We start from the raw sequence: 144,179 nt of genomic DNA on the forward strand, positions 1-144,179 counted from the left end.
GAGGGCAACGATGCCGCTGCGCACTTGGCAAAACTGTCGCAGCGATGCTGAGGAATTTGGATGGTGTTAAGCTTTCTCGCTGCCAGAAAGAGTTATTGGATGTACTAGAGACGCATTTCACCACGGAATAACCACACTTCGACTTCCTGATATTGTTTTATGGGGTCTGCATGGGCAGCGCGAATGGTCTGGGCAGGTAGTACATGTTGTCTACGCACAGCTGTACAATACAGTCCTATATTTCACTTCTTTTTGCTTAACTCTGGGCATATACACTGTGCCAACATGCGCAGACTCTCGCTGCCATGGCACAGCACTTTTGCCTTTGAAGTACGCGAATATTTTGTCACGAACAGCAGCACCATATGCAGCACCGTATGGCGGTATCCCGAAAAAAATGGACCCTCCCGCGCTTCGCCACCTCCTTCGGCAGCACCTTGTCCATCTTTAGACACAAAAATGTGCGTCCCACACACCGCATTAGCCATGGCAGCGACTCTCTCCGGCTTCGCGTTGATGACGGTTTGCAGACAACGAACACGTTTCGCCAAGATCCCGAATGCACATCCGACAACGCGCCGGGCTCTTGACAGCCTACAAGAAAAAGGACTGTTTATACGAAAAATTCAAATGCGTAACTAAGTGATGCATCAGTGGGCTGGATGCGTGGAACAGCACTTCTCTTGCGCACTAATTATTTTCCTCAGTTGTTTACTAGCAAAACGGACACCAACAGTACTTAATATGCTTGAAAAGCTTTTCACTTTCGGGGTATTCCTTTAATCAATCTTAAGCTGTACAAGAACTCATCGTTGTATGTGCATTTAGGAAAATAAATATGTGTGTCAGCCGAATAGGTGAAACTGCCCAAAACACACTGTCATGAAGCGGTTAACTACGAGAATACTAAGTTTACCTGTGTCTAAATATCCTCTGCTCATCCGACAGGGTGGTTCCTCCGTATGGCTTCATTAGGTTTCTGCCGATAGGGCACGCGTCGTGCGCCACGAACACAGGCGGCAGAAGCAACTCTGCCGGTCCTCCCACAATAACTGCCTCTGGCGGGTTGGCTCTGTTCTCCGTCAGGGCACGCTGCAACGCTCTCGTTTGCCCGACACCTCCATCGCCCTGGGATCCTGGCGCACCGACCTCGATGCAGATAAATCGGTACTTTGAGTACACAATACCAAATAGAACAATACTGTATGATTTTTTGTAGCTAAAATAAATTGAGCCTGATTTTGTCGGTTCGGTATGCAGACAAGTTTTCCGTCCATTGCAATGGCACAATTTGCATATTGCCAATCTTCATTAAATGCCGCTATATTGTTTTGCCAATCTTTTTTTGTTGTTTCCGGCGCCCTTTGGCAATACCCCTTAAAGGGGCTGCAGAACACTGCTTGGGGGGATACCGGCTATACTTCAGGTGGATTCTTTATGTCACACAGATGCTGACTTAAAAAGAATTCCAGGAATCGATGCACAGGAACGGGAGTTATTCAGTGAAGAAATTTCAAAATACAAGCAAACAAAACGGTGCCCTCAACTCGATTTTGGCGGGGCTTCCCACTCATATTTCGCTCTCCCAATGACAGCACCTGGCGCAACCAATCAAAACAGCCTGCCAAAGCACGTCGCGGAAGTTTGAACTCCATGGTTGCCTACTCTCTCCAACTCGTTCTTGCTGAGACTGGCAGCGTCATTTCCGTATGCCAGAGCCCCTGGTGGCGTATTTTTATTTGACTTGCTTTGTAGGGCATTTATCTAGGACAAACAAGTTGTTTTTGTTCATCTAATATAAAAAGCAGACAGGTGACAAAATGTTCACACAATTTGCAGTATATTTACTGTTTGTACAATCATCCAGCTCGCGCCAGATGATGCCATATCTGCTGCTGACACCCGCCACTCTGTGGGGACACCATCAGAGCCATGGACTTCTTTTTGAGAGGACATTAAAATATTAAAAACGGAACATACGCTGTTTTAGCGACGCTAATAGCACCATCGTAACTCACTGTATGCGATCAACAGGCAAAACAGTCAACTAAGATTGTGTTTCTGGGCCCCTTTAAAGCTTTCATATATCGCGGTGCAGGTGTCTGCTATGATGCGATCCACTGTTCAGTGGCCAAGTCTGAACTGCCGTATCCCTCTCTCACTGTGATGACTTTCCTTTGAGCTTAGCGGTGTTTTGCTGGCATGCTGTTTGCGCGTGTTGGAGTTCATGAGCGAAAAGGGCTTCTTTGCCTGATGAATTGATGGTTTATTTCATTCCCCTTGTTAACGAGTTTGCTATTCGGTAGGATACCAGTCGCGATGACTATTCAAAAGCAGGTGATATGGCTGCAGATACGTGGCCAGACGGAGGATACTTGGCCTGCCTACGGGCCTTACACTCTGCACTCTAAACACGATTTCGCTTATACGGGAGTAAAAATGGAGTAGGGTGTCCTTTAGCGCACTCCCTTTTCATAAAAGGGAGTGCGCTGGAAGACATCTTGCTCCATCCTTTCTGTTTAGACTGTGGGTACATGCACTGCTTTTTTTTTACTGTATTCGTTCCATATTCCCAGTTTGAATGCGAAATACTCATTAAATTTGTGCTACAGTGCACCGGCTTTTAGAGTTTGTTTTGTTTGGTTTTTCTTAGCCGCTTGCTCGATCCGTGGCCACCTCTATTTTCCCGTTGTCTGTCGTTGCTTTTCTCAAAGTAGCTCCGTGTTCTATTCGCGCTTTTCACGGCCTATAGAGGGCGCCACCGTTCGGTCAACATGGCCGACAGCATGATGATCGCTGCATAGCACAGCCAGCTTAGCTGCGATGTTTTGCGGCTGACAACGTGTTCACTCGCTGCAAACACGGCCAAGCTCACGTGTGTCTTGATGGTGTGGCACCTCCGGAAATTCTTTCCATAGCGTCTGTGTTTTCTTACGTCCGGGATCGCAAGCGCTGTCTAAACAATGGCGAAGCAGTCCTGGACGCCGGGAACCCTATGTGCTGCGGCCGCCGCCGATATTCAGACCAAGATGTGCAATTGTAGTCAGTTTGTGTCTGGACACGAACAACGTGAAAGGACCACCGCATGAAATTGAAGTGGAACTGGACATAAAGGTGAATAAAGCATAAACCATCTGATATATCTCTAGCAGTCAGAAGGAACCACAGCAGAAGCAATGCTGAGTTGCGCAGTTTCGTTTTACAGGACAGGTGCCCTTGTAAAGCTAGACTGTTCGCTTATTGCAAGCATGTGATAGCGACGCAACTGCATGTAAATGGGTAAGTCTCCAATTAATCAAAATAAATAACAAGCGGCATCAAGTACGGCGTATTTCGTTTCACCGCTTTCTTCTTAGCCTTGGTAATTAAGCTGAGATCTTTAATCATTTTGCACTGCATTTGGTTCATTCAGTCATATCTTGTTGCGCATAGAGTCGGGCGCTAATCGATAGTTTTGTCGAAAAAAATTAGAGTGAAAAAATTGTGGCCTGTCCACAAAGCATTCAGTATCTGCGCCCTCGCTTTAACCTTCCCCGCCGCTCACCCATAGCTAGCGCAACCTTGCGCGACAAAAACGTGTCTGCTCGCAGCGGAGCCTGATGTCCGATTTGCGAGATGGCTTTGTTAATTGACAGCGTTAATATGTGTCTCGTTAAGCGGGAAACCGGGATTCTAGCGAAACTCCGAGTGGCGTCATGCGTCAATGTCTGCAATGAAATTGATAGAAAGAGGACCTTAATTTGAATTAAAGGACGGCGCATGTCTCAACTGACTTAACTTTGTAAAGTGAGTAAAGAAAATATTTCATAAATCTTATTCGAACCCGTGACCCTTGGGTAGCGAACCAGTCCATGTCCCCACTCGCCACGTTGACTAAGTGGAGTGGATGTATGTGTTGTAATGTGCTATCCAGTCGAATGGATTAGGTGAGATCATAATTAGAGTAATTAAGTGTACAAGTGAGAAGTTTCTGTCCGCGAACGTAGTTTAGTGATGGGCTAATGAGGGGAGTGGAAGTAGAGGTGTGCTAATTAGTGATATAGTAATTATACTATATATTTATACATTAATATATTACATTTATATATTAATTATACATTTATACAGGCATCACGTGACTTGGAATATGTGCCCGCAGCGTATAACCAATTGAAATTACTAGTTCTGATATCATATGGCCCATGTGTTGTATGCTAATAAGTCCCCCGACCATTAAGCAATCACGCCATACCCTTAAAGGCGGATCTTAAGTGTCCTCCAAATTTTTTTCCTTCTTGCAGGCTTGGCCACAAAAACTTCCAAGTTTTTGCTCTCACTAATGTCCGCAAGGCCACGAGGGTATTTAAATAAATAAAAATAAATAAATCAGAGCTTCAGCAACAGTAGGGCCGGCGCTCGTCGAAAAACCTCTACGATCCAAAGGAGACAGAAAAATTCTGCCACGTGAAAAACATTAGAAACAGTGAAGCTGGACGAGTCTACTCAAAAAAAATCCTGCAGAACTTCTCGCAGGCGGATCCAACGTCGCCCTGCATGTAGGCGGCCGACATAGCGGGAATGTTGTTGAAGATGAGATCATTGAAAGGAAGGCTATAGCCATTCACTGGTGCAATTTATAACATCAGACACTAGGTTGGATGAGCTTGCAGCGCTCCACTAATTTGTTGTTAAAGACTTGCCGTTGCTGCGAAAAGGCTTCTTAGCCACACGCATTCTTGAAAGATCACTAGGCGAAACAAGCGCACAACACAAGAAACGGTTCACTGACGTCCTATGCAACTACCGCAGACGCCTCTGATTCCCCACCGCCGCTGTTCATCACGGAGACTGGGACGTCTTTCGCCCCACCGCGGCGCGTCAGTGTGTGAAACGCGCCAATAACGTTGTCTGTTGCACTGAGCCACGTTGCACAAGTTCAAAAAGGTACAGTAAATGCACGGCATTTGAAACGGAGGTGACGCTACGTGCTATGAGGTGCCTATAAGTTGTGGCAGTTTTTGCAGGTTTACCTTGTATCATGCGAGTCTGCGAAATTTATTAGTGATTACCTATTCTCTTACTACTACAGAGGTCTTGAAGGCTTCTGATGATGATGATCACCGAAAAGGGGATAATCTCCGACTGCAAGAGCGGACAAGGCTCGAAGGAATAGTATGGAAGAATGTGGCGCTTCTTACGTGCGACGAGATTTTTTAATGCTGAGCCCACGCCAACTCACCGCTCCGTCAGCGACGTGTACGGGCGGGAACACGAAGCGGTATTTATGTCATTCGTCTCCTGCACAGAAAACTGGATTTCATCTAGATTATCCTAAACTCTTGTTCCCTAAACCACACCTGACGTTCGGCCCGATACGCCTGCGTCAGCTCGCTGAAGGTATGCATGTTCTCTCTCGAGTCGTCCAGGTTCGAGTCCGCCGCCGCCCGGTTTATTAGTCCTCGGGCGTGGGCATTGGCCGCCTCGTTGCCAGGGTTTCCCGAGTGCGCAGGCAACCAGATCAGCTCCACTTGGCGGGGCAGTGTAGAAGGAAGGAACTGCAAGGCGGAGTAGGCGGTCTCGTGGATCCTGCCTCTAGCAAAATTTAGTAATGCGCTTTTAGAGTGAGAGCGAATGTACCGGGCTTCAGTGTGGGCAATGGCAGCGGCCATTGCAGTATCCTCTGCTGACTCGGGGGGGATGCGTGGGCACTCCGTGTATGTTCGGTGCCCGTAGTATTTATGGAGGGCACGTGTGCACATCGCTCTGCGTGCGGTGTGATACTCCGGGTGTGTGTTAAGTGGGAGGGGCTTATGTTGTGTTGGGTTTAATGGCACATAGGCATCTCAGGCCACCATGCGCCAAACACAACTTGGAGGGGCTTAATTAGGAGGTTGGAGTGTATGTGTGAAGGGAGGGGCAGAAGCTGTGGATGGTTTGCGGGGATTCAGATATGGAAAATGTCTACGTATATGTGTCTGCCTGTAGAGGTTTTAGTGAGCCGCAATTATAGCCGACGCCAACCGTGTGGACCTTTAAGCCTGCTCGGCGGAGGCAACACATCACTTTGGTCCCAGCTTCCTGTAGACGGCACCACCGTTATGATCCGACCGGAGGAAATCGGCAGTCCCCGTTTCCTGTCCTCCCCTTCATCTTTCCCTTTCCTATCTTCGTTCTGACCACTCCCCTCTTCTCGGTTTTTCTTTTTCTCCTGGCGGCTAGTGTTTACCTTGTATGGAGTAGTTACACTGTGTTGCTCCATATTGGGTTATAGTTGGGGTATAGAGCTGATGTGGGCAGGACTTCCGAATTCCTGTCCCGTCCCTCGTTGGGCTCCGTGTTGGGCGCCTGGCACCATGACCGAACAATATACTTATTTCATGGCTCCCTCTTCCCAACAAAATGATCGCCCTAATAAAACAGCGCCGACCGGTGCAACACCTCAGCTCCTAACGGTAAAAGAAAAATTTTCAACACACCATGTTATTCATGGTGAAATAATGGAGCAACCAGCCACAAAGATATCCCCGTTCAAAGTTGCTAACAGTCTGACAGATACGTTGGGCCGCGGCTACAGGGTAACAAACTAGCAAGGGGTGTTCTACTGCTCGAAATCTAAGATAATACGCAACATGAAAAACTCCCAAAAGTTGTCTTTTTGAGAGACGGCAGTCTCTATCACCGCGCACCGATCCTTGAGTACTGTCAGTGGTGTAATTTCTGAACATGATTTTCTTCTGCTCACCAAAAAAGAGATGTTGGATGGACGGACTGACCAAAGTGTCGTAAATGTCAACCGAATAAAAATAAGAAAAGGTGACAAGGAAATAGCAAACAAACACTTAGTACTCACTTTTGCCAGCAGCACACTCCATGAATCTATTGAAGTTTTCTATGGCTAATCCGCGTCCGCGGCTATATTCCAAACCACCGTCGGTATTTTAATTGCCAGAGGTTTACCCATGGCTCCCAGAGTTGCCGCGGCCACCAAACATGCGCAAAATGGGCCTCAAGGGAACATAAATCCGAGAGCTGTGAAGCATCACCGCACTGCGCAAACTACGAAGGCGAACACCCAGCGTATTCCAAGTCTTGTCCATCATAGAAGATGGAAAAGGATATAATAACATTGAAAACCAAGGCAATCATTTCATTCAAGGAGGTACGTAGACGATTTTCACTATCTAATCCAGTCGCCTTCACAACCAAGACAAACTTCGCGGATGTGGTGCGCAGGAGCGACGCATCATGCCGCAATCCGGCGCCTGTCCAAGTCCCGTTTAGCTGGACACAGGTTAGGACCATCCACGTCCCAGGCGGGGGCAGCGAAATTTGCCCAGCGACCTCCCAAAAAGGTCCGCACACTCCTCGAGCCCGCGGACAACCAGTGTACTCACCACAGTGGGAGGCCTGAAACCCCTACACGCGCGGTTTCCTCGAGGGGCTTTCAGCACCTCCTCCGAGGCGATGGATGTAACCCCTGGCATCTCCGTCCTGCTCGGGCGGCACAGCTCACTCGAGCGTGGAAGCAAAGGAAGGGCCAGAATAACGCGACCCGAAAAGCCAGAAACAGGTTTCTGCTTGGCCTTTCAAACAAAACAATAAAAACGCTGAAAATGGCATTTTTAATCCAATGTAATGCTGCATCTAACGCAACACGTCGTCCAGCAACAGGTAGCCTCTGATAGCAGCCCAGCAGTAGTCGTTAAGGGCGACCAGCTGGGTGCGGTGGTCGTTGGTCGGGAGGCACTCGACCTGCTTCTTCACTACCCCGGCAAGCCTCATGAAATCGTGCATCGACTCGGCCTGGCGCAGCGCTCTCCGTACCATGGTCGCTGTCTCTCTCTGGCTGGCGGCGAGCATCCTTTCCAGCTCCTCAGTAAGTGTAGGGAACTGGATCACTATTTCTAGTGCCCGGATCCCTTCCCTGTGGAGAAAAAAAAAGTTGGATGAGAGACTTAATTCAGCTTACGTGTGCCAAGGCCGAAGCCCGCCCGCTCACTTTGTGGACGCAGTCGCCGCACGCAGCGGCGTGACGAAACCGTAAGTAGCCGCCGCCACGGCTTGATCTTTCCGCAATTAACATTCATAGAGCCCTGCGAGTCCTCATACCACTCATGGCTGCCCTGGGATGGACGGTGCTGCCACCGGTCGAACCATCTTGACACACATATACACGCACGCACACACACAAACACGCAAACGCGCGCGTGCGCACACACACTGGGACAAGTAAGGCTTGCGCCTTAAAAGGGTATCCGCACTTAAACCGTTGTTCGTCTACGAATATATTACATTCAGTTCTGCACTTGCATCCGAACTATACAGGACCGAAATTGAGGGTCGCGTTCACCTTATTCATTAAAATTTTGTGCGATCGATGTTTACCTGCGTGGCAATCTACCAGTACTCGTGGAGTGGTAAAAGGACTGCTGTTGGCAACCACTGCGCTTTCTACTCTTGGGAGGTTGCTCTGTCCAGCACCGACCCACAAGACCCGCCACGGCTGACCTAGCGGGCACGCAGATTAGCCACAACAAACGGACTCCTGGACTATGCGCACCGCCCGAAGAGGATGGCCACCACCTGCTAAATAAAAGGCTCTCTGCATCTTCCTCTGAGAGCAAAGCTTCAATACGGAAGAAAATAGCGCTTGTTATCGTTTGATTCCTGTTGATGCAGGAGTGTCCAAGCTGTGTTCCATCAGCACCAATCTAAAGCAAGAACAGGCAAACGCTACCATCAAAACGGGAACACGTAAATCTTAGCTGCTGGAGAGGATGTCGTGCCTACTAACCCTTCATCGCTGTGGTCTCCGCGCCATCAAAGTGAAAATGAAAGGCCCCATTAATCAGTCTCCCTCGAATAAAATCTTTTTGTAGCGTGAGCTACATTGGCCACAGTCTCGCTGTTTCGCGTGCCCCCTCCGTCGACCATACCGCGCATGCGCGAGGAGCGAGTGATGTCACTGCGCATAGTTGGCGCGCTCGCCGCTGGCGCAGAGCCACGTGACGTCACTGCTACGTATATCCTGGCATAGCTGAGCTAAGCCACTCCTCCTCCCGTTTCAACTGTCATCTTCGCAGTTCATTTGATCCTAAGAGTACTTTAATTACGGCGTAATTTGTGAACAGAAATCTACATGGGCGCTTTTACCTTCTAAGCGTACCTTAAAGGGGCTGCAAAACACTGCCTGGGGGAATACCGGCTATACTTCAGGTGGGTTCTTTATATCACACAGATGCTGACTTAAAAAGAATTACAGGAATCGATGCACAGGAACGGGAGTTATTCAGTGAAGAAATTTCAAAATACAAGCAAACAAAACGCTGCCCTCAACTCGATTTTGGCGGGGCTTCCCACTCCTATTTCGCTCTCCCAATGACGGCACCTGGCGCAACCAATCAAAACAGCCAGCCAGAGCACGTCGCGGAAGTTTGTACTCCATGGTTGCCTGCTCTCTGTAACTCGTTCTTGCTGAGACTGGCAGCGTTGTTTCCATGTCAGAGCGCCCCTGGTGGTGTATTTTTATTTTACTTGCTTTGCAGGGCTTTTATCTAAGACAAGCAAGTTTTTCTTGTTGATCTAATATAAAACGCAGACAGGTGACATAATGTGTCTCTATTTATTCACACAATTTGCAGGATATTTACTGTTTGTCCAGTCATCAAGCTCGCGCCAGGTGATGTCATATCCGCTCCTAAAAAACCGTCACTGTGTGGCGACACCATCAGAGCCATGAAGTTGTTTTTGGGAGGACATTAAAATATTAAAAAACGGAATGTACGCGGTATTACCGACGCTAATAGCACCATTATAACTAACTGTATGCAATCAGCAGGCAAAACAGTTAACTAAGATTGTGTTTCTGGGCCCCTTTAAGGCCTTGCTGTTCTTTCCAAGGATTCTGTATAAATATTTGAGGCCTAAGTTATGTTAATTTCCGTCCTTGTAACTCCTTTTTTAAATCTATAGTGTATTGTCTAACGCGTATTCAGGTTGTCGCTATGGCGTAAACAGGACTATAGATTTCGGTAAGTTTACTATGTGATGGCTGTGAGTGATTAAAGCACTACACCTGCGGTGCAACTAATCTTTTCCATAGTCCAAGGCCGGCCAATGAGCGTAGTGCGGAGAGCAACAGATAACACCTGCTTCCAGCAAAAATATTGAGACCACAAGGAAACGTACCTGTCGTTGCGCAAGCCCATCGCACACCAAGCGGCCTGGCACATAGTGGCCGCGTTCCTACAGACTTGCTCTGTGACGTCGATCCACTGGTCAGGTGTCTGGCCTTCGAGGTCGCCCCGAAGGGTGGCCTCTAGTAGCGTCCGGTTGTCCGCGATGTGCGCAGACAGGCCCCGGACGAAGGCGTTTCCTTGCACAGGCCCTTCCGTCTTGAAATCTGCGAAGTGCACGTTTCGGCTGCGGCCGACAGCAGCACCCAGAGACTCAGCGTCTCGCTCGGGTAAGTGTGTCGCTTCAATGCGCTGCTTCCTGATGGTGGAGTTCTTGTGTAGCGATTCGACTATCAGGCTCCAGCAGTCATTTGGAAACGGCCATATGCAGGGATTCCAAGATTCAAGAGTGAAGTCCTTGAGAGAAGTCGTGGTTTGGATAAATTGGGCAATGACTGACGCCATTTGTTCGTCAATGTGGACGGGCTTAATGTCCAAATAGACTTTGGTCAACTGGCGTAGCTCTGGCAAACGGTGCAAAACTAAAACCAGTCCTGTGTAGTTATCTGATGACCTGGCGACTAGTTCCGTCACCGAACTGCCGGCCAGCATTTCGGCTTCACCGGGCTTGCCCCAGACGCGGTAGCACATGGACAGAGCCGTGTTAGCAGCCGGCTCCATGGTTGCAGTCGCAAAGGTCACCAGCCAGCAGATCCTCGGGTATCAGCTGTTTGATGAATGTGGGAAGAAGAAATCGGGTGGGAGTTACCAATATGAAATAGGATGTCTACAACATCGATTTTTATGAAGCGTGAGTAGTAATCTATCGGGTAATGATATATCATCCAAGAGGTATAAAACCTTAAAAACGCGTGAATTGAGACCTATCCACGATGAAAATATGCACTCTCGACCATTACACCTCTCCGAACTTTAATAATAATGTACGAACAGCCCCTTGAACAAGCTTTTCATAAAGTGTTTGATATAGCTTGTGATGTGTAAGAAGTTGAATGTAAAAAGATTAAAGGTGCAAGAATTCAGCTTGATATGCTCTTCACATTCTTTACGTTTAGCAGCACGAATAAGCGTAATATACAAGGTGTTTCACGTAAGACTGTTAGCAATTTTTTTAAATATAGCGCCTGTGCCAGTTAGGAGACCGCACTCTCCGGCATACCATAGTCAGTGATGTTACACATCTCAATACAACTAAGACTTGTTAACTAGTAGGCTGCTTGACTATTACTGAAATATTGACTTTTTAGCAACTACCCTCGAGCTTCTCATTAAGAGATTTAGAGCCTACTTTATTATCCAGATGCCGTTCTCGCAGCCGCTGCCACGCAATGCACTTTGGGAACGCACAAGGGCGAAACCAAAAGAGCGTGGCTAGAGGAAGTTATCCGCGCCCACGAGCGCGCCTCACACAGCAACACGGTTGTCACAGCTGCACTCACGTGGGAGTGCTGAGCGAGCAGAGAGCACGTGACGGACGCAATAACTAGGCAACCGACAAGTGCAAAACATGGGGCCTCCTTGACCTTTTATCCCAAAACGAAAGAAGGAAAAAAATTGGCTAAGCAAGGCATCGGCCCAGTATGCGACGACATGGAGAAGCAAATGAGTTTTCCCAAGACGTGGAGCATCTTCCGCCACCTATTATGCCCCAAGCAATATAAAACCCGCCGGGCGTAAACCAATGGAAGATAAAGCACTCTTTCTAATGCTCAGAACCATTAACAAACTCAAAGATAATTATGTTGGAAGCATCATCATTCAAGCACCTCCAACATACTCGGGACTTAGACAACCCATAGTTGAACTAGCCCATAACGGAAGCTCAAGTACGAGCAGTGATTACCAGCCTCACAAGGAATTCTGCACCCTGGCCGGACGACATAACTAACAGAATAATTAGAAACCTAGACGACGACTTCATCGCCAACCTCACATGCAACAAGTATTGGAGAAATGAGAACTCCGCAAGCAGTGGAGATCATCGGATGTCATCTTTATGAACCCCAAACCCGTAAAACCGGAGAAACTAGAAAACCTTACCCCTATTTCCCTCACCTCGTGTCTAGGGAAAATGGTGGACAAGGTAATTAAAACAAGACTCGCCAACTACATGGAAATCGAGAGACTCTGGCCTCGTGAAATGGTTGGCTTAAGAAGACTCATCTGCACACAGGACGTCAGACTAAAACACGAAATCGTAGACAAAAGAAGGACTAGGAACACAAATCCCATACTAGGCTTGGACCTCACAAAGGCATTTGACAACGTAAGACTTTATGTAATCCTCAAGCACCTTCAGAGAATGAATGTCGCCGAAAAAAACATTCGCCTACATACCTCTCAGAGAGAAGTTGAAACTCCTAGAGGCTGAATCTCCAGTCATCAAGACAACAGACAGAGGCACAATACAAGGATCTCTACTCTCCCTCTTGCTTTTCTACATAGCAATGATCAACCTCCCGCCTTTGCTCAAAGTAGACATCAAGTTCAGCCTCTACGCCGATGACATTAGCGTCTGGGTAAACAAAGGCTCGGACGCGGAAAGATAAGAGAAACTACACCGCACGGCTGAAAAACAGTTACGTAGTACGCAGCCAAAATAGGACGCAAGTGCTCGCCGCATAAATTAGAACTACTAGTATAGACGAGTAAGAAGGACAAACTAAGTTTAAACATCATAATAGACAGCCAAAAAACACCCCTGGTGAGCCAGATCAGAATCCTCGGCCTCATTATTCAAGCCGACGGCAAGTCCACAAACTGCAAGGATATACCGCACAAGCGACTCGCCTTATCAGAAGAGTGTCTGTGGAAAGCAGCGGGCTCAAAGAAAAGAATTTATTAACGCTAGTTCAGACATACATAATCATCAGGGTTTGCTATGCAACACCCTACCTGAACTTGCAACATCAAGAGGAAGAGAACAAATTGATGTCGTGATAAGAAAAAGCGTCAAAAGCGCACTCAGCCTCCCCAACAGTACATCCACAGTAAAATAATGGGAATTGGAGCACATAACACGTGGGCGGAAGTGGCGGAAGCCCCGCGAGTCGCCCAAGTAGAAAGGCTCAGCCAATCCGAAACAAGGCAAAAAATCCTATAATGGGTCGGGCTCCAGCACGACAGAGGGCCACACCCCAAAACCAGCCTAAGCCAAGGTTGCAAAGCCAACTTGCTCATCCCACCCATGGCAAGAAATAAGAGTCCCACCCACAGCGCAGACAGAAAAGCCGGGGCTAAGGCCACCGAAAGGGACATTAAAGAACTAGAGCTAAACAGTGTAGCACACACAGTCGCGGCTACTGGCAAATCGGGACCTGCAGTCGCAGCAGTGCTAAACGGGGCTGGAACCCCTTTGATCTCGGCTTCGGGGAACATAAGAGACGCAGACGTTGCTGAGGAGGTGGCGGTCGCACTAGCCTGCGTCGCCACGAAGGCAAACATTATAATCAGCGAGAACAAAACGGCTATATTAAACCTAGCGAAAGGAAGAACCTCGATCGATGCGAAGTAAATACTCACACCAAGAGAGATCAAGCGCAAGATCCAAGTCAAATGGCCCCCAGACCACGAATCGGTGTCTGGAAACGAAACCGTTCACGCGCTCCCCCGAGATATCTACTACCGGACGAACGCAAAAAGGCCCGACAACCCAGAACCCGGGAAGACGATAAACATATACAACATCGACGAATATTACAGGCCCAGCAGGAAAATAATCCGAACACCACACAAACAACTAAACAACGGAGAGACGATAAGCCTTCGAAGGCTACAGGCTGGAAACTACCCAAATTTCGTATGGGTACACCACTTCAAAATAGATGACAGAGAACACGATAAAAGCAAACAATGTGGACAGAGAGGCACACTAGACCACATCATATGGCAATACCCCTTCTTGCCTAGGACTATGGCGAACATCCTAGACTTAGAAGCTTGGGAGTCCCTCCTGCGTAACTGAGTAGGGGAGCCTCCTATATTGCTCGAATGAAAAAAAGTGTCAATCAATCATTCCTACGCCCTCGCTTCAACACAGCCCTCTTCGCGAGCTTCGTCCGAGGCGTCAGTCTGGAGGTTTTCGCGTCATCGATGGCGCTGCTCTCAATACTGCAAGATCTTCGCCGGCCGCCCTTCATCGCCGCTGAACAGCTTCTCGCTGGGCGACTAGCACAGCTGCGGGGATGCGAGCCTGTCTGTGCACGGCCGGTCTCGACGCGCGCGCTCTCACTCTAGAGAGAGCGAGCGTGCGCGTCGAGACCGGCCGTGGCCTGTCCTGACTCGTCCGTGTCTTTCTGCGCGCTTTATGTCAAAAGCGGTTTTACACTAGGCCAAAACCATACCTTAATGAGAGATTTACTGCCGCGGCTGACTGCCCTCGTGGCTCCCCTACCATAGCCTGAGTCGCAAAGATGCGGTGGTGAGCCACCCAGGCTCTGGCGGGATAGTTGGAAAATTTTCAGTTTCGATGCTCGAAGAAAGTGGTCACTCATAACGCATATTCCATGCACCGAATGCTACTCACGTGTGCTCCCGCGCTTACTGCTGAGACGACGAGTGCCTGTTCAGCGCCAGCTAAGACGTTTAGACAAGTTTTTGAACGGTGTCCGTAGGCATGCGCAGAGTTCTCCATGAGAATGAGCCAAGTTTCAGCGCAGTGCCCCCTCCCACCAACTTCCTCTCACCTATGCCACTTTGGCCAAAACGGATCGCAAATAATGATTATAAAACATTTTATGATGGAATTGCAAAATCCACAAGATATTCACCAGTAGTTTTTATTTTAATCTGCAACATCGGCAGAGGAATATGTGGTATAGAGGAGATAAGGGGCTGGTTTTTTAACACTGAAAATGTGAGCAAGGGAGGAGAAGGCGTCAGGTTGCTTGCCAGCGTTTCCACAAGAGGTCTTGTCTTCACCCAGACGAAGGCTGTTCTCTTATTGAAATGTTCGCAAGCACCCTGAAGCTTTCCCGTCCCTTGTTCACCACGTCAGTGCCGGCAGAGGAAGGCACTCACTGCATCGCTGTAGCATCAGTGTAATTTCGCGCTTCCGGAGTAATTTTCATCCTCTCTAGGCCCAAGAAAATATGACAATTTCTTTTTTGGTTACTGTCACTGCAAAAAAGAACCTGAAAATATTGCCTCAAAATGACCCGTCAAGAGTAAACAGTGCTTGAAACACCGCATCATGGAGCGTCGGCCGTTAACATTCCTGCGTGACCATAGCATTGCACTGTAAACAATGACGGAACAAATCGGCAGAGTAAATGTATAGGGCAGACTTCGTGATTAGGGGGCTGAGACGATTAGGGGGAGGGAGCGAACCCCCCTTCCCTTGTGCGCGCGCCTATGAAGGTGTCTAAGTAACAATAATGAGTTTGCTTTGACAATAGCCTTGGATGGTGTCTAATTACCCATATAGAGAGTTTGCACGAACGCTGGCGACGCTATGCATTCTGGGTACTACGCCATCTTGTCTTCCTAGCAGCAGTCGACGCAGCCACCGCACTTGCAACGCAGCCAAGTTTATACGGTTGTGTAGTGCGTGCAAACGGTGCTGGCATGATGGTGTACTGCTATGCCATGAGCTTTAAAGGGACCCTGAAAAGCTCTTTGCCAAGGTTAGCAAAAGCCCACGAGAGATCGGTATTCCATCACTTGTCGCCGCACCGCAAAAATTGTTAAGCGAACTCCATCAACACCGAAGATATCGCCGATTAAAAATGATGTTCCTCCTCTCCCCCACATACCACCCTCAACTCATACACGCGGGGCTCGCTCCGAAAAAAAAAAGAAAAGACGGGCCGATGCTCCGCCCATGCACACGTCAAGCAATGGCGCTCTGCTTGTTTACTTCCGGTGGTCGCAGACACATATGCGAAAGTGAGTGCGATTCACTGCGGTGCGCTGTTGCGAACGGTGTCGCAACGTCCGATCGCAGCTCGTCGCCTGCGTGCAACTCGCTAGATGTCAACGACGAGCCGCGCGCGGCAGACGCAACGACGGGAAGCGGGAGCCAAAGCGAGCACGGAGAGCGGCAGCGTCGTGATGACGTACAGCGCGCTCCTCAGGGCGCTCGGGGCCGAGCGACACCGGGCCGGCCTGCCAGCCTTGACGCCAGCCGCCGGCGAGTGAAAAACGCGCTAGTATTGTTTGTTCACGTTTATAGCAAGCCCTGGGATAGATGCATGTCAAATATCCATCACTTCTGACGGTCGTTGGCCAATACCGAGCTGATCGTACAAGTGATGAATGCGATACTAGCAAATTTCATCCCATAGCCGCTTTGGCGCTTCTGCGGCGCTTCGCCTGCCGCCTGCTAGCTCCGTTGCTGAAGGCGTCGTGGAAATCGAATATATATTCTATTATGGGACGAGTTCGCAGTAAAGCGATGTGAAGAGTAGGCCTTTTGATATAGCGCAAGCGACTTCCGAAGCGCCGTCAGCGATGCGAAACCATTAGGCCTAGCGACGACTAGGGCAGCTTGGGACCAGCGCGCAGTTCGTTGCGCGGCGTTGCCGCAGGTGGTGTCGTTGCCGAAAGATCCACTTTTGCACAGGCACATTGTCGTTGCTCGAATCTAGGAAGCATCCTGTCTGGTATCATGGTTGTTTTGTATTTTCTTGTGCGAACGTGAGGTACGCCGAGCATATGCCTGCCGGCCGGCCAGCCTGGCCGTCTGCCGGCTTCATAAAAACGAGCTAAAGTGTGTTCTTGACGTAAATAATAAACCCTAGGCCAAGAAATGTGAAAAATGTGTCATTTTTGAGGATCGCTGACCAATACTGAGCTGCTGGTAAAGGTAACAACTGTGATACGAGCAAATTTCTGGCCACAACCGCCTTGCAGCTGCCGCTGGCCTGACGTTGGGGTCCGGCTCGCCTGGCGCCCGCTCGCTTCGCGACTGAAGGCGTCGCGGAAAGTGACCATACTATTACTTTATTGTGAGATGATGCTGTTGACTGTAAAGCGATGTGTAGAGTAAGCCTTTTATTATAGCTCAGGCGACTTCCGAAGCGCCGGCCGCTGCCTCTTCGACGCGAAACGAGCTATAGGCCTAGCGACGACCACGACAGCCAGGCAGCAGCAGAGCTCGTCGCTCGGAGAGCCCGCGAGCGGTGCCGTTGCCGAAAGCTCCCAACATAAGCAGGCATGCCTTGTCGCTGCTCGAGTATAGCTGGCAGTCTTTCTGATGACGATCGGTGCCGCGCCGTCCAAGTTTTCGCACATCTGTCTCCTGATTGCTGCTCGAACAGCATGGATCCGGAGCTCGAAGCGCGGCTGCGTGCAGCCACCGCTGAGATGGGCTTCGAGCCTTTCAGTACACGCCATACCGAGACCCACAGGGCGACGACAGCAGCGATATATATAATTCTAGTACACTATAGCAGCGACTCGTCGGCGCAGCTAGGAAACTCGCAAAGGCGGGCGCCGAGATTTGACGAAAACACATGCTTTTGTGAGCAGACGGATTTCCTTCTTTACCGGAAGTACCACATTAATTTCAAGAAATGCGCTGGATTCTTACCTCTGTATACGTATGTTTTAAAAAATAATAAGCAATCAATAAAATAATATTTCAAGGAGCATCAGTGCTCAGTTTCAAATGAAATGTTGCAAAAATTGCTCGTGACGTCAATGGGCAGAGCCAATGAGAAGGGTCGCCCAGTCCATGGCCAAGGCTGCCCAGTTGACGTCAAGTGGTAGGGGCGGGTAAAAACGCGCGGTGAGGTGTCGCCCTAATCGGCTGTGAGCGGCAAGTTTGAAAAATTGTTTGTAAATTATTGGTTCCACGCGCAGCTTTCTGAATCAGACTAGAATACTCGCAGAGACCACCTCTACACAGTTGTTGCAATAAAATATGATTGAAGAAACCATTTCAGGGTCCCTTTAACAGCCGAACCCAAATCAAAGCGCAGAAACTAAAAAAGGACGGGCAGACTCCGATATGTCTGCACGAGTGCGAAAAGGCAAACCAGCTCTCAAGGCGACGCCTACGCGAATGGCTCGCGCGGATTAACAGACGCGAGATCGACGCCAGCCTGGACAAGTGTAAAGTCTGTTCATGCCACTTCGTGTAATGTGCGTAAACAATTTGCGACATATGGAGAGTTTGATAGTCGATTTGTTTACAGCAGCTCCTGCGTTCTACGCTTCACAAGGCAGGTACCTGGCGAGGCGTCTAATTGCTGCCCACACCGAAGATCTTTGGTTGCACGCATGCATTTCCTACATCAACCGTCGAAACTTTTCGACGATTACCCCATCGCTGCACCTGCGCTATGACTCGAAATCCCCAAATCAGACGCGCTATCATTGTTGCAAAGCACGATCCCATGGCTGGCCAGCAGCCAGTGTTAATGCCGTCCATGAACGACTGTTTTTGACGTGCGTGCAAGCCGTACCCTACATAAAACAGCAAGGTAGCAACATGCAAGCATGCTTCGCCGTTGCCATCCATGCAGATACAGTGTGCAGATCAAATGTCGCCGTCGCTTTTGCTCCAGTGGTTCACCTGGGTTTAAATCACAAAGGCAACAAAAGGAATTTGTAACTCAGTCAATAGTATCCTTGCCTGTGTTTTGGGGATCACGGCCTCGGCTGCGACCGTTTTCATGCATGGCTTGCACACGCATCAACTGGTAAGAATGCTATGGCGTTCCAAAGTTTCCTTGTCCTTAAGTTCCTGCTTAGTGACAAAACTAGTTCTCCGAACTAGAAATTCATGACTGCGGACGACGTCGACGGGCGGCCACGTGTCCAAATGCATAGTGATCCATACTGCACTCGTCGGCGCGTATTGTGAACGAGTCCACACTGCATTGCTTTGCCTTTTCCTAGTAGCGCACCCGATCTTTTCGGCACAGCTGCACACAACAATCCGGAACAGAAACTGCTGACATCGTCCATGCGCGTCGGGGTGGCACACGAGCAACCCTGTGTTTGTTTGGTTGACTGTCGAAGACGACGCGGCTCTCGGGTCAGTTCACTGCAGCCTGCCCGTGCGGCGTCGACTGCTGTTTAGGACGGCAAGATGGCGGATTACCCAGAATGCATAGTGCCGCCGGCGTGCGTCAAGCTCCCTGTTTTGTCTTCCTTGACAATGAAATGTCCGTGACTCTGCGTGAATATATTTTAGACAAGTGACGGCTATGAGTACCTTTCGCGGCACGGAAAATAGAGCGTGTTTTTACACGATCGAGTTATTTCCTCAAGTAAAGGGGAATGGGTGGAATAGGCCGCAGGTCGAGGATTTCCCCGCGTAATCACCATGCTAAGGGGAGTTGTTATTATCAATCCATTTACAAAACCTCCTAAGCTTACTACGAATGACTGATATGCAGACATTTCTGCAGTGCAGTATGTTTTCTGCATTGCAGACAATCTGTCTAAAGGAGGTTTTACAAACCAGAGCAGTGTTTTTGAGGCAAGTGCGTGCGGAGAACACATGTGCATCCGCTTAGTAATAGGGTGTGCTTAAATTGCACCACATTATTCTCCAACGTCGTTCGCTGAAGCATGCGTATGCAGCTAACTTGTGAGCCATTTTGTAGCGCTCCCCCTTCTGAAACGGTAGGACTTTACTGGGAAAAGCGCCATCGAGAACGCGGCAAGCAATGGCTTGCCGCGTTCGCGATAAAAGAACTTCCATTCAGTTTTTTCTCTACCAGCCACAACACTGCAGAGAAAGGGGGTGAGTCATGCCAACACCCTCTAGAGAAAAGTCACCCTCGCTACCCTGCGGGATAAAGGGAGCCGGACAATGAAGGATTCCAAGAATACGGGTAAGGTCAAGCCCCCTCCGGGAGCGTATGCGTCACGTGGCATCCCACTGTGCACGTTCTTGTGACAAGGCGGTTCACCGGCTGCACGCAACAATCATTTCTGGCGCAAATTAAAACATCAAATATTAAGCGGGCTCACCAGGAAGAAGGCAACTCAGATTTGAACTTTTTCTGTGGATAGATGGCCACACCTGAGTACCCCAAAAAGGAGGGAAGTTCTATTGCCCCTCCAAGTGTGTAAAATACACCGCGACACGAAAGTATTCGTTCTTCCGCGTACAAAAAGTAGAGCCCATAACTTTCTGTAGGTATGCGGCAAAAGTTCCGGGGACCGAAGCACAAAAAAGTTAACCCCTCTCAAGCCATTGAGCCCAGAAGGATGTGGGGGTCATACAATGGACCACTTCCCAGGAACCCACCAATTTAGCATTTCCGGTTTGGATTGCCTAAGCTTCCTTGAGTCTTTTCTGGGAAAATTCTTTTACAATGGTAGGGTGGGGTTACTGGTTTTACCTGAGCAGACAGGTGTGGTCGTTTAAAATGGCGGATGCGAGGCTTGGTGCATCCCCAGGAAATTACCCGGAAAAGGGTTCATTGCGTTGAACACCTATGCAGTCAGTCGCTAAATCAAAGGAAAGAAAGGAGCTCCTAGCACAATGCCTTATGACTGGTTTTCTTCCCATTCCCGCGTAGCCTTCCTTACATAGCTACAGAAGCATGTCCTCGGTTGTAGTGACAGCCTAGTCTCGTACGAGCCTTCCCAGCGCCGAAAACCCATCTTCCGCTTCTCGGCACCAACAAGGCACCAAGCAAATCAAAGTTGGATGAAACTTAAAAGGACGAGAAGTGTGGTTTGCAAAAGCACTGAGAGCGTCCTGTAGCTATGCATGGTGACTGAATGCAAACTTTGGCATTGTATAAGCGAGTTCTTGCTTAGCTCTGTTTACATGAACCAATAACGCCAGGTTGAGTCAGGGGTCGGGCTGAGCGAAGTCAACCCAACTCGACCAACGCGTAGTTACACGAACTCGATTTTAGCTAGTCGAGACTAGTAGCGAAAAAATAATGTGTCGCCAGGTGGAGTCACGTCTCACTAGTAACATCCGCAGGGACAGACGAAATTACAATTAAGCTGATTAATGAACTTGGCCCAAGAAGCAAGAAAGCGCTGACAAAAGCATTGGAGACAGTCATAACAAATCAGCAAATTCCGCACAGCTGGAGACGGAGTAAAATGAATTTGAGTTATAAAGGGAAAGGAGATAAGATGAACATAAAATCCTTCCGTCCGATTACGATAACATCTGTTGTGTACAGGCTGGCAAATCAGGCTGTGAAATTAAAAATACAGTCATGGGTAGAAGGTAATCGGATACTCGGAGAACTTCAGAATTATTTCAAAAGGAGTAGGCGCTTAGATGATAGCCTGTTCGTGATTACCCAATGCATAGAAATAGCTAAGGCGGAAAACAGACCTCTGTTTTTAGCCTTTCTGGACATAAGCGGTGCATACGATAACGTGAACAGGGAACTCCTGTGGAGCATATTGAAAGATTTAGGTATCGTCATGAGGTAATTGATTTTCTACAGGAAATCTAACGAGATAATGAAGTTGAAATTACATGGGAAGGGAAAAAAAGTGCCACAACTGTGGGGGTGCACCAAGGATTAAGGCAAGGTTGTCCTCTATCACCGCTGCTGTTCATGCTCTATGTGATAAATATGGAAAGAAGGCTAGAAGAAAGTAATCTAGGTTATAATCTGTCGTACAGATTAGGCGGAAATGTAGTTGAGCAGCGACTCCCAGGTTTAATGTATGCGGACGATATTGTACTGTTTGCAGATAGCCATGAAGATTTACAAACTTAGGGTAATTGGTGTGGAGACCAAGGAGACGCTCTAGGATTCAGTTTTAGCGCAACTAAATCAGGTGTGATGATTTTTAACGATACAACTGACCAGGTGCTTACAATACAAGGCCAAGAAATACCCAAAGTGGCCGAATACAAATAGCTCGGGATATGGCTAAACGAAGGGCAGATATACACGGAAAAGGATGAACAGGCTCTTAGGGCAAAAGGACGAAGAGACGCCGGGATAATGAAACATAGGGCATTATGGGGGTACAACAAATATGAAGTACTAAGAGGTATTTGGAAAGGAATAATGGTGCCGGGACTTACTTTCGGCAATGCGGCTCTGTGCTTAAGGGCAGAAGTTCAGTCGAGATTAGACGTAAATCAGAGACCTGCTGGAAGATTAGGACTAGGTGCCCACGGCAAAACCACAAACGAGGCAGTACAAGGGGACATGGGCTGGGCATCGTTCGAAGCACGGGAAGCTAAGAGGAAAATACTCAGGAAATTGGACGATAAAGGGTTGGCAGGTAAGGTATTTAAATATATATACAGAAATAACGTTGACTCACAGTGGCGGAAAAGAACTAGAAAACTAACCCGTAAGTATGCCGGTCATGAGGATGGAGAAAGAAAGAGTATTAAACGACAGGCTAAAAACGCGGAAGTTAAAAAATGGATGAATTCAATGGAAAACAAACATAGTGTAGAACTATATCGATACTGGAAAAGGCAGATCAGGAAGGAATATTTCTATAACTCAAGAGGCAGTGCCCTACTTTTTGAAGCTAGATCAGGGTGCCTTAGAACGCGCAGCTGCAAAAAGAAATTTAACGAAGAAGATGACACATGTGCAGTGTGTGGTAGATCTGTGGAAACAATTGAACACCTCATAATCAAATGTGATGGTATCCATCCGGGTGTCGATGCAGGCACAGTCACTCTTCCCTAGGGTTTAAAGATAACAATGGCCATGTAAATAAATCTGCAGTGGAAGTTAGCAAAAACCGATTGGAGGATTGGTGGCTCAAAAACAGAGATGTGGCATAAGGTGAGAATTGTACTAAACCGTAAATAAAGATGATGGCGAATCTTAATGAGAATTGCCAACACAGTAAACAAAAAATAGTAAAGAAAAGCTGAGTATGGTGGTAATTGGCACCACCCCGTTTCAAAGGGGGCGCTCCTATCCATCCATCCAAAATTTTAGCGCGAAATTCAAATCCCCGCAGAAAAAATTGTGTGCGCACGAACACAGACAAGCAAGAAGTTGGTGGTAGTGTGTAGTAGCGACAAAATAATTTGTCGCCAGGTGGAGCCACGTCGCACTAGTAAAGTTTTAGCGCGAAATTCAAATCCCCGCAGAAAATACATACACAACTTTCAGAGCCTGTAAAACTCAAACAATAGGTTCGATATGGATAAAAATTGCGGCTTAACAATCAAGAAAGAAAAAGGGAGGAAATGTTGCGGATGAAATTTTGATATTCGACTTAGTTTTTTCCCTAGATGACATGAAAGTTCGACATATCTAAAAGCACCAGCTTTCTGGAACTTTGAGTCAGTTGCAGTGGAAGAGCTGGGCCAAGTAGGTCAGTTTTTTCGCGTGGGTCCGGCCCAATCGACAAATTACGGCCAGCGCAGAGCTCTGCAATGCGCACACCTGTGCACAGAAAAAAAAAACCTAAGAGGCCACTGCAGCAGTCGAGAGCCGCATCTTACGGTAGTTATTGCCGAGAAGCGGACAGTCGTTGTTTCAGCATTAAGCATTACAACTTTTCTGGATATGAGATCGAGAAGTGCGGGGAGCGTGGTAAGAGACTATCTATTTTCAGGACGGGCAATGCGAAATTCTGTAAAGGACCTCACAAACCTTGCAGCTGCTCATTGTATCCCCGACGTGCCTGCGCCTGTGCCAACGATGAACTACAGGAGCTCACATTCACTCACTCGCACTAACACTCATCTCCACTTATATCCCCTCACTCACACTCATGTCCACCCATGCACTGACTAACACTCACACTCAAAGACGTGAGGGTGAGTTTCAGTCAGGCAATACGAGTGCACTCATGAGTGAGTCTGCCGATCTATGCCTATTTTGCATTGCAATTCACTGATAATTACGCCCTCCACGTGTAGTCCATCAGGTGGGAAGCGGGATTTCCTTCATTCATTCCTCATTCAAATAACGAATGCATATTGATATCAATCTGAGAAATATCTGAACAGACCTCGAACGCCATCGGCAGTATGCAAGCATCTACAACATTGTGAGAACAGGAGCGCTATCGAGACTTCAACAAGTGGATATGTCAAATAGAACGATAATTTCTCGGCAGACAAGCGTGAACAGCTGGATCGACTCACCTCAGGAATTTCTGGGTTGCAGTTCGCTATACGGCAGGTTCAACCTCCACACTTTCCTCACGTCGACTGTTCAGACGTCCCCGAATACACGATTCGAATCAACTTCGGACCAACTCGGTACACAAACGGTTTGACAACTGAGGGCTCTATCCTGCGGGCTCTATTTTTAAAGGCAAGGTGACCCAGGTCACGTGTGATGAGAGAGAGAAATTAAGGGAAAGAAGTAAAGGGAAGGCGATGGGTCTGGGCGTGACGTTATTGGTTTGTGACTCATGTGAATGACGGTCAACCCCTAGCACAACCACAATATTCTCAGAATATTGAAGTGAGTAGGAGGACCAACAAGACGAGATAAAGAAGGAAAGGAGAAAAAAGAAGGGACCGGAAACACGTTCCCCATACAGTACAGTACAACACTAGAACCCAGTGGCTCTTGCCTGTCAAAGGTGCCCCTTCCAGGAATGTTAGGACTGGCATCCCTCGGAATGGCATCCCTCGATTTTCATGACCCTGCTAGTGTGACAATGCAGGGAGCGGGGCCACAATGGAGAGAGCTGTCCATCCCCCACCAGAGGGAAGGGGTTTTCCCCTTTCTTCGACCAATAGGTGCTTTGCCACACATCACGTGTTCATGCGTCACCACATTGAGAGGCGCGCTTTCGGCCCTCGTACACAGACGGCAATCTCGCATTCTTCTTCGAAAAGGAAGAGGAAAGACGTTCCCTTATCTCAATAGAGCCCAGGCGCGAACGACAGGAGCGGGTCGAGACAGGTACTTGTCAAGGGAATGCATCATTGTAACCTTTGCAGCTCTTTCCTTTACACTCTACCTCGAAACCTGGCAATATCCGGCGGGGCTTCAGGTTCACGCTGATTTGGGGGCAGCCCTGCACACCTTTTCGAAGAAGGACACAGTGCAGGGCTGCTGACTCATCTCCTCTCGCGCTAAACCCTTCATGCAGTATTGCAGGAAGCGAAAACGTGTCTGTGAACGAGGGTTTTTGGTAGCAAAACGTCTTCCTCTAAGTCAGCCTTCCAGCAATTTTGCAAGTTGTCCATTAGCGGTGGCTCGCGAAGATCCGCGCGCTACCTCTGGCAACCGCCGCCTCTTGCCAGTTTTCGGTCGGCTTGCGCATTTCGCTGAGTGACGCGCTGTTTTGATACGTTGCAGTGCGTTCGCTACCATGACGTCGTGGCCGGCTGAAACGACAGTTTATTTTATTTATCTTCTTAAAGAGTTCTCAACTCTGTGGAATAGGCCGGTATGATTATTTGAACACACAAAAGAAGCAGGTGCAGTGGGCTCAAATACGGGACAGAATGGAGGATAATAATGGAGGATACATGGCCTGGCTACAACATGCCATTCACTGTTGTCACGTACGCTTTTTATTTCACTGTGTTTGCGGCATAAAACAGCTGGATTCTTCGTTAATGTTTTGTGCCACTCATTTATAATCTGATTTGTTTTTTTTTTGTTTTATTAGCCGCTTCATTTTAATCACCTGCGTGCCTACCTCTCGTAGCTGGCTTCTGTGTTTACGTTGCCTGTCGTTGCTTTTCTCAAACCAGCACCCTGTTTACGTTTTTTAAAAAAATCATTGGCTTGACTGTTGAGGCGTGCTGCTCAATATGAAAAAGTTCAAGCGAAATACACAGTGGCACGAGGTGAAACGGGGAGTGCCTCTTATAAATGATTTATTCTTTTGTTATCACAGAGGCCTTGAAGACCCAGTTTGCGAACAAGCGCCGCACATACCGCAAAGAAAAAGAAAAATGTCCCAGTCAAAGAGCGGGCAGGGCTCTGAAGACAGGTACTTGCGGAGGTGGCGGTTTTTTGCTGTGCCCAGTGGCGGTGGCCTGTCCGCCCACCGCTCTTCCAATGACCCGTATGGAGTGCCACAAAAAACGGTGTGTCATTCCTCTCTTGCACAGAAGGCTGGTTGGAAGCCAACGCACGTAGTCATCGCGCTGCCTGCTGCAGGTGCCATCCGCTTCCTCGGAAATGGACTGCGTGTGAGTCATACACGCCGACGGGCCGCAGGGGTGAACCAGTGGCGTGGAGAAAAAGACAGGGGAGGAGAAGCATACATGCCAAATATGACTGTGTAAGAATATGCGAGTAAATGCATGGGCGTCTTCCTTTCATTCATATTTGAACGATCTTACATGAATGTAACCGCCGATTTCCTACTAAAAAAGCAAGGTTTACATTACGACAGAAATAATGCACCATTTCTAGTAGCGCTGTCACAAACCTCCTCGTTCGCCGTCTTTGCCAGCTAGAAACCCAGATAAGTTCGCTGAACGTATATTTTAGAAAAGCGTTCGATAAAGAAAACGACAACAAAATATGGGTGCAGTGGTGGTTTCTTTTACACCCTGTTTTTCTTGGCACTGTCAGACTGCAATTACGCGGATAAAGGCAAGACTCCCTCCCCTCCCCGTCACTTTAAACGAATTATTTTTCTGAGAGGTAGCCTGGAAGTAGTAGTTCGCCGAAGGCAGCACCAGTAATGCGCAACTAGTAAAGGGGCACTGACAAGTAGCAGGGGTAATTCTATTAGAGTACGAATGCTAAATTCAACTTGAACGAAAAAAAAACAAATTTTTTCCCAAGAAAACTCGTTTACACTCTGCTGCGCAGACTACAATGGTGCCCTACCCTTTCAACCTGTCAGTACTGCATCACTCGCCGCGCTGCTTTTTTTTTTTCATTTTGGTGCTGCCAATGGGTGAGGTGCGTTTCCCAAGTGAATGCAAGCAACCATGAAAAAATCGTCTGCCAGCTACTTCCGGTTCCAAATTTCTTCCACGCAATGCCTTCTGCATTGCAATTGCCGTGCATTCGGGCATTGTTTATTCGCTAATCTGTTTGTGCTGCGACATTGCGTATTGCACAGCATCACCGTAAGATCAGCGCGTGCTGCTTATGAACACGTCCTGAGTGCAGAAATTAACAATAATGAAAGGTAAGAGTGTTTTCTCGTGGATTCTAATATTGCCAGCATAGGCTGGCTGTCCGGCGTAGGCACGGCAGTCGACTGTGTGCGCGGTTGAACTATTTTAACGCGTTGCTCATTATATATTAGTTTGTTGTTGTTGTTTTTTTGCTGCACCACGAACACAACGAAGGTTGAGCTTGCACAGTTTAGCAAACGATAGATGTATTTGCCTCAAAGGGTGTAAAAGCTGTCAGTGGGCTAGCAGACTATCCACACATGCAACCGCGCGCACAGCGCGTCTCAACACATCGCACTGCATACGCATAGAAAACCTCCTACCGTTTGCACTATTTTGGTTGTACTTCATGCGAAGAAACGCTACGAAGCAGGACAGAGCTGACGTCTAGTTGGTCTTGCGACGATGCAATACAATCAGCGGTGTTGCAGTGAAAATAAATTAGTGTAAGAAGCGAAATAACACAGCGACTGCTGTGAAGCAAGCGGGTAGGGGGAGAAATTTGGAACCGGAAGTAGCGGTAGCAGACGACTTACCCATGAGCCTCTGCGCTGAATCTGGAAACGCACCTCACCTATTGACCGCGCCTGCGGAGGAGGCGGCGAGTGTTATTTTTCGCTGTGCCCCACTGGCAGCGCGAAGTAGAAACAAGCAAGCCAGCGAGAAATTTTGCAGTGAACAGAATGGAAAGGTGCAAAATTTGCTTGAAAGCAACAGTGGCATCACCGCGCACTGTTTCAACATTTAAAAGCGTTTATAAGTAATTTACCTGTACGTCCCACATGATTGCAGATTGCACAACAAGAATTCCATTTTTTCTGTCTGGTTGTATAGTCATGCAAATTCTACATTCGCATTACAGCTTGCAGAGGGCACCGTCGCATCAGAAGGTGGCACCTTGAATGAGGAGAGCCCTGATGTTGAAGCTGTCACTGCCGGCAAACTGCACTCCATTCGGCTTAGCGTACTTCAACAACTCTCGGCCAAAAAGTTGAAACCAAGAAAAAGAGCGGAGATGTGGGAGGAGCGAAAGAACGCGCTCGCGACCATTGCGGGCGCGATGCGGCCAGCAGAGGGCAACGATGCCGCTGCGCACTTGGCAAAACTGTCGCAGCGATGCTGAGGAATTTGGATGGTGTTAAGCTTTCTCGCTGCCAGAAAGAGTTATTGGATGTACTAGAGACGCATTTCACCAAGGAATAACCACACTTCGACTTCCTGATATTGTTTTATGGGGTCTGCATGGGCAGCGCGAATGGTCTGGGCAGGTAGTACATGTTGTCTACGCACAGCTGTACAATACAGTCCTATATTGCACTTCTTTTTGCTTAACTCTGGGCATATACACTGTGCCAACATGCGCAGACTCTCGCTGCCATGGCACAGCACTTTTGCCTTTGAAGTACGCGAATATTTTGTCACGAACAGCAGCACCATATGCAGCACCGTATGGCGGTATCCCGAAAAAAATGGACCCTCCCGCGCTTCGCCACCTCCTTCGGCAGCACCTTGTCCATCTTTAGACACAAAAATGTGCGTCCCACACACCGCATTAGCCATGGCAGCGACTCTCTCCGGCTTCGCGTTGATGACGGTTTGCAGACAACGAACACGTTTCGCCAAGATCCCGAATGCACATCCGACAACGCGCCGGGCTCTTGACAGCCTACAAGAAAAAGGACTGTTTATACGAAAAATTCAAATGCGTAACTAAGTGATGCATCAGTGGGCTGGACGCGTGGAACAGCACTTCTCTTGCGCACTAATTATTTTCCTCAGTTGTTTACTAGCAAAACGGACACCAACAGTACTTAATATGCTTGAAAAGCTTTTCACTTTCGGGGTATTCCTTTAATCAATCTTAAGCTGTACAAGAACTCATCGTTGTATGTGCATTTAGGAAAATAAATATGTGTGTCAGCCGAATAGGTGAAACTGCCCAAAACACACTGTCATGAAGCGGTTAACTACGAGAATACTAAGTTTACCTGTGACTAAATATCCTCTGCTCATCCGACAGGGTGGTTCCTCCGTATGGCTTCATTAGGTTTCTGCCGATAGGGCACGCGTCGTGCGCCACGAACACAGGCGGCAGAAGCAACTCTGCCGGTCCTCCCACAATAACTGCCTCTGGCAGGTTGGCTCTGTTCTCCGTCAGGGCACGCTGCAACGCTCTCGTTTGCCCGACACCTCCATCGCCCTGGGATCCTGGCGCACCGACCTCGATGCAGATAAATCGGTACTTTGAGTACACAATACCAAATAGAACAATACTGTATGATTTTTTGTAGCTAAAATAAATTGAGCCTGATTTTGTCGGTTCGGTATGCAGACAAGTTTTCCGTCCATTGCAATGGCACAATTTGCATATTGCCAATCTTCATTAAATGCCGCTATATTGTTTTGCCAATCTTTTTTTGTTGTTTCCGGCGCCCTTTGGCAATACCCCTTAAAGGGGCTGCAGAACACTGCTTGGGGGGATACCGGCTATACTTCAGGTGGATTCTTTATGTCACACAGATGCTGACTTAAAAAGAATTCCAGGAATCGATGCACAGGAACGGGAGTTATTCAGTGAAGAAATTTCAAAATACAAGCAAACAAAACGGTGCCCTCAACTCGATTTTGGCGGGGCTTCCCACTCATATTTCGCTCTCCCAATGACAGCACCTGGCGCAACCAATCAAAACAGCCTGCCAAAGCACGTCGCGGAAGTTTGAACTCCATGGTTGCCTACTCTCTCCAACTCGTTCTTGCTGAGACTGGCAGCGTCATTTCCGTATGCCAGAGCCCCTGGTGGCGTATTTTTATTTGACTTGCTTTGTAGGGCATTTATCTAGGACAAACAAGTTGTTTTTGTTCATCTAATATAAAACGCAGACAGGTGACAAAATGTTCACACAATTTGCAGTATATTTACTGTTTGTACAATCATCCAGCTCGCGCCAGATGATGCCATATCTGCTGCTGACACCCGCCACTCTGTGGGGACACCATCAGAGCCATGGACTTCTTTTTGAGAGGACATTAAAATATTAAAAACGGAACATACGCTGTTTTAGCGACGCTAATAGCACCATCGTAACTCACTGTATGCGATCAACAGGCAAAACAGTCAACTAAGATTGTGTTTCTGGGCCCCTTTAAAGCTTTCATATATCGCGGTGCAGGTGTCTGCTATGATGCGATCCACTGTTCAGTGGCCAAGTCTGAACTGCCGTATCCCTCTCTCACTGTGATGACTTTCCTTTGAGCTTAGCGGTGTTTTCCTGGCATGCTGTTTGCGCGTGTTGGAGTTCATGAGCGAAAAGGGCTTCTTTGCCTGATGAATTGATGGTTTATTTCATTCCCCTTGTTAACGAGTTTGCTATTCGGTAGGATACCAGTCGCGATGACTATTCAAAAGCAGGTGATATGGCTGCAGATACGTGGCCAGACGGAGGATACTTGGCCTGCCTACGGGCCTTACACTCTGCACTCTAAACACGATTTCGCTTATACGGGAGTAAAAATGGAGTAGGGTGTCCTTTAGCGCACTCCCTTTTCATAAAAGGGAGTGCGCTGGAAGACATCTTGCTCCATCCTTTCTGTTTAGACTGTGGGTACATGCACTGCTTTTTTTTACTGTATTCGTTCCATATTCCCAGTTTGAATGCGAAATACTCATTAAATTTGTGCTACAGTGCACCGGCTTTTAGAGTTTGTTTTGTTTGGTTTTTCTTAGCCGCTTGCTCGATCCGTGGCCACCTCTATTTTCCCGTTGTCTGTCGTTGCTTTTCTCAAAGTAGCTCCGTGTTCTATTCGCGCTTTTCACGGCCTATAGAGGGCGCCACCGTTCGGTCAACATGGCCGACAGCATGATGATCGCTGCATAGCACAGCCAGCGTAGCTGCGATGTTTTGCGGCTGACAACGTGTTCACTCGCTGCAAACACGGCCAAGCTCACGTGTGTCTTGACGGTGTGGCACCTCCGGAAATTCTTTCCATAGCGTCTGTGTTTTCTTACGTCCGGGATCGCAAGCGCTGTCTAAACAATGGCGAAGCAGTCCTGGACGCCGGGCACCCTATGTGCTGCGGCCGCCGCCGATATTCAGACCAAGATGTGCAAGTAGTCAGTTTGTGTCTGGACACGAACAACGTGAAAGGACCACCGCATGAAATTGAAGTGGAACTGGACATAAAGGTGAATAAAGCATAAACCATCTGATATATCTCTAGCAGTCAGAAGGAACCACAGCAGAAGCAATGCTGAGTTGCGCAGTTTTGTTTTACAGGACAGGTGCCCTTGTAAAGCTAGACTGTTCGCTTATTGCAAGCATGTGATAGCGACGCAACTGCATGTAAATGGGTAAGTCTCCAATTAATCAAAATAAATAACAAGCGGCATCAAGTACGGCGTATTTCGTTTCACCGCTTTCTTCTTAGCCTTGGTAATTAAGCTGAGATCTTTAATCATTTTGCACTGCATTTGGTTCATTCAGTCATATCTTGTTGCGCATAGAGTCGGGCGCTAATCGATAGTTTTGTCGAAAAAAATTATAGTGAAAAAATTGTGGCCTGTCCACAAAGCATTCAGTATCTGCGCCCTCGCTTTAACCTTCCCCGCCGCTCACCCATAGCTAGCGCAACCTTGCGCGACAAAAACGTGTCTGCTCGCAGCGGAGCCTGATGTCCGATTTGCGAGATGGCTTTGTTAATTGACAGCGTTAATATGTGTCTCGTTAAGCGGGAAACCGGGATTCTAGCGAAACTCCGAGTGGCGTCATGCGTCAATGTCTGCAATGAAATTGATAGAAAGAGGACCTTAATTTGAATTAAAGGACGGCGCATGTCTCAACTGACTTAACTTTGTAAAGTGAGTAAAGAAAATATTTCATAAATCTTATTCGAACCCGTGACCCTTGGGTAGCGAACCAGTCCATGTCCCCACTGGCCACGTTGACTAAGTGGAGTGGATGTATGTGTTGTAATGTGCTATCCAGTCGAATGGATTAGGTGAGATCATAATTAGAGTAATTAAGTGTACAAGTGAGAAGTTTCTGTCCGCGAACGTAGTTTAGTGATGGGCTAATGAGGGGAGTGGAAGTAGAGGTGTGCTAATTAGTGATATAGTAATTATACTATATATTTATACATTAATATATTACATTTATATATTAATTATACATTTATACAGGCATCACGTGACTTGGAATATGTGCCCGCAGCGTATAACCAATTGAAATTACTAGTTCTGATATCATATGGCCCATGTGTTGTATGCTAATAAGTCCCCCGACCATTAAGCAATCACGCCATACCCTTAAAGGCGGATCTTAAGTGTCCTCCAAATTTTTTTCCTTCTTGCAGGCTTGGCCACAAAAACTTCCAAGTTTTTGCTCTCACTAATGTCCGCAAGGCCACGAGGGTATTTAAATAAATAAAAATAAATAAATCAGAGCTTCAGCAACAGTAGGGCCGGCGCTCGTCGAAAAACCTCTACGATCCAAAGGAGACAGAAAAATTCTGCCACGTGAAAAACATTAGAAACAGTGAAGCTGGACGAGTCTACTCAAAAAAAATCCTGCAGAACTTCTCGCAGGCGGATCCAACGTCGCCCTGCATGTAGGCGGCCGACATAGCGGGAATGTTGTTGAAGATGAGATCATTGAAAGGAAGGCTATAGCCATTCACTGGTGCAATTTATAACATCAGACACTAGTTTGGATGAGCTTGCAGCGCTCCACTAATTTGTTGTTAAAGACTTGCCGTTGCTGCGAAAAGGCTTCTTAGCCACACGCATTCTTGAAAGATCACTAGGCGAAACAAGCGCACAACACAAGAAACGGTTCACTGACGTCCTATGCAACTACCGCAGACGCCTCTGATTCCCCACCGCCGCTGTTCATCACGGAGACTGGGACGTCTTTCGCCCCACCGCGGCGCGTCAGTGTGTGAAACGCGCCAATAACGTTGTCTGTTGCACTGAGCCACGTTGCACAAGTTCAAAAAGGTACAGTAAATGCACGGCATTTGAAACGGAGGTGACGCTACGTGCTATGAGGTGCCTATAAGTTGTGGCAGTTTTTGCAGGTTTACCTTGTATCATGCGAGTCTGCGAAATTTATTAGTGATTACCTATTCTCTTACTACTACAGAGGTCTTGAAGGCTTCTGATGATGATGATCACCGAAAAGGGGATAATCTCCGACTGCAAGAGCGGACAAGGCTCGAAGGAATAGTATGGAAGAATGTGGCGCTTCTTACGTGCGACGAGATTTTTTAATGCTGAGCCCACGCCAACTCACCGCTCCGTCAGCGACGTGTACGGGCGGGAACACGAAGCGGTATTTATGTCATTCGTCTCCTGCACAGAAAACTGGATTTCATCTAGATTATCCTAAACTCTTGTTCCCTAAACCACACCTGACGTTCGGCCCGATACGCCTGCGTCAGCTCGCTGAAGGTATGCATGTTCTCTCTCTCGAGTCGTCCAGGTTCGAGTCCGCCGCCGCCCGGTTTATTAGTCCTCGGGCGTGGGCATTGGCGGCCTCGTTGCCAGGGTTTCCCGAGTGCGCAGGCAACCAGATCAGCTCCACTTGGCGGGGCAGTGTAGAAGGAAGGAACTGCAAGGCGGAGTAGGCGGTCTCGTGGATCCTGCCTCTAGCAAAATTTAGTAATGCGCTTTTAGAGTGAGAGCGAATGTACCGGGCTTCAGTGTGGGCAATGGCAGCGGCCATTGCAGCATCCTCTGCTGACTCGGGGGGGATGCGTGGGCAGTCCGTGTATGTTCGGTGCCCGTAGTATTTATGGAGGGCACGTGTGCACATCGCTCTGCGTGCGGTGTGATACTCCGGGTGTGTGTTAAGTGGGAGGGGCTTATGTTGTGTTGGGTTTAATGGCACATAGGCATCTCAGGCCACCATGCGCCAAACACAACTTGGAGGGGCTTAATTAGGAGGTTGGAGTGTATGTGTGAAGGGAGGGGCAGAAGCTGTGGATGGTTTGCGGGGATTCAGATATGGAAAATGTCTACGTATATGTGTCTGCCTGTAGAGGTTTTAGTGAGCCGCAATTATAGCCGACGCCAACCGTGTGGACCTTTAAGCCTGCTCGGCGGAGGCAACACATCACTTTGGTCCCAGCTTCCTGTAGACGGCACCACCGTTATGATCCGACCGGAGGAAATCGGCAGTCCCCGTTTCCTGTCCTCCCCTTCATCTTTCCCTTTCCTATCTTCGTTCTGACCACTCCCCTCTTCTCGGTTTTTCTTTTTCTCCTGGCGGCTAGTGTTTACCTTGTATGGAGTAGTTACACTGTGTTGCTCCATATTGGGTTATAGTTGGGGTATAGAGCTGATGTGGGCAGGACTTCCGAATTCCTGTCCCGTCCCTCGTTGGGCTCCGTGTTGGGCGCCTGGCACCATGACCGAACAATATACTTATTTCATGGCTCCCTCTTCCCAACAAAATGATCGCCCTAATAAAACAGCGCCGACCGGTGCAACACCTCAGCTCCTAACGGTAAAAGAAAAATTTTCAACACACCATGTTATTCATGGTGAAATAATGGAGCAACCAGCCACAAAGATATCCCCGTTCAAAGTTGCTAACAGTCTGACAGATACGTTGGGCCGCGGCTACAGGGTAACAAACTAGCAAGGGGTGTTCTACTGCTCGAAATCTAAGATAATACGCAACATGAAAAACTCCCAAAAGTTGTCTTTTTGAGAGACGGCAGTCTCTATCACCGCGCACCGATCCTTGAGTACTGTCAGTGGTGTAATTTCTGAACATGATTTTCTTCTGCTCACCAAAAAAGAGATGTTGGATGGACGGACTGACCAAAGTGTCGTAAATGTCAACCGAATAAAAATAAGAAAAGGTGACAAGGAAATAGCAAACAAACACTTAGTACTCACTTTTGCCAGCAGCACACTCCATGAATCTATTGAAGTTTTCTATGGCTAATCCGCGTCCGCGGCTATATTCCAAACCACCGTCGGTATTTTAATTGCCAGAGGTTTACCCATGGCTCCCAGAGTTGCCGCGGCCACCAAACATGCGCAAAATGGGCCTCAAGGGAACATAAATCCGAGAGCTGTGAAGCATCACCGCACTGCGCAAACTACGAAGGCGAACACCCAGCGTATTCCAAGTCTTGTCCATCATAGAAGATGGAAAAGGATATAATAACATTGAAAACCAAGGCAATCATTTCATTCAAGGAGGTACGTAGACGATTTTCACTATCTAATCCAGTCGCCTTCACAACCAAGACAAACTTCGCGGATGTGGTGCGCAGGAGCGACGCATCATGCCGCAATCCGGCGCCTGTCCAAGTCCCGTTTACCTGGACACAGGTTAGGACCATCCACGTCCCAGGCGGGGGCAGCGAAATTTGCCCAGCGACCTCCCAAAAAGGTCCGCACACTCCTCGAGCCCGCGGACAACCAGTGTACTCACCACAGTGGGAGGCCTGAAACCCCTACACGCGCGGTTTCCTCGAGGGGCTTTCAGCACCTCCTCCGAGGCGATGGATGTAACCCCTGGCATCTCCGTCCTGCTCGGGCGGCACAGCTCACTCGAGCGTGGAAGCAAAGGAAGGGCCAGAATAACGCGACCCGAAAAGCCAGAAACAGGTTTCTGCTTGGCCTTTCAAACAAAACAATAAAAACGTTGAAAATGGCATTTTTAATCCAATGGAATGCTGCATCTAACGCAACACGTCGTCCAGCAACAGGTAGCCTCTGATAGCAGCCCAGCAGTAGTCGTTAAGGGCGACCAGCTGGGTGCGGTGGTCGTTGGTCGGGAGGCACTCGACCTGCTTCTTCACTACCCCGGCAAGCCTCATGAAATCGTGCATCGACTCGGCCTGGCGCAGCGCTCTCCGTACCATGGTCGCTGTCTCTCTCTGGCTGGCGGCGAGCATCCTTTCCAGCTCCTCAGTAAGTGTAGGGAACTGGATCACTATTTCTAGTGCCCGGATCCCTTCCCTGTGGAGAAAAAAAAAGTTGGATGAGAGACTTAATTCAGCTTACGTGTGCCAAGGCCGAAGCCCGCCCGCTCACTTTGTGGACGCAGTCGCCGCACGCAGCGGCGTGACGAAACCGTAAGTAGCCGCCGCCACGGCTTGATCTTTCCGCAATTAACATTCATAGAGCCCTGCGAGTCCTCATACCACTCATGGCTGCCCTGGGATGGACGGTGCTGCCACCGGTCGAACCATCTTGACACACATATACACGCACGCACACACACAAACACGCAAACGCGCGCGTGCGCACACACACTGGGACAAGTAAGGCTTGCGCCTTAAAAGGGTATCCGCACTTAAACCGTTGTTCGTCTACGAATATATTACATTCAGTTCTGCACTTGCATCCGAACTATACAGGACCGAAATTGAGGGTCGCGTTCACCTTATTCATTAAAATTTTGTGCGATCGATGTTTACCTGCGTGGCAATCTACCAGTACTCGTGGAGTGGTAAAAGGACTGCTGTTGGCAACCACTGCGCTTTCTACTCTTGGGAGGTTGCTCTGTCCAGCACCGACCCACAAGACCCGCCACGGCTGACCTAGCGGGCACGCAGATTAGCCACAACAAACGGACTCCTGGACTATGCGCACCGCCCGAAGAGGATGGCCACCACCTGCTAAATAAAAGGCTCTCTGCATCTTCCTCTGAGAGCAAAGCTTCAATACGGAAGAAAATAGCGCTTGTTATCGTTTGATTCCTGTTGATGCAGGAGCGTCCAAGCTGTGTTCCATCAGCACCAATCTAAAGCAAGAACAGGCAAACGCTACCATCAAAACGGGAACACGTAAATCTTAGCTGCTGGAGAGGATGTCGTGCCTACTAACCCTTCATCGCTGTGGTCTCCGCGCCATCAAAGTGAAAATGAAAGGCCCCATTAATCAGTCTCCCTCGAATAAAATCTTTTTGTAGCGTAAGCTACATTGGCCACAGTCTCGCTGTTTCGCGTGCCCCCTCCGTCGACCATACCGCGCATGCGCGAGGAGCGAGTGATGTCACTGCGCATAGTTGGCGCGCTCGCCGCTGGCGCAGAGCCACGTGACGTCACTGCTACGTATATCCTGGCATAGCTGAGCTAAGCCACTCCTCCTCCCGTTTCAACTGTCATCTTCGCAGTTCATTTGATCCTAAGAGTACTTTAATTACGGCGTAATTTGTGAACAGAAATCTACATGGGCGCTTTTACCTTCTAAGCGTACCTTAAAGGGGCTGCAAAACACTGCCTGGGGGAATACCGGCTATACTTCAGGTGGGTTCTTTATATCACACAGATGCTGACTTAAAAAGAATTACAGGAATCGATGCACAGGAACGGGAGTTATTCAGTGAAGAAATTTCAAAATACAAGCAAACAAAACGCTGCCCTCAACTCGATTTTGGCGGGGCTTCCCACTCCTATTTCGCTCTCCCAATGACGGCACCTGGCGCAACCAATCAAAACAGCCAGCCAGAGCACGTCGCGGAAGTTTGTACTCCATGGTTGCCTGCTCTCTGTAACTCGTTCTTGCTGAGACTGGCAGCGTTGTTTCCATGCCAGAGCGCCCCTGGTGGTGTATTTTTATTTTACTTGCTTTGCAGGGCTTTTATCTAAGACAAGCAAGTTTTTCTTGTTGATCTAATATAAAACGCAGACAGGTGACATAATGTGTCTCTATTTATTCACACAATTTGCAGGATATTTACTGTTTGTCCAGTCATCAAGCTCGCGCCAGGTGATGTCATATCCGCTCCTAAAAAACCGCCACTGTGTGGCGACACCATCAGAGCCATGAAGTTGTTTTTGGGAGGACATTAAAATATTAAAAAACGGAATGTACGCGGTATTACCGACGCTAATAGCACCATTATAACTAACTGTATGCAATCAGCAGGCAAAACAGTTAACTAAGATTGTGTTTCTGGGCCCCTTTAAGGGCTTGCTGTTCTTTCCAAGGATTCTGTATAAATATTTGAGGCCTAAGTTATGTTAATTTCCGTCCTAGTAACTCCTTTTTTAAATCTATAGTGTATTGTCTAACGCGTGTTCAGGTTGTCGCTATGGCGTAAACAGGACTATAGATTTCGGTAAGTTTACTATGTGATGGCTGTGAGTGATTAAAGCACTACACCTGCGGTGCAACTAATCTTTTCCATAGTCCAAGGCCGGCCAATGAGCGTAGTGCGGAGAGCAACAGATAACACCTGCTTCCAGCAAAAATATTGAGACCACAAGGAAACGTACCTGTTGTTGCGCAAGCCCATCGCACACCAAGCGGCCTGGCACATAGTGGCCGCGTTCCTACAGACTTGCTCTGTGACGTCGATCCACTGGTCAGGTGTCTGGCCTTCGAGGTCGCCCCGAAGGGTGGCCTCTAGTAGCGTCCGGTTGTCCGCGATGTGCGCAGACAGGCCCCGGACGAAGGCGTTTCCTTGCACAGGCCCTTCCGTCTTGAAATCTGCGAAGTGCACGTTTCGGCTGCGGCCGACAGCAGCACCCAGAGACTCAGCGTCTCGCTCGGGTAAGTGTGTCGCTTCAATGCGCAGCTTCCTGACGGTGGAGTTCTTGTGTAGCGATTCGACTATCAGGCTCCAGCAGTCATTTGGAAACGGCCATATGCAGGGATTCCAAGATTCAAGAGTGAAGTCCTTGAGAGAAGTCGTGGTTTGGATAAATTGGGCAATGACTGACGCCATTTGTTCGTCAATGTGGACGGGCTTAATGTCCAAATAGACTTTGGTCAACTGGCGTAGCTCTGGCAAACGGTGCAAAACTAAAACCAGTCCTGTGTAGTTATCTGATGACCTGGCGACTAGTTCCGTCACCGAACTGCCGGCCAGCATTTCGGCTTCACCGGGCTTGCCCCAGACGCGGTAGCACATGGACAGAGCCGTGTTAGCAGCCGGCTCCATGGTTGCAGTCGCAAAGGTCACCAGCCAGCAGATCCTCGGGTATCAGCTGTTTGATGAATGTGGGAAGAAGAAATCGGGTGGGAGTTACCAATATGAAATAGGATGTCTACAACATCGATTTTTATGAAGCGTGAGTAGTAATCTATCGGGTAATGATATATCATCCAAGAGGTATAAAACCTTAAAAACGCGTGAATTGAGACCTATCCACGATGAAAATATGCACTCTCGACCATTACACCTCTCCGAACTTTAATAATAATGTACGAACAGCCCCTTGAACAAGCTTTTCATAAAGTGTTTGATATAGCTTGTGATGTGTAAGAAGTTGAATGTAAAAAGATTAAAGGTGCAAGAATTCAGCTTGATATGCTCTTCACATTCTTTACGTTTAGCAGCACGAATAAGCGTAATATACAAGGTGTTTCACGTAAGACTGTTAGCAATTTTTTTAAATATAGCGCCTGTGCCAGTTAGGAGACCGCACTCTCCGGCATACCATAGTCAGTGATGTTACACATCTCAATACAACTAAGACTTGTTAACTAGTAGGCTGCTTGACTATTACTGAAATATTGACTTTTTAGCAACTACCCTCGAGCTTCTCATTAAGAGATTTAAAGCCTACTTTATTATCCAGATGCCGTTCTCGCAGCCGCTGCCACGCAATGCACTTTGGGAACGCACAAGGGCGAAACCAAAAGAGCGTGGCTAGAGGAAGTTATCCGCGCCCACGAGCGCGCCTCACACAGCAACACGGTTGTCACAGCTGCACTCACGTGGGAGTGCTGAGCGAGCAGAGAGCACGTGACGGACGCAATAACTAGGCAACCGAGAAGTGCAAAACATGGGGCCTCCTTGACCTTTTATCCCAAAACGAAAGAAGGAAAAAAATTGGCTAAGCAAGGCATCGGCCCAGTATGCGACGACATGGAGAAGCAAATGAGTTTTCCCAAGACGTGGAGCATCTTCCGCCACCTATTATGCCCCAAGCAATATAAAACCCGCCGGGCGTAAACCAATGGAAGATAAAGCACTCTTTCTAATGCTCAGAACCATTAACAAACTCAAAGATAATTATGTTGGAAGCATCATCATTCAAGCACCTCCAACATACTCGGGACTTAGACAACCCATAGTTGAACTAGCCCATAACGGAAGCTCAAGTACGAGCAGTGATTACCAGCCTCACAAGGAATTCTGCACCCTGGCCGGACGACATAACTAACAGAATAATTAGAAACCTAGACGACGACTTCATCGCCAACCTCACATGCAACAAGTATTGGAGAAATGAGAACTCCGCAAGCAGTGGAGATCATCGGATGTCATCTTTATGAACCCCAAACCCGTAAAACCGGAGAAACTAGAAAACCTTACCCCTATTTCCCTCACCTCGTGTCTAGGGAAAATGGTGGACAAGGTAATTAAAACAAGACTCGCCAACTACATGGAAATCGAGAGACTCTGGCCTCGTGAAATGGTTGGCTTAAGAAGACTCATCTGCACACAGGACGTCAGACTAAAACACGAAATCGTAGACAAAAGAAGGACTAGGAACACAAATCCCATACTAGGCTTGGACCTCACAAAGGCATTTGACAACGTAAGACTTTATGTAATCCTCAAGCACCTTCATAGAATGAATGTCGCCGAAAAAAACATTCGCCTACATACCTCTCAGAGAGAAGTTGAAACTCCTAGAGGCTGAATCTCCAGTCATCAAGACAACAGACAGAGGCACAATACAAGGATCTCTACTCTCCCTCTTGCTTTTCTACATAGCAATGATCAACCTCCCGCCTTTGCTCAAAGTAGACATCAAGTTCAGCCTCTACGCCGATGACATTAGCGTCTGGGTAAACAAAGGCTCGGACGCGGAAAGATAAGAGAAACTACACCGCACGGCTGAAAAACAGTTACGTAGTACGCAGCCAAAATAGGACGCAAGTGCTCGCCGCATAAATTAGAACTACTAGTATAGACGAGTAAGAAGGACAAACTAAGTTTAAACATCATAATAGACAGCCAAAAAACACCCCTGGTGAGCCAGATCAGAATCCTCGGCCTCATTATTCAAGCCGACGGCAAGTCCACAAACTGCAAGGATATACCGCACAAGCGACTCGCCTTATCAGAAGAGTGTCTGTGAAAAGCAGCGGGCTCAAAGAAAAGAATTTATTAACGCTAGTTCAGACATACATAATCATCAGGGTTTGCTATGCAACACCCTACCTGAACTTGCAACATCAAGAGGAAGAGAACAAATTGATGTCGTGATAAGAAAAAGCGTCAAAAGCGCACTCAGCCTCCCCAACAGTACATCCACAGTAAAATAATGGGAATTGGAGCACATAACACGTGGGCGGAAGTGGCGGAAGCCCCGCGAGTCGCCCAAGTAGAAAGGCTCAGCCAATCCGAAACAAGGCAAAAAATCCTATAATGGGTCGGGCTCCAGCACGACAGAGGGCCACACCCCAAAACCAGCCTAAGCCAAGGTTGCAAAGCCAACTTGCTCATCCCACCCATGGCAAGAAATAAGAGTCCCACCCAAAGCGCAGACAGAAAAGCCGGGGCTAAGGCCACCGAAAGGGACATTAAAGAACTAGAGCTAAACAGTGTAGCACACACAGTCGCGGCTACTGGCAAATCGGGACCTGCAGTCGCAGCAGTGCTAAACGGGGCTGGAACCCCTTTGATCTCGGCTTCGGTGAACATAAGAGACGCAGACGTTGCTGAGGAGGTGGCGGTCGCACTAGCCTGCGTCGCCACGAAGGCAAACATTATAATCAGCGAGAACAAAACGGCTATATTAAACCTAGCGAAAGGAAGAACCTCGATCGATGCGAAGTAAATACTCACACCAAGAGAGATCAAGCGCAAGATCCAAGTCAAATGGCCCCCAGACCACGAATCGGTGTCTGGAAACGAAACCGTTCACGCGCTCCCCCGAGATATCTACTACCGGACGAACGCAAAAAGGCCCGACAACCCAGAACCCGGGAAGACGATAAACATATACAACATCGGCGAATATTACAGGCCCAGCAGGAAAATAATCCGAACACCACACAAACAACTAAACAACGGAGAGACGATAAGCCTTCGAAGGCTACAGGCTGGAAACTACCCAAATTTCGTATGGGTACACCACTTCAAAATAGATGACAGAGAACACGATAAAAGCAAACAATGTGGACAGAGAGGCACACTAGACCACATCATATGGCAATACCCCTTCTTGCCTAGGACTATGGCGAACATCCTAGACTTAGAAGCTTGGGAGTCCCTCCTGCGTAACTGAGTAGGGGAGCCTCCTATATTGCTCGAATGAAAAAAAGTGTCAATCAATCATTCCTACGCCCTCGCTTCAACACAGCCCTCTTCGCGAGCTTCGTCCGAGGCGTCAGTCTGGAGGTTTTCGCGTCATCGATGGCGCGGCTCTCAATACTGCAAGATCTTCGCCGGCCGCCCTTCATCGCCGCTGAACAGCTTCTCGCTGGGCGACTAGCACAGCTGCGGGGATGCGAGCCTGTCTGTGCACGGCCGGTCTCGACGCGCGCGCTCTCACTCTAGAGAGAGCGAGCGTGCGCGTCGAGACCGGCCGTGGTCTGTCCTGACTCGTCCGTGTCTTTCTGCGCGCTTTATGTCAAAAGCGGTTTTACACTAGGCCAAAACCATACCTTAATGAGAGATTTACTGCCGCGGCTGACTGCCCTCGTGGCTCCCCTACCATAGCCTGAGTCGCAAAGATGCGGTGGTGAGCCACCCAGGCTCTGGCGGGATAGTTGGAAAATTTTCAGTTTCGATGCTCGAAGAAAGTGGTCACTCATAACGCATATTCCATGCACCGAATGCTACTCACGTGTGCTCCCGCGCTTACTGCTGAGACGACGAGTGCCTGTTCAGCGCCAGCTAAGACGTTTAGACAAGTTTTTGAACGGTGTCCGTAGGCATGCGCAGAGTTCTCCATGAGAATGAGCCAAGTTTCAGCGCAGTGCCCCCTCCCACCAACCTCCTCTCACCTATGCCACTTTGGCCAAAACGGATCGCAAAGAATGATTATAAAACATTTTATGATGGAATTGCAAAATCCACAAGATATTCACCAGTAGTTTTTATTTTAATCTGCAACATCGGCAGAGGAATATGTGGTATAGAGGAGATAAGGGGCTGGTTTTTTAACACTGAAAATGTGAGCAAGGGAGGAGAAGGCGTCAGGTTGCTTGCCAGCGTTTCCACAAGAGGTCTTGTCTTCACCCAGACGAAGGCTGTTCTCTTATTGAAATGTTCGCAAGCACCCTGAAGCTTTCCCGTCCCTTGTTCACCACGTCAGTGCCGGCAGAGGAAGGCACTCACTGCATCGCTGTAGCATCAGTGTAATTTCGCGCTTCCGGAGTAATTTTCATCCTCTCTAGGCCCAAGAAAATATGACAATTTCTTTTTTGGTTACTGTCACTGCAAAAAAGAACCTGAAAATATTGCCTCAAAATGACCCGTCAAGAGTAAACAGTGCTTGAAACACCGCATCATGGAGCGTCGGCCGTTAACATTCCTGCGTGACCATAGCATTGCACTGTAAACAATGACGGAACAAATCGGCAGAGTAAATGTATAGGGCAGACTTCGTGATTAGGGGGCTGAGACGATTAGGGGGAGGGAGCGAACCCCCCTTCCCTTGTGCGCGCGCCTATGAAGGTGTCTAAGTAACAATAATGAGTTTGCTTTGACAATAGCCTTGGATGGTGTCTAATTACCCATATAGAAAGTTTGCACGAACGCTGGCGACGCTATGCATTCTGGGTACTACGCCATCTTGTCTTCCTAGCAGCAGTCGACGCAGCCACCGCACTTGCAACGCAGCCAAGTTTATACGGTTGTGTAGTGCGTGCAAACGGTGCTGGCATGATGGTGTACTGCTATGCCATGAGCTTTAACAGCCGAACCCAAATCAAAGCGCAGAAACTAAAAAAGGACGGGCAGACTCCGATATGTCTGCACGAGTGCGAAAAGGCAAACCAGCTCTCAAGGCGACGCCTACGCGAATGGCTCGCGCGGATTAACAGACGCGAGATCGACGCCAGCCTGGACAAGTGTAAAGTCTGTTCATGCCACTTCGTGTAATGTGCGTAAACAATTTGCGACATATGGAGAGTTTGATAGTCGATTTGTTTACAGCAGCTCCTGCGTTCTACGCTTCACAAGGCAGGTACCTGGCGAGGCGTCTAATTGCTGCCCACACCGAAGATCTTTGGTTGCACGCATGCATTTCCTACATCAACCGTCGAAACTTTTCGACGATTACCCCATCGCTGCACCTGCGCTATGACTCGAAATCCCCAAATCAGACGCGCTATCAATGTTGCAAAGCACGATCCCATGGCTGGCCAGCAGCCAGTGTTAATGCCGTCCATGAACGACTGTTTTTGACGTGCGTGCAAGCCGTACCCTACATAAAACAGCAAGGTAGCAACATGCAAGCATGCTTCGCCGTTGCCATCCATGCAGATACAGTGTGCAGAAAATGTCGCCGTCGCTTTTGCTCCAGTGGTTCACCTGGGTTTAAATCACAAAGGCAACAAAAGGAATTTGTAACTCAGTCAATAGTATCCTTGCCTGTGTTTTGAGGATCACGGCCTCGGCTGCGACCGTTTTCATGCATGGCTTGCACACGCATCAACTGGTAAAAATGCTATGGCGTTCCAAAGTTTCCTTGTCCTTAAGTTCCTGCTTAGTGACAAAACTAGTTCTCCGAACTAGAAATTCATGACTGCGGACGACGTCGACGGGCGGCCACGTGTCCAAATGCATAGTGATCCATACTGCACTCGTCGGCGCGTATTGTGAACGAGTCCACACTGCATTGCTTTGCCTTTTCCTCGTAGCGCACCCGATCTTTTCGGCACAGCTGCACACAACAATCCGGAACAGAAACTGCTGACATCGTCCATGCGCGTCGGGGTGGCACACGAGCGACCCTGTGTTTGTTTGGTTGACTGTCGAAGACGACGCGGCTCTCGGGTCAGTTCACTGCAGCCTGCCCGTGCGGCGTCGACTGCTGTTTAGGACGGCAAGATGGCGGATTACCCAGAATGCATAGTGCCGCCGGCGTGCGTCAAGCTCCCTGTTTTGTCTTCCTTGACAATGAAATGTCCGTGACTCTGCGTGAATATATTTTAGACAAGTGACGGCTATGAGTACCTTTCGCGGCACGGAAAATAGAGCGTGTTTTTACACGATCGAGTTATTTCCTCAAGTAAAGGGGAATGGGTGGAATAGGCCGCAGGTCGAGGATTTCCCCGCGTAATCACCATGCTAAGGGGAGTTGTTATTATCAATCCATTTACAAAACCTCCTAAGCTTACTACGAATGACTGATATGCAGACATTTCTGCAGTGCAGTATGTTTTCTGCATTGCAGACAATCTGTCTAAAGGAGGTTTTACAAACCAGAGCAGTGTTTTTGAGGCAAGTGCGTGCGGAGAACACATGTGCATCCGCTTAGTAATAGGGTGTGCTTAAATTGCACCACATTATTCTCCAACGTCGTTCGCTGAAGCATGCGTATGCAGCTAACTTGTGAGCCATTTTGTAGCGCTCCCCCTTCTGAAACGGTAGGACTTTACTGGGAAAAGCGCCATCGAGAACGCGGCAAGCGATGGCTTGCCGCGTTCGCGATAAAAGAACTTCCATTCAGTTTTTTCTCTACCAGCCACAACACTGCAGAGAAAGGGGGTGAGTCATGCCAACACCCTCTAGAGAAAAGTCACCCTCGCTACCCTGCGGGATAAAGGGAGCCGGACAATGAAGGATTCCAAGAATACGGGTAAGGTCAAGCCCCCTCCGGGAGCGTATGCGTCACGTGGCATCCCACTGTGCACGTTCTTGTGACAAGGCGGTTCACCGGCTGCACGCAACAATCATTTCTGGCGCAAATTAAAACATCAAATATTAAGCGGGCTCACCAGGAAGAAGGCAACTCAGATTTGAACTTTTTCTGTGGATAGATGGCCACACCTGAGTACCCCAAAAAGGAGGGAAGTTCTATTGCCCCTCCAAGTGTGTAAAATACACCGCGACACGAAAGTATTCGTTCTTCCGCGTACAAAAAGTAGAGCCCATAACTTTCTGTAGGTATGCGGCAAAAGTTCCGGGGACCGAAGCACAAAAAAGTTAACCCCTCTCAAGCCATTGAGCCCAGAAGGATGTGGGGGTCATACAATGGACCACTTCCCAGGAACCCACCAATTTAGCATTTCCGGTTTGGATTGCCTAAGCTTCCTTGAGTCTTTTCTGGGAAAATTCTTTTACAATGGTAGGGTGGGGTTACTGGTTTCCCCTGAGCAGACAGGTGTGGTCGTTTAAAATGGCGGATGCGAGGCTTGGTGCATCCCCAGGAAATTACCCGGAAAAGGGTTCATTGCGTTGAACACCTATGCAGTCAGTCGCTAAATCAAAGGAAAGAAAGGAGCTCCTAGCACAATGCCTTATGACTGGTTTTCTTCCCATTCCCGCGTAGCCTTCCTTACATAGCTACAGAAGCATGTCCTCGGTTGTAGTGACAGCCTAGTCTCGTACGAGCCTTCCCAGCGCCGAAAACCCATCTTCCGCTTCTCGGCACCAACAAGGCACCAAGCAAATCAAAGTTGGATGAAACTTAAAAGGACGAGAAGTGTGGTTTGCAAAAGCACTGAGAGCGTCCTGTAGCTATGCATGGTGACTGAATGCAAACTTTGGCATTGTATAAGCGAGTTCTTGCTTAGCTCTGTTTACATGAACCAATAACGCCAGGTTGAGTCAGGGGTCGGGCTGAGCGAAGTCAACCCAACTCGACCAACGCGTAGTTACACGAACTCGATTTTAGCTAGTCGAGACTAGTAGCGAAAAAATAATGTGTCGCCAGGTGGAGTCACGTCTCACTAGTAACATCCGCAGGGACAGACGAAATTACAATTAAGCTGATTAATGAACTTGGCCAAAGAAGCAAGAAAGCGCTGATAAAAGCATTGGAGACAGTCATAACAAATCAGCAAATTCCGCACAGCTGGAGACGGAGTAAAATGAATTTGAGTTATAAAGGGAAAGGAGATAAGATGAACATAAAATCCTTCCGTCCGATTACGATAACATCTGTTGTGTACAGGCTGGCAAATCAGGCTGTGAAATTAAAAATACAGTCATGGGTAGAAGGTAATCGGATACTCGGAGAACTTCAGAATGAGTTCAAAAGGAGTAGGCGCTTAGATGATAGCCTGTTCGTGATTACCCAATGCATAGAAATAGCTAAGGCGGAAAACAGACCTCTGTTTTTAGCCTTTCTGGACATAAGTGGTGCATACGATAACGTGAACAGGGAACTCCTGTGGAGCATATTGAAAGATTTAGGTATCGTCATGAGGTAATTGATTTTCTACAGGAAATCTAACGAGATAATGAAGTTGAAATTACATGGGAAGGGAAAAAAAGTGCCACAACTGTGGGGGTGCACCAAGGATTAAGGCAAGGTTGCCCTCTATCACCGCTGCTGTTCATGCTCTATGTGATAAATATGGAAAGAAGGCTAGAAGAAAGTAATCTAGGTTATAATCTGTCGTACAGATTAGGCGGAAATGTAGTTGAGCAGCGACTCCCAGGTTTAATGTATGCGGACGATATTGTACTGTTTGCAGATAGCCATGAAGATTTACAAACTTAGGGTAATTGGTGTGGAGACCAAGGAGACGCTCTAGGATTCAGTTTTAGCGCAACTAAATCAGGTGTGATGATTTTTAACGATACAACTGACCAGGTGCTTACAATACAAGGCCAAGAAATACCCAAAGTGGCCGAATACAAATAGCTCGGGATATGGCTAAACGAAGGGCAGATATACACGGAAAAGGATGAACAGGCTCTTAGGGCAAAAGGACGAAGAGACGCCGGGATAATGAAACATAGGGCATTATGGGGGTACAACAAATATGAAGTACTAAGAGGTATTTGGAAAGGAATAATGGTGCCGGGACTTACTTTCGGCAATGCGGCTCTGTGCTTAAGGGCAGAAGTTCAGTCGAGATTAGACGTAAATCAGAGACCTGCTGGAAGATTAGGACTAGGTGCCCACGGCAAAACCACAAACGAGGCAGTACAAGGGGACATGGGCTGGGCATCGTTCGAAGCACGGGAAGCTAAGAGGAAAATACTCAGGAAATTGGACGATAAAGGGTTGGCAGGTAAGGTATTTAAATATATATACAGAAATAACGTTGACTCACAGTGGCGGAAAAGAACTAGAAAACTAACCCGTAAGTATGCCGGTCATGAGGATGGAGAAAGAAAGAGTATTAAACGACAGGCTAAAAACGCGGAAGTTAAAAAATGGATGAATTCAATGGAAAACAAACATAGTGTAGAACTATATCGATACTGGAAAAGGCAGATCAGGAAGGAATATTTCTATAACTCAAGAGGCAGTGCCCTACTTTTTGAAGCTAGATCAGGGTGCCTTAGAACGCGCAGCTGCAAAAAGAAATTTAACGAAGAAGATGACACATGTGCAGTGTGTGGTAGATCTGTGGAAACAATTGAACACCTCATAATCAAATGTGATGGTATCCATCCGGGTGGCGATGCCGGCACAGTCACGCTTCCCTAGGGTTTAAAGATAACAATGGTCATGTCAATGAATCTGCAGTGGAAGTTAGCAAAAACCGATTGGAGGATTGGTGGCTCAAAAACAGAGATGTGGCATAAGGTCAGAATTGTACTAAACCGTAAATAAAGATGATGGCGAATCTTAATGAGAATTGCCAACACAGTAAACAAAAAATAGTAAAGAAAAGCTGAGTATGGTGGCAATTGGCACCACCCCGTTTCAAAGGGGGCGCTCCTATCCATCCATCCAAAATTTTAGCGCGAAATTCAAATCCCCGCAGAAAAAATTGTGTGCGCACGAACACAGACAAGCAAGAAGTTGGTGGTAGTGTGTAGTAGCGACAAAATAATTTGTCGCCAGGTGGAGCCACGTCGCACTAGTAAAGTTTTAGCGCGAAATTCAAATCCCCGCAGAAAATACATACACAACTTTCAGAGCCTGTAAAACTCAAACAATAGGTTCGATATGGATAAAAATTGCGGCTTAACAATCAAGAAAGAAAAAGGGAGGAAATGTTGCGGATGAAATTTTGATATTCGACTTAGTTTTTTCCCTAGATGACATGAAAGTTCGACATATCTAAAAGCACCAGCTTTCTGGAACTTTGAGTCAGTTGCAGTTGAAGAGCTGGGCCAAGTAGGTCAGTTTTTTCGCGTGGGTCCGGCCCAATCGACAAATTACGGCCAGCGCAGAGCTCTGCAATGCGCACACCTGTGCACAGAAAAAAAAAACCTAAGAGGCCACTGCAGCAGTCGAGAGCCGCATCTTACGGTAGTTATTGCCGAGAAGCGGACAGTCGTTGTTTCAGCATTAAGCATTACAACTTTTCTGGATATGAGATCGAGAAGTGCGGGGAGCGTGGTAAGAGACTATCTATTTTCAGGACGGGCAATGCGAAATTCTGTAAAGGACCTCACAAACCTTGCAGCTGCTCATTGTATCCCCGACGTGCCTGCGCCTGTGCCAACGATGAACAACAGGAGCTCACATTCACTCACTCGCACTAACACTCATCTCCACTTATATCCCCTCACTCACACTCATGTCCACCCATGCACTGACTAACACTCACACTCAAAGACGTGAGGGTGAGTTTCAGTCAGGCAATACGAGTGCACTCATGAGTGAGTCTGACGATCTATGCCTATTTTGCATTGCAATTCACTGATAATTACGCCCTCCACGTGTAGTCCATCAGGTGGGAAGCGGGATTTCCTTCATTCATTCCTCATTCAAATAACGAATGCATATTGATATCAATCTGAGAAATATCTGAACAGACCTCGAACGCCATCGGCAGTATGCAAGCATCTACAACATTGTGAGAACAGGAGCGCTATCGAGACTTCAACAAGTGGATATGTCAAATAGAACGATAATTTCTCGGCAGACAAGCGTGAACAGCTGGATCGACTCACCTCAGGAATTTCTGGGTTGCAGTTCGCTATACGGCAGGTTCAACCTCCACACTTTCCTCACGTCGACTGTTCAGACGTCCCCGAATACACGATTCGAATCAACTTCGGACCAACTCGGTACACAAACGGTTTGACAACTGAGGGCTCTATCCTGCGGGCTCTATTTTTAAAGGCAAGGTGACCCAGGTCACGTGTGATGAGAGAGAGAAATTAAGGGAAAGAAGTAAAGGGAAGGCGATGGGTCTGGGCGTGACGTTATTGGTTTGTGACTCATGTGAATGACGGTCAACCCCTAGCACAACCACAATATTCTCAGAATATTGAAGTGAGTAGGAGGACCAACAAGACGAGATAAAGAAGGCAATGAGAAAAAAGAAGGGGCCGGAAACACCTTCCCCATACAGTACAGTACAACACTAGAACCCAGTGGCTCTTGCCTGTCAAAGGTGCCCCTTCCAGGAATGTTAGGACTGGCATCCCTCGGAATGGCATCCCTCGATTTTCATGACCCTGCTAGTGTGACAATGCAGGGAGCGGGGCCACAATGGAGAGAGCTGTCCATCCCCCACCAGAGGGAAGGGGTTTTCCCCTTTCTTCGACCAATAGGTGCTTTCCCACACATCACGTGTTCATGCGTCACCACATTGAGAGGCGCGCTTTCGGCCCTCGTACACAGACGGCAATCTCGCATTCTTCTTCGAAAAGGAAGAGGAAAGACGTCCCCTTATCTCAATAGAGCCCAGGCGCGAACGACAGGAGCGGGTCGAGACAGGTACTTGTCAAGGGAATGCATCATTGTAACCTTTGCAGCTCTTTCCTTTACACTCTACCTCGAAACCTGGCAATATCCGGCGGGGCTTCAGGTTCACGCTGATTTGGGGGCAGCCCTGCACACCTTTTCGAAGAAGGACACAGTGCAGGCCTGCTGACTCATCTCCTCTCGCGCTAAACCCTTCATGCAGTATTGCAGGAAGCGAAAACGTGTCTGTGAACGAGGGTTTTTGGTTGCAAAACGTCTTCCTCTAAGTCAGCCTTCCAGCAATTTTGCAAGTTGTCCATTAGCGGTGGCTCGCGAAGATCCGCGCGCTACCTCTGGCAACCGCCGCCTCTTGCCAGTTTTCGGTCGGCTTGCGCATTTCGCTGAGTGACGCGCTGTTTTGATAAGTTGCAGTGCGTTCGCTACCATGACGTCGTGGCCGGCTGAAACGACAGTTTATTTTATTTATCTTCTTAAAGAGTTCTCAACTCTGTGGAATAGGCCGGTATGATTATTTGAACACACAAAAGAAGCAGGTGCAGTGGGCTCAAATACGGGACAGAATGGAGGATAATAATGGAGGATACATGGCCTGGCTACAACATGCCATTCACTGTTGTCACGTACGCTTTTTATTTCACTGTGTTTGCGGCATAAAACAGCTGGATTCTTCGTTAATGTTTTGTGCCACTCATTTATAATCTGATTTGTTTTTTTTTTGTTTTATTAGCCGCTTCATTTTAATCACCTGCGTGCCTACCTCTCGTAGCTGGCTTCTGTGTTTACGTTGCCTGTCGTTGCTTTTCTCAAACCAGCACCCTGTTTACGTTTTTTACAAAAATCCTTGGCTTGACTGTTGAGGCGTGCTGCTCAATATGAAAAAGTTCAAGCGAAATACACAGTGGCACGAGGTGAAACGGGGAGTGCCTCTTATAAATGATTTATTCTTTTGTTATCACAGAGGCCTTGAAGACCCAGTTTACGAACAAGCGCCGCACATACCGCAAAGAAAAAGAAAAATGTCCCAGTCAAAGAGCGGGCAGGGCTCTGAAGACAGGTACTTGCGGAGGTGGCGGTTTTTTGCTGTGCCCAGTGGCGGTGGCCTGTCCGCCCACCGCTCTTCCAATGACCCGTATGGAGTGCCACAAAAAACGGTGTGTCATTCCTCTCTTGCACAGAAGGCTGGTTGGAAGCCAACGCACGTGGTCATCGCGCTGCCTGCTGCAGGTGCCATCCGCTTCCTCGGAAATGGACTGCGTGTGAGTCATACACGCCGACGGGCCGCAGGGGTGAACCAGTGGCGTGGAGAAAAAGACAGGGGAGGAGAAGCATACATGCCAAATATGACTGTGTAAGAATATGCGAGTAAATGCATGGGCGTCTTCCTTTCATTCATATTTGAACGATCTTACATGAATGTAACCGCCGATTTCCTACTAAAAAAGCAAGGTTTACATTACGACAGAAATAATGCACCATTTCTAGTAGCGCTGTCACAAACCTCCTCGTTCGCCGTCTTTGCCAGCTAGAAACCCAGATAAGTTCGCTGAACGTATATTTTAGAAAAGCGTTCGATGAAGAAAACGACAACAAAATATGGGTGCAGTGGTGGTTTCTTTTACACCCTGTTTTTCTTGGCACTGTCAGACTGCAATTACGCGGATAAAGGCAAGACTCCCTCCCCTCCCCGTCACTTTAAACGAATTATTTTTCTGAGAGGTAGCCTGGAAGTAGTAGTTCGCCGAAGGCAGCACCAGTAATGCGCAACTAGTAAAGGGGCACTGACAAGTAGCAGGGGTAATTCTATTAGAGTACGAATGCTAAATTCAACTTGAACGAAAAAAAACAAATTTTTTCCCAAGAAAACTCGTTTACACTCTGCTGCGCAGACTACAATGGTGCCCTACCCTTTCAACCTGTCAGTACTGCATCATTCGCCGCGCTGCTTTTTTTTTTTTCATTTTGGTGCTACCAATGGGTGAGGTGCGTTTCCCAAGTGAATGCAAGCAACCATGAAAAAATCGTCTGCCAGCTACTTCCGGTTCCAAATTTCTTCCACGCAATGCCTTCTGCATTGCAATTGCCGTGCATTCGGGCATTGTTTATTCGCTAATCTGTTTGTGCTGCGACATTGCGTATTGCACAGCATCACCGTAAGATCAGCGCGTGCTGCTTATGAACACGTCCTGAGTGCAGAAATTAACAATAATGAAAGGTAAGAGTGTTTTCTCGTGGATTCTAATATTGCCAGCATAGGCTGGCTGTTCGGCGTAGGCACGGCAGTCGACTGTGTGCGCGGTTGAACTATTTTAACGCGTTGCTCATTATATATTAGTTTGTTGTTGTTTTTTTTTTTGCTGCACCACGAACACAACGAAGGTTGAGCTTGCACAGTTTAGCAAACGATAGATGTATTTGCCTCAAAGGGTGTAAAAGCTGTCAGTGGGCTAGCAGACTATCCACACATGCAACCGCGCGCACAGCGCGTCTCAACACATCGCACTGCATACGCATAGAAAACCTCCTACCGTTTGCACTATTTTGGTTGTACTTCATGCGAAGAAACGCTACGAAGCAGGACAGAGCTGACGTCTAGTTGGTCTTGCGACGATGCAATACAATCAGCGGTGTTGCAGTGAAAATAAATTAGTGTAAGAAGCGAAATAACACAGCGACTGCTGTGAAGCAAGCGGGTAGGGGGAGAAATTTGGAACCGGAAGTAGCGGTAGCAGACGACTTACCCATGAGCCTCTGCGCTGAATCTGGAAACGCACCTCACCTATTGACCGCGCCTGCGGAGGAGGCGGCGAGTGTTATTTTTCGCTGTGCCCCACTGGCAGCGCGAAGTAGAAACAAGCAAGCCAGCGAGAAATTTTGCAGTGAACAGAATGGAAAGGTGCAAAATTAGCTTGAAAGCAACAGTGGCATCACCGCGCACTGTTTCAACATTTAAAAGCGTTTATAAGTAATTTACCTGTACGTCCCACATGATTGCAGATTGCACAACAAGAATTCCATTTTTTCTGTCTGGTTGTATAGTCATGCAAATTCTACATTCGCATTACAGCTTGCAGAGGGCACCGTCGCATCAGAAGGTGGCACCTTGAATGAGGAGAGCCCTGATGTTGAAGCTGTCACTGCCGGCAAACTGCACTCCATTCGGCTTAGCGTACTTCAACAACTCTCGGCCAAAAAGTTGAAACCAAGAAAAAGAGCGGAGATGTGGGAGGAGCGAAAGAACGCGCTCGCGACCATTGCGGGCGCGATGCGGCCAGCAGAGGGCAACGATGCCGCTGCGCACTTGGCAAAACTGTCGCAGCGATGCTGAGGAATTTGGATGGTGTTAAGCTTTCTCGCTGCCAGAAAGAGTTATTGGATGTACTAGAGACGCATTTCACCACGGAATAACCACACTTCGACTTCCTGATATTGTTTTATGGGGTCTGCATGGGCAGCGCGAATGGTCTGGGCAGGTAGTACATGTTGTCTACGCACAGCTGTACAATACAGGCCTATATTTCACTTCTTTTTGCTTAACTCTGGGCATATACACTGTGCCAACATGCGCAGACTCTCGCTGCCATGGCACAGCACTTTTGCCTTTGAAGTACGCGAATATTTTGTCACGAACAGCAGCACCATATGCAGCACCGTATGGCGGTATCCCGAAAAAAATGGACCCTCCCGCGCTTCGCCACCTCCTTCGGCAGCACCTTGTCCATCTTTAGACACAAAAATGTGCGTCCCACACACCGCATTAGCCATGGCAGCGACTCTCTCCGGCTTCGCGTTGATGACGGTTTGCAGACAACGAACACGATTCGCCAAGATCCCGAATGCACATCCGACAACGCGCCGGGCTCTTGACAGCCTACAAGAAAAAGGACTGTTTATACGAAAAATTCAAATGCGTAACTAAGTGATGCATCAGTGGGCTGGACGCGTGGAACAGCACTTCTCTTGCGCACTAATTATTTTCCTCAGTTGTTTACTAGCAAAACGGACACCAACAGTACTTAATATGCTTGAAAAGCTTTTCACTTTCGGGGTATTCCTTTAATCAATCTTAAGCTGTACAAGAACTCATCGTTGTATGTGCATTTAGGAAAATAAATATGTGTGTCAGCCGAATAGGTGAAACTGCCCAAAACACACTGTCATGAAGCGGTTAACTACGAGAATACTAAGTTTACCTGTGACTAAATATCCTCTGCTCATCCGACAGGGTGGTTCCTCCGTATGGCTTCATTAGGTTTCTGCCGATAGGGCACGCGTCGTGCGCCACGAACACAGGCGGCAGAAGCAACTCTGCCGGTCCTCCCACAATAACTGCCTCTGGCAGGTTGGCTCTGTTCTCCGTCAGGGCACGCTGCAACGCTCTCGTTTGCCCGACACCTCCATCGCCCTGGGATCCTGGCGCACCGACCTCGATGCAAATAAATCGGTACTTTGAGTACACAATACCAAATAGAACAATACTGTATGATTTTTTGTAGGTAAAATAAATTGAGCCTGATTTTGTCGGTTCGGTATGCAGACAACTTTTCCGTCCATTGCAATGGCACAATTTGCATATTGCCAATCTTCATTAAATGCCGCTATATTGTTTTGCCAATCTTTTTTTGTTGTTTCCGGCGCCCTTTGGCAATACCCCTTAAAGGGGCTGCAGAACACTGCTTGGGGGGATACCGGCTATACTTCAGGTGGATTCTTTATGTCACACAGATGCTGACTTAAAAAGAATTCCAGGAATCGATGCACAGGAACGGGAGTTATTCAGTGAAGAAATTTCAAAATACAAGCAAACAAAACGGTGCCCTCAACTCGATTTTGGCGGGGCTTCCCACTCATATTTCGCTCTCCCAATGACAGCACCTGGCGCAACCAATTAAAACAGCCTGCCAAAGCACGTCGCGGAAGTTTGAACTCCATGGTTGCCTACTCTCTCCAACTCGTTCTTGCTGAGACTGGCAGCGTCATTTCCATATGCCAGAGCCCCTGGTGGCGTATTTTTATTTGACTTGCTTTGTAGGGCATTTATCTAGGACAAACAAGTTGTTTTTGTTCATCTAATATAAAACGCAGACAGGTGACAAAATGTTCACACAATTTGCAGTATATTTACTGTTTGTACAATCATCCATCTCGCGCCAGATGATGCCATATCTGCTGCTGACACCCGCCACTCTGTGGGGACACCATCAGAGCCATGGACTTCTTTTTGAGAGGACATTAAAATATTAAAAACGGAACATACGCTGTTTTAGCGACGCTAATAGCACCATCGTAACTCACTGTATGCGATCAACAGGCAAAACAGTCAACTAAGATTGTGTTTCTGGGCCCCTTTAAAGCTTTCATATATCGCGGTGCAGGTGTCTGCTATGATGCGATCCACTGTTCAGTGGCCAAGTCTGAACTGCCGTCTCCCTCTCTCACTGTGATGACTTTCCTTTGAGCTTAGCGGTGTTTTGCTGGCATGCTGTTTGCGCGTGTTGGAGTTCATGAGCGAAAAGGGCTTCTTTGCCTGATGAATTGATGGTTTATTTCATTCCCCTTGTTAACGAGTTTGCTATTCGGTAGGATACCAGTCGCGATGACTATTCAAAAGCAGGTGATATGGCTGCAGATACGTGGCCAGACGGAGGATACTTGGCCTGCCTACGGGCCTTACACTCTGCACTCTAAACACGATTTCGCTTATACGGGAGTAAAAATGGAGTAGGGTGTCCTTTAGCGCACTCCCTTTTCATAAAAGGGAGTGCGCTGGAAGACATCTTGCTCCATCCTTTCTGTTTAGACTGTGGGTACATGCACTGCTTTTTTTTTACTGTATTCGTTCCATATTCCCAGTTTGAATGCGAAATACTCATTAAATTTGTGCTACAGTGCACCGGCTTTTAGAGTTTGTTTTGTTTGGTTTTTCTTAGCCGCTTGCTCGATCCGTGGCCACCTCTATTTTCCCGTTGTCTGTCGTTGCTTTTCTCAAAGTAGCTCCGTGTTCTATTCGCGCTTTTCACGGCCTATAGAGGGCGCCACCGTTCGGTCAACATGGCCGACAGCATGATGATCGCTGCATAGCACAGCCAGCGTAGCTGCGATGTTTTGCGGCTGACAACGTGTTCACTCGCTGCAAACACGGCCAAGCTCACGTGTGTCTTGACGGTGTGGCACCTCCGGAAATTCTTTCCATAGCGTCTGTGTTTTCTTACGTCCGGGATCGCAAGCGCTGTCTAAACAATGGCGAAGCAGTCCTGGACGCCGGGCACCCTATGTGCTGCGGCCGCCGCCGATATTCAGACCAAGATGTGCAAGTAGTCAGTTTGTGTCTGGACACGAATAACGTGAAAGGACCACCGCATGAAATTGAAGTGGAACTGGACATAAAGGTGAATAAAGCATAAACCATCTGATATATCTCTAGCAGTCAGAAGGAACCACAGCAGAAGCAATGCTGAGTTGCGCAGTTTCGTTTTACAGGACAGGTGCCCTTGTAAAGCTAGACTGTTCGCTTATGCAAGCATGTGATAGCGACGCAACTGCATGTAAATGGGTAAGTCTCCAATTAATCAAAATAAATAACAAGCGGCATCAAGTACGGCGTATTTCGTTTCACCGCTTTCTTCTTAGCCTTGGTAATTAAGCTGAGATCTTTAATCATTTTGCACTGCATTTGGTTCATTCAGTCATATCTTGTTGCGCATAGAGTCGGGCGCTAATCGATAGTTTTGTCGAAAAAAATTATAGTGAAAAAATTGTGGCCTGTCCACAAAGCATTCAGTATCTGCGCCCTCGCTTTAACCTTCCCCGCCGCTCACCCATAGCTAGCGCAACCTTGCGCGACAAAAACGTGTCTGCTCGCAGCGGAGCCTGATGTCCGATTTGCGAGATGGCTTTGTTAATTGACAGCGTTAATATGTGTCTCGTTAAGCGGGAAACCCGGATTCTAGCGAAACTCCGAGTGGCGTCATGCGTCAATGTCTGCAATGAAATTGATAGAAAGAGGACCTTAATTTGAATTAAAGGACGGCGCATGTCTCAACTGACTTAACTTTGTAAATTGAGTAAAGAAAATATTTCATAAATCTCATTCGAACCCGTGACCCTTGGGTAGCGAACCAGTCCATGTCCCCACTGGCCACGTTGACTAAGTGGAGTGGATGTATGTGTTGTAATGTGCTATCCAGTCGAATGGATTAGGTGAGATCATAATTAGAGTAATTAAGTGTACAAGTGAGAAGTTTCTGTCCGCGAACGTAGTTTAGTGATGGGCTAATGAGGGGAGTGGAAGTAGAGGTGTGCTAATTAGTGATATAGTAATTATACTATATATTTATACACTAATATATTACATTTATATATTAATTATACATTTATACAGGCATCATGTGACTTGGAATATGTGCCCGCAGCGTATAACCAATTGAGATTACTAGTTCTGATATCATATGGCCCATGTGTTGTATGCTAATAAGTCCCCCGACCATTAAGCAATCACGCCATACCCTTAAAGGCGGATCTTAAGTGTCCTCCAAATTTTTTTCCTTCTTGCAGGCTTGGCCACAAAAACTTCCAAGTTTTTGCTCTCACTAATGTCCGCAAGGCCACGAGGGTATTTAAATAAATAAAAATAAATAAATCAGAGCTTCAGCAACAGTAGGGCCGGCGCTCGTCGAAAAACCTCTACGATCCAAAGGAGACAGAAAAATTCTGCCACGTGAAAAACATTAGAAACAGTGAAGCTGGACGAGTCTACTCAAAAAAAATCCTGCAGAACTTCTCGCAGGCGGATCCAACGTCGCCCTGCATGTAGGCGGCCGACATAGCGGGAATGTTGTTGAAGATGAGATCATTGAAAGGAAGGCTATAGCCATTCACTGGTGCAATTTATAACATCAGACACTAGTTTGGATGAGCTTGCAGCGCTCCACTAATTTGTTGTTAAAGACTTGCCGTTGCTGCGAAAAGGCTTCTTAGCCACACGCATTCTTGAAAGATCACTAGGCGAAACAAGCGCACAACACAAGAAACGGTTCACTGACGTCCTATGCAACTACCGCAGACGCCTCTGATTCCCCACCGCCGCTGTTCATCACGGAGACTGGGACGTCTTTCGCCCCACCGCGGCGCGTCAGTGTGTGAAACGCGCCAATAACGTTGTCTGTTGCACTGAGCCACGTTGCACAAGTTCAAAAAGGTACAGTAAATGCACGGCATTTGAAACGGAGGTGACGCTACGTGCTATGAGGTGCCTATAAGTTGTGGCAGTTTTTGCAGGTTTACCTTGTATCATGCGAGTCTACGAAATTTATTAGTGATTACCTATTCTCTTACTACTACAGAGGTCTTGAAGGCTTCTGATGATGATGATCACCGAAAAGGGGATAATCTCCGACTGCAAGAGCGGACAAGGCTCGAAGGAATAGTATGGAAGAATGTGGCGCTTCTTACGTGCGACGAGATTTTTTAATGCTGAGCCCACGCCAACTCACCGCTCCGTCAGCGACGTGTACGGGCGGGAACACGAAGCGGTATTTATGTCATTCGTCTCCTGCACAGAAAACTGGATTTCATCTAGATTATCCTAAACTCTTGTTCCCTAAACCACACCTGACGTTCGGCCCGATACGCCTGCGTCAGCTCGCTGAAGGTATGCATGTTCTCTCTCGAGTCGTCCAGGTTCGAGTCCGCCGCCGCCCGGTTTATTAGTCCTCGGGCGTGGGCATTGGCGGCCTCGTTGCCAGGGTTTCCCGAGTGCGCAGGCAACCAGATCAGCTCCACTTGGCGGGGCAGTGTAGAAGGAAGGAACTGCAAGGCGGAGTAGGCGGTCTCGTGGATCCTGCCTCTAGCAAAATTTAGTAATGCGCTTTTAGAGTGAGAGCGAATGTACCGGGCTTCAGTGTGGGCAATGGCAGCGGCCATTGCAGCATCCTCTGCTGACTCGGGGGGGATGCGTGGGCACTCCGTGTATGTTCGGTGCCCGTAGTATTTATGGAGGGCACGTGTGCACATCGCTCTGCGTGCGGTGTGATACTCCGGGTGTGTGTTAAGTGGGAGGGGCTTATGTTGTGTTGGGTTTAATGGCACATAGGCATCTCAGGCCACCATGCGCCAAACACAACTTGGAGGGGCTTAATTAGGAGGTTGGAGTGTATGTGTGAAGGGAGGGGCAGAAGCTGTGGATGGTTTGCGGGGATTCAGATATGGAAAATGTCTACGTATATGTGTCTGCCTGTAGAGGTTTTAGTGAGCCGCAATTATAGCCGACGCCAACCGTGTGGACCTTTAAGCCTGCTCGGCGGAGGCAACACATCACTTTGGTCCCAGCTTCCTGTAGACGGCACCACCGTTATGATCCGACCGGAGGAAATCGGCAGTCCCCGTTTCCTGTCCTCCCCTTCATCTTTCCCTTTCCTATCTTCGTTCTGACCACTCCCCTCTTCTCGGTTTTTCTTTTTCTCCTGGCGGCTAGTGTTTACCTTGTATGGAGTAGTTACACTGTGTTGCTCCATATTGGGTTATAGTTGGGGTATAGAGCTGATGTGGGCAGGACTTCCGAATTCCTGTCCCGTCCCTCGTTGGGCTCCGTGTTGGGCGCCTGGCACCATGACCGAACAATATACTTATTTCATGGCTCCCTCTTCCCAACAAAATGATCGCCCTAATAAAACAGCGCCGACCGGTGCAACACCTCAGCTCCTAACGGTAAAAGAAAAATTTTCAACACACCATGTTATTCATGGTGAAATAATGGAGCAACCAGCCACAAAGATATCCCCGTTCAAAGTTGCTAACAGTCTGACAGATACGTTGGGCCGCGGCTACAGGGTAACAAACTAGCAAGGGGTGTTCTACTGCTCGAAATCTAAGATAATACGCAACATGAAAAACTCCCAAAAGTTGTCTTTTTGAGAGACGGCAGTCTCTATCACCGAGCACCGATCCTTGAGTACTGTCAGTGGGGTAATTTCTGAACATAGTTTTCCTCTGCTCACCAAAAAAGAGATGTTGGATGGACGAACTGACCAAAGTGTCGTAAATGTCAACCGAATAAAAATCAGAAAATGTGACAAGGAAATAGCAAACAAACACTTAGTACTCACTTTTGCCAGCAGCACACTCCATGAATCTATCGAGTTTTTATATGACTAAATCCGCGTCCACGGCTATATTCCAAACCACCGTCGATATTTTAATTGGCAGAGGTTTGGCCATGGCTCCCAGAGTTGCCGCGGCCACCAAACATGCGCAAAATGTGCCTCAAGGGAACATAAATCCGAGAGCTGTGAAGCATCACCGCACTGCGCAAACTGCGAAGGCGAACACCCAGCATATTCCAGGTCTTGTCCATCATAGAAGATGGAAAAGGATATAATAACGTTGAAAACCAAGGAAAACATTTCATTCAAGGCGGCACGTAGACGATTTTCACTATCTAATCCAGTCGCCTTCACAACCAAGAAACTTCTCGGATGTGGTGCGCAGGAGCGACGCATCATGCCGCAATCCGGCGCCTGTCCAAGTCCCGTTTACCGGGACACAGGTTAGGACCATCCACGTCCCAGGCGGGGACAGCGAAAGTTGCCCAGTGACCTCCGAAAAAGATCCGGACACTCCTCGAGCCCGCGGACAACCAGTGTACTCACCACAGTGGACGGCCTGAAACCCCTCCACGCGCGGTTTCGTCGAGGGGCTTTCAGCACCTCCTCCGAGACGATGGATGTAACCCCTAGCATCTCCGTCCTGCTCGGGCGGCACAGCTCACTCGAGCGTCGAAGCAAAGGAAGGGCCAGAATAACGAGACCCGAAAAGCCAGAAACAGGTTTCTGCTTGGCCTTTCAAACAAAACAATAAAAACGTTGAAAATGGCATTTTTAATCCAATGGAATGCTGCATCTAACGCAACACGTCGTCCAGCAACAGGTAGCCTCTGATAGCAGCCCAGCAGTAGTCGTTAAGGGCGACCAGCTGGGTGCGGCGGTCGTTGGTCGGGAGGCACTCGACCTGCTTCTTCACTACCCCGGCAAGCCTCATGAAATCGTGCATCGACTGGGCCTGCCGCAGCGCTCTCCGTACCATGGTCGCTGTCTCTCTCTGGCTGGTGGCGAGCATCCTTTCCAGCTCCTCAGTAAGTGTAGGGAACTGGATCACTATTTCCAGTGCCCGGATCCCTTCCCTGTGGAGAAAAAAAAAAGTTGGCACACGTAAGCTGAATGAAGTCTCTCTGCCAAGGCCGAAGCCCGCCCGCTCACTTTGTGAACGCAGTCGCCGCACGCAGCGGCGTGACGAAACCGTACGTAGCCGCCGCCACGGCTTGGTCTTTCCGCACTTAACGTTCATAGAGCCCTGGGAGCGATGATACCACTCCTGGCTGCCCTGGGATGGACGGTGCTGCCACCGGTCGAACCATCTTGTCACACATATACACGCACGCACACACACAAAAACGCAAACACACACGCCTGCGCACACACACTGGGACAAGTAAGCCTTGCGCCTTAAAAGGGTATCCGCACTTAAACCGCTGTTCGCCTACGAATATATTGCATTCAGTTCTGCACTTGCATCCGAACTAGACAGGACCGAAATTCAGGGTCGCGTTCACCTTATTCATTAAAATTTAGTGCGATCGATGTTTACCTGCGTGGCAATCTACCAGTACTATCTACCAGTAGGACTGCTGGGGGCAACCACTGCGCTTTCTACTCTTGGGAGGTTGCTCTGTCCAGCACAGACCCACAAGACCCGCCACGGCTGATCTAGCGGGCACGCCGCAGATTAGCCACAGCCAACGGACTCCTGGGCTATGCACACCGCCCGAAGAGGATGGCCACCAGCTGCTAAATAAAAGGCTTTCTGCATCTTCCTCTGAGAGCAAAGCTTCAATACGGAAGAAAATAGCGCTTGTTATCGTTTGATTCTTCTTGATGCCGGAGCGTCCAAGCTGTGTTCCATCAGCACCAATCCAAAGCAGGAACAGGCCAACGCTACCATCAAAACGGGAACGCGTAAATGTTAGCTGCTGGAGAGGATGTCGTGCCTACTAACCCTTCATCGCTGTGGTCTCCGCGCCATCAAAGTGAAAATGAAAGGCCCCATTAATCAGTCTGCCTCGAGTAAAATCTTTTTGTAGCGTGAGCTACATTGGTCACAGTCTCGCTGTTTCGCCTGCCCCCTCCGTCGACCATACCGCGCATGCGCGAGGAGCGAGTGACGTCACTGCGCATAGTTGGCGCGCTCGCCGCTGGCGCAGAGCCACGTGACGTCACTGCTACGTATATCCTGGCATAGCTGAGCTAAGCCACTCCTCCTCCCGTTTCAACTGTCATCTTCGCAGTTCATTTGATCCTAAGAGTACTTTAATTACGGCGTAATTTGTGAACAGAAATCTACATGGGCGCTTTTACCTTCTAAGCGTACCTTAAAGGGGCTGCAAAACACTGCCTGGGGGAATACCGGCTATACTTCAGGTGGGTTCTTTATATCACACAGATGCTGACTTAAAAAGAATTACAGGAATCGATGCACAGGAACGGGAGTTATTCAGTGAAGAAATTTCAAAATACAAGCAAACAAAACGCTGCCCTCAACTCGATTTTGGCGGGGCTTCCCACTCCTATTTCGCTCTCCCAATGACGGCACCTGGCGCAACCAATCAAAACAGCCAGCCAGAGCACGTCGCGGAAGTTTGTACTCCATGGCTGCCTGCTCTCTGTAACTCGTTCTTGCTGAGACTGGCAGCGTTGTTTCCATGCCAGAGCGCCCCTGGTGGTGTATTTTTATTTTACTTGCTTTGCAGGGCTTTTATCTAAGACAAGCAAGTTTTTCTTGTTGATCTAATATAAAACGCAGACAGGTGACATAATGTGTCTCTATTTATTCACACAATTTGCAGGATATTTACTGTTTGTCCAGTCATCAAGCTCGCGCCAGGTGATGTCATATCCGCTCCTAAAAACCCGCCACTGTGTGGCGACACCATCAGAGCCATGAAGTTGTTTTTGGGAGGACATTAAAATATTAAAAAACGGAATGTACGCGGTACTACCGACGCTAATAGCACCATTATAACTAACTGTATGCAATCAGCAGGCAAAACAGTTAAATAAGATTGTGTTTCTGGGCCCCTTTAAGGGCTTGCTGTTCTTTCCAAGGATTCTGTATAAATATTTGAGGCCTAAGTTATGTTAATTTCCGTCCTAGTAACTCCTTTTTTAAATCTATAGTGTATTGCCTAACGCGTGTTCAGGTTGTCGCTATGGCGGAAACAGGACTATAGATTTCGGTAAGTTTACTATGTGATGGCTGTGAGTGATTAAAGCACTACACCTGCGGTGCAACTAATCTTTTCCATAGTCCAAGGCCGGCCAATGAGCGTAGTGCGGAGAGCAACAGATAACACCTGCTTCCAGCAAAAATATTGAGACCACAAGGAAACGTACCTGTCGTTGCGCAAGCCCATCGCACACAAAGCGGCCTGGCACATAGTGGCCGCGTTCCTACAGACTTGCTCTGTGACGTCGATCCACTGGTCAGGTGTCTGGCCTTCGAGGTCGCCCCGAAGGGTGGCCTCTAGTAGCGTCCGGTTGTCCGCGATGTGCGCAGACAGGCCCCGGACGAAGGCGTTTCCTTGCACAGGCCCTTCCGTCTTGAAATCTGCGAAGTGCACGTTTCGGCTGCGGCCGACAGCAGCACCCAGAGACTCAGCGTCTCGCTCGGGTAAGTGTGTCGCTTCAATGCGCAGCTTCCTGATGGTGGAGTTCTTGTGTAGCGATTCGACTATCAGGCTCCAGCAGTCATTTGGAAACGGCCATATGCAGGGATTCCAAGATTCAAGAGTGAAGTCCTTGAGAGAAGTCGTGGTTTGGATAAATTGGGCAATGACTGACGCCATTTGTTCGTCAATGTGGACGGGCTTAATGTCCAAATAGACTTTGGTCAACTGGCGTAGCTCTGGCAAACGGTGCAAAACTAAAACCAGTCCTGTGTAGTTCTCTGATGATCTGGCGAGTAGCTCCGTCACCGAACTGCCGGCCAGCATTTGGGCTTCACCGGGCGTGCCCCGGACGCGGTAGCACATGGACAGAGCCGTGTTAGCAGCCGGCTCCATGGTTGCAGTCGCGAAGGTCACCAGCCAGCAGATCCTCGGGTATCAGCTGTGGATGAATGTGGGAAGAAGAAATCGGGTTAGAGTTAACAATATGAAATAAGATGTCTACAACATCAATTTTTATGAACCGTGAGTAGTAATCTATTGGGTAGTGATATATCATCCAAGAGGTATAAAACCTTAAAAACGCGTGAACTGAGACCTATCCACGATGAAAATATGCACTCTCGACCATTACACCTCTCCGAACTTTAATAATAATGTACGAACAGCCCCTTGAACAAGCTTTTCATAAAGTGTTTGATATAGCTTGTGATGTGTAAGAAGTTTAATGTAAAAAGATTAAAGGTGCAAGAATTCAGCTTGATATGCCCTCCACATTCTGTACGTTTAGCAGCACGAATAAGCGTAATATACAAGGTGTTTCAAGTGAGACTGTTAGCAATTTTTTAAATATAGCGCCTGTGCCAGTTAGGAGATCGCACTCTCCGAGATACTATAGTCAGTGATGTTATACATCACAATACAACTAAGACTTGTTAACTAGTAGGCTGCTTGACTATTATTGAAACATTAACTTTTTAGCAACTACCCTCGAGCTTCTCATTAAGAGATTTAAAGCCTACTTTATTACCCAGATGCCGTTCTCCAGCCGCTGCCACGCAATGCACTTTGGGAACGCACAAGGGCGAAACCAAAAGAGCGTGGCTAGAGGAAGTTATCCGCGCCCACGAGCGCGCCTCACACAGCAACACGGTTGTCACAGCCGCACCCACGTGGGAGTGCTGGGCGAGCAGAGAGCACGTGACGGACGCAATAACTAGGCAACCGACAAGTGCAAAACATGGGGCCTCCTTAACCTTCTATCCCAAAACGAAAGAAGGAAAAAAATTGGCTAAGCAAGGCATCGGCCCAGTATGCGACGACATGGAGAAGCAAATGAGTTTTCCCAAGACGTGGAGCATCTTCCGCCACCTATTATGCCCCAAACAATATAAAACCCGCCGGGCATAAACCAATGGAATATAAAGCACTCTTTCTAATGCTCAGAACCATTAACAAACTCAAAGATAATTATGTTGGAAGCAGCATCATTCAAGCACCTCCAACATACTCGGGACTTAGACAACCCAGAGTTGAACTAGCCCATAACGGAAGCTGAAGTACGAGCAGTGATTACCAGCCTCAAAAGGAATTCTGCACCCTGGCCGGACGACATAACTAATAGAATAATTCGAAACCTAGACGACGACTTCATCGCCAGCCTCACATGCAACAAGTATTGGAGAAGGGAGAACTCCGCAAGCAGTCGAGATCATCGGATGTCATCTTTATGAACCCCAAACCTGTAAAACCGGAGAAACTAGAAAACCTTACCTCTATTTCCCTCACCTCGTGTCTAGGGAAAATGGTGGAAAAGGTCATCAAAACAAGACTTGCCAACTACATGGAAACCGAGAGACTCTGGCCTCATGAAATGGTTGGCTTAAGAAGACTCATATGCACACAGGACGTCAGACTAAAACACGAAATCGTAGACAAAAGAAGGACTAGGAACACAAATGCCATACTAGGCTTGGACCTCACAAAGGCATTTGACAACGTAAGACTTTATGTAATCCTCAAGCACCTTCAGAGAATGAATGTCGCCGAAAAAAACATTCGCCTACATACCTCTCAGAGAGAAGTTGAAATTCCTTGAGGCTGAATCTCCAGTCATCAAGACAACAGACAGAGGCACAATACAAGGATCTGTACTCTCCCTCTTGCTTTTCTACATAGCAATGATCAACCTCCCGCCTTTGCTCAAAGTAGACATCAAGTTCAGCCTCTACGCCGATGACATTAGCGTCTGGCTAAACAAAGGCTCGGACGCGGAAAGATAAGAGAAACTACACCGCACGGCTGAAACACAGTTACGTAGTACGCAGCCAAAATAGGACGCAAGTGCTCGCCGCATAAATTAGAACTACTAGTATAGACGAGTAAGAAGGAGAAACTAAGTTTAAACATCATAATAGACAGCCAAAAACGCCCCTGGTGAGGCAGATCAGAATCCTCGGCCTCATTATTCAAGCCGACGGCAAAAATCCACAAACTACAAGGATATACCGCACAACCGACTCGCCTTATCAGAAGAGTGTCTGTCAAAAGCTACAGGCTCAAAGAAAAGAATTTATTAACGCTAGTTCAGACATACATAATCATCAGGGTTTGCTATGCAACACCCTACCTGAACTTGACATCAAGAGGAAGAGAACAAATTGATGTCGTGATAAGAAAAAGCGTCAAAAGCGCACTCAGCCTCCCCAACAGTACATCCACAGTAAAATAATGGGAATTGGAGCACATAAGATAAGGGAATTGGAGCACATAAGCGCTTTTGACGCTTTTCTTATCTGTCTTTCGCCTTTCCCAGGCCGGAATTTCAAGCCTTCTCACGCAAGAATCGCGTAATCCTGCGTGGTCTGTTTTCAAGACTGACGTCACACCTGACGTAACACCTGCGTACCCTTGCTGTGCTCCTGGTGGCTGTAATTCACGAACGAGGCATTTTGGCGGCAGCGGCGGCAGAGCGAGGACGCCCCCCTAATCTGATCTTGCTTCGCTTTCCAGGTTGGTGCTGAATAACATTTTTTGGTTTATTTTGTCTCCTGTATTTCCTTCCCGCACTGCCACCGCTGCTGCCACACTGCTTGTGTTCTTTGTTCGTTTTTATGCTGCGCCGAAATGTCTTCTGTATGCCCATCTTGTGACGAAGCCATACCAGCGGATGACCAGGCCCTGCTGTGCGCCGAATGTAAGTGCAGCTATCACCTTGGTACTTGCTCGGGCTGGTCGGAGGCGACTTTTAGATCTAAAGGTGAAGCCGGTCGCAAATCGTGGCGTTGTGTGCCTTGCCGCAACTCGAAGCTAAAATCTGGTGGGAAGGGTTCCGTTGATGTTGAACTCGCTGCAAGCCTCATTGATATTGTTCAGAAGTTGGACGCGCTCGCGTGTTTGCCGTCTCAAGTCGAGGAAGTAAGGGCATCCATAGAAATGATGTCAGCCAAATATGATGCCATCCTAGAGAAACAGGAGCAGCAAGACAAGGAAATAGGTAGCCTTAAAAAGCGCGTCCAGAAGCTAGAAGAGAAAAGCTGCGATAGCAGCACCGTTGACCAACTGAAACTGTCTGTAAATGAGCTAGAGCTATATAGCAGGAAGCACAACATCGAAGTTCACGGAATTCCCGTTTCCCCTGAAGAAGACTTACTAGCTAAATTGAACAATGTCGCTGAAACGATCAAACTGCAAGAACTGAAATCGAGTGACATAGATAATGTTCACCGTCTCCCTGCTAAACCGGGGAAAGTACCCACGATTCTTGTACGTTTCTCACACCAAGCGCTTCGCGACAAGTGGCTCGCAGGCCGTATAGCTTTGAGGAAGGCCAACTCTTCTGTTTCCATATCGGAAAACCTGACGAAGTACAACAGAAACCTTCTGCAGTTGAGCCGGGACTGGGCAGCAGCAAACGGCTATCGCTTCGCGTGGCATGCCGGTGGTCGCGTACTTATTAGAAAGGAGGAAGGGGAGACTGCTATTGTCATTCGTAGCCCGGAGGATTTCGCTAAACTTGTGAACGCGTGATGTGTACACCACTTTGATGTTTGTTCAGTTATTTTTTGTTATATTTTTCAATGCTTCATTTTCTGCAAAGTCCAGTCGGTTCATCGGAGCTGGCTTTCCATTGCAAAACTTCGCAGCAATGTTTGAACTTTGCTCATTTTAATCTGCGTTCAGGCAGAGGGAAGCAAGACGACATTGAGTGTTTTCTTGCTGAAGTGAAGTTGACGATTCACGTTCTATTGTTCACAGAAACATGGTTTTGTACTGAGGACGAGACATTTAGTATCCCAGCTTATAAGAGTTACTGTCTGAACCGCCAGGGTAAACGAGGAGGTGGCGTATCGCTGTTGATCTTAAAAGTTATGGAATGTGAACTGCTGGATGAATTTTGTTGTGTAAACGCCCATTATGAGGTACTTACACTTAAATTCCGTTCATATGTGTTTACTGTCTGTTACCGTCCTCCATCTGGCGATACGAGTGTTTTCCTTGCTTTCCTGGATTCCCTTCTTGAGTATGTAAACCAACATAAGTATAATATCGTTCTTGGTGGTGACCTAAACATTAATCTTTTATCGAACAGCACGGTGAGGCATGAATTAGATTTACTGTTAAATGTTCACTGTTGTCTGAATGCTGTGAATGCGCCAACGAGAGTAACGAGTGAATCAGAAACATTACTAGATGTTTTCGTTACAAATATAAATCCAGCTCATCTAACATCCGCAGTAATCAGTTTACAAATTAGCGATCATCTACCCATTTTCCTATCTGTGAACCATACTCTTAATATCAAGAGAAGGCCGAAAGAATATTCTTACAGGGATATTAATCCTTCTACACTTTCCAACTTTCGTGAACATATAGCCGGCGCGGATTGGAGTGATGTTTTTTCTGAACGCAATCCCGAGGTAGCGTATGGTAAATTTATTACGATATTTCAAGAAATATATTCTACCTGCTTTCCACACAAAGTACACAATCCCCCCCGGCAGGCTCGCAAACCGTGGGTCAGTCATCAGTTGCTTAAACGGATAAAAAAACGTGACAAACTGTACAGCAATTTTTTGAAAACCAAATGTCCTGCGCATTGAAAACCTTCAAATCATTCAGGAATAAGGTGACAAAGGAGCTTCGAGTCGCGAAAAAACTGTATTATGAGAACCTGTTTCTCTCGTCGAGAAATAGTTGCCAGGCGACCTGGAAGAAATTAAGCTCAATCATAGGGCGTACGCCAGAACCGTTCACCAAAATTACTCTTCACGGAGTAGATTGTGAGGGACCCGAACTGGCGAACGCATTTAATGACTTTTTTATTTCCATAGCTCAACCCTCCTCATCTTGCGAAGACTTGCCGCTCAATTATTCTCGCAATAACTCTACTGTTTTTTTAAATCCTGTTTCAGACGACGAGGTGGTTGCGGCTTTCAACAGCCTTAATAACAGCAAATCTGTAGATAGTACAGGCATTCAGATAAAGCCAGTTAAATTTGTTATTCATGGTATATCAAGCTGTTTGACACATATTTTTAATACATGCATCTCAGAAGGGGTATTTCCACGCAGCATGCAGTCTGCGAAGGTGATAGTATTGTTTAAAAAAGGCGATAAAAACGACCTTGCTAACTATCGCCCAATCTCTATCTTGCCTACCTTCTCAAAAGGTTTCGAAAAATTAATTCTCACGCGTCTTACATCCTTCATCGACCGTCACAATATTTTAAACCCCGCTCAGTTTGGTTTCAGGAAAAACAGATCAACTGAGCTTGCCCTTCTCACGCAAAAAGAGTATATTTTAGAGAATTTTTAAGAAAAGAAACTAGTGCTAGGAGTCTTTTTAGATTTCTCGAAAGCTTTCGACAGCATTAATCACAAAACGTTACTCAATAAACTAGACCGCTATGGTATACGTGGTACAGCCTACTCCCTTATATCTTCTTACTTATCCAGTAGAACACAGTATGTTGAAATAAATGGTTTTTCCTCTGCAGTGCAGCCCGTCATCTCAGGAGTTCCACAAGGAAGTCTTTTAGGCCCTCTTCTTTTTATTCTTTACATTAATGATATTGTCAGCATAGATCCATCTGCAAAATACATTATTTACGCCGACGATACCAGTCTGTTTTTCTCTGGTCATTCAGGTATTGATCTATCGAGCCGTGCTAACACGACCTTAGGCAAAATTGATCAATGGGCATCTAAGAACAGTTTAAAACTTAATGTAAATAAAACAAAAGCTGTACTCTTCCACCCCAAAAACAGATTATTCGAGTTATCCCCACTCATACTCAACGACAGTCAAATAGAAGTTAGCAAATCTGTCAAAACGTTAGGCGTTTATTTTTCAGACAATATGTCATGGGATGCCCATGTAGAATACTTAGCCACAAAGCTCTCACGCACTATAGGTTCCATACGTCGACATCTTTCAGTATTTCCTCTCTCGATTAATATTCTCCTATACAATGCACTTTTTTCCTCTATTTTAAACTATTGCTCACTAGTGTGGGCAACCACAACTGGAGAAAATATCACTAAGTTATTACTGCTGCAAAAAAGAGCAATCAGACTAATTTCTAAAGCTCCTTTCACCGCACACACAGGGCCATTATTTGAGCAACTAAAAATTGTTAAAATGACATCTTTGTATAACTACAGACTTTCCCTACTTTATAGACTAGGCATCACCAAGAAGGACGACACGCTAACATTACTAGCGGTGCTTCAACAACACATCAATACACATAACATCCGAAATCCAGAACGTTGGCATATCACTGGCTGTCGCACAAACTACGGCAAGCAGATGCTTCGTTATAGGCTTCCTGTTTTACTCAATCAGCACTCACGCAATAGTCGGAAAGATTTTACAGTTGTTTCCCTGAAACAATTCCGTCAAATGTTTTTGTGAACAGTTTGTCCATGTCCTCATTTAGTGCTATGTACATGATGTACTTTGATTTTTCTTTTTGTGCTTTTTAACTCAAATTTCTTTCAATTTTGATTTATTGATGTAAAAATTCAATCAGTTCATTTATCCTGCGCTGCCAATTGCCGTCAGAAAGGGGGCAGTCACCCCGTCAAGCTGCTCTCTGAAGCAGCTTTTTCGTGGCTGCTCCTTTCCTTTGTAAAAGAGGAAAAATAAACTATTATTATTATTATTATTATTATTATTATTATAACACGTGGGCGGAAGTGGCGGAAGCCCCGCGAGTCGCCCAAGTAGAAAGGCTCAGCCAATCCGAAACAAGGCCAAAAATCCTATAATGGGTCGGGCTCCAGCACGACAGAGGGTCAAACCCCAAAGCCAGCCTAAGCCAAGGTTGCAGGGCCAACTTGCTCATCCCACCCATGGCAAGAAATAAGAGTCCCACCCACAGCGCAGACAGAAACGCCGGGGCTAAGGCCACCGAAAGGGACATTAAAGAACTAGAGCTAAACAGTGTAGCACACACAGACGCGGCTACTGGCAATTCGGGACCTGCAGTCGCAGCAGTGGTAAACGGGACTGGAACCCCTTTGATCTCGGCTTCGGTGAACACAAGAGACGCAGACGTTGCTGAGGAGGTGGCGGTCGCACTAGCCTGCGTCGCCACGAAGGCAAACATAATAATCAGCGAGAACAAAACGGCTATATTAAACCTAGCGAAAGGAAGAACCTCGATCGATGCGAAGTAAATACTCACACCAAGAGAGATCAAGCGCAAGATCCAAGTCAAATGGCCCCCAGACCACGAATCGGTGTCTGGAAACGAAACCGTTCACGCGCTCCCCCGAGATATCTACTACCGGACGAACGCAAAAAGGCCCCACAACCCAGAGCCCGGGAAGACGATAAACATATACAACATCTGCGAATATTACAGGCCCAGCAGGAAAATAATCCGAACACCACACAAACAACTAAACAACGGAGAGACGATAAGCCTTCGAAGGCTACAGGCTGGAAACTACCCAAATTTCGTATGGGTACACCACCTCAAAATAGATGACAGAGAACACGATAAAAGCAAACAATGTGGACAGAGAGGCACACTAGACCACATCATATGGCAATGCCCCTTCTCGCCTAGGACTATGGCGAACATCCTAGACTTAGAAGCTTGGGAGTCCCTCCTGCGAAACTGAGTAGGGGAGCCTCCTATATTGCTCGAATAAAAAAAAGTGTCAATCAATCATTCCTACGCCCTCGCGTCAACACAGCCCTCTTCGCGAGCTTCATCCGAGGCGTCAGTCTGGAGGTTTTCGCATCATCGATGGCGCGGCTCTCAATACTGCAAGATCTTCGCCGGCCGCCCTTCATCGCCGCTGAACAGCTTCTCGCTCGGCGACTAGCACAGCTGCGGGGATGCGAGCCTGTCTGTCCACGGCCGGTCTCGACGCGCGCGCTCTCACTCTAGAGAGAGCGAGCGTGCGCGTCGAGACCGGCCGTGGTCTGTCCTGACTCGTCCGTGTCTTTCTGCGCGCTTTATGTCAAAAGCGGTTTTACACTAGCCCAAAACCATACCTTAATGAGAGATTTACTGCCGCGGCTGACTGCCCTCGTGGCTCCCCTACCATAGCCTGAGTCGCAAAGATGCGGTGGTGAGCCACCCAGGCTCTGGCGGCATAGTTGGAAAATTTTCAGTTTCGATGCTCGAAGAAAGTGGTCACTCATAACGCATATTCCATGCACCGAATGCTACTCACGTGTGCTCCCGCGTTTTCTGCTGAGACGACGAGTGCCTGTTCAGCGCCAGCTAAGACGTTTAGACAAGTTTTTGAACGGTGTCCATAGGCATGCGCAGAGTTCTCCATGAGAATGAGCCAAGTTTCAGCGCAGTGCCCCCTCCCACCAACCTCCTCTCACCTATGCCCCTTTGGCCAAAACGGATCGCAAAGAATGATTATAAAACATTTTGTGATGGAATTGCAAAATACACAAGATATTCACCAGTAGTTTTTATTGTAACCTGCAGCATCGGCAGAGGAATATGTGGTATAGAGAAGATAAGGGGCTGGTTTGTTAACACTGAAAATGTGAGCAAGGGAGGAGAAGGCATCAGGGTGCTTGTCAGCGTTTCCACAAGAGGTATTAGATACTTTTAGCTGAGCGGGTTTGCGGCCAGCGGCGCTGAGCGGCCCAGCGGATACACCAGCGGAGCGTCGAGCGAGAAAAGACTTTTAGCTCGGCGGGTCCGGAACCCGCCCGAGCGGAAAAGATCGGCGCGCTCTGTTGCGCGATCTCGTGGTCAGAATTGGAGCTAGCGTAATATGAATACGCGTCGCGCTTGTTTTTATTATGCTATAACTGCGGAATAAATGTAATTTTCTTTTGTTTTCTCTATATTAGTTTAAAATAGGGGTGTTCTGGATGCAGTAGAGAAATATTTGTGTTAGAAAAAATGTTTGCGACTGCGACGCTACGAAAATGAAGCCAAGTGCTAACCGCCAGGTCAGTTGTTCTTTCGCGCGCTTTTTTAGTTGCTTCTGCTCTGCTTATATCCGTTTCCAAGATGCCGAAAAGCATATTGCAAGATCCGCTACTCCTGTCGAGACTTAAATGGTCCAAGATAGAAGATCGCCGCGGTCGTAACCGACGAAACAGCGTTGCCAGCGGTCGTGCTCGCGGCCGCCATCTTGAATACCCATACACGCTCGCGCGCGCTCACGCACACTCGCGCGCTCCGCTGAGGAAGGCCTCCCAGCGGGGCGCCGTAAACGCGCTCGCCGCCCCAGCGCACTGCGCATGCGCAGTGGCGTCCGCGCTCGTCCGCTCGGCTCCGCTGGCCGTAAAAACGCTCAGCTAAAACTCTTTATTGTCTTCACCCAGACGAAGGCTGTTCTCTTATTGAAATGTTCGCAAGCACCCTGACGCTTTCCCGTCCCTTGTTCACCACGTGAGTACCGGCAGAGGAAGGCACTCACTGCATCGCTGAAGCATCAGTGTAATTTCGCGCTTCCGGAGTAATTTTCATCCTCTCTAGACCCAAGAAAATATGACAATTTCTTATTTGGTTACTGTCACTGCAAAAAAGAACCTGAAAACATTGCCTCAAAATGACCCGTCAAGAGTAAACAGTGCTTCAAACACCGCATCATGGAGCGTCGGCCGTTAACATTCCTGCGTGACCATAGCATTGCACTGTAAACAATGACGGAACAAATCGGCAGAGTAAATGTATTGGGCAGACTTCGTGATTAGGGGGCTGAGACGATTAGGGGGAAGGAGCGAACCCCCCTTCCCTTGTGCGCGCGCCTATGAAGGTGTCTAAGTAACAATAATGAGTTTCCTTTGACAATAGCCTTGGATGGTGTCTAATTACCCATATAGAGAGTTTGCACGAACGCTGGCGACGCTATGCATTCTGGGTACTACGCCATCTTGTCTTCCTAGCAGCAGTCGTCGCAGCCACCGCACTTGCAACGCAGCCAAGTTTATACGGTTGTGTAGTGCGTGCAAACGGTGCTGGCATGATGGTATACTGTTATGTCATGAGCTTTAACAGCCGAACCCAAATCAAAGCGCAGAAACTAAGAAAGGACGGGCAGACTCTGATACGTCTGCACGAGTGCGAGAAGGCAAACCAGCTCTCAAGGCGACGCCTACGCGAATGGCTCGCGCGGATTAACAGACGCGAGATCGACGCCAGCCTGGACAAGTGTAAAGTCTGTTCATGCCACTTCGTGTCATGTGCGTAAACAATTTGCGACATATGGAGAGTTTGATAGTCGATTTGTTTACTGCAGCTCCTGCGTTCTACGCTTCACAAGGCAGGTACCTGGCGACGCGTCTAATTGCTGCCCACACCGAAGATCTTTGGTTACACGCATACATTTCCTACATCAACCGTCGAAACTTTTCGACGATTACCCCATCGCTGCAGCTGCGCTATGACTCGAAATCCCCAAATCAGACGCGCTATCATTGTTGCAAAGCACGATCCCATGGCTGGCCAGCAGCCAGTGTTAATGCCGTCTATGAACGACTGTTTTTGAAGTGCGTGCAAGCCGTACCCTACATAATACAGTAAGGTAGCAACACGCAAGCATGCTTCGCCGTTGCCATCCATGCAGATACAGTGTGCAGATCAAATGTCGCCGTCGCTTTCGCTCCAGTGGTTCACCTGGGTTTAAATCACAAAGGCAACAAAAGGAATTTGTATCTCTGTCAATAGTATCCTTGCCTGTGTTTTCAGGATCACGGCCTCGGCTGTGACCGTTTTCATCCATGGCTTGCATACGCATCCACTGGTGAGAATGCTATGGCCTTCCAAAGCTTCCTTCTCCTTAAGTTCCTGCTTAGTGACAAAACTAGTTCTCCGAACTAGAAATTCATGACTGCGGACGACGTCGACGGGCGGCCACGTGTCCAAATGCATAGTGATCCATAGTGCAGTCGCCGGCGCGTATTGTGAACGAGTCCACACTGCATTGCTTTGCCTTTTCCTCGTAGCGCACCCGATCTTTTCGGCACAGCTGCACACAACAATCCGGAGCAGAAACTGCTGACATCTTCCATGCGCGTCGGGGTGGCACACGAGCACCCCTGTGTTTGTTTGGTTGACTGTCGAAGACGACGCGGCTCTCGGGTCAGTTCACTGCAGCCTGCCTGTGCGGCGTCGACTGCTGTTTAGGACGGCAAGATGGCGGATTACCCAGAATGCATAGTGCCGCCGGCGTGCGTCAAGCTCCCTGTTTTGTCTTCCTTGACAATGAAATGTCCGTGACTCTGCGTGAATATATTTTAGACAAGTGACGGCTATGAGTACCTTTCGCGGCACGGAAAATAGAGCGTGTTTTTACACGATCGAGTTATTTCCTCAAGTAAAGGGGAATGGGTGGAATAGGCCGCAGGTCGAGGATTTCCCCGCGTAATCACCATGCTAAGGGGAGTTGTTATTATCAATCCATTTACAAAACCTCCTAAGCTTACTACGAATGACTGATATGCAGACATTTCTGCAGTGCAGTATGTTTTCTGGGGTGGTATTCTCCCGGTGTCGCCTTTTGCGACATGTCGCATTCGCTCTTCGCTGATTGGCTCGAGCCGCGGTGACGGCGGCGTGACGACACGGACCCGCTTTCCTGCTACGTCATCGTGACGTCGCCCCAATTTACTACGCTTAGTCGAACAACGGAATGTGCTGAAGCGATTCGCGCGGGCGACGGGCTACCGTTAGCGTACGAACGCAATCGGCAGTTGCGGCTTTTGCGCACTTGGCGTGAAAACATGGCGACGTCCTTTCAAGCGAGAGCCGCCCGCTTCAGCCAATTCAGCAGTCCTTGCGATTCCGGTCGGCATGTTTACCGGCAACTACTGCTGTTGTTACTCTTCGCTATCACTTACCTTGCTTCGACGATAAAGTTTAAGCTGCAATTCAGCCTAGTTTTTTAGATACGCTCTAGATTCTGGAGCGCGCAAGCCTAATGGGAAAGAAAAATAGATTTGGAGCTTTTTCGCGGTGTTTTATAGACTTAAATGAAGTAAAGCGAGTTTATATTAAATTTGCAAATGTTTTTTTGAACATTAGACGTCATGTGATGGCAAATATTCTTGCTATAAAAGATACGAAACTACTGCTGCTAGTGAATCAGTAGTGGTAAATTGTCGCTTCTCGGAGTGAATGAATGCACCGCAGACGAAAGTGCCGGCGGCTTTTTCCGTTTCTTCGAGCATCTGTAAGCACTTTTTTAGGCCCCGCCCATATGCGACATGTCGCAAAAGGCGACACCGGCAGAATACTACCACTGCATTGCACACAATCTGTCTAAAGGAGGTTTTACAAACCAGAGCAGTGTTTTTGAGGCAAGTGCGTGCGGAGAACACATGTGCATCCGCTTAGTAATAGGGTGTGCTTAAATTGCACCACATTATTCTCCAACGTCGTTCGCTGAAGCATGCGTATGCAGCTAACATGTGAGCCATTTTGTAGCGCTCCCCCTTCTGAAACGGTAGGACTTTACTGGGAAAAGCGCCATCGAGAACGCGGCAAGCAATGGCTTGCCGCGTTCGCGATAAAAGAACGTCCATTCAGTTTTTTCTCTACCAGCCACAACACTGCAGAGAAAGGGGGTGAGTCATGCCAACACCCTCTAGAGAAAAGTCACCCTCGCTACCCTGCGGGATAAAGGGAGCCGGACAATGAAGGATTCCAAGAATACGGGTAAGGTCAAGCCCCCTCCGGGAACGTATGCGTCACGTGGCATCCCACTGTGCACGTTCTTGTGACAAGGCGGTTCACCGGCTGCACGCAACAATCATTTCTGGCGCAAATTAAAACATCAAATATTAAGCGGGCTCACCAGGAAGAAGGCAACTCAGATTTGAACTTTTTCTGTGGATAGATGGCCACACCTGAGTACCCCAAAAAGGAGGGAAGTTCTATTGCCCCTCCAAGTGTGTAAACTACAACGCGACACGAAAGTATTCGTTCTTCCGCGTACAAAAAGTAGAGCCCATAACTTTCTGTAGGTATGCGGCAAAAGTTCCGGGGACCGAAGCACAAAAAAGTTAACCCCTCTCAAGCCATTGAGCCCAGAAGGATGTGGGGGTCATACAATGGACCACTTCCCAGGAACCCACCAATTTAGCATTTCCGGTTTGGAATGCCTAAGCTTCCTTGAGTCTTTTCTGGGAAAATTCTTTTGCAATGGTAGGGTGGGGTTACTAGTTTCCCCTGAGCAGACAGGTGTGGTCGTTTAAAATGGCGGATGCGAGGCTTGGTGCATCCCCAGGAAGTTACCCGGAAAAGGGTTCATTGCGTTGAACACCTATGCAGTCAGTCGCTAAATCAAAGGAAAGAAAGGAGCTCCTAGCACAATGCCTTATGACTGGTTTTCTTCCCATTCCCGCGTAGCCTTCCTTACATAGCTACAGAAGCATGTCCTCGGTTGTAGTGACAGCCTAGACTCGTACGAGCCTTCCCAGCGCCGAACACCCATCTTCCGCTTCTCGGCACCAATAGGGCACCAAGCAAATCAAAGTTGGATGAAACTTAAAAGGACGAGAAGTGTGGTTTGCAAAAGCACTGAGAGCGTCCTGTAGCTATGCATGGTGACTGAATGCAAACTTTGGCATTGTATAAGCGAGTTCTTGCTTAGCTCTGTTTACATGAACTAATAACGCCAGGTTGAGTCAGGGGTCGGGCTGAGCGAAGTCAACCCAACTCGACCAACGCGTAGTTACACGAACTCGATTTTAGCTAGTCGAGACTAGTAGCGAAATAATAATGTGTCGCCAGGTGGAGTCACGTCTCACTAGTAACATCCGCAGGGACAGACGAAATTACAATTAAGCTGATTAATGAACTTGGCCCAAGAAGCAAGAAAGCGCTGATAAAAGCATTGGAGACAGTCATAACAAATCAGCAAATTCCGCACAGCTGGAGACGGAGTAAAATGAATTTGAGTAATAAAGGGAAAGGAGATAAGATGAACATAAAATCCTTCCGTCCGATTACGATAACATCTGTTGTGTGCAGGCTGGCAAATCAGGCTGTGAAATTAAAAATACAGTCATGGGTAGAAGGTAATCGGATACTCGGAGAACTTCAGAATGAGTTCAAAAGGAGTAGGCGCTTAGATGATAGCCTGTTCGTGATTACCCAATGCATAGAAATAGCTAAGGCGGAAAACAGACCTCTGTTTTTAGCCTTTCTGGACATAAGCGGTGCATACGATAACGTGAACAGGGAACTCCTGTGAAGCATATTGAAAGATTTAGGTATCGTCATGAGGTAATTGATTTTCTACAGGAAATCTAACGAGATAATGAAGTTGAAATTACATGGGAAGGGAAAAAAAGTGCCACAACTGTGGGGGTGCACCAAGGATTAAGGCAAGGTTGTCCTCTATTCCAGAAGAGGGCAAATACGGGCTGGTTGGTACATGTTTTACGAATTGGAAAAACAGCGCAATCAAAGACGAGACACAAGAGAAGGACAAAACACCAGCGCTGGTGTTTTGTCCTTCTCTTGTGTCTCGTCTTTGATTGCGCTGTTTTTCCAATTTGTCCTCTATCACCGCTGCTGTTCATGCTCTACGTGATAAATATGAAAAGAAGGCTAGAAGAAAGTAATCTAGGTTGTAATCTGTCGTACAGATTAGGCGGAAATGTAGTTGAGCAGCGACTCCCAGGTTTAATGTATGCGGACGATATTGTACTGTTTGCAGATAGCCATGAAGATTTACAAACTTAGGGTAATTGCTGTGGAGACCAAGGAGACGCTCTAGGATTCAGTTTTAGCGCAACTAAATCAGGTGTGATGATTTTTAACTATACAACTGACCAGGTGCTTACAATACAAGGCCAAGAAATACCCAAAGTGGCCGAATACAAATAGCTCGGGATATGGCTAAACGAAGGGCAGATATACACGGAAAAGCATGAACAGGCTCTTAGGGCAAAAGGACGAAGAGACGCCGGGATAATGAAACATAGGGCATTATGGGGGTACAACAAATATGAAGTACTAAGAGGAATTTGGAAAGGAATAATGGTGCCGGGACTTACTTTCGGCAAATCGGCTCTGTGCTTAAGGGCAGAAGTTCAGTCGAGATTAGACGTAAATCAGAGACCTGCTGGAAGATTAGGACAAGGTGCCCACGGCAAAACCACAAACGAGGCAGTACAAGGGGACATGGGCTGGGCATCGTTCGAAGCACGGGAAGCTAAGAGGAAAATACTATATGAAGAACGCCTCAGGAAATTGGACGATAAAGGGTTGGCAGGTACGGTATTTAAATATATATACAGAAATAACGTTGACTCACAGTGGCGGAAAAGAACTAGAAAACTAACCCGTAAGTATGTCGGTCATGAGGATGGAGAAAGAAAGAGTATTAAACGACAGGCTAAAAACGCGGAAGTTAAAAAATGGATGAATTCAATGGAAAATAAACATAGTGTAGAACTATATCGATACTGGAAAAGGCAGATCAGGAAGGAATTTTTCTATAACTCAATAGGCAGTGCCCTACTTTATGAAGCTAGATCAGGGTGCCTTAGAACGCGCAGCTGCAAAAAGAAATTTAACGAAGAAGATGACACATGTGCAGTGTGTGGTAGATCTGTGGAAACAATTGAACACCTCATAATCAAATGTGATGGTATCCATCCGGGTGGCGATGCCGGCACAGTCACGCTTCCCTAGGGTTTAAAGATAACAATGGTCATGTCAATGAATCTGCAGTGGAAGTTAGCAAAAACCGATTGGAGGATTGGTGGCTCAAAAACAGAGATGTGGCATAAGGTCAGAATTGTACTAAACCGTAAATAAAGATGATGGCGAATCTTAATGAGAATTGCCAACACAGTAAACAAAAAATAGTAAAGAAAAGCTGAGTATGGTGGCAATTGGCACCACCCCGTTTCAAAGGGGGCGCTCCTATCCATCCATCCAAAATTTTAGCGCGAAATTGAATCCCCGCAGAAAAAAATATGTGCGCACGAACACAGACAAGCAAGAAGTTGGTGGTAGTGTGTAGTAGCGACACAATAATTTGTCGCCAGGTGGAGCCACGTCGCACTAGTAAAGTTTTAGCGCGAAATTCAAATCCCCGCAGAAAATACATACACAACTTTCAGAGCCTGTAAAACGCAAACAATAGGTTCGATATGGATAAAAATTGCGGCTTAACAATCAAGAAAGAAAAAGGGAGGAAATGTTGCGGATGAAATTTTGATATTTGACTTAGTTTTTTCCCTAGATGACATGAAAGTTCGACATATCTAAAAGCACCAGCTTTCTGGAACTTTGAGTCAGTTGCAGTTGAAGAGCTGGGCCAAGTAGGTCAGTTTTTTCGCGTGGGTCCGGCCCAATCGACAAATTACGGCCAGCGCAGAGCTCTGCAATGCGCACACCTGTGCGCAGAAAAAAAAAACCTAAGAGGCCACTGCAGCAGTCGAGAGCCGCATCTTACGGTAGTTATTGCCGAGAAGCGGACAGTCGTTGTTTCAGCATTAAGCATTACAACTTTTCTGGATATGAGATCGAGAAGTGCGGGGAGCGTGGTAAGAGACTATCTATTTTCAGGACGGGCAATGCGAAATTCTGTAAAGGACCTCACAAACCTTGCAGCTGCTCATTGTATCCCCGACGTGCCTGCGCCTGTGCCAACGATGAACTACAGGAGCTCACATTCACTCACTCGCACTAACACTCATCTCCACTTATATCCCCTCACTCACACTCATGTCCACCCATGCACTGACTAACACTCACACTCAAAGACGTGAGGGTGAGTTTCAGTCAGGCGAAACGAGTGCACTCATGAGTGAGTCTGCCGATCTATGCCTATTTTGCATTGCAATTCACTGATAATTACGCCGTCCACGTGTAGTCCATCAGGTGGGAAGCGGGACTTCCTTCATTCATTCCTCATTCAAATAACGAATGCATATTGATATCAATCTGAGAAATATCTGAACAGACCTCGAACGCCATCGGCAGTATGCAAGCATCTACAACACTGTGAGAACAGGACCGCTATCGAGACTTCAACAAGTGGATATGTCAAATAGAACGATAATTTCTCGGCAGACAAGCGTGAACAGCTGGATCGACTCACCTCAGGAATTTCTGGGTTGCAGTTCGCTATACGGCAGGTTCAACCTCCACACTTTCCTCACGTCGACTGTTCAGACGTCCCCGAATACACGATTCGAATCAACTTCGGACCAACTCGGTACACAAACGGTTTGACAACTGAGGGCTCTATCCTGCGGGCTCTATTTTTAAAGGCAAGGTGACCCAGGTCACGTGTGATGAGAGAGAGAAATTAAGGGAAAGAAGTAAAGGGAAGGCGATGGGTCTGGGCGTGACGTTATTGGTTTGTGACTCATGTGAATGACGGTCAACCCCTAGCACAATAGCAACCTCTAGCACAACCACAATATTCTCAGAATATTGAAGTGAGTAGGAGGACCAACAAGACGAGATAAAGAAGGAAAGGAGAAAAAAGAAGGGGCCGGAAACACGTTCCCCATACAGTACAGTACAACACTAGAACCCAGTGGCTCTTGCCTGTCAAAGGTGCCCCTTCCAGGAATGTTAGGACTGGCATCCCTCGGAATGGCATCCCTCGATTTTCATGACCCTGCTAGTGTGACAATGCAGGGAGCGGGGCCACAATGGAGAGAGCTGTCCATCCCCCACCAGAGGGAAGGGGTTTTCCCCTTTCTTCGACCAATAGGTGCTTTGCCACACATCACGTGTTCATGCGTCACCACATTGAGAGGCGCGCTTTCGGCCCTCGTACACAGACGGCAATCTCGCATTCTTCTTCGAAAAGGAAGAGGAAAGACGTCCCCTTATCTCAATAGAGCCCAGGCGCGAACGACAGGAGCGGGTCGAGACAGGTACTTGTCAAGGGAATGCATCATTGTAACCTTTGCAGCTCTTTCCTTTACACTCTACCTCGAAACCTGGCAATATCCGGCGGGGCTTCAGGTTCACGCTGATTTGGGGGCAGCCCTGCACACCTTTTCGAAGAAGGACACAGTGCAGGGCTGCTGACTCATCTCCTCTCGCGCTAAACCCTTCATGCAGTATTGCAGGAAGCGAAAACGTGTCTGTGAACGAGGGTTTTTGGTTGCAAAACGTCTTCCTCTAAGTCAGCCTTCCAGCAATTTTGCAAGTTGTCCATTAGCGGTGGCTCGCGAAGATCCGCGCGCTACCTCTGGCAACCGCCGCCTCTTGCCAGTTTTCGGTCGGCTTGCGCATTTCGGTGAGTGACGCGCTGTTTTGATAAATTGCAGTGCGTTCGCTACCATGACGTCGTGGCCGGCTGAAACGACAGTTTATTTTATTTATCTTCTTAAAGAGTTCTCAACTCTGTGGAATAGGCCGGTATGATTATTTGAACACACAAAAGAAGCAGGTGCAGTGGGCTCAAATACGGGACAGAATGGAGGATAATAATGGAGGATACATGGCCTGGCTACATGCCATTCACTGTTGTCACGTACGCTTTTTATTTCACTGTGTTTGCGGCATAAAACAACTGGATTCTTCGCTAATGTTTTGTGCCACTCATTTATAATCTGGTTTGTTTTTTTTTGTTTTATTAGCCGCTTCATTTTAATCACCTGCGTGCCTACCTCTCGTAGCTGGCTTCTGTGTTTACGTTGCCTGTCGTTGCTTTTCTCAAACTAGCACCCTGTTTACTTTTTTTTTAAAAATCCTTGGCTTGACTGTTGAGGCGTGCTGCTCAATATGAAAAAGTTCAAGCGAAATACACAGTGGCACGAGGTGAAACGGGGAGTGCCTCTTATAAATGATTTATTATTTTGTTATAAGAGAGGCCTTGAAGACCCAGTTTACGAAAAAGCGCCGCACATACCGCAAAGAAAAAGAAAAAATGTCCCAGTCAAAGAGCGGGCAGGGCTCTGAAGAGAGGTACTTGCGGAGGTGGCGGTTTCTTGCGGTGCCCAGTGGCGGTGCCCTGTCCGCCCACCGCTCTTCCAATGACCCGTATGGAGTGCCACAAAAAACGGTGTGTCATTCCTCTCTTGCACAGAAGGCTGGTTGGAAGCCAACGCACGTGGTCATCGCGCTGCCCGCTGCAGGTGCCATCCGCTTCCTCGGAAATGGACTGCGTGTGAGTCATACACGCCGACGGGGCGCACGTGTGAACCAGTGGCGTGGAGAAAAAGACAGAGGGAGGAGAAGCATACATGCGAAATATGACTGTGTAAGAATATGCGAGTAATACCCCTGTCAAGCGGGCAAGTTAAGTGCACTTACGGGGAGTGCGCTTTGGCATCCCGAGTGACACTTTGGGCTACGCGGTGCTAAACGGGAAACCAAAGTGCACTCAGTAAAATAAATAATTGCGACAGAAAATCAGCGGAATTTCTGAACAGGCAGATGGAAAAGAAAAAAGACTCATAATATTTGATTGCTTAACGTGATAGCGCAAATAAAACGAGGCTCAACAGTTTTTAACGATGAAAAAAAAAATGAAAGTAGCAGAAAAGCCAAGACTATCCAGAATTTCGACAACAAACAAGATGGCGGCGGGCAGCGATGTTGCATCTGATCACGTTAACTTGCTTTGTTGCTTCGCTTGTAGCTATAACCAACGAATTTTTTCTGAAAACAGTGTTATAACACGTAAAATAAAGTTGTAAGTATTTTCATGCATTATAAATTTTGTACCATTGGAACCGCTGGCGTCGAGGCTACGCACTCGGCCAGCAAAGTGTGGTCCGTGAACGCACTCCTAGCGGAGTGCACTTTCCCGCGAGTGACACTCTACTTGCGTCGTTTAGATGCGGCAGTGTACTTACAGCGAAGTACACTCTCCGTAAGTGCACTTAACTTGCCCGCTTGACAGGGGTATAAATGCATGGGCGTCTTCCTTTCATTCATATCTGAACGATCTTACATGAATGTAACCGCCGATTTCCTACTAAAAAACCAAGGTTTACATTACGACTGAAATAATGCACCATTTCTAGTAGCGCTGTCACAAACCTCCTCGTTCGCCGTCTTTGCCAGCTAGAAACCCAGATAAGTTCGCTGAACGTATATTTTAGAAAAGCGTTCGATGAAAAAAACGACAACAAAATATGGGTGCAGTGCTGGTTTCTTTTACACCCTGTTTTTCTTGGCACTGTCAGACTGCAATTACGCGGATAAAGGCAAGACTCCCTCCCCTCCCCGTCACTTTAAACGAATTATTTTTCTGAGAGGTAGCCTGGAAGTAGTAGTTCGCCGAAGGCAGCACCAGTAATGCGCAACTAGTAAAGGGGCACTGACAAGTAGCAGGGGTAATTCTATTAGAGTACGAATGCTAAATTCAACTTGAACGAAAAAAAAAATTTTTTTCCCAAGAAAACTCGTTTACACTCTGCTGCGCAGACTACAATGGTGCCCTACCCTTTCAACCTGTCAGTACTGCATCACTCGCCGCGCTGCTTTTTTTTTTTTTTCATTTTGGTGCTGCCAATTGACCGCGCCTGCGGAGGGGGCGGCGAGTGTTATTTTTCGCTGTGCCCCACTGGCAGCGCGAAGTAGAAACAAGCAAGCCAGCGAGAAATTTTGCAGTGAACAGAATGGAAAGGTGCAAAATTAGCTTGAAAGCAACAGTGGCATCACCGCGCACTGTTTCAACATTTAAAAACGTTTATAAGTAATTTACCTGTACGTCCCACATGATTGCAGATTGCACAACAAGAATTCCATTTTTTCTGTCTGGTTGTATAGTCATGCAAATTCTACATTCGCATTACAGCTTGCAGAGGGCACCGTCGCATCAATAGGTGGCATCTTGAATGAGGAGAGCCCTGATGTTGAAGCTGTCACTGCCGGCAAACTGCACTCCATTCGGCTTAGCGCACTTCAACAACTCTCGGCCAAAAAGTTGAAACCAAGAAAAAGAGCGGAGATGTGGGAGGAGCGAAAGAACGCGCTCGCGACCATTGCGGGCGCGATGCGGCCAGCAGAGGGCAACGATGCCGCTGCGCACTTGGCAAAACTGTCGCAGCGATGCTGAGGAATTTGGATGGTGTTAAGCTTTCTCGCTGCCAGAAAGAGTTATTGGATGTACTAGAGACGCATTTCACCACGGAATAACCACACTTCGACTTCCTGATATTGTTTTATGGGGTCTGCATGGGCAGCGCGAATGGTCTGGGCAGGTAGTACATGTTGTCTACGCACAGCTGTACAATACAGTCCTATGTTTCACTTCTTTTTGCTTAGCTCTGGGCATATACACTGTGCCAACATGCGCAGACTCTCGCTGCCATGGCACAGCACCTTTGCCTTTGAAGTACGCGAATATTTTGTCACGAACAGCAGCACCATATGCAGCACCGTATGGCGGTATCCCGAAAAAAATGGACCCTCCCGCGCTTCGCCACCTCCTTCGGCAGCACCTTGTCCATCTTTAGACACAAAAATGTGCGTCCCACACACCGCATTAGCCATGGCAGCGACTCTCTCCGGCTTCGCGCTGATGACGGTTTGCAGACAACGAACACGATTCGCCAAGATCCCGAATGCACATCCGACAACGCGCCGGGCTCTTGACAGCCTACAAGAAAAAGGAGTGTTTATACGAAAAATTCAAATGCGTAACTAAGTGATGCATCAGTGGGCTGGACGCGTGGAACAGCACTTCTCTTGCGCACTAATTATTTTCCTCAGTTGTTTACTAGCAAAACGGACACCAACAGTACTTAATATGCTTGAAAAGCTTTTCACTTTCGGGGTATTCCTTTAATCAATCTTAAGCTGTACAAGAACTCATCGTTGTATGTGCATTTAGGAAAATAAATATGTGTGTCAGCCGAATAGGTGAAACTGCCCAAAACACACTGTCATGAAGCCGTTAACTATGAGAATACTAAGTTTACCTGTGACTAAATATCCTCTGCTCATCCGACAGGGTGGTTCCTCCGTATGGCTTCATTAGGTTTCTGCCGATAGGGCACGCGTCATGCGCCACGAACACAGGCGGCAGAAGCAACTCTGCCGGTCCTCCCACAATAACTGCCTCTGGCAGGTTGGCTCTGTTCTCCGTCAGGGCACGCTGCAACGCTCTCGTTTGCACGACACCTCCATCGCCCTGGGATCCTGGCGCACCGACCTCGATGCAGATAAATCGGTACTTAAATTTGAGTACACAATACCAAATAGAACAATACTGTATGATTTTTTGTAGCTAAAATAAATTGAGCCTGATTTTGTCGGTTCGGTATGCAGACAAGTTTTCCGTCCATTGCAATGGCACAATTTGCATATTGCCAATCTTCATTAAATGCCGCTATATTGTTTTGCCAATCTTTTTTTGTTGTTTCCGGCGCCCTTTGGCAATCCCCTTAAAGGGGCTGCAGAACACTGCTTGGGGGAATACCGGCTATACTTCAGGTGGATTCTTTATGTCACACAGATGCTGACTTAAAAAGAATTCCAGGAATCGATGCACAGGAACGGGAGTTATTCAGTGAAGAAATTTCAAAATACAAGCAAACAAAACGGTGCCCTCAACTCGATTTTGGCGGGGCTTCCCACTCATATTTCGCTCTCCCAATGACAGCACCTGGCGCAACCAATCAAAACAGCCTGCCAAAGCACGTCGCGGAAGTTTGAACTCCATGGTTGCCTACTCTCTCCAACTCGTTCTTGCTGAGACTGGCAGCGTCATTTCCATATGCCGGAGCCCCTGGTGGCGTATTTTTATTTGACTTGCTTTGTAGGGCATTTATCTAGGACAAACAAGTTGTTTTTGTTCATCTAATATAAAACGCAGACAGGTGACAAAATGTTCACACAATTTGCAGTATATTTACTGTTTGTACAATCATCCAGCTCGCGCCAGATGATGCCATATCCGCTGCTGACACCCGCCACTCTGTGGGGACACCATCAGAGCCATGGACTTCTTTTTGAGAGGACATTAAAATATTAAAAACGAAACATACGCTGTTTTAGCGACGCTAATAGCACCATCGTAACTCACTGTATGCGATCAACAGGCAAAACAGTCAACTAAGATTGTGTTTCTGGGCCCCTTTAAAGCTTTCATATATCGCGGTGCAGGTGTCTGCTATGATGCGATCCACTGTTCAGTGGCCAAGTCTGAACTGCCGTCTCCCTCTCTCACTGTGATGACTTTCCTTTGAGCTTAGCGGTGTTTTGCTGGCATGCTGTTTGCGCGTGTTGGAGTTCATGAGCGAAAAGGGCTTCCTTGGCTGATGAATTGATGATTTATTTCATTCCCCTTGTTAACGAGTTTGCTATTCGGTAGGATACCAGTCGCGATGACTATTCAAAAGCAGGTGATATGGCTGCAGATACGTGGCCAGACGGAGGATACTTGGCCTGCCTACGGGCCTTACACTCTGCACTCTAAACACGATTTCGCTTATACGGGAGTAAAAATGGAGTAGCCTGTCCTTTAGCGCACTCCCTTTTCAAAAAAGGAAGTGCGCTGAAGGACATCTGGACTCCTTTCTGTTTAGAGTGTGGGTACATGCACTGCTTTTTTTTTTTTTTTACTGTATTCGTTCCATATTCCCAGTTTGAATGCGAATTACTCATTGATTTTGTGCTACAGTGCACCGGCTTTTAGAGTTTGTTTTGTTTGGTTTTCTTAGCCGCTTGCTCGATCCGTGGCCACCTCTATTTTCCCGTTGTCTGTCGTTGCTTTTCTCAAAGTAGCTCCGTGTTCTATTCGCGCTTTTCACGGCCTATAAGGGGCGCCACCGTTCGGTCAACATGGCCGACAGCATGATGATCGCTCCATAGCACAGCCAGCGCAGCTGCGATGTTTTGCGGCTAACAACGTGTTCACTCGCTGCAAACACGGCCAAGCTCACGTGTGTCTTGACGGTGTGGCACCTCCGGAAATTCTTTCCATAGCGTCTGTGTTTTCTTACGTCCGGGATCGCAAGCGCTGTCTAAACTATGGCGAAGCAGTCCTGGACGCCGGGCACCCTATGTGCTGCGGCCGCCGCCGATATTCAGACCAAGATGTGCAAGCAGTCAGTTTGTGTCTGGACACGAATAACGTGAAAGGACCACCGCATGAAATTCAAGTGGAACTGAACATAAAGGTGAATAAAGCATAAACCATTTGATATATCGCTAGCAGTCAGAAGGAACCACAGCAGAAGCAATGCTGAGTTGCGCAGTTTCGTTTTACAGGACAGGTGCCCTTGTAAAGCTAGACTGTTCGCTTATTGCAAGCATGTGATAGCGACGCAACTGCATGTAAATGGGTAAGTCTCCAATTAATCAAAATAAATAACAAGCGGCATCAAGTACGGCGTATTTCGTTTCACCGCTTTCTTCTTAGCCTTGGTAATTAAGCTGAGATCTTTAATCATTTTGCACTGCATTTGGTTCATTCAGTCATATCTTGTTGCGCATAGAGTCGGGCGCTAATCGATAGTTTTGTCGAAAAAAATTATAGTGAAAAAATTGTGGCCTGTCCACAAAGCATTCAGTATCTGCGCCCTCGCTTTAACCTTCCCCGCCGCTCACCCATAGCTAGCGCAACCTTGCGCGACAAAAACGTGTCTGCTCGCAGCGGAGCCTGATGTCCGATTTGCGAGATGGCTTTGTTAATTGACAGCGTTAATATGTGTCTCGTTAAGCGGGAAACCCGGATTCTAGCGAAACTCCGAGTGGCGTCATGCGTCAATGTCTGCAATGAAATTGATAGAAAGAGGACCTTAATTTGAATTAAAGGACGGCGCATGTCTCAACTGACTTAACTTTGTAAAGTGAGTAAAGAAAATATTTCATAAATCTCATTCGAACCCGTGACCCTTGGGTAGCGAACCAGTCCATGTCCCCACTGGCCACGTTGACTAAGTGGAGTGGATGTATGTGTTGTAATGTGCTATCCAGTCGAATGGATTAGGTGAGATCATAATTAGAGTAATTAAGTGTACAAGTGAGAAGTTTCTGTCCGCGAACGTAGTTTAGTGATGGGCTAATGAGGGGAGTGGAAGTAGAGGTGTGCTAATTAGTGATATAGTAATTATACTATATATTTATGCATTAATATATTACATTTATATATTAATTATACATTTATACTGGCATCATGTGACTTGGAATATGTGCCCGCAGCGTATAACCAATTGAGATTACTAGTTCTGATATCATATGGCCCATGTGTTGTGTGCTAATAAGTCCCCCGACCATTAAGCAATCACGCCATACCCTTAAAGGCGGAACTTAAGTGTCCTCCAAATTTTTTTCCTTCTTGCAGGCTTGGCCTCAAAAACTTCCAAGTTTTTGCTCTCACTAATGCCCGCAAGGCCACGAGGGTATTTAAATAAATAAAAATAAATAAATCAGAGCTTCAGCAACAGTAGGGCCGGCGCTCGTCGAAAAACCTCTACGATCCAAAGGAGACAGAAAAATTCTGCCACGTGAAAAACATTAGAAACAGTGAAGCTGGACGAGTCTACTCAAAAAAAATCCTGCAGAACTTCTCGCAGGCGGATCTAACGTCGCCCTGCATGTAGGCGGCCGACATAGCGGGAATGTTGTTGAAGATGAGATCGTTGAAAGGAAGGCTAACCATTCACTGGCGCAATTTATAACATCAGACACTAGTTTGGATGAGCTTGCAGCGCTCCACTAATTTGTTGTTAAAGATTTGCCGTTGCTGCGAAAAGGCTTCTTAGCCACACGCATTCTTGAAAGATCACTCGGCGAAACAAGCGCACAACACAAGAAACGGTTCACTGACGTCCTATGCAACTACCGCAGACGCCTCTGATTCCCCACCGCCGCTGTTCATCACGGAGACTGGGACGTCTTTCGCCCCACCGCGGCGCTTCAGTGTGTGAAACGCGCCAATAACGTTGTCTGTTGCACTGAGCCACGTTGCACAAGTTCAAAAAGGTACAGTAAATGCACGGCATTTGAAACGGAGGTGACGCTACGTGCTATGAGGTGCCTATAAGTTGTGGCAGTTTTTGCAGGTTTACCTTGTATCATGCGAGTCTGCGAAATTTATTAGTGATTACCTATTCTCTTACTACTACAGAGGTCTTGAAGGCTTCTGATGATGATGATCACCGAAAAGGGGATAATCTCCGACTGCAAGAGCGGACAAGGCTCGAAGGAATAGTATGGAAGAATGTGGCGCTTCTTACGTGCGACGAGATTTTTTAATGCTGTGCCCACGCCAACTCACCGTTCCGTCAGCGACGTGTACGGGCGGGAACACGAAGCGGTATTTATGTCATTCTTCTCCTGCACAGAAAACTGGATTTCATCTAGATTATCCTAAACTCTTGTTCCCTAAACCACACCTGACGTTCGGCCCGATACGCCTGCGTCAGCTCGCTGAAGGTATGCATGTTCTCTCTCGAGTCGTCCAGGTTCGAGTCCGCCGCCGCCCGGTTTATTAGTCCTCGGGCGTGGGCATTGGCGGCCTCGTTACCAGGGTTTCCCGAGTGCGCAGGCAACCAGATCAGCTCCACTTGGCGGGGCAGTGTAGCAGGAAGGAACTGCAAGACGGAGTAGGCGGTCTCGTGGATGCTGCCTCTAGCAAAATTTAGTAATGCGCTTTTAGAGTGAGAGCGAATGTACCGGGCTTCAGTGTGGGCAATGGTAGCGGCCATTGCAGCATCCTCTGCTGACTCGGGGGGGATGCGTGGGCAGTCCGTGTATGTTCGGTGCCCGTAGTATTTATGGAGGGCACGTGTGCACATCGCTCTGCGTGCGGTGTGATACTCCGGGTGTGTGTTAAGTGGGAGGGGCTTATGTTGTGTTGGGTTTAATGGCACATAGGCATCTCAGGCCACCATGCGCCAAACACAACTTGGAGGGGCTTAATTAGGAGGTTGGAGTGTATGTGTGAAGGGAGGGGCAGAAGCTGTGGATGGTTTGCGGGGATTCAGATATGGAGCATGTCTACGTATATGTGTCTGCCTGTAGAGGTTTTAGTGAGCCGCAATTACAGCCGACGCCAACCGTGTGGACCTTTAAGCCTGCTCGGCGGAGGCAACACATCACTTTGGTCCCAGCTTCCTGTAGACGGCACCACCGTTATGATCCTACCGGAGGAAATCGGCAGTCCCCGTTTCCTGTCCTCCCCTTCATCTTTCCCTTTCCTATCTTCGTTCTGATCACTCCCCTCTTCTCGGTTTTTCTTTTTCTCCTGGCGGCTAGTGTTTACCTTGTATGGAGTAGTTACACTGTGTTGCTCCATATTGGGTTATAGTTGGGGTATAGAGCTGATGTGGGCAGGACTTCCGAATTCCTGTCCCGTCCCTCGTTGGGCTCCGTGTTGGGCGCCTGGCACCATGACCGAACAATATACTTATTTCATGGCTCCCTCTTCCCAACAAAATGATCGCCCTAACAAAACAGCGCCGACCGGTGCAACACCTCAGCTCCTAACGGTAAAAGAAAAATTTTCAACACACCATGTTATTCATGGTGAAATAATGGAGCAACCAGCCACAAAGATATCCCCGTTCAAAGTTGCTAACAGTCTGACAGATACGTTGGGCCGCGGCTACAGGGTAACAAACTAGCAAGGGGTGTTCTACTGCTCGAAATCTAAGATAATACGCAACATGAAAAACTCCCAAAAGTTGTCTTTTTGAGAGACGGCAGTCTCTATCACCGAGCACCGATCCTTGAGTACTGTCAGTGGGGTAATTTCTGAACATAGTTTTCTTCTGCTCACCAAAAAAGAGATGCTGGATGGACGAACTGACCAAAGTGTCGTAAATATCAACCGAATAAAAATCAGAAAAGGTGACAAGGAAATAGCAAACAAACACTTAGTACTCACTTTTGCCAGCAGCACACTCCATGAATCTATCGAATTTTTATATGACTAAATCCGCGTCCACGGCTATATTCCAAACCACCGTCGATATTTTAATTGGCAGAGGTTTGGCCATGGCTCCCAGAGTTGCCGCGGCCACCCAACATGCGCAAAATGTGCCTCAAGGGAACATAAATCCGAGAGCTGTGGAGCATCACCGCACTGCGCAAACTGCGAAGGCGAACACCCAGCATATTCCAGGTCTTGTCCATCATAGAAGATGGAAAAGGATATAATAACGTTGAAAACCAAGGAAAACATTTCATTCAAGGCGGCACGTAGACGATTTTCACTATCTAATCCAGTCGCCTTCACAACCAAGAAACTTCGCGGATGTGGTGCGCAGGAGCGACGCATCATGCCGCAATCCGGCGCCTGTCCAAGTCCCGTTTACCGGGACACAGGTTAGGACCATCCACGTCCCAGGCGGGGACAGCGAAAGTTGCCCAGTGACCTCCGAAAAAGATCCGGACACTCCTCGAGCCCGCGGACAACCAATGTACTCACCACAGTGGACGGCCTGAAACCCCTCCACGCCCGGTTTCGTCGAGGGGCTTTCAGCACCTCCTCCGAGACGATGGATGTAACCCCTAGCATCTCCGTCCTGCTCGGGCGGCACAGCTCACTCGAGCGTCGAAGCAAAGGAAGGGCCAGAATAACGAGACCCGAAAAGCCAGAAACAGGTTTCTGCTTGGCCTTTCAAACAAAACAATAAAAACGTTGAAAATGGCATTTTTAATCCAATGGAATGCTGCATCTAACGCAACACGTCGTCCAGCAACAGGTAGCCTCTGATAGCAGCCCAGCAGTAGTCGTTAAGGGCGACCAGCTGGGTGCGGCGGTCGTTGGTCGGGAGGCACTCGACCTGCTTCTTCACTACCCCGGTAAGCCTCATGAAATCGTGCATCGACTGGGCCTGGCGCAGCGCTCTCCGTACCATGGTCGCTGTCTCTCTCTGGCTGGCGGCGAGCATCCTTTCCAGCTCCTCAGTAAGTGTAGGGAACTGGATCACTATTTCTAGTGCCCGGATCCCTTCCCTGTGGAGAAAAAAAAAAAGTTGGCACACGTAAGCTGAATGAAGTCTCTCTGCCAAGGCCGAAGCCCGCCCGCTCACTTTGTGAACGCAGTCGCCGCACGCAGCGGCGTGACGAAACCGTACGTAGCCGCCGCCACGGCTTGGTCTTTCCGCACTTAACGTTCATAGAGCCCTGGGAGCGATGATACCACTCCTGCTTGCCCTGGGATGGACGGTGCTGCCACCGGTCGAACCATCTTGTCACACATATACACGCACGTACACACACAAAAACGCAAACACACACGCCTGCGCACACACACTGGGACAAGTAAGCCTTGCGCCTTAAAAGGGTATCCGCACTTAAACCGCTGTTCGCCTACGAATATATTGCATTCAGTTCTGCACTTGCATCCGAACTAGACAGGACCGAAATTCAGGGTCGCGTTCACCTTATTCATTAAAATTTAGTGCGATCGATGTTTACCTGCGTGGCAATCTACCAGTACTATCTACCAGTAGGACTGCTGGGGGCAACCACTGCGCTTTCTACTTTTGGGAGGTTGCTCTGTCCAGCACAGACCCACAAGACCCGCCACGGCTGATCTAGCGGGCACGCCGCAGATTAGCCACAGCCAACGGACTCCTCGGCTATGCACACCGCCCGAAGAGGATGGCCACCAGCTGCTAAATAAAAGGCTTTCTGCATCTTCCTCTGAGAGCAAAGCTTCAATACGGAAGAAAATAGCGCTTGTTATCGTTTGATTCTTCTTGATGCCGGAGCGTCCAAGCTGTGTTCCATCAGCACCAATCCAAAGCAGGAACAGGCCAACGCTACCATCAAAACGGGAACGCGTAAATGTTAGCTGCTGGAGAGGATGTCGTGCCTACTAACCCTTCATCGCTGTGGTCTCCGCGCCATCAAAGTGAAAATGAAAGGCCCCATTAATCAGTCTGCCTCGAGTAAAATCTTTTTGTAGCGTGAGCTACATTGGTCACAGTCTCGCTGTTTCGCCTGCCCCCTCCGTCGACCATACCGCGCATGCGCGAGGAGCGAGTGACGTCACTGCGCATAGTTGGCGCGCTCGCCGCTGGCGCAGAGCCACGTGACGTCACTGCTACGTATATCCTGGCATAGCTGAGCTAAGCCACTCCTCCTCCCGTTTCAACTGTCATCTTCGCAGTTCATTTGATCCTAAGAGTACTTTAATTACGGCGTAATTTGTGAACAGAAATCTACATGGGCGCTTTTACCTTCTAAGCGTACCTTAAAGGGGCTGCAAAACACTGCCTGGGGGAATACCGGCTATACTTCAGGTGGGTTCTTTATATCACACAGATGCTGACTTAAAAAGAATTACAGGAATCGATGCACAGGAACGGGAGTTATTCAGTGAAGAAATTTCAAAATACAAGCAAACAAAACGCTGCCCTCAACTCGATTTTGGCGGGGCTTCCCACTCCTATTTCGCTCTCCCAATGACGGCACCTGGCGCAACCAATCAAAACAGCCAGCCAGAGCACGTCGCGGAAGTTTGTACTCCAGGGCTGCCTGCTCTCTGTAACTCGTTCTTGCTGAGACTGGCAGCGTTGTTTCCATTCCAGAGCGCCCCTGGTGGTGTATTTTTATTTTACTTGCTTTGCAGGGCTTTTATCTAAGACAAGCAAGTTTTTCTTGTTGATCTAATATAAAACGCAGACAGGTGACATGATGTGTCTCTATTTATTCACACAATTTGCAGGATATTTACTGTTTGTCCAGTCATCAAGCTCGCGCCAGGTGATGTCATATCCGCTCCTAAAAACCCGCCACTGTGTGGCGACACCATCAGAACCATGAAGTTGTTTTTGGGAGGACATTAAAATATTAATAAACGGAATGTACGCGGTATTACCGACGCTAATAGCACCATTATAACTAACTGTATGCAATCAGCAGGCAAAACAGTTAACTAAGATTGTGTTTCTGGGCCCCTTTAAGGGCTTGCTGTTCTTTCCAAGGATTCTGTATAAATATTTGAGGCCTAAGTTATGTTAATTTCCGTCCTAGTAACTCCTTTTTTAAATCTATAGTGTATTGCCTAACGCGTGTTCAGGTTGTCGCTATGGCGTAAACAGGACTATAGATTTCGGTAATGTTTACTATGTGATGGCTGTGAGTGATTAAAGCACTACACCTGCATTGCAACTAATCTTTTCCATAGTCCAAGGTCGGCCAATGAGCGTAGTGCGGAGAGCAACAGATAACACCTGCTTCCAGCAAAAATATTGAGACCACAAGGAAACGTACCTGTCGTTGCGCAAGCCCATCGCACACAAAGCGGCCTGGCACATAGTGGCCGCGTTCCTACAGACTTGCTCTGTGACGTCGATCCACTGGTCAGGTGTCTGGCCTTCGAGGTCGCCCCGAAGGGTGGCCTCTAGTAGCGTCCGGTTGTCCGCGATGTGCGCAGACAGGCCCCGGACGAAGGCGTTTCCTTGCACAGGCCCTTCCGTCTTGAAATCTGCGAAGTGCACGTTTCGGCTGCGGCCGACAGCAGCACCCAGAGACTCAGCGTCTCGCTCGGGTAAGTGTGTCGCTTCAATGCGCAGCTTCCTGATGGTGGAGTTCTTGTGTAGCGATTCGACTATCAGGCTCCAGCAGTCATTTGGAAACGGCCATATGCAGGGATTCCAAGATTCAAGAGTGAAGTCCTTGAGAGAAGTCGTGGTTTGGATAAATTGGGCAATGACTGACGCCATTTGTTCGTCAATGTGGACGGGCTTAATGTCCAAATAGACTTTGGTCAACTGGCGTAGCTCTGGCAAACGGTGCAAAACTAAAACCAGTCCTGTGTAGTTCTCTGATGATCTGGCGAGTAGCTCCGTCACCGAACTGCCGGCCAGCATTTGGGCTTCACCGGGCGTGCCCCGGACGCGGTAGCAAATCGACAGAGCCGTGTTAGCAGCCGGCTCCATGGTTGCAGTCGCGAAGGTCACCAGCCAGCAGATCCTCGGGTATCAGCTGTGGATGAATGTGGGAAGAAGAAATCAGGTTAGAGTTAACAATATGAAATAAGATGTCTACAACATCAATTTTTATGAACCGTGAGTAGTAATCTATTGGGTAGTGATATATCATCCAAGAGGTATAAAACCTTAAAAACGCGTGAATTGAGACCTATCCACGATGAAAATATGCACTCTCGACCATTACACCTCTCCGAACTTTAATAATAATGTACGAACAGCCCCTTGAACAAGCTTTTCATAAAGTGTTTGATATAGCTTGTGATGTGTAAGAAGTTGAATGTAAAAAGATTAAAGGTGCAAGAATTCAGCTTGATATGCCCTCCACATTCTGTACGTTTAGCAGCACGAACAAGCGTAATATACAAGGTGTTTCAAGTGAGACTGTTAGCAATTTTTTAAATATAGCGCCTGTGCCAGTTAGGAGATCGCACTCTCCGAGATACTATAGTCAGTGATGTTATACATCTCAATACAAGTAAGACTTGTTAACTAGTAGGCTGCTTGACTATTATTGAAACATTAACTTTTTAGCAACTACCCTCGAGCTTCTCATTAAGAGATTTAAAGCCTACTTTATTACCCAGATGCCGTTCTCCAGCCGCTGCCACGCAATGCACTTTGGGAACGCACAAGGGCGAAACCAAAAGAGCGTGGCTAGAGGAAGTTATCCGCGCCCACGAGCGCGCCTCACACAGCAACACGGTTGTCACAGCCGCACCCACGTGGGAGTGCTGGGCGAGCAGAGAGCACGTGATGGACGCAATAACTATGCAACCGACAAGTGCAAAACATGGGGCCTCCTTAACCTTCTATCCCAAAACGAAAGAAGGAAAAAAATTGGCAAGCAAGGCATCGGCCCAGTATGCGACGACATGGAGGAGCAAATGAGTTTTCCCAAGACGTGGAGCATCTTCCGCCACCTATTATGCCCCAAACAATATAAAACCCGCCGGGCATAAACCAATGGAAGATAAAGCACTCTTTCTAATGCTCAGAACCATTAACAAACTCAAGATAATTATGTTGGAAGCAGCATCATTCAAGCACCTCCAACATACTCGGGACTTAGACAACCCAGAGTTGAACTAGCCCATAACGGAAGCTGAAGTACGAGCAGTGATTACCAGCCTCAAAAGGAATTCTGCACCCTGGCCGGACGGCATAACTAATAGAATAATTCGAAACCTAGACGACGACTTCATCGCCAGCCTCACATGCAACAAGTATTGGAGAAGGGAGAACTCCGCAAGCAGTCGAGATCATCGGATGTCATCTTTATGAACCCCAAACCTGTAAAACCGGAGAAACTAGAAAACCTTACCTCTATTTCCCTCACCTCGTGTCTAGGGAAAATGGTGGAAAAGGTCATCAAAACAAGACTTGCCAACTACATGGAAACCGAGAGACTCTGGCCTCATGAAATGGTTGGCTTAAGAAGACTCATATGCACACAGGACGTCAGACTAAAACACGAAATCGTAGACAAAAGAAGGACTAGGAACACAAATGCCATACTAGGCTTGGACCTCACAAAGGCATTTGACAACGTAAGACTTTATGTAATCCTCAAGCACCTTCAGAGAATGAATGTCGCCGAAAAAAACATTCGCCTACATACCTCTCAGAGAGAAGTTGAAATTCCTTGAGGCTGAATCTCCAGTCATCAAGACAACAGACAGAGGCACAATACAAGGATCTGTACTCTCCCTCTTGCTTTTCTACATAGCAATGATCAACCTCCCGCCTTTGCTCAAAGTAGACATCAAGTTCAGCCTCTACGCCGATGACATTAGCGTCTGGCTAAACAAAGGCTCGGACGCGGAAAGATAAGAGAAACTACACCGCACGGCTGAAACACAGTTACGTAGTACGCAGCCAAAATAGGACGCAAGTGCTCGCCGCATAAATTAGAACTACTAGTATAGACGAGTAAGAAGGAGAAACTAAGTTTAAACATCATAATAGACAGCCAAAAACGCCCCTGGTGAGGCAGATCAGAATCCTCGGCCTCATTATTCAAGCCGACGGCAAAAATCCACAAACTACAAGGATATACCGCACAACCGACTCGCCTTATCAGAAGAGTGTCTGTCAAAAGCTACAGGCTCAAAGAAAAGAATTTATTAACGCTAGTTCAGACATACATAATCATCAGGGTTTGCTATGCAACACCCTAGCTGAACTTGACATCAAGAGGAAGAGAACAAATTGATGTCGTGATAAGAAAAAGCGTCAAAAGCGCACTCAGCCTCCCCAACAGTACATCCACAGTAAAATAATGGGAATTGGAGCACATAACACGTGGGCGGAAGTGGCGGAAGCCCCGCGAGTCGCCCAAGTAGAAAGGCTCAGCCAATCCGAAACAAGGCAAAAAATCCTATAATGGGTCGGGCTCCAGCACGACAGAGGGTCAAACCCCAAAGCCAGCCTAAGCCAAGGTTGCAGGCCCAACTTGCTCATCCCACCCATGGCAAGAAATAAGAGTCCCACCCACAGCGCAGAGAGAAAAGCCGGGGCTAAGGCCACCGAAAGGGACATTAAAGAACTAGAGCTAAACAGTGTAGCACACACAGACGCGGCTACTGGCAATTCGGGACCTGCAGTCGCAGCAGTGGTAAACGGGACTGGAACCCCTTTGATCTCGGCTTCGGTGAACACAAGAGACGCAGACGTTGCTGAGGAGGTGGCGGTCGCACTAGCCTGCGTCGCCACGAAGGCAAACATAATAATCAGCGAGAACAAAACGGCTATATTAAACCTAGCGAAAGGAAGAACCTCGATCGATGCGAAGTAAATACTCACACCAAGAGAGATCAAGCGCAAGATCCAAGTCAAATGGCCCCCAGACCACGAATCGGTGTCTGGAAACGAAACCGTTCACGCGCTCCCCCGAGATATCTACTACCGGACGAACGCAAAAAGGCCCCACAACCCAGAGCCCGGGAAGACGATAAACATATACAACATCTGCGAATATTACAGGCCCAGCAGGAAAATAATCCGAACACCACACAAACAACTAAACAACGGAGAGACGATAAGCCTTCGAAGGCTACAGGCTGGAAACTACCCAAATTTCGTATGGGTACACCACCTCAAAATAGATGACAGAGAACACGATAAAAGCAAACAATGTGGACAGAGAGGCACACTAGACCACATCATATGGCAATGCCCCTTCTCGCCTAGGACTATGGCGAACATCCTAGACTTAGAAGCTTGGGAGTCCCTCCTGCGTAACTGAGTAGGGGAGCCTCCTATATTGCTCGAATAAAAAAAAGTGTCAATCAATCATTCCTACGCCCTCGCGTCAACACAGCCCTCTTCGCGAGCTTCGTCCGAGGCGTCAGTCTGGAGGTTTTCGCATCATCGATGGCGCGGCTCTCAATACTGCAAGATCTTCGCCGGCCGCCCTTCATCGCCGCTGAACAGCTTCTCGCTCGGCGACTAGCACAGCTGCGGGGATGCGAGCCTGTCTGTCCACGGCCGGTCTCGACGCGCGCGCTCTCACTCTAGAGAGAGCGAGCGTGCGCGTCGAGACCGGCCGTGGTCTGTCCTGACTCGTCCGTGTCTTTCTGCGCGCTTTATGTCAAAAGCGGTTTTACACTAGCCCAAAACCATACCTTAATGAGAGATTTACTGCCGCGGCTGACTGCCCTCGTGGCTCCCCTACCATAGCCTGAGTCGCAAAGATGCGGTGGTGAGCCACCCAGGCTCTGGGGGCATAGTTGGAAAATTTTCAGTTTCGATGCTCGAAGAAAGTGGTCACTCATAACGCATATTGCATGCACCGAATGCTACTCACGTGTGCTCCCGCGTTTTCTGCTGAGACGACGAGTGCCTGTTCAGCGCCAGCTAAGACGTTTAGACAAGTTTTTGAACGGTGTCCATAGGCATGCGCAGAGTTCTCCATGAGAATGAGCCAAGTTTCAGCGCAGTGCCCCCTCCCACCAACCTCCTCTCACCTATGCCCCTTTGGCCAAAACGGATCGCAAAGAATGATTATAAAACATTTTGTGATGGAATTGCAAAATACACAAGATATTCACCAGTAGTTTTTATTGTAACCTGCAACATCGGCAGAGGAATATGTGGTATAGAGAAGATAAGGGGCTGGTTTGTTAACGCTGAAAATGTGAGCAAGGGAGGAGAAGGCATCAGGGTGCTTGTCAGCGTTTCCACAAGAGGTATTAGATACTTTTAGCTGAGCGGGTTTGCGGCCAGCGGCGCTGAGCGGCCCAGCGGATACACCAGCGGAGCGTCGAGCGAGAAAAGACTTTTAGCTCGGCGGGTCCGGAACCCGCCCGAGCGGAAAAGATCGGCGCGCTCTGTTGCGCGATCTCGTGGTCAGAATTGGAGCTAGCGTAATATGAATACGCGTCGCGCTTGTTTTTATTATGCTATAACTGCGGAATAAATGTAATTTTCTTTTGTTTTCTCTATATTAGTTTAAAATAGGGGTGTTCTGGATGCAGTAGAGAAATATTTGTGTTAGAAAAAATGTTTGCGACTGCGACGCTACGAAAATGAAGCCAAGTGCTAACCGCCAGGTCAGTTGTTCTTTCGCACGCTTTTTTAGTTGCTTCTGCTCTGCTTATATCCGTTTCCAAGATGCCGAAAAGCATATTGCAAGATCCGCTACTCCTGTCGAGACTTAAATGGTCCAAGATAGAAGATCGCCGCGGTCGTAACCGACGAAACAGCGTTGCCAGCGGTCGTGCTCGCGGCCGCCATCTTGAATACCCATACACGCTCGCGCGCGCTCACGCACACTCGCGCGCTCCGCTGAGGAAGGCCTCCCAGCGGGGCGCCGTAAACGCGCTCGCCGCCCCAGCGCACTGCGCATGCGCAGTGGCGTCCGCGCTCGTCCGCTCGGCTCCGCTGGCCGTAAAAACGCTCAGCTAAAACTCTTTATTGTCTTCACCCAGACGAAGGCTGTTCTCTTATTGAAATGTTCGCAAGCACCCTGACGCTTTCCCGTCCCTTGTTCACCACGTGAGTACCGGCAGAGGAAGGCACTCACTGCATCGCTGAAGCATCAGTGTAATTTCGCGCTTCCGGAGTAATTTTCATCCTCTCTAGACCCAAGAAAATATGACAATTTCTTATTTGGTTACTGTCACTGCAAAAAAGAACCTGAAAACATTGCCTCAAAATGACCCGTCAAGAGTAAACAGTGCTTGAAACACCGCATCATGGAGCGTCGGCCGTTAACATTCCTGCGTGACCATAGCATTGCACTGTAAACAATGACGGAACAAATCGGCAGAGTAAATGTATTGGGCAGACTTCGTGATTAGGGGGCTGAGACGATTAGGGGGAAGGAGCGAACCCCCCTTCCCTTGTGCGCGCGCCTATGAAGGTGTCTAAGTAACAATAATGAGTTTCCTTTGACAATAGCCTTGGATGGTGTCTAATTACCCATATAGAGAGTTTGCACGAACGCTGGCGACGCTATGCATTCTGGGTACTACGCCATCTTGTCTTCCTAGCAGCAGTCGTCGCAGCCACCGCACTTGCAACGCAGCCAAGTTTATACGGTTGTGTAGTGCGTGCAAACGGTGCTGGCATGATGGTATACTGTTATGTCATGAGCTTTAACAGCCGAACCCAAATCAAAGCGCAGAAACTAAGAAAGGACGGGCAGACTCTGATACGTCTGCACGAGTGCGAGAAGGCAAACCAGCTCTCAAGGCGACACCTACGCGAATGGCTCGCGCGGATTAACAGACGCGAGATCGACGCCAGCCTGGACAAGTGTAAAGTCTGTTCATGCCACTTCGTGTCATGTGCGTAAACAATTTGCGACATATGGAGAGTTTGATAGTCGATTTGTTTACTGCAGCTCCTGCGTTCTACGCTTCACAAGGCAGGTACCTGGCGACGCGTCTAATTGCTGCCCACACCGAAGATCTTTGGTTACACGCATACATTTCCTACATCAACCGTCGAAACTTTTCGACGATTACCCCATCGCTGCAGCTGCGCTATGACTCGAAATCCCAAAAATCAGACGCGCTATCATTGTTGCAAAGCACGATCCCATGGCTGGCCAGCAGCCAGTGTTAATGCCGTCTATGAACGACTGTTTTTGAAGTGCGTGCAAGCCGTACCCTACATAATACAGGAAGGTAGCAACACGCAAGCATGCTTCGCCGTTGCCATCCATGCAGATACAGTGTGCAGATCAAATGTCGCCGTCGCTTTCGCTCCAGTGGTTCACCTGGGTTTAAATCACAAAGGCAACAAAAGGAATTTGTATCTCTGTCAATAGTATCCTTGCCTGTGTTTTCAGGATCACGGCCTCGGCTGTGACCGTTTTCATCCATGGCTTGCATACGCATCCACTGGTGAGAATGCTATGGCCTTCCAAAGCTTCCTTGTCCTTAAGTTCCTGCTTAGTGACAAAACTAGTTCTCCGAACTAGAAATTCATGACTGCGGACGACGTCGACGGGCGGCCACGTGTCCAAATGCATAGTGATCCATAGTGCAGTCGCCGGCGCGTATTGTGAACGAGTCCACACTGCATTGCTTTGCCTTTTCCTCGTAGCGCACCCGATCTTTTCGGCACAGCTGCACACAACAATCCGGAGCAGAAACTGCTGACATCGTCCATGCGCGTCGGGGTGGCACACGAGCAACCCTGTGTTTGTTTGGTTGACTGTCGAAGACGACGCGGCTCTCGGGTCAGTTCACTGCAGCCTGCCTGTGCGGCGTCGACTGCTGTTTAGGACGGCAAGATGGCGGATTACCCAGAATGCATAGTGCCGCCGGCGTGCGTCAAGCTCGCTGTTTTGTCTTCCTTGACAATGAAATGTCCGTGACTCTGCGTGAATATATTTTAGACAAGTGACGGCTATGAGTACCTTTCGCGGCACGGAAAATAGAGCGTGTTTTTACACGATCGAGTTATTTCCTCAAGTAAAGGGGAATGGGCGGAATAGGCCGCAGGTCGAGGATTTCCCCGCGTAATCACCATGCTAAGGGGAGTTGTTATTATCAATCCATTTACAAAACCTCCTAAGCTTACTACGAATGACTGATATGCAGACATTTCTGCAGTGCAGTATGTTTTCTGGGGTGGTATTCTCCCGGTGTCGCCTTTTGCGACATGTCGCATTCGCTCTTCGCTGATTGGCTCGAGCCGCGGTGACGGCGGCGTGACGACACGGACCCGCTTTCCTGCTACGTCATCGTGACGTCGCCCCAATTTACTACGCTTAGTCGAACAACGGAATGTGCTGAAGCGATTCGCGCGGGCGACGGGCTACCGTTAGCGTACGAACGCAATCGGCAGTTGCGGCTTTTGCGCACTTGGCGTGAAAACATGGCGACGTCCTTTCAAGCGAGAGCCGCCCGCTTCAGCCAATTCAGCAGTCCTTGCGATTCCGGTCGGCATGTTTACCGGCAACTACTGCTGTTGTTACTCTTCGCTATCACTTACCTTGCTTCGACGATAAAGTTTAAGCTGCAATTCAGCCTAGTTTTTTAGATACGCTCTAGATTCTGGAGCGCGCAAGCCTAATGGGAAAGAAAAATAGATTTGGAGCTTTTTCGCGGTGTTTTATAGACTTAAATGAAGTAAAGCGAGTTTATATTAAATTTGCAAATGTTTTTTTGAACATTAGACGTCATGTGATGGCAAATATTCTTGCTATAAAAGATACGAAACTACTGCTGCTAGTGAATCAGTAGTGGTAAATTGTCGCTTCTCGGAGTGAATGAATGCACCGCAGACGAAAGTGCCGGCGGCTTTTTCCGTTTCTTCGAGCATCTGTAAGCACTTTTTTAGGCCCCGCCCATATGCGACATGTCGCAAAAGGCGCCACCGGCAGAATACTACCACTGCATTGCACACAATCTGTCTAAAGGAGGTTTTACAAACCAGAGCAGTGTTTTTGAGGCAAGTGCGTGCGGAGAACACATGTGCATCCGCTTAGTAATAGGGTGTGCTTAAATTGCACCACATTATTCTCCAACGTCGTTCGCTGAAGCATGCGTATGCAGCTAACTTGTGAGCCATTTTGTAGCGCTCCCCCTTCTGAAACGGTAGGACTTTACTGGGAAAAGCGCCATCGAGAACACGGCAAGCAATGGCTTGCCGCGTTCGCGATAAAAGAACTTCCATTCAGTTTTTTCTCTACCAGCCACAACACTGCAGAGAAAGGGGGTGAGTCATGCCAACACCCTCTAGAGAAAAGTCACCCTCGCTACCCTGCGGGATAAAGGGAGCCGGACAATGAAGGATTCCAAGAATACGGGTAAGGTCAAGCCCCCTCCGGGAGCGTATGCGTCACGTGGCATCCCACTGTGCACGTTCTTGTGACAAGGCGGTTCACCGGCTGCACGCAACAATCATTTCTGGCGCAAATTAAAACATCAAATATTAAGCGGGCTCACCAGGAAGAAGGCAACTCAGATTTGAACTTTTTCTGTGGATAGATGGCCACACCTGAGTACCCCAAAAAGGAGGGAAGTTCTATTGCCCCTCCAAGTGTGTAAACTACACCGCGACACGAAAGTATTCGTTCTTCCGCGTACAAAAAGTAGAGCCCATAACTTTCTGTAGGTATGCGGCAAAAGTTCCGGGGACCGAAGCACAAAAAAGTTAACCCCTCTCAAGCCATTGAGCCCAGAAGGATGTGGGGGTCATACAATGGACCACTTCCCAGGAACCCACCAATTTAGCATTTCCGGTTTGGAATGCCTAAGCTTCCTTGAGTCTTTTCTGGGAAAATTCTTTTACAATGGTAGGGTGTGGTTACTAGTTTCCCCGGAGCAGACAGGTGTGGTCGTTTAAAATGGCGGATGCGAGGCTTGGTGCATCCCCAGGAAATTACCCGGAAAAGGGTTCATTGCGTTGAACACCTATGCAGTCAGTCGCTAAATCAAAGGAAAGAAAGGAGCTCCTAGCACAATGCCTTATGACTGGTTTTCTTCCCATTCCCGCGTAGCCTTCCTTACATAGCTACAGAAGCATGTCCTCGGTTGTAGTGACAGCCTAGACTCGTACGAGCCTTCCCAGCGCCGAACACCCATCTTCCGCTTCTCGGCACCAACAAGGCACCAAGCAAATCAAAGTTGGATGAAACTTAAAAGGACGAGAAGTGTGGTTTGCAAAAGCACTGAGAGCGTCCTGTAGCTATGCATGGTGACTGAATGCAAACTTTGGCATTGTATAAGCGAGTTCTTGCTTAGCTCTGTTTACATGAACTAATAACGCCACGTTGAGTCAGGGGTCGGGCTGAGCGAAGTCAACCCAACTCGACCAACGCGTAGTTACACGAACTCGATTTTAGCTAGTCGAGACTAGTAGCGAAAAAATAATGTGTCGCCAGGTGGAGTCACGTCTCACTAGTAACATCCGCAGGGACAGACGAAATTACAATTAAGCTGATTAATGAACTTGGCCCAAGAAACAAGAAAGCGCTGATAAAAGCATTGGAGACAGTCATAACAAATCAGCAAGTTCCGCACAGCTGGAGACGGAGTAAAATGAATTTGAGTTATAAAGGGAAAGGAGATAAGATGAACATAAAATCCTTCCGTCCGATTACGATAACATCTGTTGTGTACAGGCTGGCAAATCAGGCTGTGAAATTAAAAATACAGTCATGGGTAGAAGGTAATCGGATACTCGGAGAACTTCAGAATGAGTTCAAAAGGAGTAGGCGCTTAGATGATAGCCTGTTCGTGATTACCCAATGCATAGAAATAGCTAAGGCGGAAAACAGACCTCTGTTTTTAGCCTTTCTGGACATAAGCGGTGCATACGATAACGTGAACAGGGAACTCCTGTGAAGCATATTGAAAGATTTAGGTATCGTCATGAGGTAATTGATTTTCTACAGGAAATCTAACGAGATAATGAAGTTGAAATTACATGGGAAGGGAAAAAAAGTGCCACACCTGTGGGGGTGCACCAAGGATTAAGGCAAGGTTGTCCTCTATTCCAGAAGAGGGCAAATACGGGCTGGTTGGTACATGTTTTACGAATTGGAAAAACAGCGCAATCAAAGACGAGACACAAGAGAAGGACAAAACACCAGCGCTGGTGTTTTGTCCTTCTCTTGTGTCTCGTCTTTGATTGCGCTGTTTTTCCAATTTGTCCTCTATCACCGCTGCTGTTCATGCTCTATGTGATAAATATGAAAAGAAGGCTAGAAGAAAGTAATCTAGGTTATAATCTGTCGTACAGATTAGGCGGAAATGTAGTTGAGCAGCGACTCCCAGGTTTAATGTATGCGGACGATATTGTACTGTTTGCAGATAGCCATGAAGATTTACAAACTTAGGGTAATTGCTGTGGAGACCAAGGAGACGCTTTAGGATTCAGTTCTAGCGCAACTAAATCAGGTGTGATGATTTTTAACGATACAACTGACCAGGTGCTTACAATACAAGGCCAAGAAATACCCAAAGTGGCCGAATACAAATAGCTCGGGATATGGCTAAACGAAGGGCAGATATACACGGAAAAGCATGAACAGGCTCTTAGGGCAAAAGGACGAAGAGACGCCGGGATAATGAAACATAGGGCATTATGGGGGTACAACAAATATGAAGTACTAAGAGGTATTTGGAAAGGAATAATGGTGCCGGGACTTACTTTCGGCAATGCGGCTCTGTGCTTAAGGGCAGAAGTTCAGTCGAGATTAGACGTAAATCAGAGACCTGCTGGAAGATTAGGACAAGGTGCCCACGGCAAAACCACAAACGAGGCAGTACAAGGGGACATGGGCTGGGCATCGTTCGAAGCACGGGAAGCTAAGAGGAAAATACTATATGAAGAACGCCTCAGGAAATTGGACGATAAAGGGTTGGCAGGTACGGTATTTAAATATATATACAGAAATAACGTTGACTCACAGTGGCGGAAAAGAACTAGAAAACTAACCCGTAAGTATGTCGGTCATGAGGATGGAGAAAGAAAGAGTATTAAACGACAGGCTAAAAACGCGGAAGTTAAAAAATGGATGAATTCAATGGAAAATAAACATAGTGTAGAACTATATCGATACTGGAAAAGGCAGATCAGGAAGGAATTTTTCTATAACTCAATAGGCAGTGCCCTACTTTTTGAAGCTAGATCAGGGTGCCTTAGAACGCGCAGCTGCAAAAAGAAATTTAACGAAGAAGATGACACATGTGCAGTGTGTGGTAGATCTGTGGAAACAATTGAACACCTCATAATCAAATGTGATGGTATCCATCCGGGTGGCGATGCCGGCACAGTCACGCTTCCCTAGGGTTTAAAGATAACAATGGTCATGTCAATGAATCTGCAGTGGAAGTTAGCAAAAACCGATTGGAGGATTGGTGGCTCAAAAACAGAGATGTGGCATAAGGTCAGAATTGTACTAAACCGTAAATAAAGATGATGGCGAATCTTAATGAGAATTGCCAACACAGTAAACAAAAAATAGTAAAGAAAAGCTGAGTATGGTGGCAATTGGCACCACCCCGTTTCAAAGGGGGCGCTCCTATCCATCCATCCAAAATTTTAGCGCGAAATTGAATCCCCGCAGAAAAAAATATGTGCGCACGAACACAGACAAGCAAGAAGTTGGTGGTAGTGTGTAGTAGCGACACAATAATTTGTCGCCAGGTGGAGCCACGTCGCACTAGTAAAGTTTTAGCGCGAAATTCAAATCCCCGCAGAAAATACATACACAACTTTCAGAGCCTGTAAAACGCAAACAATAGGTTCGATATGGATAAAAATTGCGGCTTAACAATCAAGAAAGAAAAAGGGAGGAAATGTTGCGGATGAAATTTTGATATTTGACTTAGTTTTTTCCCTAGATGACATGAAAGTTCGACATATCTAAAAGCACCAGCTTTCTGGAACTTTGAGTCAGTTGCAGTTGAAGAGCTGGGCCAAGTAGGTCAGTTTTTTCGCGTGGGTCCGGCCCAATCGACAAATTACGGCCAGCGCAGAGCTCTGCAATGCGCACACCTGTGCGCAGAAAAAAAAAAACCTAAGAGGCCACTGCAGCAGTCGAGAGCCGCATCTTACGGTAGTTATTGCCGAGAAGCGGACAGTCGTTGTTTCAGCATTAAGCATTACAACTTTTCTGGATATGAGATCGAGAAGTGCGGGGAGCGTGGTAAGAGACTATCTATTTTCAGGACGGGCAATGCGAAATTCTGTAAAGGACCTCACAAACCTTGCAGCTGCTCATTGTATCCCCGACGTGCCTGCGCCTGTGCCAACGATGAACTACAGGAGCTCACATTCACTCACTCGCACTAACACTCATCTCCACTTATATCCCCTCACTCACACTCATGTCCACCCATGCACTGACTAACACTCACACTCAAAGACGTGAGGGTGAGTTTCAGTCAGGCAAAACGAGTGCACTCATGAGTGAGTCTGCCGATCTATGCCTATTTTGCATTGCAATTCACTGATAATTACGCCGTCCACGTGTAGTCCATCAGGTGGGAAGCGGGACTTCCTTCATTCATTCCTCATTCAAATAACGAATGCATATTGATATCAATCTGAGAAATATCTGAACAGACCTCGAACGCCATCGGCAGTATGCAAGCATCTACAACATTGTGAGAACAGGAGCGCTATCGAGACTTCAACAAGTGGATATGTCAAATAGAACGATAATTTCTCGGCAGACAAGCGTGAACAGCTGGATCGACTCACCTCAGGAATTTCTGGGTTGCAGTTCGCTATACGGCAGGTTCAACCTCCACACTTTCCTCACGTCGACTGTTCAGACGTCCCCGAATACACGATTCGAATCAACTTCGGACCAACTCGGTACACAAACGGTTTGACAACTGAGGGCTCTATCCTGCGGGCTCTATTTTTAAAGGCAAGGTGACCCAGGTCACGTGTGATGAGAGAGAGAAATTAAGGGAAAGAAGTAAAGGGAAGGCGATGGGTCTGGGCGTGACGTTATTGGTTTGTGACTCATGTGAATGACGGTCAACCCCTAGCACAATAGCAACCTCTAGCACAACCACAATATTCTCAGAATATTGAAGTGAGTAGGAGGACCAACAAGACGAGATAAAGAAGGAAAGGAGAAAAAAGAAGGGGCCGGAAACACGTTCCCCATACAGTACAGTACAACACTAGAACCCAGTGGCTCTTGCCTGTCAAAGGTGCCCCTTCCAGGAATGTTAGGACTGGCATCCCTCGGAATGGCATCCCTCGATTTTCATGACCCTGCTAGTGTGACAATGCAGGGAGCGGGGCCACAATGGAGAGAGCTGTCCATCCCCCACCAGAGGGAAGGGGTTTTCCCCTTTCTTCGACCAATAGGTGCTTTGCCACACATCACGTGTTCATGCGTCACCACATTGAGAGGCGCGCTTTCGGCCCTCGTACACAGACGGCAATCTCGCATTCTTCTTCGAAAAGGAAGAGGAAAGACGTCCCCTTATCTCAATAGAGCCCAGGCACGAACGACAGGAGCGGGTCGAGACAGGTACTTGTCAAGGGAATGCATCATTGTAACCTTTGCAGCTCTTTCCTTTACACTCTACCTCGAAACCTGGCAATGTCCGGCGGGGCTTCAGGTTCACGCAGATTTGGGGGCAGCCCCGCGCTCGTTTTCGAAGAAGGACAGAGTGCAGGGCTGCTGACTCATCTCCTCTCGCGCTAAACCCTTCATGCAGTATTGCAGGAAGCGAAAACGTGTCTGTGAACGAGGGTTTTTGGTTGCAAAACGTCTTCCTCTAAGTCAGCCTTCCCGCAATTTTGCAAGTTGTCCATTAGAGGTGGCTCGCGAAGATCCGCGCGCTACCTCTGGCAACCGCCGCCTCTTGCCAGTTTTCGGTCGGCTTGCGCATTTCGGTGAGTGATACGCTGTTTTGATAAATTGCAGTGCGTTCGCTACCATGACGTCGTGGCCGGCTGAAACGACAGTTTATTTTATTTATCTTCTTAAAGAGTTCTCAACTCTGTGGAATAGGCCGGTATGATTATTTGAACACACAAAAGAAGCAGGTGCAGTGGGCTCAAATACGGGACAGAATGGAGGATAATAATGGAGGATACATGGCCTGGCTACATGCCATTCACTGTTGTCACGTACGCTTTTTATTTCACTGTGTTTGCGGCATAAAACAACTGGATTCTTCGCTAATGTTTTGTGCCACTCATTTATAATCTGGTTTGTTTTTTTTTGTTTTATTAGCCGCTTCATTTTAATCACCTGCGTGCCTACCTCTCGTAGCTGGCTTCTGTGTTTACGTTGCCTGTCGTTGCTTTTCTCAAACTAGCACCCTGTTTACTTTTTTTTTAAAAATCCTTGGCTTGACTGTTGAGGCGTGCTGCTCAATATGAAAAAGTTCAAGCGAAATACACAGTGGCACGAGGTGAAACGGGGAGTGCCTCTTATAAATGATTTATTATTTTGTTATAAGAGAGGCCTTGAAGACCCAGTTTACGAAAAAGCGCCGCACATACCGCAAAGAAAAAGAAAAAATGTCCCAGTCAAAGAGCGGGCAGGGCTCTGAAGAGAGGTACTTGCGGAGGTGGCGGTTTCTTGCGGTGCCCAGTGGCGGTGCCCTGTCCGCCCACCGCTCTTCCAATGACCCGTATGGAGTGCCACAAAAAACGGTGTGTCATTCCTCTCTTGCACAGAAGGCTGGTTGGAAGCCAACGCACGTGGTCATCGCGCTGCCCGCTGCAGGTGCCATCCGCTTCCTCGGAAATGGACTGCGTGTGAGTCATACACGCCGACGGGGCGCACGTGTGAACCAGTGGCGTGGAGAAAAAGACAGAGGGAGGAGAAGCATACATGCGAAATATGACTGTGTAAGAATATGCGAGTAATACCCCTGTCAAGCGGGCAAGTTAAGTGCACTTACGGGGAGTGCGCTTTGGCATCCCGAGTGACACTTTGGGCTACGCGGTGCTAAACGGGAAACCAAAGTGCACTCAGTAAAATAAATAATTGCGACAGAAAATCAGCGGAATTTCTGAACAGGCAGATGGAAAAGAAAAAAGACTCATAATATTTGATTGCTTAACGTGATAGCGCAAATAAAACGAGGCTCAACAGTTTTTAACGATGAAAAAAAAAATGAAAGTAGCAGAAAAGCCAAGACTATCCAGAATTTCGACAACAAACAAGATGGCGGCGGGCAGCGATGTTGCATCTGATCACGTTAACTTGCTTTGTTGCTTCGCTTGTAGCTATAACCAACGAATTTTTTCTGAAAACAGTGTTATAACACGTAAAATAAAGTTGTAAGTATTTTCATGCATTATAAATTTTGTACCATTGGAACCGCTGGCGTCGAGGCTACGCACTCGGCCAGCAAAGTGTGGTCCGTGAACGCACTCCTAGCGGAGTGCACTTTCCCGCGAGTGACACTCTACTTGCGTCGTTTAGATGCGGCAAAGTGTACTTACAGCGAAGTACACTCTCCGTAAGTGCACTTAACTTGCCCGCTTGACAGGGGTATAAATGCATGGGCGTCTTCCTTTCATTCATATCTGAACGATCTTACATGAATGTAACCGCCGATTTCCTACTAAAAAACCAAGGTTTACATTACGACTGAAATAATGCACCATTTCTAGTAGCGCTGTCACAAACCTCCTCGTTCGCCGTCTTTGCCAGCTAGAAACCCAGATAAGTTCGCTGAACGTATATTTTAGAAAAGCGTTCGATGAAAAAAACGACAACAAAATATGGGTGCAGTGCTGGTTTCTTTTACACCCTGTTTTTCTTGGCACTGTCAGACTGCAATTACGCGGATAAAGGCAAGACTCCCTCCCCTCCCCGTCACTTTAAACGAATTATTTTTCTGAGAGGTAGCCTGGAAGTAGTAGTTCGCCGAAGGCAGCACCAGTAATGCGCAACTAGTAAAGGGGCACTGACAAGTAGCAGGGGTAATTCTATTAGAGTACGAATGCTAAATTCAACTTGAACGAAAAAAAAAATTTTTTTTTTCCCAAGAAAACTCGTTTACACTCTGCTGCGCAGACTACAATGGTGCCCTACCCTTTCAACCTGTCAGTACTGCATCACTCGCCGCGCTGCTTTTTTTTTTTCATTTTGGTGCTGCCAATTGACCGCGCCTGCGGAGGGGGCGGCGAGTGTTATTTTTCGCTGTGCCCCACTGGCAGCGCGAAGTAGAAACAAGCAAGCCAGCGAGAAATTTTGCAGTGAACAGAATGGAAAGGTGCAAAATTAGCTTGAAAGCAACAGTGGCATCACCGCGCACTGTTTCAACATTTAAAAACGTTTATAAGTAATTTACCTGTACGTCCCACATGATTGCAGATTGCACAACAAGAATTCCATTTTTTCTGTCTGGTTGTATAGTCATGCAAATTCTACATTCGCATTACAGCTTGCAGAGGGCACCGTCGCATCAATAGGTGGCATCTTGAATGAGGAGAGCCCTGATGTTGAAGCTGTCACTGCCGGCAAACTGCACTCCATTCGGCTTAGCGCACTTCAACAACTCTCGGCCAAAAAGTTGAAACCAAGAAAAAGAGCGGAGATGTGGGAGGAGCGAAAGAACGCGCTCGCGACCATTGCGGGCGCGATGCGGCCAGCAGAGGGCAACGATGCCGCTGCGCACTTGGCAAAACTGTCGCAGCGATGCTGAGGAATTTGGATGGTGTTAAGCTTTCTCGCTGCCAGAAAGAGTTATTGGATGTACTAGAGACGCATTTCACCACGGAATAACCACACTTCGACTTCCTGATATTGTTTTATGGGGTCTGCATGGGCAGCGCGAATGGTCTGGGCAGGTAGTACATGTTGTCTACGCACAGCTGTACAATACAGTCCTATGTTTCACTTCTTTTTGCTTAGCTCTGGGCATATACACTGTGCCAACATGCGCAGACTCTCGCTGCCATGGCACAGCACCTTTGCCTTTGAAGTACGCGAATATTTTGTCACGAACAGCAGCACCATATGCAGCACCGTATGGCGGTATCCCGAAAAAAATGGACCCTCCCGCGCTTCGCCACCTCCTTCGGCAGCACCTTGTCCATCTTTAGACACAAAAATGTGCGTCCCACACACCGCATTAGCCATGGCAGCGACTCTCTCCGGCTTCGCGCTGATGACGGTTTGCAGACAACGAACACGATTCGCCAAGATCCCGAATGCACATCCGACAACGCGCCGGGCTCTTGACAGCCTACAAGAAAAAGGAGTGTTTATACGAAAAATTCAAATGCGTAACTAAGTGATGCATCAGTGGGCTGGACGCGTGGAACAGCACTTCTCTTGCGCACTAATTATTTTCCTCAGTTGTTTACTAGCAAAACGGACACCAACAGTACTTAATATGCTTGAAAAGCTTTTCACTTTCGGGGTATTCCTTTAATCAATCTTAAGCTGTACAAGAACTCATCGTTGTATGTGCATTTAGGAAAATAAATATGTGTGTCAGCCGAATAGGTGAAACTGCCCAAAACACACTGTCATGAAGCCGTTAACTATGAGAATACTAAGTTTACCTGTGACTAAATATCCTCTGCTCATCCGACAGGGTGGTTCCTCCGTATGGCTTCATTAGGTTTCTGCCGATAGGGCACGCGTCATGCGCCACGAACACAGGCGGCAGAAGCAACTCTGCCGGTCCTCCCACAATAACTGCCTCTGGCAGGTTGGCTCTGTTCTCCGTCAGGGCACGCTGCAACGCTCTCGTTTGCACGACACCTCCATCGCCCTGGGATCCTGGCGCACCGACCTCGATGCAGATAAATCGGTACTTTGAGTACACAATACCAAATAGAACAATACTGTATGATTTTTTGTAGCTAAAATAAATTGAGCCTGATTTTGTCGGTTCGGTATGCAGACAAGTTTTCCGTCCATTGCAATGGCACAATTTGCATATTGCCAATCTTCATTAAATGCCGCTATATTGTTTTGCCAATCTTTTTTTGTTGTTTCCGGCGCCCTTTGGCAATCCCCTTAAAGGGGCTGCAGAACACTGCTTGGGGGGATACCGGCTATACTTCAGGTGGATTCTTTATGTCACACAGATGCTGACTTAAAAAGAATTCCAGGAATCGATGCACAGGAACGGGAGTTATTCAGTGAAGAAATTTCAAAATACAAGCAAACAAAACGGTGCCCTCAACTCGATTTTGGCGGGGCTTCCCACTCATATTTCGCTCTCCCAATGACAGCACCTGGCGCAACCAATCAAAACAGCCTGCCAAAGCACGTCGCGGAAGTTTGAACTCCATGGTTGCCTACTCTCTCCAACTCGTTCTTGCTGAGACTGGCAGCGTCATTTCCATATGCCGGAGCCCCTGGTGGCGTATTTTTATTTGACTTGCTTTGTAGGGCATTTATCTAGGACAAACAAGTTGTTTTTGTTCATCTAATATAAAACGCAGACAGGTGACAAAATGTTCACACAATTTGCAGTATATTTACTGTTTGTACAATCATCCAGCTCGCGCCAGATGATGCCATATCCGCTGCTGACACCCGCCACTCTGTGGGGACACCATCAGAGCCATGGACTTCTTTTTGAGAGGACATTAAAATATTAAAAACGAAACATACGCTGTTTTAGCGACGCTAATAGCACCATCGTAACTCACTGTATGCGATCAACAGGCAAAACAGTCAACTAAGATTGTGTTTCTGGGCCCCTTTAAAGCTTTCATATATCGCGGTGCAGGTGTCTGCTATGATGCGATCCACTGTTCAGTGGCCAAGTCTGAACTGCCGTCTCCCTCTCTCACTGTGATGACTTTCCTTTGAGCTTAGCGGTGTTTTGCTGGCATGCTGTTTGCGCGCGTTGGAGTTCATGAGCGAAAAGGGCTTCCTTGGCTGATGAATTGATGATTTATTTCATTCCCCTTGTTAACGAGTTTGCTATTCGGTAGGATACCAGTCGCGATGACTATTCAAAAGCAGGTGATATGGCTGCAGATACGTGGCCAGACGGAGGATACTTGGCCTGCCTACGGGCCTTACACTCTGCACTCTAAACACGATTTCGCTTATACGGGAGTAAAAATGGAGTAGGGTGTCCTTTAGCGCACTCCCTTTTCAAAAAAGGAAGTGCGCTGAAGGACATCTGGACTCCTTTCTGTTTAGAGTGTGGGTACATGCACTGCTTTTTTTTTTTTTTACTGTATTCGTTCCATATTCCCAGTTTGAATGCGAATTACTCATTGATTTTGTGCTACAGTGCACCGGCTTTTAGAGTTTGTTTTGTTTGGTTTTCTTAGCCGCTTGCTCGATCCGTGGCCACCTCTATTTTCCCGTTGTCTGTCGTTGCTTTTCTCAAAGTAGCTCCGTGTTCTATTCGCGCTTTTCACGGCCTATAAGGGGCGCCACCGTTCGGTCAACATGGCCGACAGCATGATGATCGCTGCATAGCACAGCCAGCGCAGCTGCGATGTTTTGCGGCTAACAACGTGTTCACTCGCTGCAAACACGGCCAAGCTCACGTGTGTCTTGACGGTGTGGCACCTCCGGAAATTCTTTCCATAGCGTCTGTGTTTTCTTACGTCCGGGATCGCAAGCGCTGTCTAAACTATGGCGAAGCAGTCCTGGACGCCGGGCACCCTATGTGCTGCGGCCGCCGCCGATATTCAGACCAAGATGTGCAAGCAGTCAGTTTGTGTCTGGACACGAATAACGTGAAAGGACCACCGCATGAAATTCAAGTGGAACTGGACATAAAGGTGAATAAAGCATAAACCATTTGATATATCGCTAGCAGTCAGAAGGAACCACAGCAGAAGCAATGCTGAGTTGCGCAGTTTCGTTTTACAGGACAGGTGCCCTTGTAAAGCTAGACTGTTCGCTTATTGCAAGCATGTGATAGCGACGCAACTGCATGTAAATGGGTAAGTCTCCAATTAATCAAAATAAATAACAAGCGGCATCAAGTACGGCGTATTTCGTTTCACCGCTTTCTTCTTAGCCTTGGTAATTAAGCTGAGATCTTTAATCATTTTGCACTGCATTTGGTTCATTCAGTCATATCTTGTTGCGCATAGAGTCGGGCGCTAATCGATAGTTTTGTCGAAAAAAATTATAGTGAAAAAATTGTGGCCTGTCCACAAAGCATTCAGTATCTGCGCCCTCGCTTTAACCTTCCCCGCCGCTCACCCATAGCTAGCGCAACCTTGCGCGACAAAAACGTGTCTGCTCGCAGCGGAGCCTGATGTCCGATTTGCGAGATGGCTTTGTTAATTGACAGCGTTAATATGTGTCTCGTTAAGCGGGAAACCCGGATTCTATCGAAACTCCGAGTGGCGTCATGCGTCAATGTCTGCAATGAAATTGATAGAAAGAGGACCTTAATTTGAATTAAAGGACGGCGCATGTCTCAACTGACTTAACTTTGTAAAGTGAGTAAAGAAAATATTTCATAAATCTCATTCGAACCCGTGACCCTTGGGTAGCGAACCAGTCCATGTCCCCACTGGCCACGTTGACTAAGTGGAGTGGATGTATGTGTTGTAATGTGCTATCCAGTCGAATGGATTAGGTGAGATCATAATTAGAGTAATTAAGTGTACAAGTGAGAAGTTTCTGTCCGCGAACGTAGTTTAGTGATGGGCTAATGAGGGGAGTGGAAGTAGAGGTGTGCTAATTAGTGATATAGTAATTATACTATATATTTATGCATTAATATATTACATTTATATATTAATTATACATTTATACTGGCATCATGTGACTTGGAATATGTGCCCGCAGCGTATAACCAATTGAGATTACTAGTTCTGATATCATATGGCCCATGTGTTGTGTGCTAATAAGTCCCCCGACCATTAAGCAATCACGCCATACCCTTAAAGGCGGAACTTAAGTGTCCTCCAAATTTTTTTCCTTCTTGCAGGCTTGGCCTCAAAAACTTCCAAGTTTTTGCTCTCACTAATGCCCGCAAGGCCACGAGGGTATTTAAATAAATAAAAATAAATAAATCAGAGCTTCAGCAACAGTAGGGCCGGCGCTCGTCGAAAAACCTCTACGATCCAAAGGAGACAGAAAAATTCTGCCACGTGAAAAACATTAGAAACAGTGAAGCTGGACGAGTCTACTCAAAAAAAATCCTGCAGAACTTCTCGCAGGCGGATCTAACGTCGCCCTGCATGTAGGCGGCCGACATAGCGGGAATGTTGTTGAAGATGAGATCGTTGAAAGGAAGGCTAACCATTCACTGGCGCAATTTATAACATCAGACACTAGTTTGGATGAGCTTGCAGCGCTCCACTAATTTGTTGTTAAAGATTTGCCGTTGCTGCGAAAAGGCTTCTTAGCCACACGCATTCTTGAAAGATCACTCGGCGAAACAAGCGCACAACACAAGAAACGGTTCACTGACGTCCTATGCAACTACCGCAGACGCCTCTGATTCCCCACCGCCGCTGTTCATCACGGAGACTGGGACGTCTTTCGCCCCACCGCGGCGCTTCAGTGTGTGAAACGCGCCAATAACGTTGTCTGTTGCACTGAGCCACGTTGCACAAGTTCAAAAAGGTACAGTAAATGCACGGCATTTGAAACGGAGGTGACGCTACGTGCTATGAGGTGCCTATAAGTTGTGGCAGTTTTTGCAGGTTTACCTTGTATCATGCGAGTCTGCGAAATTTATTAGTGATTACCTATTCTCTTACTACTACAGAGGTCTTGAAGGCTTCTGATGATGATGATCACCGAAAAGGGGATAATCTCCGACTGCAAGAGCGGACAAGGCTCGAAGGAATAGTATGGAAGAATGTGGCGCTTCTTACGTGCGACGAGATTTTTTAATGCTGTGCCCACGCCAAGTCACCGTTCCGTCAGCGACGTGTACGGGCGGGAACACGAAGCGGTATTTATGTCATTCTTCTCCTGCACAGAAAACTGGATTTCATCTAGATTATCCTAAACTCTTGTTCCCTAAACCACACCTGACGTTCGGCCCGATACGCCTGCGTCAGCTCGCTGAAGGTATGCATGTTCTCTCTCGAGTCGTCCAGGTTCGAGTCCGCCGCCGCCCGGTTTATTAGTCCTCGGGCGTGGGCATTGGCGGCCTCGTTACCAGGGTTTCCCGAGTGCGCAGGCAACCAGATCAGCTCCACTTGGCGGGGCAGTGTAGCAGGAAGGAACTGCAAGACGGAGTAGGCGGTCTCGTGGATGCTGCCTCTAGCAAAATTTAGTAATGCGCTTTTAGAGTGAGAGCGAATGTACCGGGCTTCAGTGTGGGCAATGGTAGCGGCCATTGCAGCATCCTCTGCTGACTCGGGGGGGATGCGTGGGCAGTCCGTGTATGTTCGGTGCCCGTAGTATTTATGGAGGGCACGTGTGCACATCGCTCTGCGTGCGGTGTGATACTCCGGGTGTGTGTTAAGTGGGAGGGGCTTATGTTGTGTTGGGTTTAATGGCACATAGGCATCTCAGGCCACCATGCGCCAAACACAACTTGGAGGGGCTTAATTAGGAGGTTGGAGTGTATGTGTGAAGGGAGGGGCAGAAGCTGTGGATGGTTTGCGGGGATTCAGATATGGAGCATGTCTACGTATATGTGTCTGCCTGTAGAGGTTTTAGTGAGCCGCAATTACAGCCGACGCCAACCGTGTGGACCTTTAAGCCTGCTCGGCGGAGGCAACACATCACTTTGGTCCCAGCTTCCTGTAGACGGCACCACCGTTATGATCCTACCGGAGGAAATCGGCAGTCCCCGTTTCCTGTCCTCCCCTTCATCTTTCCCTTTCCTATCTTCGTTCTGATCACTCCCCTCTTCTCGGTTTTTCTTTTTCTCCTGGCGGCTAGTGTTTACCTTGTATGGAGTAGTTACACTGTGTTGCTCCATATTGGGTTATAGTTGGGGTATAGAGCTGATGTGGGCAGGACTTCCGAATTCCTGTCCCGTCCCTCGTTGGGCTCCGTGTTGGGCGCCTGGCACCATGACCGAACAATATACTTATTTCATGGCTCCCTCTTCCCAACAAAATGATCGCCCTAACAAAACAGCGCCGACCGGTGCAACACCTCAGCTCCTAACGGTAAAAGAAAAATTTTCAACACACCATGTTATTCATGGTGAAATAATGGAGCAACCAGCCACAAAGATATCCCCGTTCAAAGTTGCTAACAGTCTGACAGATACGTTGGGCCGCGGCTACAGGGTAACAAACTAGCAAGGGGTGTTCTACTGCTCGAAATCTAAGATAATACGCAACATGAAAAACTCCCAAAAGTTGTCTTTTTGAGAGACGGCAGTCTCTATCACCGAGCACCGATCCTTGAGTACTGTCAGTGGGGTAATTTCTGAACATAGTTTTCTTCTGCTCACCAAAAAAGAGATGCTGGATGGACGAACTGACCAAAGTGTCGTAAATATCAACCGAATAAAAATCAGAAAAGGTGACAAGGAAATAGCAAACAAACACTTAGTACTCACTTTTGCCAGCAGCACACTCCATGAATCTATCGAATTTTTATATGACTAAATCCGCGTCCACGGCTATATTCCAAACCACCGTCGATATTTTAATTGGCAGAGGTTTGGCCATGGCTCCCAGAGTTGCCGCGGCCACCCAACATGCGCAAAATGTGCCTCAAGGGAACATAAATCCGAGAGCTGTGGAGCATCACCGCACTGCGCAAACTGCGAAGGCGAACACCCAGCATATTCCAGGTCTTGTCCATCATAGAAGATGGAAAAGGATATAATAACGTTGAAAACCAAGGAAAACATTTCATTCAAGGCGGCACGTAGACGATTTTCACTATCTAATCCAGTCGCCTTCACAACCAAGAAACTTCACGGATGTGGTGCGCAGGAGCGACGCATCATGCCGCAATCCGGCGCCTGTCCAAGTCCCGTTTACCGGGACACAGGTTAGGACCATCCACGTCCCAGGCGGGGACAGCGAAAGTTGCCCAGTGACCTCCGAAAAAGATCCGGACACTCCTCGAGCCCGCGGACAACCAATGTACTCACCACAGTGGACGGCCTGAAACCCCTCCACGCCCGGTTTCGTCGAGGGGCTTTCAGCACCTCCTCCGAGACGATGGATGTAACCCCTAGCATCTCCGTCCTGCTCGGGCGGCACAGCTCACTCGAGCGTCGAAGCAAAGGAAGGGCCAGAATAACGAGACCCGAAAAGCCAGAAACAGGTTTCTGCTTGGCCTTTCAAACAAAACAATAAAAACGTTGAAAATGGCATTTTTAATCCAATGGAATGCTGCATCTAACGCAACACGTCGTCCAGCAACAGGTAGCCTCTGATAGCAGCCCAGCAGTAGTCGTTAAGGGCGACCAGCTGGGTGCGGCGGTCGTTGGTCGGGAGGCACTCGACCTGCTTCTTCACTACCCCGGTAAGCCTCATGAAATCGTGCATCGACTGGGCCTGGCGCAGCGCTCTCCGTACCATGGTCGCTGTCTCTCTCTGGCTGGCGGCGAGCATCCTTTCCAGCTCCTCAGTAAGTGTAGGGAACTGGATCACTATTTCTAGTGCCCGGATCCCTTCCCTGTGGAGAAAAAAAAAAAGTTGGCACACGTAAGCTGAATGAAGTCTCTCTGCCAAGGCCGAAGCCCGCCCGCTCACTTTGTGAACGCAGTCGCCGCACGCAGCGGCGTGACGAAACCGTACGTAGCCGCCGCCACGGCTTGGTCTTTCCGCACTTAACGTTCATAGAGCCCTGGGAGCGATGATACCACTCCTGGCTGCCCTGGGATGGACGGTGCTGCCACCGGTCGAACCATCTTGTCACACATATACACGCACGCACACACACAAAAACGCAAACACACACGCCTGCGCACACACACTGGGACAAGTAAGCCTTGCGCCTTAAAATGGTATCCGCACTTAAACCGCTGTTCGCCTACGAATATATTGCATTCAGTTCTGCACTTGCATCCGAACTAGACAGGACCGAAATTCAGGGTCGCGTTCACCTTATTCATTAAAATTTAGTGCGATCGATGTTTACCTGCGTGGCAATCTACCAGTACTATCTACCAGTAGGACTGCTGGGGGCAACCACTGCGCTTTCTACTTTTGGGAGGTTGCTCTGTCCAGCACAGACCCACAAGACCCGCCACGGCTGATCTAGCGGGCACGCCGCAGATTAGCCACAGCCAACGGACTCCTCGGCTATGCACACCGCCCGAAGAGGATGGCCACCAGCTGCTAAATAAAAGGCTTTCTGCATCTTCCTCTGAGAGCAAAGCTTCAATACGGAAGAAAATAGCGCTTGTTATCGTTTGATTCTTCTTGATGCCGGAGCGTCCAAGCTGTGTTCCATCAGCACCAATCCAAAGCAGGAACAGGCCAACGCTACCATCAAAACGGGAACGCGTAAATGTTAGCTGCTGGAGAGGATGTCGTGCCTACTAACCCTTCATCGCTGTGGTCTCCGCGCCATCAAAGTGAAAATGAAAGGCCCCATTAATCAGTCTGCCTCGAGTAAAATCTTTTTGTAGCGTGAGCTACATTGGTCACAGTCTCGCTGTTTCGCCTGCCCCCTCCGTCGACCATACCGCGCATGCGCGAGGAGCGAGTGACGTCACTGCGCATAGTTGGCGCGCTCGCCGCTGGCGCAGAGCCACGTGACGTCACTGCTACGTATATCCTGGCATAGCTGAGCTAAGCCACTCCTCCTCCCGTTTCAACTGTCATCTTCGCAGTTCATTTGATCCTAAGAGTACTTTAATTACGGCGTAATTTGTGAACAGAAATCTACATGGGCGCTTTTACCTTCTAAGCGTACCTTAAAGGGGCTGCAAAACACTGCCTGGGGGAATACCGGCTATACTTTAGGTGGGTTCTTTATATCACACAGATGCTGACTTAAAAAGAATTACAGGAATCGATGCACAGGAACGGGAGTTATTCAGTGAAGAAATTTCAAAATACAAGCAAACAAAACGCTGCCCTCAACTCGATTTTGGCGGGGCTTCCCACTCCTATTTCGCTCTCCCAATGACGGCACCTGGCGCAACCAATCAAAACAGCCAGCCAGAGCACGTCGCGGAAGTTTGTACTCCAGGGCTGCCTGCTCTCTGTAACTCGTTCTTGCTGAGACTGGCAGCGTTGTTTCCATGCCAGAGCGCCCCTGGTGGTGTATTTTTATTTTACTTGCTTTGCAGGGCTTTTATCTAAGACAAGCAAGTTTTTCTTGTTGATCTAATATAAAACGCAGACAGGTGACATAATGTGTCTCTATTTATTCACACAATTTGCAGGATATTTACTGTTTGTCCAGTCATCAAGCTCGCGCCAGGTGATGTCATATCCGCTCCTAAAAACCCGCCACTGTGTGGCGACACCATCAGAACCATGAAGTTGTTTTTGGGAGGACATTAAAATATTAAAAAACGGAATGTACGCGGTATTACCGACGCTAATAGCACCATTATAACTAACTGTATGCAATCAGCAGGCAAAACAGTTAACTAAGATTGTGTTTCTGGGCCCCTTTAAGGGCTTGCTGTTCTTTCCAAGGATTCTGTATAAATATTTGAGGCCTAAGTTATGTTAATTTCCGTCCTAGTAACTCCTTTTTTAAATCTATAGTGTATTGCCTAACGCGTGTTCAGGTTGTCGCTATGGCGGAAACAGGACTATAGATTTCGGTAAGTTTACTATGTGATGGCTGTGAGTGATTAAAGCACTACACCTGCGGTGCAACTAATCTTTTCCATAGTCCAAGGCCGGCCAATGAGCGTAGTGCGGAGAGCAACAGATAACACCTGCTTCCAGCAAAAATATTGAGACCACAAGGAAACGTACCTGTCGTTGCGCAAGCCCATCGCACACAAAGCGGCCTGGCACATAGTGGCCGCGTTCCTACAGACTTGCTCTGTGACGTCGATCCACTGGTCAGGTGTCTGGCCTTCGAGGTCGCCCCGAAGGGTGGCCTGTAGTAGCGTCCGGTTGTCCGCGATGTGCGCAGACAGGCCCCGGACGAAGGCGTTTCCTTGCACAGGCCCTTCCGTCTTGAAATCTGCGAAGTGCACGTTTCGGCTGCGGCCGACAGCAGCACCCAGACTCAGCGTCTCGCTCGGGTAAGTGTGTCGCTTCAATGCGCAGCTTCCTGATGGTGGAGTTCTTGTGTAGCGATTCGACTATCAGGCTCCAGCAGTCATTTGGAAACGGCCATATGCTGGGATTCCAAGATTCAAGAGTGAAGTCCTTGAGAGAAGTCGTGGTTTGGATAAATTGGGCAATGACTGACGCCATTTGTTCGTCAATGTGGACGGGCTTAATGTCCAAATAGACTTTGGTCAACTGGCGTAGCTCTGGCAAACGGTGCAAAACTAAAACCAGTCCTGTGTAGTTCTCTGATGATCTGGCGAGTAGCTCCGTCACCGAACTGCCGGCCAGCATTTGGGCTTCACCGGGCGTGCCCCGGACGCGGTAGCACATGGACAGAGCCGTGTTAGCAGCCGGCTCCATGGTTGCAGTCGCGAAGGTCACCAGCCAGCAGATCCTCGGGTATCAGCTGTGGATGAATGTGGGAAGAAGAAATCGGGTTAGAGTTAACAATATGAAATAAGATGTCTACAACATCAATTTTTATGAACCGTGAGTAGTAATCTATTGGGTAGTGATATATCATCCAAGAGGTATAAAACCTTAAAAACGCGTGAACTGAGACCTATCCACGATGAAAATATGCACTCTCGACCATTACACCTCTCCGAACTTTAATAATAATGTACGAACAGCCCCTTGAACAAGCTTTTCATAAAGTGTTTGATATAGCTTGTGATGTGTAAGAAGTTTAATGTAAAAAGATTAAAGGTGCAAGAATTCAGCTTGATATGCCCTCCACATTCTGTACGTTTAGCAGCACGAATAAGCGTAATATACAAGGTGTTTCAAGTGAGACTGTTAGCAATTTTTTAAATATAGCGCCTGTGCCAGTTAGGAGATCGCACTCTCCGAGATACTATAGTCAGTGATGTTATACATCACAATACAACTAAGACTTGTTAACTAGTAGGCTGCTTGACTATTATTGAAACATTAACTTTTTAGCAACTACCCTCGAGCTTCTCATTAAGAGATTTAAAGCCTACTTTATTACCCAGATGCCGTTCTCCAGCCGCTGCCACGCAATGCACTTTGGGAACGCACAAGGGCGAAACCAAAAGAGCGTGGCTAGAGGAAGTTATCCGCGCCCACGAGCGCGCCTCACACAGCAACACGGTTGTCACAGCCGCACCCACGTGGGAGTGCTGGGCGAGCAGAGAGCACGTGACGGACGCAATAACTAGGCAACCGACAAGTGCAAAACATGGGGCCTCCTTAACCTTCTATCCCAAAACGAAAGAAGGAAAAAAATTGGCTAAGCAAGGCATCGGCCCAGTATGCGACGACATGGAGAAGCAAATGAGTTTTCCCAAGACGTGGAGCATCTTCCGCCACCTATTATGCCCCAAACAATATAAAACCCGCCGGGCATAAACCAATGGAATATAAAGCACTCTTTCTAATGCTCAGAACCATTAACAAACTCAAAGATAATTATGTTGGAAGCAGCATCATTCAAGCACCTCCAACATACTCGGGACTTAGACAACCCAGAGTTGAACTAGCCCATAACGGAAGCTGAAGTACGAGCAGTGATTACCAGCCTCAAAAGGAATTCTGCACCCTGGCCGGACGACATAACTAATAGAATAATTCGAAACCTAGACGACGACTTCATCGCCAGCCTCACATGCAACAAGTATTGGAGAAGGGAGAACTCCGCAAGCAGTCGAGATCATCGGATGTCATCTTTATGAACCCCAAACCTGTAAAACCGGAGAAACTAGAAAACCTTACCTCTATTTCCCTCACCTCGTGTCTAGGGAAAATGGTGGAAAAGGTCATCAAAACAAGACTTGCCAACTACATGGAAACCGAGAGACTCTGGCCTCATGAAATGGTTGGCTTAAGAAGACTCATATGCACACAGGACGTCAGACTAAAACACGAAATCGTAGACAAAAGAAGGACTAGGAACACAAATGCCATACTAGGCTTGGACCTCACAAAGGCATTTGACAACGTAAGACTTTATGTAATCCTCAAGCACCTTCAGAGAATGAATGTCGCCGAAAAAAACATTCGCCTACATACCTCTCAGAGAGAAGTTGAAATTCCTTGAGGCTGAATCTCCAGTCATCAAGACAACAGACAGAGGCACAATACAAGGATCTGTACTCTCCCTCTTGCTTTTCTACATAGCAATGATCAACCTCCCGCCTTTGCTCAAAGTAGACATCAAGTTCAGCCTCTACGCCGATGACATTAGCGTCTGGCTAAACAAAGGCTCGGACGCGGAAAGATAAGAGAAACTACACCGCACGGCTGAAACACAGTTACGTAGTACGCAGCCAAAATAGGACGCAAGTGCTCGCCGCATAAATTAGAACTACTAGTATAGACGAGTAAGAAGGAGAAACTAAGTTTAAACATCATAATAGACAGCCAAAAACGCCCCTGGTGAGGCAGATCAGAATCCTCGGCCTCATTATTCAAGCCGACGGCAAAAATCCACAAACTACAAGGATATACCGCACAACCGACTCGCCTTATCAGAAGAGTGTCTGTCAAAAGCTACAGGCTCAAAGAAAAGAATTTATTAACGCTAGTTCAGACATACATAATCATCAGGGTTTGCTATGCAACACCCTACCTGAACTTGACATCAAGAGGAAGAGAACAAATTGATGTCGTGATAAGAAAAAGCGTCAAAAGCGCACTCAGCCTCCCCAACAGTACATCCACAGTAAAATAATGGGAATTGGAGCACATAAGATAAGGGAATTGGAGCACATAAGCGCTTTTGACGCTTTTCTTATCTGTCTTTCGCCTTTCCCAGGCCGGAATTTCAAGCCTTCTCACGCAAGAATCGCGTAATCCTGCGTGGTCTGTTTTCAAGACTGACGTCACACCTGACGTAACACCTGCGTACCCTTGCTGTGCTCCTGGTGGCTGTAATTCACGAACGAGGCATTTTGGCGGCAGCGGCGGCAGAGCGAGGACGCCCCCCTAATCTGATCTTGCTTCGCTTTCCAGGTTGGTGCTGAATAACATTTTTTGGTTTATTTTGTCTCCTGTATTTCCTTCCCGCACTGCCACCGCTGCTGCCACACTGCTTGTGTTCTTTGTTCGTTTTTATGCTGCGCCGAAATGTCTTCTGTATGCCCATCTTGTGACGAAGCCATACCAGCGGATGACCAGGCCCTGCTGTGCGCCGAATGTAAGTGCAGCTATCACCTTGGTACTTGCTCGGGCTGGTCGGAGGCGACTTTTAGATCTAAAGGTGAAGCCGGTCGCAAATCGTGGCGTTGTGTGCCTTGCCGCAACTCGAAGCTAAAATCTGGTGGGAAGGGTTCCGTTGATGTTGAACTCGCTGCAAGCCTCATTGATATTGTTCAGAAGTTGGACGCGCTCGCGTGTTTGCCGTCTCAAGTCGAGGAAGTAAGGGCATCCATAGAAATGATGTCAGCCAAATATGATGCCATCCTAGAGAAACAGGAGCAGCAAGACAAGGAAATAGGTAGCCTTAAAAAGCGCGTCCAGAAGCTAGAAGAGAAAAGCTGCGATAGCAGCACCGTTGACCAACTGAAACTGTCTGTAAATGAGCTAGAGCTATATAGCAGGAAGCACAACATCGAAGTTCACGGAATTCCCGTTTCCCCTGAAGAAGACTTACTAGCTAAATTGAACAATGTCGCTGAAACGATCAAACTGCAAGAACTGAAATCGAGTGACATAGATAATGTTCACCGTCTCCCTGCTAAACCGGGGAAAGTACCCACGATTCTTGTACGTTTCTCACACCAAGCGCTTCGCGACAAGTGGCTCGCAGGCCGTATAGCTTTGAGGAAGGCCAACTCTTCTGTTTCCATATCGGAAAACCTGACGAAGTACAACAGAAACCTTCTGCAGTTGAGCCGGGACTGGGCAGCAGCAAACGGCTATCGCTTCGCGTGGCATGCCGGTGGTCGCGTACTTATTAGAAAGGAGGAAGGGGAGACTGCTATTGTCATTCGTAGCCCGGAGGATTTCGCTAAACTTGTGAACGCGTGATGTGTACACCACTTTGATGTTTGTTCAGTTATTTTTTGTTATATTTTTCAATGCTTCATTTTCTGCAAAGTCCAGTCTGTTCATCGGAGCTGGCTTTCCATTGCAAAACTTCGCAGCAATGTTTGAACTTTGCTCATTTTAATCTGCGTTCAGGCAGAGGGAAGCAAGACGACATTGAGTGTTTTCTTGCTGAAGTGAAGTTGACGATTCACGTTCTATTGTTCACAGAAACATGGTTTTGTACTGAGGACGAGACATTTAGTATCCCAGCTTATAAGAGTTACTGTCTGAACCGCCAGGGTAAACGAGGAGGTGGCGTATCGCTGTTGATCTTAAAAGTTATGGAATGTGAACTGCTGGATGAATTTTGTTGTGTAAACGCCCATTATGAGGTACTTACACTTAAATTCCGTTCATATGTGTTTACTGTCTGTTACCGTCCTCCATCTGGCGATACGAGTGTTTTCCTTGCTTTCCTGGATTCCCTTCTTGAGTATGTAAACCAACATAAGTATAATATCGTTCTTGGTGGTGACCTAAACATTAATCTTTTATCGAACAGCACGGTGAGGCATGAATTAGATTTACTGTTAAATGTTCACTGTTGTCTGAATGCTGTGAATGCGCCAACGAGAGTAACGAGTGAATCAGAAACATTACTAGATGTTTTCGTTACAAATATAAATCCAGCTCATCTAACATCCGCAGTAATCAGTTTACAAATTAGCGATCATCTACCCATTTTCCTATCTGTGAACCATACTCTTAATATCAAGAGAAGGCCGAAAGAATATTCTTACAGGGATATTAATCCTTCTACACTTTCCAACTTTCGTGAACATATAGCCGGCGCGGATTGGAGTGATGTTTTTTCTGAACGCAATCCCGAGGTAGCGTATGGTAAATTTATTACGATATTTCAAGAAATATATTCTACCTGCTTTCCACACAAAGTACACAATCCCCCCCGGCAGGCTCGCAAACCGTGGGTCAGTCATCAGTTGCTTAAACGGATAAAAAAACGTGACAAACTGTACAGCAATTTTTTGAAAACCAAATGTCCTGCGCATTGAAAACCTTCAAATCATTCAGGAATAAGGTGACAAAGGAGCTTCGAGTCGCGAAAAAACTGTATTATGAGAACCTGTTTCTCTCGTCGAGAAATAGTTGCCAGGCGACCTGGAAGAAATTAAGCTCAATCATAGGGCGTACGCCAGAACCGTTCACCAAAATTACTCTTCACGGAGTAGATTGTGAGGGACCCGAACTGGCGAACGCATTTAATGACTTTTTTATTTCCATAGCTCAACCCTCCTCATCTTGCGAAGACTTGCCGCTCAATTATTCTCGCAATAACTCTACTGTTTTTTTAAATCCTGTTTCAGACGACGAGGTGGTTGCGGCTTTCAACAGCCTTAATAACAGCAAATCTGTAGATAGTACAGGCATTCAGATAAAGCCAGTTAAATTTGTTATTCATGGTATATCAAGCTGTTTGACACATATTTTTAATACATGCATCTCAGAAGGGGTATTTCCACGCAGCATGCAGTCTGCGAAGGTGATAGTATTGTTTAAAAAAGGCGATAAAAACGACCTTGCTAACTATCGCCCAATCTCTATCTTGCCTACCTTCTCAAAAGGTTTCGAAAAATTAATTCTCACGCGTCTTACATCCTTCATCGACCGTCACAATATTTTAAACCCCGCTCAGTTTGGTTTCAGGAAAAACAGATCAACTGAGCTTGCCCTTCTCACGCAAAAAGAGTATATTTTAGAGAATTTTTAAGAAAAGAAACTAGTGCTAGGAGTCTTTTTAGATTTCTCGAAAGCTTTCGACAGCATTAATCACAAAACGTTACTCAATAAACTAGACCGCTATGGTATACGTGGTACAGCCTACTCCCTTATATCTTCTTACTTATCCAGTAGAACACAGTATGTTGAAATAAATGGTTTTTCCTCTGCAGTGCAGCCCGTCATCTCAGGAGTTCCACAAGGAAGTCTTTTAGGCCCTCTTCTTTTTATTCTTTACATTAATGATATTGTCAGCATAGATCCATCTGCAAAATACATTATTTACGCCGACGATACCAGTCTGTTTTTCTCTGGTCATTCAGGTATTGATCTATCGAGCCGTGCTAACACGACCTTAGGCAAAATTGATCAATGGGCATCTAAGAACAGTTTAAAACTTAATGTAAATAAAACAAAAGCTGTACTCTTCCACCCCAAAAACAGATTATTCGAGTTATCCCCACTCATACTCAACGACAGTCAAATAGAAGTTAGCAAATCTGTCAAAACGTTAGGCGTCTATTTTTCAGACAATATGTCATGGGATGCCCATGTAGAATACTTAGCCACAAAGCTCTCACGCACTATAGGTTCCATACGTCGACATCTTTCAGTATTTCCTCTCTCGATTAATATTCTCCTATACAATGCACTTTTTTCCTCTATTTTAAACTATTGCTCACTAGTGTGGGCAACCACAACTGGAGAAAATATCACTAAGTTATTACTGCTGCAAAAAAGAGCAATCAGACTAATTTCTAAAGCTCCTTTCACCGCACACACAGGGCCATTATTTGAGCAACTAAAAATTGTTAAAATGACATCTTTGTATAACTACAGACTTTCCCTACTTTATAGACTAGGCATCACCAAGAAGGACGACACGCTAACATTACTAGCGGTGCTTCAACAACACATCAATACACATAACATCCGAAATCCAGAACGTTGGCATATCACTGGCTGTCGCACAAACTACGGCAAGCAGATGCTTCGTTATAGGCTTCCTGTTTTACTCAATCAGCACTCACGCAATAGTCGGAAAGATTTTACAGTTGTTTCCCTGAAACAATTCCGTCAAATGTTTTTGTGAACAGTTTGTCCATGTCCTCATTTAGTGCTATGTACATGATGTACTTTGATTTTTCTTTTTGTGCTTTTTAACTCAAATTTCTTTCAATTTTGATTTATTGATGTAAAAATTCAATCAGTTCATTTATCCTGCGCTGCCAATTGCCGTCAGAAAGGGGGCAGTCACCCCGTCAAGCTGCTCTCTGAAGCAGCTTTTTCGTGGCTGCTCCTTTCCTTTGTAAAAGAGGAAAAATAAACTATTATTATTATTATTATTATTATTATTATTATTATAACACGTGGGCGGAAGTGGCGGAAGCCCCGCGAGTCGCCCAAGTAGAAAGGCTCAGCCAATCCGAAACAAGGCCAAAAATCCTATAATGGGTCGGGCTCCAGCACGACAGAGGGTCAAACCCCAAAGCCAGCCTAAGCCAAGGTTGCAGGGCCAACTTGCTCATCCCACCCATGGCAAGAAATAAGAGTCCCACCCACAGCGCAGACAGAAACGCCGGGGCTAAGGCCACCGAAAGGGACATTAAAGAACTAGAGCTAAACAGTGTAGCACACACAGACGCGGCTACTGGCAATTCGGGACCTGCAGTCGCAGCAGTGGTAAACGGGACTGGAACCCCTTTGATCTCGGCTTCGGTGAACACAAGAGACGCAGACGTTGCTGAGGAGGTGGCGGTCGCACTAGCCTGCGTCGCCACGAAGGCAAACATAATAATCAGCGAGAACAAAACGGCTATATTAAACCTAGCGAAAGGAAGAACCTCGATCGATGCGAAGTAAATACTCACACCAAGAGAGATCAAGCGCAAGATCCAAGTCAAATGGCCCCCAGACCACGAATCGGTGTCTGGAAACGAAACCGTTCACGCGCTCCCCCGAGATATCTACTACCGGACGAACGCAAAAAGGCCCCACAACCCAGAGCCCGGGAAGACGATAAACATATACAACATCTGCGAATATTACAGGCCCAGCAGGAAAATAATCCGAACACCACACAAACAACTAAACAACGGAGAGACGATAAGCCTTCGAAGGCTACAGGCTGGAAACTACCCAAATTTCGTATGGGTACACCACCTCAAAATAGATGACAGAGAACACGATAAAAGCAAACAATGTGGACAGAGAGGCACACTAGACCACATCATATGGCAATGCCCCTTCTCGCCTAGGACTATGGCGAACATCCTAGACTTAGAAGCTTGGGAGTCCCTCCTGCGAAACTGAGTAGGGGAGCCTCCTATATTGCTCGAATAAAAAAAAGTGTCAATCAATCATTCCTACGCCCTCGCGTCAACACAGCCCTCTTCGCGAGCTTCATCCGAGGCGTCAGTCTGGAGGTTTTCGCATCATCGATGGCGCGGCTCTCAATACTGCAAGATCTTCGCCGGCCGCCCTTCATCGCCGCTGAACAGCTTCTCGCTCGGCGACTAGCACAGCTGCGGGGATGCGAGCCTGTCTGTCCACGGCCGGTCTCGACGCGCGCGCTCTCACTCTAGAGAGAGCGAGCGTGCGCGTCGAGACCGGCCGTGGTCTGTCCTGACTCGTCCGTGTCTTTCTGCGCGCTTTATGTCAAAAGCGGTTTTACACTAGCCCAAAACCATACCTTAATGAGAGATTTACTGCCGCGGCTGACTGCCCTCGTGGCTCCCCTACCATAGCCTGAGTCGCAAAGATGCGGTGGTGAGCCACCCAGGCTCTGGCGGCATAGTTGGAAAATTTTCAGTTTCGATGCTCGAAGAAAGTGGTCACTCATAACGCATATTCCATGCACCGAATGCTACTCACGTGTGCTCCCGCGTTTTCTGCTGAGACGACGAGTGCCTGTTCAGCGCCAGCTAAGACGTTTAGACAAGTTTTTGAACGGTGTCCATAGGCATGCGCAGAGTTCTCCATGAGAATGAGCCAAGTTTCAGCGCAGTGCCCCCTCCCACCAACCTCCTCTCACCTATGCCCCTTTGGCCAAAACGGATCGCAAAGAATGATTATAAAACATTTTGTGATGGAATTGCAAAATACACAAGATATTCACCAGTAGTTTTTATTGTAACCTGCAGCATCGGCAGAGGAATATGTGGTATAGAGAAGATAAGGGGCTGGTTTGTTAACACTGAAAATGTGAGCAAGGGAGGAGAAGGCATCAGGGTGCTTGTCAGCGTTTCCACAAGAGGTATTAGATACTTTTAGCTGAGCGGGTTTGCGGCCAGCGGCGCTGAGCGGCCCAGCGGATACACCAGCGGAGCGTCGAGCGAGAAAAGACTTTTAGCTCGGCGGGTCCGGAACCCGCCCGAGCGGAAAAGATCGGCGCGCTCTGTTGCGCGATCTCGTGGTCAGAATTGGAGCTAGCGTAATATGAATACGCGTCGCGCTTGTTTTTATTATGCTATAACTGCGGAATAAATGTAATTTTCTTTTGTTTTCTCTATATTAGTTTAAAATAGGGGTGTTCTGGATGCAGTAGAGAAATATTTGTGTTAGAAAAAATGTTTGCGACTGCGACGCTACGAAAATGAAGCCAAGTGCTAACCGCCAGGTCAGTTGTTCTTTCGCGCGCTTTTTTAGTTGCTTCTGCTCTGCTTATATCCGTTTCCAAGATGCCGAAAAGCATATTGCAAGATCCGCTACTCCTGTCGAGACTTAAATGGTCCAAGATAGAAGATCGCCGCGGTCGTAACCGACGAAACAGCGTTGCCAGCGGTCGTGCTCGCGGCCGCCATCTTGAATACCCATACACGCTCGCGCGCGCTCACGCACACTCGCGCGCTCCGCTGAGGAAGGCCTCCCAGCGGGGCGCCGTAAACGCGCTCGCCGCCCCAGCGCACTGCGCATGCGCAGTGGCGTCCGCGCTCGTCCGCTCGGCTCCGCTGGCCGTAAAAACGCTCAGCTAAAACTCTTTATTGTCTTCACCCAGACGAAGGCTGTTCTCTTATTGAAATGTTCGCAAGCACCCTGACGCTTTCCCGTCCCTTGTTCACCACGTGAGTACCGGCAGAGGAAGGCACTCACTGCATCGCTGAAGCATCAGTGTAATTTCGCGCTTCCGGAGTAATTTTCATCCTCTCTAGACCCAAGAAAATATGACAATTTCTTATTTGGTTACTGTCACTGCAAAAAAGAACCTGAAAACATTGCCTCAAAATGACCCGTCAAGAGTAAACAGTGCTTCAAACACCGCATCATGGAGCGTCGGCCGTTAACATTCCTGCGTGACCATAGCATTGCACTGTAAACAATGACGGAACAAATCGGCAGAGTAAATGTATTGGGCAGACTTCGTGATTAGGGGGCTGAGACGATTAGGGGGAAGGAGCGAACCCCCCTTCCCTTGTGCGCGCGCCTATGAAGGTGTCTAAGTAACAATAATGAGTTTCCTTTGACAATAGCCTTGGATGGTGTCTAATTACCCATATAGAGAGTTTGCACGAACGCTGGCGACGCTATGCATTCTGGGTACTACGCCATCTTGTCTTCCTAGCAGCAGTCGTCGCAGCCACCGCACTTGCAACGCAGCCAAGTTTATACGGTTGTGTAGTGCGTGCAAACGGTGCTGGCATGATGGTATACTGTTATGTCATGAGCTTTAACAGCCGAACCCAAATCAAAGCGCAGAAACTAAGAAAGGACGGGCAGACTCTGATACGTCTGCACGAGTGCGAGAAGGCAAACCAGCTCTCAAGGCGACACCTACGCGAATGGCTCGCGCGGATTAACAGACGCGAGATCGACGCCAGCCTGGACAAGTGTAAAGTCTGTTCATGCCACTTCGTGTCATGTGCGTAAACAATTTGCGACATATGGAGAGTTTGATAGTCGATTTGTTTACTGCAGCTCCTGCGTTCTACGCTTCACAAGGCAGGTACCTGGCGACGCGTCTAATTGCTGCCCACACCGAAGATCTTTGGTTACACGCATACATTTCCTACATCAACCGTCGAAACTTTTCGACGATTACCCCATCGCTGCAGCTGCGCTATGACTCGAAATCCCAAAAATCAGACGCGCTATCATTGTTGCAAAGCACGATCCCATGGCTGGCCAGCAGCCAGTGTTAATGCCGTCTATGAACGACTGTTTTTGAAGTGCGTGCAAGCCGTACCCTACATAATACAGGAAGGTAGCAACACGCAGGCATGCTTCGCCGTTGCCATCCATGCAGATACAGTGTGCAGATCAAATGTCGCCGTCGCTTTCGCTCCAGTGGTTCACCTGGGTTTAAATCACAAAGGCAACAAAAGGAATTTGTATCTCTGTCAATAGTATCCTTGCCTGTGTTTTCAGGATCACGGCCTCGGCTGTGACCGTTTTCATCCATGGCTTGCATACGCATCCACTGGTGAGAATGCTATGGCCTTCCAAAGCTTCCTTGTCCTTAAGTTCCTGCTTAGTGACAAAACTAGTTCTCCGAACTAGAAATTCATGACTGCGGACGACGTCGACGGGCGGCCACGTGTCCAAATGCATAGTGATCCATAGTGCAGTCGCCGGCGCGTATTGTGAACGAGTCCACACTGCATTGCTTTGCCTTTTCCTCGTAGCGCACCCGATCTTTTCGGCACAGCTGCACACAACAATCCGGAGCAGAAACTGCTGACATCTTCCATGCGCGTCGGGGTGGCACACGAGCACCCCTGTGTTTGTTTGGTTGACTGTCGAAGACGACGCGGCTCTCGGGTCAGTTCACTGCAGCCTGCCTGTGCGGCGTCGACTGCTGTTTAGGACGGCAAGATGGCGGATTACCCAGAATGCATAGTGCCGCCGGCGTGCGTCAAGCTCCCTGTTTTGTCTTCCTTGACAATGAAATGTCCGTGACTCTGCGTGAATATATTTTAGACAAGTGACGGCTATGAGTACCTTTCGCGGCACGGAAAATAGAGCGTGTTTTTACACGATCGAGTTATTTCCTCAAGTAAAGGGGAATGGGTGGAATAGGCCGCAGGTCGAGGATTTCCCCGCGTAATCACCATGCTAAGGGGAGTTGTTATTATCAATCCATTTACAAAACCTCCTAAGCTTACTACGAATGACTGATATGCAGACATTTCTGCAGTGCAGTATGTTTTCTGGGGTGGTATTCTCCCGGTGTCGCCTTTTGCGACATGTCGCATTCGCTCTTCGCTGATTGGCTCGAGCCGCGGTGACGGCGGCGTGACGACACGGACCCGCTTTCCTGCTACCTCATCGTGACGTCGCCCCAATTTACTACGCTTAGTCGAACAACGGAATGTGCTGAAGCGATTCGCGCGGGCGACGGGCTACCGTTAGCGTACGAACGCAATCGGCAGTTGCGGCTTTTGCGCACTTGGCGTGAAAACATGGCGACGTCCTTTCTAGCGAGAGCCGCCCGCTTCAGCCAATTCAGCAGTCCTTGCGATTCCGGTCGGCATGTTTACCGGCAACTACTGCTGTTGTTACTCTTCGCTATCACTTACCTTGCTTCGACGATAAAGTTTAAGCTGCAATTCAGCCTAGTTTTTTAGATACGCTCTAGATTCTGGAGCGCGCAAGCCTAATGGGAAAGAAAAATAGATTTGGAGCTTTTTCGCGGTGTTTTATAGACTTAAATGAAGTAAAGCGAGTTTATATTAAATTTGCAAATGTTTTTTTGAACATTAGACGTCATGTGATGGCAAATATTCTTGCTATAAAAGATACGAAACTACTGCTGCTAGTGAATCAGTAGTGGTAAATTGTCGCTTCTCGGAGTGAATGAATGCACCGCAGACGAAAGTGCCGGCGGCTTTTTCCGTTTCTTCGAGCATCTGTAAGCACTTTTTTAGGCCCCGCCCATATGCGACATGTCGCAAAAGGCGACACCGGCAGAATACTACCACTGCATTGCACACAATCTGTCTAAAGGAGGTTTTACAAACCAGAGCAGTGTTTTTGAGGCAAGTGCGTGCGGAGAACACATGTGCATCCGCTTAGTAATAGGGTGTGCTTAAATTGCACCACATTATTCTCCAACGTCGTTCGCTGAAGCATGCGTATGCAGCTAACATGTGAGCCATTTTGTAGCGCTCCCCCTTCTGAAACGGTAGGACTTTACTGGGAAAAGCGCCATCGAGAACGCGGCAAGCAATGGCTTGCCGCGTTCGCGATAAAAGAACTTCCATTCAGTTTTTTCTCTACCAGCCACAACACTGCAGAGAAAGGGGGTGAGTCATGCCAACACCCTCTAGAGAAAAGTCACCCTCGCTACCCTGCGGGATAAAGGGAGCCGGACAATGAAGGATTCCAAGAATACGGGTAAGGTCAAGCCCCCTCCGGGAGCGTATGCGTCACGTGGCATCCCACTGTGCACGTTCTTGTGACAAGGCGGTTCACCGGCTGCACGCAACAATCATTTCTGGCGCAAATTAAAACATCAAATATTAAGCGGGCTCACCAGGAAGAAGGCAACTCAGATTTGAACTTTTTCTGTGGATAGATGGCCACACCTGAGTACCCCAAAAAGGAGGGAAGTTCTATTGCCCCTCCAAGTGTGTAAACTACAACGCGACACGAAAGTATTCGTTCTTCCGCGTACAAAAAGTAGAGCCCATAACTTTCTGTAGGTATGCGGCAAAAGTTCCGGGGACCGAAGCACAAAAAAATTAACCCCTCTCAAGCCATTGAGCCCAGAAGGATGTGGGGGTCATACAATGGACCACTTCCCAGGAACCCACCAATTTAGCATTTCCGGTTTGGAATGCCTAAGCTTCCTTGAGTCTTTTCTGGGAAAATTCTTTTGCAATGGTAGGGTGGGGTTACTAGTTTCCCCTGAGCAGACAGGTGTGGTCGTTTAAAATGGCGGATGCGAGGCTTGGTGCATCCCCAGGAAGTTACCCGGAAAAGGGTTCATTGCGTTGAACACCTATGCAGTCAGTCGCTAAATCAAAGGAAAGAAAGGAGCTCCTAGCACAATGCCTTATGACTGGTTTTCTTCCCATTCCCGCGTAGCCTTCCTTACATAGCTACAGAAGCATGTCCTCGGTTGTAGTGACAGCCTAGACTCGTACGAGCCTTCCCAGCGCCGAACACCCATCTTCCGCTTCTCGGCACCAACAAGGCACCAAGCAAATCAAACTTGGATGAAACTTAAAAGGACGAGAAGTGTGGTTTGCAAAAGCACTGAGAGCGTCCTGTAGCTATGCATGGTGACTGAATGCAAACTTTGGCATTGTATAAGCGAGTTCTTGCTTAGCTCTGTTTACATGAACTAATAACGCCAGGTTGAGTCAGGGGTCGGGCTGAGCGAAGTCAACCCAACTCGACCAACGCGTAGTTACACGAACTCGATTTTAGCTAGTCGAGACTAGTAGCGAAATAATAATGTGTCGCCAGGTGGAGTCACGTCTCACTAGTAACATCCGCAGGGACAGACGAAATTACAATTAAGCTGATTAATGAACTTGGCCCAAGAAGCAAGAAAGCGCTGATAAAAGCATTGGAGACAGTCATAACAAATCAGCAAATTCCGCACAGCTGGAGACGGAGTAAAATGAATTTGAGTAATAAAGGGAAAGGAGATAAGATGAACATAAAATCCTTCCGTCCGATTACGATAACATCTGTTGTGTGCAGGCTGGCAAATCAGGCTGTGAAATTAAAAATACAGTCATGGGTAGAAGGTAATCGGATACTCGGAGAACTTCAGAATGAGTTCAAAAGGAGTAGGCGCTTAGATGATAGCCTGTTCGTGATTACCCAATGCATAGAAATAGCTAAGGCGGAAAACAGACCTCTGTTTTTAGCCTTTCTGGACATAAGCGGTGCATACGATAACGTGAACAGGGAACTCCTGTGAAGCATATTGAAAGATTTAGGTATCGTCATGAGGTAATTGATTTTCTACAGGAAATCTAACGAGATAATGAAGTTGAAATTACATGGGAAGGGAAAAAAAGTGCCACAACTGTGGGGGTGCACCAAGGATTAAGGCAAGGTTGTCCTCTATTCCAGAAGAGGGCAAATACGGGCTGGTTGGTACATGTTTTACGAATTGGAAAAACAGCGCAATCAAAGACGAGACACAAGAGAAGGACAAAACACCAGCGCTGGTGTTTTGTCCTTCTCTTGTGTCTCGTCTTTGATTGCGCTGTTTTTCCAATTTGTCCTCTATCACCGCTGCTGTTCATGCTCTACGTGATAAATATGAAAAGAAGGCTAGAAGAAAGTAATCTAGGTTGTAATCTGTCGTACAGATTAGGCGGAAATGTAGTTGAGCAGCGACTCCCAGGTTTAATGTATGCGGACGATATTGTACTGTTTGCAGATAGCCATGAAGATTTACAAACTTAGGGTAATTGCTGTGGAGACCAAGGAGACGCTCTAGGATTCAGTTTTAGCGCAACTAAATCAGGTGTGATGATTTTTAACTATACAACTGACCAGGTGCTTACAATACAAGGCCAAGAAATACCCAAAGTGGCCGAATACAAATAGCTCGGGATATGGCTAAACGAAGGGCAGATATACACGGAAAAGCATGAACAGGCTCTTAGGGCAAAAGGACGAAGAGACGCCGGGATAATGAAACATAGGGCATTATGGGGGTACAACAAATATGAAGTACTAAGAGGAATTTGGAAAGGAATAATGGTGCCGGGACTTACTTTCGGCAAATCGGCTCTGTGCTTAAGGGCAGAAGTTCAGTCGAGATTAGACGTAAATCAGAGACCTGCTGGAAGATTAGGACAAGGTGCCCACGGCAAAACCACAAACGAGGCAGTACAAGGGGACATGGGCTGGGCATCGTTCGAAGCACGGGAAGCTAAGAGGAAAATACTATATGAAGAACGCCTCAGGAAATTGGACGATAAAGGGTTGGCAGGTACGGTATTTAAATATATATACAGAAATAACGTTGACTCACAGTGGCGGAAAAGAACTAGAAAACTAACCCGTAAGTATGTCGGTCATGAGGATGGAGAAAGAAAGAGTATTAAACGACAGGCTAAAAACGCGGAAGTTAAAAAATGGATGAATTCAATGGAAAATAAACATAGTGTAGAACTATATCGATACTGGAAAAGGCAGATCAGGAAGGAATTTTTCTATAACTCAATAGGCAGTGCCCTACTTTATGAAGCTAGATCAGGGTGCCTTAGAACGCGCAGCTGCAAAAAGAAATTTAACGAAGAAGATGACACATGTGCAGTGTGTGGTAGATCTGTGGAAACAATTGAACACCTCATAATCAAATGTGATGGTATCCATCCGGGTGGCGATGCCGGCACAGTCACGCTTCCCTAGGGTTTAAAGATAACAATGGTCATGTCAATGAATCTGCAGTGGAAGTTAGCAAAAACCGATTGGAGGATTGGTGGCTCAAAAACAGAGATGTGGCATAAGGTCAGAATTGTACTAAACCGTAAATAAAGATGATGGCGAATCTTAATGAGAATTGCCAACACAGTAAACAAAAAATAGTAAAGAAAAGCTGAGTATGGTGGCAATTGGCACCACCCCGTTTCAAAGGGGGCGCTCCTATCCATCCATCCAAAATTTTAGCGCGAAATTGAATCCCCGCAGAAAAAAATATGTGCGCACGAACACAGACAAGCAAGAAGTTGGTGGTAGTGTGTAGTAGCGACACAATAATTTGTCGCCAGGTGGAGCCACGTCGCACTAGTAAAGTTTTAGCGCGAAATTCAAATCCCCGCAGAAAATACATACACAACTTTCAGAGCCTGTAAAACGCAAACAATAGGTTCGATATGGATAAAAATTGCGGCTTAACAATCAAGAAAGAAAAAGGGAGGAAATGTTGCGGATGAAATTTTGATATTTGACTTAGTTTTTTCCCTAGATGACATGAAAGTTCGACATATCTAAAAGCACCAGCTTTCTGGAACTTTGAGTCAGTTGCAGTTGAAGAGCTGGGCCAAGTAGGTCAGTTTTTTCGCGTGGGTCCGGCCCAATCGACAAATTACGGCCAGCGCAGAGCTCTGCAATGCGCACACCTGTGCGCAGAAAAAAAAAAACCTAAGAGGCCACTGCAGCAGTCGAGAGCCGCATCTTACGGTAGTTATTGCCGAGAAGCGGACAGTCGTTGTTTCAGCATTAAGCATTACAACTTTTCTGGATATGAGATCGAGAAGTGCGGGGAGCGTGGTAAGAGACTATCTATTTTCAGGACGGGCAATGCGAAATTCTGTAAAGGACCTCACAAACCTTGCAGCTGCTCATTGTATCCCCGACGTGCCTGCGCCTGTGCCAACGATGAACTACAGGAGCTCACATTCACTCACTCGCACTAACACTCATCTCCACTTATATCCCCTCACTCACACTCATGTCCACCCATGCACTGACTAACACTCACACTCAAAGACGTGAGGGTGAGTTTCAGTCAGGCAAAACGAGTGCACTCATGAGTGAGTCTGCCGATCTATGCCTATTTTGCATTGCAATTCACTGATAATTACGCCGTCCACGTGTAGTCCATCAGGTGGGAAGCGGGACTTCCTTCATTCATTCCTCATTCAAATAACGAATGCATATTGATATCAATCTGAGAAATATCTGAACAGACCTCGAACGCCATCGGCAGTATGCAAGCATCTACAACATTGTGAGAACAGGAGCGCTATCGAGACTTCAACAAGTGGATATGTCAAATAGAACGATAATTTCTCGGCAGACAAGCGTGAACAGCTGGATCGACTCACCTCAGGAATTTCTGGGTTGCAGTTCGCTATACGGCAGGTTCAACCTCCACACTTTCCTCACGTCGACTGTTCAGACGTCCCCGAATACACGATTCGAATCAACTTCGGACCAACTCGGTACACAAACGGTTTGACAACTGAGGGCTCTATCCTGCGGGCTCTATTTTTAAAGGCAAGGTGACCCAGGTCACGTGTGATGAGAGAGAGAAATTAAGGGAAAGAAGTAAAGGGAAGGCGATGGGTCTGGGCGTGACGTTATTGGTTTGTGACTCATGTGAATGACGGTCAACCCCTAGCACAATAGCAACCTCTAGCACAACCACAATATTCTCAGAATATTGAAGTGAGTAGGAGGACCAACAAGACGAGATAAAGAAGGAAAGGAGAAAAAAGAAGGGGCCGGAAACACGTTCCCCATACAGTACAGTACAACACTAGAACCCAGTGGCTCTTGCCTGTCAAAGGTGCCCCTTCCAGGAATGTTAGGACTGGCATCCCTCGGAATGGCATCCCTCGATTTTCATGACCCTGCTAGTGTGACAATGCAGGGAGCGGGGCCACAATGGAGAGAGCTGTCCATCCCCCACCAGAGGGAAGGGGTTTTCCCCTTTCTTCGACCAATAGGTGCTTTGCCACACATCACGTGTTCATGCGTCACCACATTGAGAGGCGCGCTTTCGGCCCTCGTACACAGACGGCAATCTCGCATTCTTCTTCGAAAAGGAAGAGGAAAGACGTCCCCTTATCTCAATAGAGCCCAGGCGCGAACGACAGGAGCGGGTCGAGACAGGTACTTGTCAAGGGAATGCATCATTGTAACCTTTGCAGCTCTTTCCTTTACACTCTACCTCGAAACCTGGCAATATCCGGCGGGGCTTCAGGTTCACGCTGATTTGGGGGCAGCCCTGCACACCTTTTCGAAGAAGGACACAGTGCAGGGCTGCTGACTCATCTCCTCTCGCGCTAAACCCTTCATGCAGTATTGCAGGAAGCGAAAACGTGTCTGTGAACGAGGGTTTTTGGTTGCAAAACGTCTTCCTCTAAGTCAGCCTTCCAGCAATTTTGCAAGTTGTCCATTAGCGGTGGCTCGCGAAGATCCGCGCGCTACCTCTGGCAACCGCCGCCTCTTGCCAGTTTTCGGTCGGCTTGCGCATTTCGGTGAGTGACGCGCTGTTTTGATAAATTGCAGTGCGTTCGCTACCATGACGTCGTGGCCGGCTGAAACGACAGTTTATTTTATTTATCTTCTTAAAGAGTTCTCAACTCTGTGGAATAGGCCGGTATGATTATTTGAACACACAAAAGAAGCAGGTGCAGTGGGCTCAAATACGGGACAGAATGGAGGATAATAATGGAGGATACATGGCCTGGCTACATGCCATTCACTGTTGTCACGTACGCTTTTTATTTCACTGTGTTTGCGGCATAAAACAACTGGATTCTTCGCTAATGTTTTGTGCCACTCATTTATAATCTGGTTTGTTTTTTTTTGTTTTATTAGCCGCTTCATTTTAATCACCTGCGTGCCTACCTCTCGTAGCTGGCTTCTGTGTTTACGTTGCCTGTCGTTGCTTTTCTCAAACTAGCACCCTGTTTACTTTTTTTTTAAAAATCCTTGGCTTGACTGTTGAGGCGTGCTGCTCAATATGAAAAAGTTCAAGCGAAATACACAGTGGCACGAGGTGAAACGGGGAGTGCCTCTTATAAATGATTTATTATTTTGTTATAAGAGAGGCCTTGAAGACCCAGTTTACGAAAAAGCGCCGCACATACCGCAAAGAAAAAGAAAAAATGTCCCAGTCAAAGAGCGGGCAGGGCTCTGAAGAGAGGTACTTGCGGAGGTGGCGGTTTCTTGCGGTGCCCAGTGGCGGTGCCCTGTCCGCCCACCGCTCTTCCAATGACCCGTATGGAGTGCCACAAAAAACGGTGTGTCATTCCTCTCTTGCACAGAAGGCTGGTTGGAAGCCAACGCACGTGGTCATCGCGCTGCCCGCTGCAGGTGCCATCCGCTTCCTCGGAAATGGACTGCGTGTGAGTCATACACGCCGACGGGGCGCACGTGTGAACCAGTGGCGTGGAGAAAAAGACAGAGGGAGGAGAAGCATACATGCGAAATATGACTGTGTAAGAATATGCGAGTAATACCCCTGTCAAGCGGGCAAGTTAAGTGCACTTACGGGGAGTGCGCTTTGGCATCCCGAGTGACACTTTGGGCTACGCGGTGCTAAACGGGAAACCAAAGTGCACTCAGTAAAATAAATAATTGCGACAGAAAATCAGCGGAATTTCTGAACAGGCAGATGGAAAAGAAAAAAGACTCATAATATTTGATTGCTTAACGTGATAGCGCAAATAAAACGAGGCTCAACAGTTTTTAACGATGAAAAAAAAAATGAAAGTAGCAGAAAAGCCAAGACTATCCAGAATTTCGACAACAAACAAGATGGCGGCGGGCAGCGATGTTGCATCTGATCACGTTAACTTGCTTTGTTGCTTCGCTTGTAGCTATAACCAACGAATTTTTTCTGAAAACAGTGTTATAACACGTAAAATAAAGTTGTAAGTATTTTCATGCATTATAAATTTTGTACCATTGGAACCGCTGGCGTCGAGGCTACGCACTCGGCCAGCAAAGTGTGGTCCGTGAACGCACTCCTAGCGGAGTGCACTTTCCCGCGAGTGACACTCTACTTGCGTCGTTTAGATGCGGCAAAGTGTA

This window comes from Amblyomma mixtum, chromosome 3 (assembly GCF_055824585.1).
Source record: "Amblyomma mixtum isolate Tamu chromosome 3, ASM5582458v1, whole genome shotgun sequence".
Lineage (NCBI taxonomy): Eukaryota > Metazoa > Arthropoda > Arachnida > Ixodida > Ixodidae > Amblyomma > Amblyomma mixtum.